Source organism: Tachypleus tridentatus, chromosome 1 (assembly GCF_004210375.1).
Source record: "Tachypleus tridentatus isolate NWPU-2018 chromosome 1, ASM421037v1, whole genome shotgun sequence".
NCBI classification, from domain to species: Eukaryota; Metazoa; Arthropoda; class Merostomata; order Xiphosura; family Limulidae; genus Tachypleus; species Tachypleus tridentatus.
In genome coordinates this window covers 160,587,524-160,720,318 of record NC_134825.1, presented here as the reverse complement: position 1 = coordinate 160,720,318, position 132,795 = coordinate 160,587,524, and the positions used below count along the sequence as shown (strand labels likewise).

Sequence of the window (132,795 nt, the reverse complement as noted above, 5' to 3'; positions counted from 1 at the left end):
GCCATTTGTGTAGAAATTGTGAATCAGAAAACTTGTGGTTTGCGTCCCCTTATCATAAACACGTGTTTCTTACTCTGAGGCCGTTGGTACACTATAAGTGTGATGGTAAAGTCGCACTATACAGTCAGAAGAAACAAGAAGAAGAATGGCTGCCTTTCTTCTAGTCTCTTAGTTAAGTATTAGAGATGACGTTGCAAAAAAAACACACCAAAAAAACCAAACACAAATAATTTGATGAATAAATTCTAGGGTTAAGCAGAAGACTAATCACCATTGACTGCCTATAATTACTGATCTCATTTAGAAACGTGTGATTCTCACATAGTACCAGGTGCTGATGCACGACCAGTGGAAAATACAGCATGATGTGAAACAATACGAAACCCGAAACACTACCGGTTGCTGCAATCTTACAGGGCGTCCAGCCTCTCGAATCGCGGAACCACATGTAGTTTGTTAAAACTTGTCTTGACACGATACACAAAAAATGCGTCATTATCTAACCAACAAAGTACTCGAAGTTTCACAGATCCTTTGTTCCATCTCGCAAGAGATTTTGTCTCCTACGAATTGAATTATAATCATAATTTTGAGCTACTACAGCCTTTCTAAGTCAGGATTTAACAAGATGAGGAACAATTTACTTGTTGTTTTTTAAGACCAACGCAGTACGTTCTATGTTTAATGCGTTGTTGTTGTCATTGTTTAGATGTTCTAATGATCCTCTGATGGCACTAAATTACAGCGCGCAGCTAATATCTCTACAACCTTAGTAACTTAACGTCTATAAACTAAGGATATTTGGACCAACAATTATAATATCAGTATTGAAAATAAGAAACAGTTGATTTGTATTTCATAAAAACAAATTTTTTCAAGGAAACAACTGTTCCATCCAGGTTATTTTTTTAGTTACAAAGTATCTTTGTGTGTTAAGTAAACGTTTTAGTAGTTTTAATAAGTAGATTGTGATAGGACGATGTTTTACCACACTGATTAGATTTGACGAAGTAGTGTGTGTTAGGGCAATGCTTTATCACACTGAGTAGCTGTAATAAATAATTTATGTCAGGACAATGCTTCATCCCATTAGGTAGTTTTGGTAAGCAGTGCGGAAAAAAATTAAATAATTTAGGGATTAGAGAAATTTTAAAACTTAACAAGTTCTTCAGTGACAATAACATTCATAGGAATTACTTTATTGAAATAAATATTTGAAGAACTTCATGGTAACTGAACATTGTTGAAGTTAGGACCAGTAATAAAGAAATAACACAAACGTTGAAGTCCAGAAAGCAAATATATATATGTATTATATTTGATTTTCTCCCATAATAGACAATTAACACTTTAAAATTATTTAATTTATTAACAGTACTTAGTGGAAACGTTGGTGAAACCGAACACAACAGACTTCGATAACGAACACCTTTTAACTTTGTCCATTAGCCATAAAGTTTTACAATACTAGAATATAGAATAGTATATTATTATAACATAAAAACATAAAAATAACACTTTCATATTTACCACCAAGTGGACAAAACCATAAGAAAATGACCATCTCATAATTTCCGTAGGACGGTCAACTTCCAAGTAGCTGCAGTCAAAGAATACAATGAGACCACTAAGACAGTCTAAAATTTATGTTTATCAGATAAATGTTTCAGACTCATGAATAATGTATTACAACCAATTATAGTAACTTAGAATAACACAGAAAAGTAGTTAAAGAAGGTATAATAGCCAGGACTATCAGGCGTATTTGTAAACTAACAAGTCAGGTTTATGTATTAGGTATAATTTGTAGGATCACAACTATGAAATCTCTCGACAGTGTCTGAAACAACATTTTAAACTGCAGGTTATAAAAGGATAGTGTTTCAATACATCATAAAATCAGCAACAGTTTGAATACCTAGGTTCTTTGGCTACTTTATGAACTATTTATTTGTTTTGGTTTGGTTTGGTTTGGTTTGTTTTAAATTTCGCGCAAAGCTACCCGAGGAGTACCTGCGCTAGCCGTACCCACTTTAGCAATGTAAGACTAGAGGGAAGGCAGCTAGTTTTCATCACTCACCGCCAACTCTTGGGCTACTCTTTTACCAACGAATAGTGGGATTGATCGTAACATTATACGCCCCCACGGCTGGGAGGGCGAGCATGTTTGGTGTGACGGGGATTCGAATCCGCGACCCTCAGAGTACTATTTGTTTGGTGTGTATTTAAACCATAAAATGCAGCTGTAGTTATAATGGTAGAACTCGATTTTAAATAACGACAATTATTGTTGTGTTTTGTTTTTTATTAATGAACTAGCTGATGTACCCATTCAATACATGACGTAGATATAAGGGCCCCTGGGGGTGACATAGAAGTCATATACAGAAACTGACCCCTATATCATTATTTATGGGAGAGGGTCCTAAGGATAAATGACGGGCTAGTGATAATCAGTAGAGCAGTCACTAATTAAAGAATGATTTAGATTTCGGTCAAAGTAACCTCACGCTTTGCATATGAAAGTATCCTATACTCATTCACTTTATCAGATTTTGAATTTGTTTTTCAGAGACTTCCTTACTCCATTTCCAGTACCAAAGTTGGTAGGCAGACTCGGAACAGCCCGGAGTTATCCTTATCTATTCGATGTAATCCACTTCCCCTTATTTATTTGGGGTACCGGGGAAGATGGGGATAAAATTGAGCAGGAATAGTCATCCAGGCATGATAGGGGTCTAGGAATAGCTTTGTTATGGCCGCAGAACTCAAATCTGGCATGTGTTTTGTGTTACTGGCCTCCATTGGGATCTCGAGTGCATCATATTTTAAGCTATTTTCATGTCTCATCTTAAGAGCTAGCGACACGAAACTTGGTACACGTGCTCAGGTGTCACTGGTAGATTCCCTAACAAAGTTTATTTCTCTTTGGGGTATGTACAAAAGCAAATGGGAATAATGGCGGAACTCGATCAGTACAGTTGTGCCTTTGTGAACCATGGTGAAGGGGATCTTTGAGGCGGTGCGTGGGTATTTTATGCTAGTTTCAATAAAGAAGCCTAACACGATACAGAACTTTTCCGTCTTTATCGTGAATACACTGTCTAAATCTTCGACGAAGAAGTACTCAGTGTACTGGTGCTAGTAAAAAAAATACTTTGATCTTATAAGTCAACTAAAAAATTTATGTAACGTAAGTAAATTCCTCAAGCTTGTTCCACCGTTCAATTTGATCATGTGTTTCCTAAATCTCTACACATGAAGTCAAAAATAAAATAGCCTAGATAAATTCAGTAACAGATTACCAATGACTTCAGGAACGTTATAAGAAGTGAAAAAGTGCTTGATCGTGAAAAGGAGAAGCTCACTGGTTTCCGAATTCTTCTCAATAAGACGAACTTATACACTAATGGATTATACATATCAATGAGGATGTCTTTCATACTGTTTATGACTCCAACTTTCTTCTTACAGTTTTGGAAGTTGATTGTAAATGGTGCTTCCCAGGAGTTATGTTTGATGCAGATATGTATATCATTGATGTACTGGTTTTCAGTAAGACGTACGAATAAACTGTTAAAAACTTGAATTAAAAGAAATTAATTAATGTTTAGTTAATAAAGATGAACAATTGCATCCAACTTCATAGACATACACGCCATTGGTCGAGAAGCCATGTTTTATCACCAATTTGACTTAGAATTAATTAGAACAATTATGGACCATAGCAAGAAGAAGGAAAGAATTATGTTTTTTTTTTATCACCTTCTTTGTTAGCACTAATTAACCAAACAAGATGTTTGGCTTATCTAAGATAAAATGTGACATCATTTCTGTTGCTATTGACACGGTCGTGAATGCTGTATATTTCGAGGATATCATACATATATGATCATACACTTCGAACACGAACTGTATGAATACACAAAATAGCTTCATCAAACAATGCTCAAGTATATGATTATAACAATTAGTCATTTGGCAAGACCACCGCATGGCAGAAATGAGACTACAATGGGATGGGGGTAGGAAGTGTGGGGTTGTTCAATATAGAAGACTGGGAGTGACTTTAACATTATCCCGCTACCAGAAGAAAAAAATATTTGGCATTTATGGGTGATAATGTTGTCTGTGATGTGATGATGAGACTATAAGTGTAACGGATTTGCTTTTATACATTTGTTTTGACGTCTGCGTCTGTTTCGGTTTAATGCATGTGGCGTATGTCGTTGGGTGTGTGTTGCGCGGGTCTCGTCTGTTCTCTGGATTTGTGGAGGATTTTCGAGAGTATGAGTCAACAGTATGTGGATTACGAAAACACTAGTGTGTCTTCGAACATTGATGATGATTCGGGAATGTCGCCTTAAAGTATATAAACCAGCGCGCCGAGAGACAGAAAATAATATTTTTTGGTTGTAACGGTCAGTACAACCAGTATAAAAGTTATAATTGTGATAAAAGTTTGTTAATAGGATAACTACAGATATTTAACGAGGAATATTTATATATTTCAAATTTTACAAATTTCAGTGAATTAACTTTGGACTTTAGTATTTCTACGAAGACATTAAATATCTTCATCTGTGAAAAGTCAGCTTGTAAGTAGTGTGAGGCCAGCCAAGAAAAGACAGCTAGCTTAAGCGAGGTGTAACAATATCAATTCAGAATTAATTTGTACCATCGATAAAATATTCAGTTGATTCCCAGATAGAAGACTCAATATAGTCTGTAAAACTCTTGTATATAAACCAGTATTTGCAATAACCGTTATCACAAATTGTATTATTGTTTGTATATTAAAATATATTTGTGTTAAGAAAGAAAACTGTGTGTTTCAATCTTGTTGGCAAATACATCCTTGTGCAAATTAATTGAAACAAATGGTCATTTTACAATATTTTCAGCATGGCGGCCGGTGTAGGCTTACTGGACCCGCTGATTTCCTTTAATAGTCATTTTTTCACATAAAAAGAGACTTGGAGGTCAAAGGAATAAAAGTCAGCTCTTTAACAGTTCGTTGTAGGCTTCTTGATGTCGGTCGAATGGCAAGGAGACCAGTCAAAAAACATCTTCTTACCAACTCAATGAAGAAAAAACGGTATCAATGGGGTCTGAAATACAAGAAATGGACGCAAGAACAATGGAGGGAGGTGTTATTCAGTGACAAGACTCATTTCTTCGTACAAGGTCAAAGAAGTCTGCATGTTCGCAGATCTCCAGGTGAGAAACTTCTAGAATCTCACATCAATCAGTTCGTAAAACATCCCTTGAAGAAGATGTTTTGGGACTTTATCAGCTACTATGGCGTCGGAGGCATACATATCGTAGAAGGTATGATGCGAGGACACATCGAAGTTTTGCAGAGAAGAGTCATTCCAGAATTGAAAAAGAGATTTCCAGATGGATCTGGCATTTTTCAGCAAGATCTGGCTCCGTGCCACACATCGAAACTTGTAAAGATTTTATGACTACAACGCGAATAAAGGTGCTGGACTGGCCTGGAAACTCTCCGGACTTAAATCCTATAGAAAATATTTGGGCGATTTGTAAAGAAAGACTTCGGGGAAAAGACTGTACTACGAAAGATAAGCTAATTGAGGCCATAATTGAGGTGTGGTACCGCGATCCAAAAATTAGTAAAGATTGTAGTCAACTTGTGGACTCGATGCCAAAGCGGATTAATGATCTTCTGAAAAATAAAGGTGGTCATATCATGTATTAATTTGTGAGTAATTTTTGGATTCTTAGAAATAAAACGCAAAAAAATGAAAAAAAATCGTATTTTTCCGTCTTGTTTCAATTACTTTGCACAAGGGTGTGTCAAAAATTTGATACGTATTGAAATTCAGTTAACTTCTAAATTGAAATTAAAATTTCCGGCTATTTGAAATCGTAATACGTAACGTACGTGACATAATAAATCGGAAACTCGTCCGAGATAAATTATAATAAGTAACACGTGAAATAAGAATGAATTTGCATGGGCATTCTTCTTATCAGTTAGTATGTTACTGAGGAGACTGGCAACTTGTCTTAGCTATTCAATGAGAAAGAAGTTTGTGGTAACAGATCAGCGTGGAATCAAAAAGTAGTTTTGACGTTTGTTCATCAAGTAAATATCATAGTTATAATTAATTTCTGATCAGTTCTGCATTTAAAATTTAAAACAGATGATGATAAACAATTAAAAGTTGGTTATTGATTGTGGATCATAGCAAATGTCTTGAATGGCAAAAAACGAGATTTCATCAGTTATAAAACTCTGACAATCCTGTTGGAGATGGCTGTTAGGACACAGTGTTGATGAAGGTTGATATTTACAAGTAGAACAATTTTTTTAGCAGAACTGATAAACCTGGAATAAACTAATGTGTAATGACAGAAAACAACACTAATCTACACGAACTGTCTGCTTGAACCACTACTGCACATTTACTAAACTGTGTAGCTACACATATACACACACAAAACGGATAACAGTGTAACTCTAATCAGATGTATTCACTATGTTTTAACATAACTAAGTATAAGAGACAGAAAAGATGGGGCAATGAGTGGTTACAGTTTTGCCTGATCTTTTGTAAACAAACGATAGCATCTCTGTTGCAACGTAAGAAACATAAACCTGTTGCCAGATGATAATATAAAAGTTTGTTTGTTTGTTTTGGAATTTCGCACAAAGCTACTCGAGGGCTAGCTGTGCTAGCCGTCCCTAATTTAGTAGTGTAAGACTAGAGGGAAGGCAGCTAGTCATCACCACCCACCGCCAACTCTTGGGCTACTCTTTTACCAACGAAAAGTGGGATTGACCGTTACATTATACATTACCCACGGTTGGGAGGGCGAGCATGTTTAGCGCGACGCGGGCGCGAACCCGCGACCCTCAGATTACGAGTCGCACGCCTTACGCGCTTGGCCATGCCAGGCCTGATAATATAAAAGTAAACAAAGGTGTACAAAATGTAAATTAGTTCTTAGGGTTTACAGATCAGGCTGTTATACACGAAATTAGAACAACTGTAACATGGTGTGTTCTGTGTCTGTAAATTAGCATGTGCTAACTTTAACGTCACCAAGCTAACCTGTAAATTGTTTACGACGCTTGCAAACGCAGATTTCTAAGCCTAACTTTAAAATTTCAAAAGACTTCGTGTCTAGGCTTTTTGAAGAATAATTCCGAAATACAAATATTTTCTTGTTATCGGTAATTACAATAAGTTCTTAACACTTACCTGTGAAACAGCTACGTTTTGAAGGACGTTACTTATAGCTGAATGCCTAGTGTGTAAAGTTAATAGGTCATAAGCAAACCTGAGTCGCGTAGAGACCTTAAAGTACGATTATCATATATTTTAAAACGGCTGCTATGGGTAGATAAAGCACTAATAGAGGAGCCTTCAAACAAGTGGGCAGCTACCGGTCAGTAATCCTTTCTTTCTTCGTGAACATGATGATGACCGAAGAGGGTCGAAACGTTGTTCGCTCCTCTGTTAGTGCTTTCTCTACCAATACCAGCCGTTGTTAAATATATAATTGTCTCTAGAAGTGGCTTTTCTCGTCACAACTGATTCATTAAGATCAACTAATAAACGAATACTGACACCAGAGAGTGCTACATAAACTGTAAGTTACATGGTAGATTTGGAGAGCAACTTTCCAATGGTGGTTTCGACTTCAATGGAGCTACTGAGCTTTACATCACTAAGTACGAAGGTTTTATATTACACAGACGTAATACTGGACACTTTATGGCCTTTCGTTGGTGCCACTGGGCTCAATTTTTATGTTGAGGGGCGAAACCCCTGTGTTCATCCTGAACCCATGAAATGAAAATATTTTAATCGGGTTGTTAGAGAGGCTGTACACATCCTGAGAAGTAAGGTTTTTGATATTTGATGGCTAAATGTCCCTAATTTAGAAGTGATAGGCCAAAGGGAAAGCAGCCATCACTAATTCTTGGACTACTCTTTTACCAAAGAAAGGTGGAATTGACGGTAACACTATAACTACCCTGCAGCTTAAAGATAGAGCATGTTTGTTGAAGGGATTCAAATTCGAGACCAGCAGATTGCATCTTGAGAGCCACAAATGTGAGGTTAACTTACATTGAACACTGCGAATAAATTATTGGATGACCTGCTGTCCTTATCCTATGAAATATTAAAAAGCAGGTTATTTTAAATAACTCAGCTTTCGTTAGGGTTTTCAAACCTGATGGTTGTATTGCTTTCCTCTTAAGCCTCTTCTAGTAATTATTTGTTGTTGTTCTTTTCTATGTTTTTATTGACATGTACATCCTCATAGTTTACTTGTTCGACCTAGTGACCGATTTAATTTTCGAGGATATAGTATGCATGGCAAAGGACAGTTGGCATTGGAAACTGATAATGAATAAAACTCATCACTATACGAAACTTGATTATTTCCAACCTTTCCATGTATCAGCTTTAGGGAAAGATTTACTACGTCACACTGTAGCCTAACGATTATTGGGTGTTTGTACAGTCTTTGTTTATAGGCAAGAAGTTCTAAATTTTAGTGTTACAAATAACACTATGTAAAAAAAGCCAACTGGTATTGCATTTTAGTTATTAATCTGATAGAGGGGGAAGTATCCTTTAAAAAAATGAGTGTTCTATCTCCAACCATGTTAGGTCAACACCAGGGGGACCATGACCGTGTTTCTTATTGTTTCAAACAATCGTTAGTGTCTAAAAACAGAAGAAAAAGGGTGTAGGTCATCTTTATTACAAGATTTATGTTTTATTACAGAAAAAATAAATCTTCGAGAAGTCTGATTTTCTCGCAGTTATTAAGGTAACTGTCCTCTTAACAAAAGAACTGTTATTTCTGGTTTATATTGTAAAGATTATAAAATTACATTTTTTGGTTGTTGTTAAGAACTAGAGCAGAACTGGGAGTAATTATTTCAGTAGCGGGTGGGGTTATTGTCCTTCTGGGGGTGGTAAGTGGACGGGAGGTCATCACGAGTGGAAACTACGCACGCTCTAATTTGTGCCTGTGGTATTTTTGGCGGTTGCTTTGTGCACGAGGGGTTAACATCCCGAAAATTCCGTCTCTTACTGAACATTGCGGTGTTAATACTAGAACATAAGCAACAAACGAAAAGCACTGTTCGCTATCGTTACTTTGATACACACGGTTGTTAAAGCAATTCTTTCTGCACCTTCGAATGTAAATTTAATTACTATAGCTTGACACAATCAGTGCAATTTGTCACGTAATAGAAGTTTAATGATCTAACTTTTGTAATATAAAAAAAACTGCTTTAATTTTCGTTATCAATACACTGTTTTAGAATGCATTGTTTTCACAATAGTTTGTTCAAACAAAAAGTAAACGAATAGCACGATACTTAGTTGAATGGACGACAACTATCTTTTGTAGAAACACAAATACAGAGGATGACATTTCAAAAGTCCTCCGTCTTCAGGTCAATGAAGACTACCTGAAGACAATAGGCGGAAAACAGGCAGTTATCATTCATTCGACTAAATTTCATAATGAATATTCTGCCTAAACACTTTGTTAAAGAATAAATGAACAAAAGTTACGTGTATCATTAAATCTCTGTAACATAATTTCTGATTCTAAATGTTAGTCGATTCGACTATTGTTCACATTATCAAGAAATCATTATTAATAATTGTTTCTTGTTTTTTTTTAGAATTAACAAATCTACACAATAGGCTATCTGTGCTCTGTCCACCACGGGTATCGAAAGCCCGTTTTTAGCTGTGTGAGTCCGCAAACATAACGCTGTGCCACTGGGGGAGAGTTTTACTAATGAATTTGGAATAACTTTTTAACTTAAGAAGTACACTGTGCACTGCCCTCTGGAATTTTTTCAAGTAGTTACTGTCAAGTGAATGTGTTCTAGAACAGTGTTAGATAAAATAAACTTACAGGGCATTTAAACGGACAATTTGAATTTCGAGTCAGCTGAATACTAGAAACATTTTCCTACGGATAGTTAGGTTTATTTTGAATTTCGCGCAAATTTAGCATTGTAAAACTAGAGGAAAGGCAACCATTCATTATCACCCACCGCCAACTCTTGGGCTACTCTTTTACCAACGAATAGTGAGATTGACCATCACATTATAACACCCCACGGCTGAAAGGTCGAGCATGTTTGGTGTGACGGGGATTCGAACCAGGGGCCCTCAGACTACAAGTCGAGTGCCTTAACCACCTGTACCTGCCGGACCCAGTTAGGAATAGTCAGATAAATACCCTAGTAAAATGATTGCTTGCATCTTTTTAATTATTATTTCTAATGTTTGTTAAGTACGTTGTCACGTTGTATAAATATAATATAAATTATATTACTAAGGTTTTCAGCTGCTGTTGGAATCAGTGTTGTTGTTCATATTTCATTCAACTTGAATGCTCATATCTAAAAGACGCAAACCTTTAATTTCGGTTATAAACGTTTAAAATCGAAACATCAAGGAGTTTTTTGCTGTTGTTTTTTTGTATAGTTAAGCACAAAGCTACACAAGGGGCTAAGTCTAACACGAGAACTGAAATAGATTTTTTTTTAGAGTTGTAAGTCCACAGACGTACTGGTGAGCCACCAGGGAGAAGGGCAAGTTATTTATTGTAATCTGATATTCATGGATGTAAGCCTCTAAAGAGACAGGTAAAGTATATAAGAGATAAACTTAAGTGAATCGTACCTATGGAGAAATGTTTTAGTGTATTCTAAGCCTTAAAAAATTCTGATAAAAAAAACAAAAAACCAGAGAGACTGTAACTTTTGTGTCAGTGACAAACTCAAAACATTCAACAAAATATAACCATGTGTCTACATAAATTGGTGATGCACTTTATCCCAACACGATACTTAGGCCTAAATATTGCTTTAAGCAACATGTTTATATAACCAACAGAAGAGCTTCTTATACAGTGGGTCAACTATAAGTTTTCAGACTTAGAATGCTCAAATCCGAAGACCGATTCCCCATGGTGTTCAGAGCGCATATAGTTCATTGTGTCGTTTAAGTCCTTCATAAATTTTCATCGTCATTCATGATAAGGAAACGAAATATGTTTAATTATTTTTCTAATTAGAAAATGTACTAGATGTAAGAAAACGTACCTGAAAAACGAGTTGAAACTTAATTTAAAATATGTTTTGTTTTGTTTTTTTCTGTTGTGAACGGTATATTATGGATATTTTGGTCAAATGGTCAAGTCAGAAACATCTTAAGATTCAAACGCAGCAATCCTTGACAAAGAACAATTGACCAACGAAACGACAGTAACTGCTACCTACACAGCTGCTGTTAAGTTCATAATGAGATAGAGTAGCGTTAAAGTTATAACATTTTAAAGTGGGAAACTTGTTCAGTGGTATATCGTAGATCAAACCTTGGACTTTGTTCTTTATAGCCTTGCACGCTAATCACTATAAAACGCCCGGCTAAAATTCTTATTATGTATAGCAGTGAATACTTGTTTTTATTGTAATTAAGTTAACGGGATTTAAAATATATTGTTCAGTTGCAGTCAGTAGCAAACATGAGCAAGCAGATTGAATGGCCTATAAATTTATTGTTCCAAAAATCTGCATAACGTTAACCATTACATGCTTTGGCGCACATCTCTACATAGTAAACAGAGCAATGCAAATTGCATGATGCTTGCCATGACTTCTGTGAAAAAAAACCTAACTTTGTTTCTGGTGTGTGACCCGTACTTTCCAACAGTGCAAGCCAATCTTTGGTTTAAACTTGCAAAATCATTTGCAGGAAACGAACCTTTCCAGTCGATATGTTTCATTATTTGCCAGTTTCGTTTTATCATTCAATCTGAGATTGTTTCTTTATATATTAAATTTCGTGCAGGCTATCTCTAACTTAGAAGTGATAGACTAGAGAGAAGGAAGCTAGTCAACAACAATCACCGCCAACTCTGGGGCTACTCTTTATCAACGAATAGTGGGACAGACCGTCACATTATAATACCTCCAGGGCTAAATTTTGTTTTGTTTTTTATCAGTTGATAAAATAAATTTTACGTCTCCTAGTGGCTCAGCGGTGATCGTGGGGCCTTATTTTATCACTCTAGAAATTGGGGTTCGATCATCGCGGGGAACGCGGAACAGGTAGCCCACTGTATACCTTCATCATCATCTTCTTCTTTTATAAATAACTTTATTTTGTTCCATGTTTGCAAACTACAATTCTTTAAAAAATATATATTACGTTTATTTCTCCTTTATTCTGCCCCGAGTTTTAGACATACTTTCTCAATCTATAACTAATTTCCTGTTAGTTACGACAGGTACGTTTACCTTATTTCAACTTTTGGTTCTTGGCGTGAAAATGTTTATCAATCGTTTTCAGTAAATTTTCATTTCCTACGGTATTTCATGGTTCTGTATAACACGTGCCGAGAACAAGTAATGAAGACAAGTCAGTTTATTGAGGAACTAGTTAGTCCTCAAAGGATAATCTAGTATTATATCACTGAATTCCTTGAACCCGAAGACAAATTATGGTTATTTCTTGACGGGTGTGTTGCGATTCAACTTCAATCTTACTTTACTTTATAAAAGATCAATGACGTCTACAAAAGGTGAATACAAAGACAAGGACTACTTCTTACAAAAGCCACTCAAATCTAACTTATCTGCGTAAGAAAATGTATTAGAAATCACAACGAAGACAAAAATAGTTAATGAATACAGAGGTAAACACTTAGAAGTAGCTGTGTCAGCTCTTTTGGTTGAAGGTCAGATGGATGTATCCATTCGATCAGTGTATGTATCTTCGGTTGATACGTTTATCTGGTTCTATCTCAAGAGATCGACCTATGACAGAGTAAATATCAACTGTGAGAGTTCCAGCAACTTCGTTTGTCTGGTCGTCCTACTAATCTACAAAGGGCACGATAACAGGTCCTAACTATATGACCACAACAAGGCTGTTAAATCACGTTCCAAAAAGGTCACCCCTCTCCCTTTATAATGATATAGGGAAAAACTGTTCGCTTGCTTTGTGGCAAATATACAGATATATATATACATTATATATATCCCACTCACACACATATATGTATATACTATATACAGCACGTGATCCAATTTCTTCGCATTTACTGTCTACACGTGCAAAGCAAGTGTTGATATTTACTGTATTTCGTAAAAAAATAGCCAATTAACGCCAAGTTTCTTAAAAGCAAATAAAATATATAAAATCATACTAAATCTGCTACAATTTAAGTGGTAAATACGGTAACAAATTTCTAATTTTAATTACCAATTATAATTGACTTCAGGGAATTAAGGGTTAAGTTTGTATTAAAATAGGCTATTCTACCACCGAATGGTACAGACTTATGCATGTTTGTTTGTGTGTGTGTTTAGCGCAAATCTACACAAGAGGCGACTTGTGCTCTGTTCACTGTGGGATATCAAACCCTGCATTTAACCGATATAAGTCCGTGAAGTGACTGCTGACTCACCCAAGAGTGAGATGTGCAGTGTGAAAACATCTAAAGGAATGTATATCAAGTCTGACAACATTTCCATAAAGTTCTTCCCCAGGTAATGTGTATTTTAAGGCTTGAAAAAGTTGGATAGAAAAACCTTTACGTATTCTATTGTTGATCGTATTCATTCATTTAGTGATGCGTTATGCACCATTCTGATAAGCTGTTAACATAAAGTGTACAACCGTGCGTTTAATTAAACTATAAAATTTCCAGCTAGAATTATGTCAATAACTCAGCAAACTGTAGCTAAAAGTCCACGTTAGTCTATTGTGTATTATCCACGACAGTTTCACGAAGGTACATAAAACGATGGTCCTTCTGGGACTCGGATAACCCTAATATATGTATGTAAATAAACTGAGAATATGACGTGTATAACATAAGGTTTTTGCTGTTTAATCAACAATCTTATATAAGCAAAAGACGAACAGTCTAATGGTTGTGGTTTGTTCGCACGCGTTATTGAATCAAATTGGAAACACACCATAGAAGGTTTGTTTTTTGTATTTTGAATTTCGCGCAAAGCTACTCGAGGCCTATCTGCGCTAGCCGTCCCTAATTTAGCAGTGTAAAACTAGAGGGAAGGCAGCTAGTCATCACCACCTACCGCCAGCTCTTGGGCTACTCTTTTACCAACGAATAGTGGGATTGACTGTCACATTATAAACGCCTCCACGACTGAAAGGGCGAGCATGTTTGGTGCGACCGGGATTACGAGTCGAACGTCTTAACACACTTGGCCATGCCGGGCCCCACACCATAGAAGGAATATACCATTTAGTATGTTTAGATTGATCTGGAGATCTAAAAATACAAATATTAAGAAAAACTTTGTGATCCTCGAAAGGGGAGTACATTAATTCTCAATACTGGTCTATACTGGTTAAATCTAAAATGATTATGTGGATCATTTTCACACTTAATTCACTTTTAAACATTATGAAGAAACAAAATTTAAATTAAAACAGAAATCTTGAGAACACGTGATTATTACGATTGGAAGTTAGAAATATGTATATATAGTGAAGATCTACACTATTGGTCTTTTTGTTTGTTTTACGAAGGCTGTTGTTGTTGTTTTCTTAGTGCAAAACTACTGAACAAACTATCTGTACTCAAGCCACCGAGTGGAATGAAACCACGGATTTATAAATTGGGAGACCGCACATTTACCGTTGACCCATCGGCAAGCTTTTCTGAAGGATATTTTTATATTTATTTTAGTATACATTATTTTGTTTATATTCTCTAAATTTACCTAGATGGCGCTACAAGTTTTTTTTTTTTTTCAAGTAGGCAAGTTGAAATTTTGTCAAACACAAGTTACACAATGAGCTACCTTTACCTACGACAAGTATTGAAACCCAATATTTAGTATGAAAAACCATCAGACTTACCATTGAGCGACTAAAAATTAACATGTCTAACGCTGATTTCTAGTTTTCTTGGAATATGTTCCGGACACTGAATAATAAATAATGCTATGTTCTTTCTTCAGTTTTTCTCTTTGCTCTTACCTTAAGATATCGTACAATAAGTGTGGTATGTACAGTCGTGTGAAAAAGCTAGGGCACCCTATGAAAGCCTGTGTATTTTTGTAACATTTTTGAATATATAGATATTTAATCTCAATTTTAACAATACTGAGATATTATAGGAATATAATTAAACAATTAAAACTGAAGAAAAGACTTTTCAAGATCTTCTATAAATGTAATTCTACAAAAATGCATATTCTAACTGAGGAAAAAGTTAGGACACCCCCACATTTATTCCCACTGAAAATGGCTCAACTCACACACAGGTGTATCACACCAGGTGCACATGATTAGAAGATCGTTACTCAGCATTTTGAATGAGGCTTGCCCTATTTAAACTTCAGACATTTAGTTTGGTGTGCTCCTGACTGTTGAAATGAGAGTGAGCACCATGGTGAGAGCAAAAGAGCTGTCTGAGGCCTTCAGAAATAAAATTGTAACAGCTTATGAGTCTGGTAAGGGATTTAAAAAGATCCCAAAAGATTTTGAAATCAGCCATTTCACTGTCCGGAAAATAGTCAACAAGTGGAGGGCTTTCAAAACAACTGCCAACATGCCCAGGTCTGGTCGTCCAAGCAAGTTCACCTCGAGAGCAGACCGCAAGATGCTAAAAGGGGTCTCCAAACACCCTAATATGTCATCACGAGACCTACAGCAGGCTCTGGCTACTGTTGATGTGAAAGTGCATGCCTCTACAATCAGAAAGAGACTGCACAAGTTTAACTTGCATGGGAGGTGTGCAAGGAGGAAACCTTTGCTCTCTAAGAGAAACATCAAGGCCAGACAGAAGTTTGCTAGAGAGAATGTAGACAAAGACCAGGACTTCTGGAATAATGTTCTTTGGACAGATGAGTCCAAAATTGAATTATTTGGACACCAGAACAGAGGACATGTTTGGCGTAAACCAAATACAGCATTCCAGGAAAAGAACCTCATACCAAATGTGAAGCATGGAGGTAAAAGTGTCATTGTTTGGGGCTTTTTTGCTGCAGCAGGACCTGGACAGCTCACAATCATAGAATCTACCATGAATTCTACTGTGTATCAGAGGATGCTTGAGGATCGTGTGATACCATCTGTACGAAAATTAAAGTTGAAGCGGAACTGGACCCTGCAACACGACAATGACCCAAAAAATACCAGTAACTCCACCAAGGACTGGCTGAAAACTAAGAAATGGAGAATCCTGGAATGGCCGAGTCAAAGCCCAGATCTTAATCCTATTGAGATGCTGTGGGGTGACTTGAAACTGGCTGTACATGCAAGAAACCCCTCAAACATCTCACAGCTTACAGAATTCTGCATTGAGGAGTGGGGCAAACTATCTTCAGACCGATGTCAGAGACTGATAGATGGCTACAAGAAGAGTCTCACTGCAGTTATTTCAGCCAAAGGGGGTAACACTAGCTAGTAGGGGGTAGGGTGTTCTAACTTTTTCCTCAGTTAGAATATGCATTTTTGTAGAATTACATTTACAGAAAATCTTGAAAAGTCTTTTCTTCAGTTTTAATCGTTTAGTTATATTCCTATAACCTCTCAGTATTGTTAAAATTGAGATTAAATATCTATATATCCATAAATGTTACACAAATACTCAGACTTTCATAGGGCGTCCTGACTTTTTCACATGACTGTATATTGTCGGTAATGTGAGTTTGTGCATAAAATCGATCAAATAAACTTACATTTGATTAAAACAAATCTTTGGACCCTGCACTGTTCAGCTATTTCACATATCTTTCTGTTATTTAGTTGTAATACTTTACAAGCTTGTGTTATTCCGTTGTAATATACTCTTCAAAAAAAGAAACGCAAAAGGGATATTTTTGTTCTTTTAAAGTTTGTTTGTTTTTGGAATTTTGCACAAAGCTACTCGAGGGCTATCTGCGCTAGCCGTCCCTAATTTAGCAGTGTAAGACTAGAGGAAAGGCAACTAGTCATCACCACCCACCGCCAACTCTTGGGCTACTCTTTTACCAACGAATAGTGGGATTGACCATCACGGCTGGAAGGGCGAGCATGTTTAGCGCGAACCCGCGACCCTCGGATTACGAGTCGCACGCCTTACGCGGTTGGCCATGCCAGGCCCATTATTTTAAATAGAAATATATGTAATAACGTTACAAGCTCAGAGTATGTCATGTTACACGTGTTAAGGCACTGATTGTCAGACCAAAATGACAATAAAAGTTGTGCACTTTGAAAACGGAGGAAAACATTAGATTTTTCGCCAAAACGCATTTGTGTACAATAAATTTGTTTGAGAGATCTGCATGTTCTGCAAGTGCAACATGTGCAAAATCCCTATAAAAGTGACGGGTTCTCGGTTTCTATAGCTCAGTGTTAAGCCACCGACACGCAATACAGTTACGCCAAGACTGAATGAAGCACAACGCAACAACGCCATTGGTCGCATGGAAGCAGGCGAATCTCGATCAAATGTTGCCAGAGCTGTGAATGTACACCCAAGCACCATCACAAGGCTATGGAATCGTCACCAACAACATGGATCAACTAGTGACCGTCCACGATCTGGCAGATCTCATGTGACCACGCCCGCACAAGATCGCTACATCCGGTTACGTCACCTTCGGGATAGGACCACCACTGCGACGTTTACTGCCTCAACCATACCAGGGCTGCGTATGATTTCTGATGAAACCGTACGCAACCGTCGACGAGATTCTTAGGCCCCATGTGCAACCCATCATGGTGAACGTCAACGACGTTTTTCAACATGACAACGCCCGTCCTCACACAGCCCAACTCACCACTGTCTTCTTGAGACACCACAACATCAACGTTCTTCCCTGGCCCTCCAGATCACCAGATTTAAACCCCATCAAACATCTTTGGGACGAGTTGGACCGACGTCTGCGACGGCGACAACCTCAACCGCAGACTCTACCTCAGCTTGCAGAAGCTTTGCAGGCTGAGTGGACAGCCATTCCACAGAATGTGATTCGTCATCTCATCGCTTCCATGGGCAGGAGATGCCAAGCAGTTATTGATGCTCACGGGGGCATACTCGTTATTGACGTTGAGTGACGTTAAACTTCAACTAGTGAGCGTGGACTTCGCCTTTGCAGACTTTGGATGTTCAGCAGTGAATGTGCAAAGTTTCACACATGTCATACAGAACTACCCGGAATAAACTTGTTAACAATATGTCTCAAATTTTGCCTTTTGCGTTTCTTTTTTTGGAGAGTATATCTTACATGGTATTGTGACATTGAGTGTTAATATTTTACGTGGTATTGTGACATTCAGTATTAGCATTTCACGTGGTTTTGTTTTATTCAGTATTAATATTTTACGTGATATTGTATTATTCAATATTAATATTTTACATGGTATTGTGACATTCAGTATTAATATTTTACATGGTATTGTCACATTCAGTATTAACATTTTATGTGGTTTTGTGTTATTCTGTATTAATATTTTACATGGTATTGTGACATTCAGTATTAACATTTTTCGTGGTTTTGTGTTATTCAGTATTAATATTTTACATGGTAGTGTGACATTCAGTGTTAATATTTTACGTGGTATTGTGTTATTCAGTATTAATATTTTACGTGATATTGTGTTATTCAATATTAATATTTTACATGGTATTGTATGTTATTCAGTATTAATATTTTACATGGTACTGCGACATTCAGTATTAATATTTTACGTTGTATTGTGTTATTCACGATTAATATTTTACATGGTATTGTGACATTCAGTATTAACATTTTACGTGGTTTTGTGTTATTCAGTATTAATATTTCACGTGGTATTGTGTTATTCAGTGTTAATACTGTACATGGTATTGTGCTATACAGTATTAATATTTATATGGTACTGTGACATTCAGTATCAATATTTTACGTGGTATTGTTTTATTCAGTATTAATATTTTACATGGTATTGTGTTATTCATGATTAATATTGTACATGGTATTGTGGTATTCAGTGGTAATAGTTTTCATGATAGTGTGATATTCAGTATTAATATTTTACGTGGTATTGTGTGTTATTCAGTATTAATATTTTACGTGGTATTGTGTGTTATTCAGTATTAATATTTTACACAGTATTATTTTATTCAGTGTAAAATATTTTACGTGATATTGTGTTATTTAGTATTAATATTTTACATGGTAGTGTGACATTCAGTGTTAATATTTTACGTAGTATTGTGTTATTCAGTATTAATATTTTACGTGATATTGTGTTATTCAATATTAATATTTTACATGGTGTTGTATGTTATTCAGTATTAATACTGTACATGGTACTGTGACATTCAGTATCAATATTTTACGTGGTATTGTTTTATTCAGTATTAATATTTTACGTGATATTGTGTTATTCAATATTAATATTTTACATGGTGTTGTATGTTATTTAGTATTAATACTGTACATGGTATTGTGTTATTCAGTATTAATATTTTACGTTGTATTGTGTTATTCATGATTAATATTGTACATGGTATTGTGACATTCAGTATTAACATTTTACGTGGTTTTGTGTTATTCAGTATTAATATTTTACGTGGTATTGTGCTATTCAGTATTAATACTGTACATGGTATTGTGTTATACAGTATTAATATTTTACATGGTACTGCGACATTCAGTATTAATATTTTACGTTGTATTGTGTTATTCACGATTAATATTTTACATGGTATTGTGACATTCAGTATTAACATTTTACGTGGTTTTGTGTTATTCAGTATTAATATTTCACGTGGTATTGTGTTATTCAGTGTTAATACTGTACATGGTATTGTGCTATACAGTATTAATATTTTACATGGTACTGTGACATTCAGTATCAACATTTTACGTGGTTTTGTGTTATTCAGTATTAATATTTTACGTGGTATTGTGTTATTCAGTATTAATACTGTACATGGTATTGTGTTATACAGTATTAATATTTTACATGGTACTGTGACATTCAGTATCAATATTTTACGTGGTATTGTTTTATTCAGTATCAATATTTTACGTGGTATTGTTTTATTCAGTATTAATAATTTACATGGTATTGTGTCATTCAGTATTAATATTTTACATGGTACTGTGACATTCAGTATTAATATTTTACGTGGTATTGTGTTATTCAGTATTAATATTTTACGTGGTATTGCGCTATTCAGTATTAATACTGTACATGGTATTGTGTTATACAGTATTAATATTTTACATGGTACTGTGACATTCAGTATCAATATTTTACGTGGTATTGTTTTATTCAGTATTAATATTTTACGTGATATTGTGTTATTCAATATTAATATTTTACATGGTGTTGTATGTTATTTAGTATTAATACTGTACATGGTATTGTGTTATTCAGTATTAATATTTTACGTTGTATTGTGTCATTCATGATTAATATTGTACATGGTATTGTGACATTCAGTATTAACATTTTACGTGGTTTTGTGTTATTCAGTATTAATATTTTACGTGGTATTGTGCTATTCAGTATTAATACTGTACATGGTATTGTGTTATACAGTATTAATATTTTACATGGTACTGCGACATTCAGTATTAATATTTTACGTTGTATTGTGTTATTCACGATTAATATTTTACATGGTATTGTGACATTCAGTATTAACATTTTACGTGGTTTTGTGTTATTCAGTATTAATATTTCACGTGGTATTGTGTTATTCAGTATTAATACTGTACATGGTATTGTGTTATACAGTATTAATATTTTACATGGTACTGTGACATTGAGTATCAATATTTTACGTGGTATTGTTTTATTCAGTATCAATATTTTACGTGGTATTGTTTTATTCAGTATTAATATTTTACATGGTATTGTGTCATTCAGTATTAATATTTTACATGGTACTGTGACATTCAGTATTAATATTTTACGTGGTATTGTGTTATTCAGTACTAATATTTTACATGGTATTGTGACATTCAGTATTAACATTTTACGTGGTTTTGTGTTATTCAGTATTAATATTTTACATGGTATTGTGGTATTCATTGTTAATAGTTTTCATGATAGTGTGACATTCAGTATTAATATTTTGCGTGATATTGTGTGTTATTCAGTATTAATACTGTACATGGTATTGTGTTATTCAGTATAAATATTTTACACAGTATTATTTTATTCAGTGTAAAATATTTTACATGGTACTGTGACATTCAGTATTAATATTTTACGCGGTATTGTGTAATTCAGTACTAATATTTTACATGGTATTGTGGTATTCAGTGTTAATATTTGACGTGGTATTGTGTTAGTCAGTATTAATATTTTACATGGTATTGTGGTATTCAGTATTAATATTTTACGTGGTTGTGTGACATACAGTATTAATATTTTACGTGGTATTGTATTATTCAGTGTTAATATTTGACGTGGTATTGTGTTAGTCAGTATTAATATTTTACATGGTATTGTGTGTTATTCAGTAGTAGTCATGTAAGCTGAATTAAACATCATATTACTACATTTAAAAAGTACAAAAACAGCCATTTGTTACATAAAAACTAGATAATACATAAAAGTTCAAAGTTTTGGTCTCTTGAATATATGAGTGATTCTACTCAAAACGAATAAGAATATTATGTATTAGATACAGATTAGCTCCAAACGTAGATCAAGGGTGGTGAATAAAGGTCTAACGTCCTTAAAAATACTAGACTTATATAGGTCAACAAATATAGTTTCAGACAGTGCGTAACAAATGCTAGGGATAAGTTAACAAGACCGGGAGCATAGAGAGAGAGAGAAAAAAAAAAAGGTAATTTTTTCCATTTGAGGAAGCGCTGAGTTTTAAAACTTTCAGTCCATACTTTCTTTTCAATACGTGGCGAAACGTTTCATGTTAAACAAACTCACGGACTAGCGAATGATCTCAGATCAAAAGTTATAAACATGATCCTTCTTGATAGTAATTGATGGATTTGTTTATCAGTAGCTGATTTGTTATTTACGTTGAACGTAAAAACTGCTTTGATTTGTAACATGCATAGAAGGCCCGGTATGGCCAAGCGTGTTAAGGAGTGCGACTCGTAATCTGAGGCTCGCGGGTTCGCATCCCCGTCGCGCCAAACATACTCGCCCCTTTTAGCCGTGGGGGCGTTATAATGTGACGATCAATCCCACTATTCGTTGGTAAAAGAGTAGCCCAAAAGTTGGCGGTGGGTGGTGATGACTAGCTGCCTTCCCTCTAGTCTTTCACTGCTGAATTAGGGAACAGAGAGTCCTCGTGTAGCTTTGTACGAAATTCAAAACAAACAAACTGCATATAAATGTTATTTTAGTAAACCATTGAACAAAAAAGCTGTAATCCTATATTTGAATCTGAGTTAAAGTTGCAATCCTATATCTGAATCTGAGTTAAAGTTGTAATCCTATATCTGAATCTGAGTTAAAGTTGTAATCCTATATCTGAATCTGAGTTAAAGTTGTAATCCTATATCTGGACCTTACTGAGTAGACTCTGACATCTACTTTAGGAAAATGTGTCCTTCGACTTACTTGTACATCTGAAGCTGTTTATCACAAGTGTATCTGAACAGATAGATGTGTTTATTACCAGTCCAACCAGATCTATTAACCTAAATAATTTAATAGAAGATTTGTATGATGCGTGCAGAAAATGCCAAACATATGAGGTATTTATTTTTTTATTTCGTTTTAAAAAGGTGAATATTTCTGGTCAACCAAATCTTTCTTAAATGTTAACTGTTCACACATGCGTTTGACGTACATGCTGATCTTAACCTCTAAAAATACCACACTGGGAAATGTCACGGTATTATTTTTGAACTAGTCATACAATATCAAGGATAAGTCCCCTTTTGTGTTCCTTCAGGAGGTGAGTCTAGAAAACTCCTTAGTCAAGCACTAATGTTTATTTTTAAGAAACAATATGGAATTTTAAAACAGTTATTTATGGTTAATACATTTATTTTTGTTTAGAGTGTTGTCTCTAACAGTGAGATGTGATTACGCACATCATTTAAGGTACAAATATATATATCATGTCTCGCTGTTAGAAACGAAACGTTGTACAGAAATAAACGTATCATCTTACAAATAGATTTTTCAAAACCGATACTAATGTGTCTAGCGACAGTTGTCTGTAAATGTTTTAAAATATCTAGAGGTTGTTTCTTTCATATTATTTTTACGTATGAGGTCACCAAGTGAAGTGGATGACTGCTTTCTGGGATAATTAATTCTGTTGTAAAATGTATACAGTTATTAAAGTTGGAATGATACTTGTTTTAATTTTAGATGACATAGTAGTTAAAAAAAAAACAATGTTTAATGTTATGTAATAAACATTCAATAATAAGACTGTCCTCAATAAAATACAATAAAACATTTTCTTTGTAATTTATGGTATAACTATAATAAACCGGTCTATATGTTTCAATATTTCATTTCGTTATCATCTTTTTTATTAAGGGGAATTTTCAGTTCACTTAGAATGCTAAAAAAAAAAAAAATCACATACACACACACACGTCTGTTGCCGTGTTGGTAGTTTCGACAACAGCATGTTTTTCAAGACACGTGGCTCACTTCTACTGGCTGTAGCTATCCATTATTTTAGGTCTCTGTCCTATGGAGGCCTGTCATGGTCAGGTGGTTAAAGCACTCAACTCGTAATCTGTAGGTCGCGGGTTCGAATCCCCGTCACACCAAACATGCTCACCCTTTCAACCGTGGGGGCGTTATAATGTGACGGTCAATCCCACTGTTCGTTGGAGAAGGAGTAGCCCAAGAGTTGGCGGTGGATGGTGATAACTAGCTATCTTCCCTCAGCCCTCCGCCAGTACAGCGGTATGTCTCCGGATTTACAAAACTAAAATCAGGAATTCGATTCCCCTCGGTGGGCTCAGCAGATAGCCTGATGTGGCTTTGCTCTAAGAAAACACACACGCCTTAAACTGCAAAATTAGGGACGGCTAGCGCAGATTGCCCTCGTGTAGCTTAGCGCGAAATTCAAAACAAACCAAACCTATGATATCATGTGCGCTTTCCTGTCGGAAATATTGTTGTATAGCAAAATATGCTATGTCAAAGACAGTGATCGTTTCCACTTACATGTGAAGTGATAACTTGAAAACATATTCTCTCTTATTTTGTTATTATAATATGTTATGTATTACAATTTGAAATAGCTTGATACTGAGTTAATTATAATTTAAATTTAGAAGTTAGTTATTGCTGATATGTATCAATTGTATAATATTTCCCAACAAGAGTGATTTACATACCTTTCTTTCTTTTTCATTACACATATATTTCAATATATAAGCAATAACAGAATTTATAATAATGGTTATTACAAATAGCTATGGCAAATAATGATTTATATACAAAAGTTTTAAAACTTATAAACAATATTGAGTCTTCTCTCTGATTCGGAACTTCCTGGATATCTGTATCGATAGTTCACGATGAGTGAATTAATTTCGAACTGATATAGATATAATTCATTTAACCGGGAGATAGCTAGCTTTTTGCTGATCACGCGTGAGTGTTTTCAGCCAAAGTTTCGTAATGTCTTCGTGAAAATGCTAACGTCCAATGTTAATCTGCTGAAGTTAAACAGTTTGTAATGTCAGAATTTTTTAGGAACATTCCTGGTAAAAAAAAAAAGTGAAATTCCCGATTAAGATGCGTTAATCACAGTTATAGCTTCCGAGGTTTATTGTATACCAACTATAGCAAACCAACGATATGTACTGTCTCTTGGAACATTGCTTTAGTTACTTTTTATAGGCTCGAGGATAATTTCTGGAAATTTCAGTCTGCACAACAATACTATAATGTTCACTAGTTAGGCCTCTAATATGTTTTATATTCTGATTGTATTCAACTTTTCATCAGACGATATCAGATTCTATAAAAGGAGTGATTAGAAAGTTGCAAGCATTATAGATTGAAACATGAAATTCATTTTCAGTACCTAATAATTCATTATTATACGAATTAAAATATAAATAATCGCAGTGAATTTAATTACAAATAAGACTAACAATACAAGTGTATTAAGAACGTAGTATTACTACAGTTGAATTAGATATGCATGTTTCATACCTGCTAAGAACTAGTTCTTCCCATAAAAACCGGTTAACGTCTCAAATTATACTTTAAAATAATTACATACACACATTCATTGTTGATTCTTACACTCGAGAATCTTCTTCAGTTTTAATGAATACCTATTTCTTTCGCAGAAGATTTCTAACAATACAAGTTATATACATTCATAAATATACATTTAACTGAAACAAACATTTTTATTAAATTAGATTTAGAATAGTAAATCTGACACAAATAACATTCAATAATGTCAGTAGCGCATGTATACTAAAAAGGATAGACTTACAGATGTTCATATACATTACTACGATTTCTTAGCCTGGAACAAATAAAGTTTTGAGGTTAGCAGTTCATGTATAAAGACATCTACAACATAAACGTTGCCTATTGTCCAATGCATTCATTTAAACTTTGTTTTTTATTAATAAATATTACTGTTTACTTTGTTTTTTATTAATAAATATTACTGTTTACTTTGTTTTTAAATTATTTTACAGCTTCTTTATTTAAACTCACTAAAAACCAGAGAATGAATATTCAAGTTCGTTGTACATTTTCTGGCATTCTTCAAGCTATTGCAACAGTCCTCTTAACTCTAAACGTATTATTACAACTAAGAATACCACAAATACAATGGAAGTCATATAATAACAGAGCTGGGTCTCCCCTATCCTAACGCGTCTAAATGTTCAGACTGTTGCCTTGAGAACATGAATGTTCAGATTACAGATAGTTTGTTCAAACGTCAAATAATACTACGATAGATTTTATAAATTACAAGTTTCTTGATATACTGTCCAGATTAATCAGAAACTCACAGATTTCCACGAACTACTTATGTATATTCAGCTAATTTCCCTGGCAAGCGTTATAATTATAAAGTGATAAACCCTAAAATTAAACTAAGTGTTTTTGATGAAACTGTGTGTTGGACAACAAAACACGTTTATAAATTTATCAATGAAAAAGATCAAAATCCATCCATTCTCTTCACAGGTGGCTTTTGTTTGTTTATTTGTAATTAAACACAAAGCTACAGAAAGGGCTCTCTGTGCTCTGCCAACCACGGATATCCAAATCAAGTTTCTAGCGTTGCAAGTCAGCAGACATGCCGCTGTGCCACTAGGGGGCTCACAGATGGAAGTCATTTATTTATATTATGGGTTGCTTTTTCAAATAAAACAATAACTAACTTCACTGTTCGTTAAATAATTAGGTATGCATGTCTTATACCTGCTAAGAACTAGTTCTTCCCATAAAAACCGGTTAACGTCTCAAATTATACTTTAAAAATTTCTTAAAAATGAAAAAAATACTACGTTCTTAATACACTAGTATTGTTAGTCTTATTTGTAATTAAATTCACTGTGATTATTTATAATTTAATTCTTATGATAATGAATTATTAGGTACTGAAAATTAATTTCATGTTTAAATCTATAATGCTTGCAACTTTCTGTATCACTCCTTTCATTGAAACTGATATTGTCTGATGAAAAGTTGAATACAATCAGAATATAAAACATATTAGAAGCCTAAGTAGTGAACATTATACATTTTAGTAGCAGGAAACATTCAAAATAAAATAATATTTAAAGCAATAAAGAATAATCGTTTTCGAACTTGTTATTTTCAATTTTAAGAAATTATAAAACTCTCTACAGTTTGTCCTTACTATGTGGCTATATTTTTAATAATAAACCCTTAAGCTACGAGGTGTTTTAGCAAAGTATTGGTGCATGTCTTTAAATAATCGACTGTTTAAATATCTTGAACAATAATTGTCCCTGTATTTAAGAAAATGAAAAACTATTGATACACAGAATATATTAATAGAAATCCCTCGGTAATATTCTACACAGATGTTTTACTTATTATTGTTTGAAAGTATTGTTGCGAATTAATACTTAATAAGCCTGTATCTTACTTACACTTGTCATAAAACTCTTAACTTTCTTAATCGATATCAGATATAATAAAATTTATCTTCATGATAAGAGGATCAAATATAAAATTATAAATGTTATTCTATAATACTTGTATTTGTTCTAACTAATATCTACTACAATGTTGTTTTACCACTCGTTTACCGTTCGCTTTAAATATGATTAAAATGAAACATTCCAAGTGATTATTTAATCTTATTAATATGGTTTGCTTTCGTGATGACGAGAAACCCACTTGAAGTAAATATGTATCTCAGGACAGTTGGTATGGGTATTAACACTTTTACTAATAAAGCAGAGAACAACGAACATGTATTAGATAATGTTGTTGCTAAAATGTACCCATACTCAATGGTGAAATTCTCCATAAAAATGTACCCATACACAAAGGTGAAATTCTCCACAAAAATGTACCCATACACAAGGGTGAAATTCTCCACAAAAATGTACCCACACTCAAGGGTGAAATTCTCCATAAAAATGTACCCATACACAAGGGTGAAATTCTCCACAAAAATGTACCCATACACAAGGGTGAAATTCTCCACAAAAATGTACCCATACACAAGGGTGAAATTCTCCACAAAAATGTACCCACACACAAGGGTGAAATTCTCCACAAAAATGTACCCATACACAAGGGTGAAATTCTCCACAAAAATGTACCCATACACAAGGGTGAAATTCTCCACAAAAATGTACCCATACACAAAGGTGAAATTCTCCACAAAAATGTACCCACACACAAGGGTGAAATTCTCCACAAAAATGTACCCATACACAAGGGTGAAATTCTCCATAAAAATGTACCCATACACAAGGGTGAAATTCTCCACAAAATGTATCCATACACAAGGGTGAAATTCTCCACAAAATGTACCCATACACAAGGGTGAAATTCTCCACAAAATGTACCCACACACAAGGGTGAAATTCTCCACAAAATGTACCCATACACAAGGGTGAAATTCTCCATAAAAATGTACCCATACACAAGGGTGAAATTCTCCACAAAAATGTACCCATACACAAGGGTGAAATTCTCCACAAAAATGTACCCATACACAAGGGTGAAATTCTCCACAAAAATGTACCCATACACAAGGGTGAAATTCTCCACAAAAATGTACCCATACACAAGGGTGAAATTCTCCACAAAAATGTACCCATACACAAGGGTGAAATTCTCCACAAAAATGTACCCACACACAAGGGTGAAATTCTCCACAAAAATGTACCCACACTCAAGGGTGAAATTCTCCATAAAAATGTACCCATACACAAGGGTGAAATTCTCTACAAAAATGTACCCATACACAAGGGTGAAATTCTCCACAAAAATGTACCCATACACAAGGGTGAAATTCTCCACAAAAATGTACCCACACACAAGGGTGAAATTCTCCACAAAAATGTACCCATACACAAGGGTGAAATTCTTCATAAAAATGTACCCATACACAAGGGTGAAATTCTCCACAAAAATGTATCCATACACAAGGGTGAAATTCTCCACAAAAATGTACCCATACACAAGGGTGAAATTCTCCACAAAAATGTACCCACACACAAGGGTGAAATTCTCCACAAAAATGTACCCATACACAAGGGTGAAATTCTCCATAAAAATGTACCCATACACAAGGGTGATATTCTCCACAAAAAGGTACCCATACACAAGGGTGAAATTCTCCACAAAAATGTACCCATACACAAGGGTGAAATTCTCCATAAAAATGTACCCATACACAAGGGTGAAATTCTTCACAAAAATATACCCATACACAAGGGTGAAATTCTCCACAAAAATGTACCCATACACAAGGGTGAAATTCTCCACAAAAATGTACCCATACACAAGGGTGAAATTCTCCACAAAAATGTACCCATTCACAAGGGTAAAATTCTCCACACACACACACACAAAAGTAGAGGTACTCAACTGAGAGAAGTGGACCTGTTTTTAAAAAAGAAAACAATTGTACGTGTAAATATAAAAAATGACAAAGCAGTTCAAATAATTCCCGGTACAAGTACTGTCTTAAAAAGTAAGTTTCGATGCTGTACAACACATTTTAAAGTAAGTATCGATGGTATTAACTGAAATTACCTTTGATGAAATCCTAAGTTAGAAGGAAAACAATGAATAAAAATTAGTTGTTGTTTTTTTAATTACGAAAAATCTACTATATTAATGCATAGAAACTATAAGCAGATAGCTTGACTACACTGCTGCTTCTACAAACATATATATATGTATATGTCTATGAAGGTAAACTTAATCAAGCCACTATTAGGGAATTTATTAAATATCAGAAAATTAACCAGACCTAATATTAATGACACAAGCCTACTTTGGTTTTATTCTCTTTAAAGTTTCACATACTCTACAGTAAGTTCTGTACGATGAATCTGAAAACGACATTCACTTTTGTCAGTCAGATTTCTCTACACTAATCGCGATCGTTCTAGAACCCAAACATAATAATAATAAAATGTTCACTGTGATAAACGAAATAATAATTTGATCTAAATAAAAAAATTATTGCTGATTTATAAAAAATCCTTACGTAATATAAAAAAAATATATTATTTTCGAAGTCCGCCTCAACTGAATTATGGAAAATTCGTTATTAAAAACCAAATAACTTTTATGACGTTTAAATTTCCAGACCTGTGTAACTATACCACTTCAGACTTTTAGTTTGTTTGTAATTAAGCGCAAAGCTACACAACAGATCACCTGTGCTCTGTCCCGTACGAGTATCGAAAACCGGTGTCTAGCGTTACAAGTCCTCAGACATACCGCTATGCCATCTGGGGACTTCATACTTTTCTATTGTCTAATTTTAACATTTGCTGTAATATTATTACTAGCGTATAGCTCGACCAACAATGAGGCATAAAATAGCAGTTGAGGCAATCAAATATCGGTAAATTCTTTTGTGAGTCAATAAAAATGAAGATCATTCACGAAATGAATTCGTAGCGTATTCATACAACAATTGTTGATAAAAATCAATTAGATTAACAACTTCCAATACATAGAGAAGCTAGTGCATTTTGGTAATACTATGCTCCAACGATGGTATTATGTTTTGTTGCCTAGTAACAAAAATATTATCTTATATTGTTGTTGGTCTATGTACTGAAAATATAAAATGAAATGTATAGATAACAAAACTGGAAAAATATTTGTTTTACCTTTTTTATTTTAGTCTCTGTTGATTAAAGAGTTTTGTTTTTTATTAAAAACTTTGGTGATGTAAAAGAGAATAATTTAATTCAGAAACGTTTTAAGTTTAAAATTGAATTAATATTTTTACTTATTTTGATTAATTTTATACACTTGGTTCTAGGCTAGGTGATTCCACATACGTCTTTAGTTTAGGCTTACTATACCAACACTCACTACATTTATAAGGTTTCAAGAAACACACATCCTGACAACCCACCCGCTAAAATTGTAATATTTTGACAGTAATCGAACTATTCTATCTAGATAAATGCGTTTTGGCTTTTATGACTCCTATTTCGAGAAATCAAGCATGTCGTGACGTACATGGGCTTTTATATCGGTTTCATATTTATTTACATCTAATATTACCCGAACTTAGATTATGTTAGATTTATTTTAATGTTGATGTGTCACTTCTTGACTTGTATCTATTTATATACATGTAAACTTCATGTTATATTATTAACTTTTATGTTACTTTTAGTTCATGGTATAACACTCATTTTTTTTCCACGTTCTGATGTTATTTTCTTCATAATTTCAAACTAAAAGTTTAAACTTTTTTGTTAAAAGAAAGGAATAGAAAGTTCTGATTAAGGAACCCACTATAACTAGGTTCATTTAGAAAGTTCTGATTAAGGAACCCACTATAACTATGTTCATTTAGAAAGTTCTGATTAAGGAACCCACTATAACTAGGTTCATTTAGGAAGTTCTGATTAAGGAACCCACTATAACTAGGTTCATTTAGAAAGTCCTGATTAAGGAACCCACTATAACTAGGTTCATTTAGAAAGTTCTGATTAAGGAACCCACTATAACTAGGTTCATTTAGGAAGTTCTGATTAAGGAACCCACTATAACTAGGTTCATTTATAAAGTTCTGATTAAGGAACCCACTATAACTAGGTTCATTTAGAAAGTTCTGATTAAGGAACCCACTATAACTATGTTCATTTAGAAAGTTCTGATTAAGGAACTCACTATAACTAGGTTCATTTAGAAAGTTCTGATTAAGGAACCCACTATAACTAGGTTCATTTAGGAAGTTCTGATTAAGGAACCCACTATAACTAGGTTCATTTAGAAAGTTCTGATTAAGGAACCCACTATAACTAGGTTCATTTAGAAAGTTCTGATTAAGGAACCCACTATAACTATGTTCATTTAGAAAGTTCTGATTAAGGAACCAACTATAAATAGGTTCATTTAGAAAGTTCTGATTAAGGAACCCACTATAACTAGGTTCATTTAGAAAGTTCTGATTAAGGAACCCACTATAACTAGGTTCATTTAGAAAGTTCTGATTAAGGAACCCACTATAACTAGGTTCATTTAGAAAGTTCTGATTAAGGAACCCACTATAACTAGGTTCATTTAGAAAGTTCTGATTAAGGAACCCACTATAACTATGTTCATTTAGAAAGATCTGATTAAGGAACCCACTATAACTAGGTTCATTTAGAAAGTTCTGATTAAGGAACCCACTATAACTATGTTCATTTATAAAGTTCTGATTAAGGAACCCACTATAACTAGGTTCATTTAGAAAGTTCTGATTAAGAAACCCACTATAACTATGTTCATTTAGAAAGTTCTGATTAAGGAACCCATAACTAGGTTCATTTAGAAAGTTCTGATTAAGGAACCCGCTATAACTAGGTTCATTTAGAAAGTTCTGATTAAGGAACCCACTATAACTAGGTTCATTTAGAAAGTTCTGATTAAGGAACCCACTATAACTAGGTGCGTTTAGAAAGTTCTGATTAAGGAACCCACTATAACTATGTTCATTTAGAAAGTTCTGATTAAGGAACCCACTATAACTATGTTCATTTAGAAAGTTCTGATTAAGGAACCCACTATAACTAGGTTCATTTAGAAAGTTCTGATTAAGGAACCCACTATAACTAGGTTCATTTAGAAAGTTCTGATTAAGGAACCCACTATAACTAGGTTCATTTAGAAAGTTCTGATTAAGGAACCCACTATAACTAGGTTCATTTAGAAAGTTCTGATTAAGGAACCCACTATAACTAGGTTCGTTTAGAAAGTTCTGATTAAGGAACCCACTATAACTATGTTCATTTAGAAAGTTCTGATTAAGGAACCAACTATAAATAGGTTCATTTAGAAAGTTCTGATAAAGGAACCCACTATAACTAGGTTCATTTAGAAAGTCCTGATTAAGGAACCCACTATAACTAGGTTCATTTAGAAAGTTCTGATTAAGGAACCCACTATAACTATGTTCATTTAGAAAGTTCTGATTAAGGAACCCACTATAACTAGGTTCATTTAGAAAGTTCTGATTAAGGAACCCACTATAACTATGTTCATTTAGAAAGTTCTGATTAAGGAACCCACTATAACTATGTTCATTTAGAAAGTTCTGATTAAGGAACTCACTATAACTAGGTTCATTTAGAAAGTTCTGATTAAGGAACCCACTATAACTAGGTTCATTTATAATGGAGCATAAACCATACTTTTTCGTTAGCACTTCTATATGTGTTACATTAAGAAACGCGTGATTGTGTTCAGGAATTTTATTTAGAGCCCCACGTGTATATGTATGAAACATAAAGTGTTGAGTGCGTAATGTTTATCTATCAGATGTTTTCCACCTCTTATCAAAGGTTCAGAGTGTGTGTTGAGTATGTAATGTTTATCTATCAGATGTTTTCCACCTCTTATCAAAGGTTCAGAGTGTGTGTTGAGTATGTAATGTTTATCTATCAGATGTTTTCCACCTCTTATCAAAGGTTCAGAGTGTGTGTTGAGTATGTAATGTTTATCTATCAGATGTTTTCCACCTCTTATCAAAGGTTCAGAGTGTGTGTTGAGTATGTAATGTTTATCTATCAGATGTTTTCCACCTCTTATCAAAGGTTCAGAGTGTGTGTTGAGTATGTAATGTTTATCTATCAGATGTTTTCCACCTCTTATCAAAGGTTCAGAGTGTGTGTTGAGTATGTAATGTTTATCTATCAGATGTTTTCCACCTCTTATCAAAGGTTCAGAGTGTGTGTTGAGTATGTAATGTTTATCTATCAGATGTTTTCCACCTCTTATCAAAGGTTCAGAGTGTGTGTTGAGTATGTAATGTTTATCTATCAGATGTTTTCCACCTCTTATCAAAGGTTCAGAGTGTGTGTTGAGTATGTAATGTTTATCTATCAGATGTTTTCCACCTCTTATCAAAGGTTCAGAGTGTTCAGTCTACAAAGTTTGGTTTACACCAAAAATGTGCTTCATATAACAGTCATTTGTTTATCACCACAAATATTAATACGTAAGGCTTGTCTGAAAAAAAAGTTAGTAATTATTCATTATATATAATCATCACTTATCTTTATAAGGACGTTTAATTAGAGACAAGAGTTTACCTAAAAATATATTTTAATAATTTTTATCCCTATCTTTAGATGTATTGTTTGTCAGCTTTCAACCTTTCAACTGTTAACTTTTAAAGACTTGTACCATGTATATAAATAGAGTTATTGTCACACCCAGTTGACAAGTTCTGGTGTCGAACTAAAGACCTCGTGAGCAGTGACCTGTGGAAGACAAATGATGTACCTAAAATGATATTTTTAAACAACTGTAATTCGAAATAGACAAATTAAGATAAATATGAAGAAAGGTCTACAGCTTACACGACTTTTGTCACAAATGTTGGGCTTGTTGGTTTTCAACGCTTCACAACCGTACTAACAAATGTGTACATTTTCAACCACTTATATATAAGGCTTATCCTTCTAAAACCCCAAATAATAAATATGCAATCCTTATCTATCTTAGGCCCCAGATGCCCATTATAAAATTAATATGTGAGACCTCAGATATGCTTATCTTCCTAAGACCCTCAGTATATAGTGTCCTAATCAACCAAACATGCTCGCCCTTTCAGCCGTGGGGCGTTATAACGTGCGGTCAATCCCACTATTCGTTGGTAAAAGAGTAGCCCAAGAGTTGGCGGTGGGTGGTTATGACTAGCTACCTTCCCTCTAGCCTTACATCTTTAAATTAGGGACGGTTAGCGCAGATAGCCCTCGTGTAGCTTTGGGCGAAAATCGAAAAACGAACAAACAAACAAACAATGTATAGCGTATATCAGTTCTTTATGCCTCAACCTTCAAGTATCCAGTATGTAAGTTGATTTTAAATATAATAATATTGTAATTTCTAAAAAAAATGTTTGTCTAAGATCCAAAATGTTAGTGTACACTTCTTTATCTCTCCATGACTCCAAATACGTTATTTGGTATAATGTTCCAAATATTCAGTATATAACACTTACACTTCTATTACTTCAATACATAACGCCTGTTTATGGTGAGATACCAAATATTCACAATGTAATTCTTATCTAATTTGGCGATTGGATATATGAATGGTGAGAAATTAAGCTTGTTGCATCTGCCGAGTAATAAACTTGTTTCGTTTTTTGTTTTTAAACAATAGAATCAATATCGGTAAACTATGTTAAATTAACATCATTGCGTTTCACAGAATATATTGAGCATGTCACGAAAGATTTACATCAGACAACAGTACAAAGTCTGCAAGCAGTTTAATATCGTGTTCACTAGCTTCTATAATTGATTTTGTTCCTATAGACGGAGTTGCTTGTAAACCGCTCTGTGCAAGTTAAATTTTCATTGTTCAACTTTAATAGAATGTTGTATAGAACATGGATAGAGTACCAAAATTGGAAGGAATTGTTTTTGTCAACTAGTTACGTCAGAAACATCTTTCATAATAAATATATGCATTAGTTTGATTAATGACAGCTATCTTATCGCAGGAAAACAGAAACGAGACACACGCTCATACAACAGCGTAATAAACAGTGATGTTCAATGGCAGTCGTGCGAAAGACGTGAAGCCATTTTCATACCTCACATCTGTCTGAAAAGTCACTTTGTTAGTTTTATCGTGTTAGAATAAAAACTTTGCAGTTTTCTATGGTGCTAATAATTGGTTTGAATTATTTTGCATTTTGCACATAGCTACACGAAGGTTATCTGTGCTAGCCGCCCCTAATTTAGCAGTGTAAGACTGGAGGAAAGGCAGCTAGCTAGTCATCACCACCCATCGCTATCGCTTGGGCTACTCTTTTACCAACGAATAGTGAGATTGAATGTAGCATAATAACGTCCCCACGGTTGAAAGGGTGAGCATGTTTGATGTGACGGGGATTCGAACCCGCGACCCTCAGATTTCCAGTCGAGTGTCTTAACCCACCTGGTCATGCCGGGTCATAAATGCTAATAATTAAATGTTAATTTGATAATTTTGTAATGAACATAAGAATAGGATGGGAAATGTTCTGATTTCTATGAGACAACGTATATTTTATTTTTCTTAACCAATCCAACCTGAGTCAGTGTGACTTAGCGGGCTGAGGATCGAAGGGTCCGAGATTCTAGACATAATATCTTCGAAATCATTTTGTACTTTAAACTGTGTATTCGTTATAAAAATGACATTTATCCCATTTAGATGGATCAGAAATCCGAACAAAACCTTTAAAGCGGCTGGCACCACTGACTTGCTATCTTATGTTTAGTCAATCGTTGCAAATGTCAGTTGGCTATGCCTGATCACTAGAGGTCTCTGACCTGATCGCTTACTAAACGAATGCTCAGCATGAAAGTTGCAGCTGAAATTCAACTCCTTTTAAGTTCTATATTTGTGAAAATAAGGAAATACTTGTTTTGAAAATTAGTAGGTTATTGAATATTTTAAAGGAGACTCAACAGGTTCTGAAACTTATTTTAAAGCCTTAATATATTTATATACACATAGGTTTTTATGTTTTGAACGTGTAATTGTGTAAGGTATAAATCTCTTCAAAATCGACTTGTTCAAAATTCAATAAACATAGTTTATTATTGTTAAAACACACCAGATCATGCGAGAAAGAAATATGCAGAAGTTGTCTTTGTATCGTATATGCGACTGAAAATCCCGGTATATATTCTTTCAAATGATTTAGTAAACAAAACGAAATATTTCTGTTCAAGTAATAAGTGCTATAAAAGTCCTGAAACTGGTTAGAGTATGCATATACTGTAATAACACAATATACTGTTAAAATGCACCTGTTCTTCAGATTTATATAAAAACACTCATGATCTGTTGAAATATAGTGCTGAAAAAGACATTTAGTCTTATATCAAAACGTGCGTGGCCTGTTAGAAATTCACGTTAACTAAGTTATCTGTAGAAAACAACATTTCTCTTCTAAGTTGTTAAACAGTGTAAAATGGAAGTTGTCTAGTAAAACAACAGATCGTAAGTCCCTACCCATCCATATATCTTATGTATCTAGTGTATCAGTGTGCTGTTCCTCATTTTCGCTGCATAATATTATGCCATGTCACAATACGCTCTTCAAGTGTAAACGGGATTACATCGGTCATATGTCTCTGAAAAAAAACAACAAATTTACAATACATGCGTAATTGAATATAACATAATAACATATGGATGGGTAGGGACTTATGGGCCACCCTGTACAGTTGTGTGAATACTTTATAATGTTTACTTTTGAAATATCTTCGTGAAAATTGTAGTTTAAAAATACATGTGTTATGTTACCGTATTAGATATTGTCGAAAACATACGCGTCCTCTGCTGAAGCATTGTATATTTTGAAAATGTTCATTGTTTCAAATGCATTCATTGTTGAATGTGTGTGTGTACAGTTGAAACCAAAGCATTGTCTACTGGAAAATATGTATTGTTATAAAATTCATGTATTCAGCATGTATTCGGCGATGCTCCCTGTTGGTACAGCGGTAAGTCTACGGATTTACAACGCTAAAATCAGGGGTTCGATTCCCCTTGGTGGACTCAGCAGGTAGCTCGATGTGGCTTGGCTGTAAGAAAACGAACAAAGAAACAATATACGTGATCTGTTAAAAGCACAAATATTTGCTTGAAATTACTTGCACACTAGAATACACGCTCATACATTTATTGAAGGGATGATTTGAAACTAAGCACAAAGCCTCAGGGTTGTCTATGCTCTACCCACCAAAGGTATCGAAGGCCGGTTTGTAGTGTTGTAAGTCTGCAGACATACGGCTGTACCTCTGGAGTGCTGAAGCGATTAATTATGTTTAAAACATCAGAGCTTGTAAGAAAATTATTATCACCAGGTAACCATTTTGTTTTTGGAAGACGTGTACTTTTAAAAAATGCACGTGCTGTGTTAAAAAAAGAACGTGTGATATCGAAGGGTACACGTGGTCTTTTCTAAAAATATTACGATAACTGTAACGTTTAACATACAAAAATCTCTCAAGTAAATTTTTGTGAAAATAAACGGTTTTATACGACGTGAAACGTGGGATATAATTTGGAAAGTTCTACATTTGTTTGTGTAAAATACTTTTTGTTTTTCCTTTCCGAAAGAGACTTTCTGGCTACTCGGCTTTCCAGCGAAATTTAGTGTATGAGTTTTTCTTCAGCTTTGAGTAAAGTGAGCAGTAATACGAAAACATAGTAGTTCACGTCACCTAGTTAATCCCAAACAATGAAAACTGTAGTTTCGAGTAATATTAAATCAAATAATTTGTGGATACAGATTATCATCCAATGAAACTTTAGAGAGTTTTACATATGGAAAATGATTAACCTTGCACAAAGTATGTTGGAGTACTGTATATTGTTTGAAATGTGTGTGACGTAATGTTGCTATGAAACACGTGGTTGTTTGAAATGTGTGTGACGTAATGTTGCTATGAAACACGTGGTTGTTTGAAATGTGTGTGACGTAATGTAGCTGTGAAACACGTGTTTTCCTGAAGTACATAGTATATACTTTGTTTCTTTTTGTAATTTCGCACAAAGCTATTGGAGGACTATCTGGACTAGTCGTCCTTGATTTAGAAATGGTAGATTAGCGGAAGGGCAGCTATACGTCACTGTCCATTGCCAAGTGTTGATCTACTCTTTTACCAATGAAAAATAGAATTGACTATCACTTTGTAACGCCCTAGCGGTTGAAAGGGCAATCATGTTCGGTGAAAGGATTTGAATTCGCGACCCGCTAATTGAAAATCGAACGCCATAACCACGAGATCATTGAAAATGAACGTGCCTCGTTACAGTATGCTGTACTGTAGAGAAAACAGTTATTTTCTTTAGAAAGAAAATTCTGAACGTAAATATTATCTATCATAATAATGCATATTTTACCACCAATCCCAAAATTCCAGTGGTTACTCCAGATGAAAATGATCCAACCAGTTGGAAGTAACTCAAAACGGTTAAATCCCCAAATTCCTGTATTTTCGTTTTCTGGCTTTGAGCAAACCAAAGTAATCAAAACTAGTTATTTGTTTTATACGATCCATCAAACAACACGTAGTCTCTTCAAGTAGAGTGTTTTATTGTAAAAAAAACAACGTGGCCACTTTATTGTAAAAATATTTAATTAACGCGGAATGTTCAAATAATTCACGCATTCTTAAACTAAAACCATTACCCTTTTATAGTTAAACGTTCTGCTCCAATCATGCATTCTGTGTTGAAAAGATATAAATGGGCAGGGGCGACAGTAAGGAAGTTTTTCTGGGGCTGAAGTTACTCCAAAATATGCACCAGCCTTTCCTATAGCCCCACAGTGCTCATTATTAGGCCCGGCATGGCCAAGCGTGTTAAGGCGTGCGACTCATAATCTGAGGGTCGCGTGTTCGCATCCCGGTCGCGCCAAACATGCTCGCCCTTTCAGCCGTGGGGGCGTTATAATGTGACGGTTAATCTTACTATTCGTTAATAAAAGAGTAGCCCATGAGTTGGCGGTGGGTGGTGATGACTAGCTGCCTTCCCTCTAGTCTTACACTGCTAAATTAGGGACGGCTAGCGCAGATAGCCCTCGAGTAGCTTTGTGCGAAATTCAAAAAAACAAGTTCATTATTAAAACCCAGTTCACTTTCTAAACACTACAGAATCTATTCTAACAAGATGTAGAGCGCAGACTCCTCAATCAATACATTTGTGTACCTCCCTCACATGAAAGAGGTTGGCGTCGCCACTGTATATACGTATTACTGAGTAAAACATGTATATAATTATTGTAGAGATACTTGAAAGATATCGCCTCATTGTGTACAGGCTTTGTAGCCACTTTAAGTAAACATGACTTCTGTTTCATAACATTTATGTCCTGTTTCAAAACATGTATGTTTTACTTACACGTATTTGTTTTATTATTATAAATGTTTATTGGAAGTAATTTTATGTGCTGTTAATTTAAAACTGCTTGCTCCTTTGTTTGTATGGTATACTAAATATTGCATCATAATTTAACAATATGTAGTTTTTTAATTATCAAATATTATTTATACCATCGTAAAGAACACGTATGCTCAAATTAAGTATACTTGTCATAAGACACTACTATTGGTTTATCATAGTTTTAACAATATATGTTTACTCCCGTTTGTTTGTTTGCTTTCAAAAAGGAGAATACGCGTCTTGAATTTCGCTCGAAGCTTCTCCATGACTAACTGAGCTAGTCTTTCACAATTTGGTAGTGACAGATTAAAGGGAAAGCAACTAGTCAATAACACATGTCGTCAACTATTACTCTACATTTAGTTGACGAATAGAGAAATTTATCGTTATATTGTAGCAGCCTTACGACTGGAAGGACGAGCATGTTCATGGATGGAAAGTTTGTTTGTTCTTTTGAATTTCGCACAAAGCTACTCCAGGGCTATCTGCGCTAGCCGTCCCTAATTTAGCAGTGTAAGACTAGAGGGAAGGCAGCTAGTCATCACCACCCACCGCCAACTCTTGGGCTACTCTTTTACCAACGAATAGTAGGATTGACCATTACATTATAACGCCCCACAGCTGAAAGGCCGGACATGTTTGGTGCGATAGGTATTCGAACTCGCGACCCTCAGAATACGAGTCGAACGCCTTAACACACGAGGCCATGCCTAAAATTAGGGGTTTGATTCCATTCGGTGGACACAACAGACAGCCCGATGTAAATTTGCACAGTAATGGCCAGGTCACTGTTTATTTAAGCTATTTGTTACAGTATCCACTATTTTGTCGTCAACAACGTTTTTACGTTGGCGAAAAATGATTACCCTTGTCATAAGACATAAATAGTAAACCTCTTCTTTCTTAACCTTACGTCACCCGCTGATACAGCGATAGGTCTATGGATTTACAACGCTAAAATCAGTAGTTCATTCCCTTCGGTGAACTCAGCAGATAGCCCGATGTGGCTTTGCTAAAAGAAAACGACAAATACCTTGACGTTACGCCCTCCAGTGGAACAATGGTATGTCTACAGACTCATACTGCTAGAAACCGTGTTTCGATACTCTTAGGGGGCAGAACACAGATAGCCCTCTGTGTAGTTTCGTGCATAATAACAAAACAAACAAATAAATCTTAACACTACATTCATTTCCTTAGGGCAGAATATATGGTACTGTTTCAGCTACACTAAGTCACGTGCATTGCCGACGACGCCATCTCAATACGTATATTCCCTTGGAAAATCAAGAATACAATAAGCTATTCATTTACTGACACGTGTAGACTGTAAAATATTGAAAGTTACATTAAGTTGTTTATTTCACAAACAAAAAGTCACCATCGGAGGCACAAAATTGAAGGATATCCTGTATACGTTAAACGTATCTAAAAAAACAATGAGCTAGTTTTCCATAAGTCTGAGCGGTACGTATGAGAATGTATGAGAGTATTACCATATGGAAACACCTCGTGTTGCATTATGTAATAGTCACTGGCGTTCTCTTTGTTGGTCGAACAGTCCCTGTAATCTGTGCTATTTTGTTATGTTTAAATAGCAGTTGTTAGGTAAGAAAACGTAGCATTTACTTGGCAGATGAGTGGGTTCGAACCGTGCCAGGAGTCGTGGTAGACCACATTTTCATTTCACATCGTTCTCCACGTCACAGCCATGCTTCGCACATTCTCAAATTCACGTATTAGTCATTAGTATGTGTTTCATTGCAATATTTCACACTCTTCTACAAATGAATCGTGTCTTTGCTAGTATCTGTTCATTTTACAATGGTACATTACGTTCACTATTTAATTTGTTTGTTTGTTTTTGAGTTTCGCGCAAAGCAACACGAGGACAACCTGCGCTAGCTGTTCCTAAGTTAGCAGTGTAAGACTAGAGGAAACGCTGCTAGTCATCACCGCCCACCGCTAACTCTTGGGCTACACTTTTACCAGCCGTGACCGTTACAATATAACGCCCCCACGACTGAAAGGGCGAGGATGTTTGGTGTGACGGGCATTCGAACCCGCGACCCTCAGACTAAGAGTCGAGCACCTTAACCACCTGGCCACGCCAGTCCCGCTATTTCAATAGCACATTATTAATATCGTTCATTTTCCACTGACATAATTCACAGTATTCTATACATTATTGACATAATTCACAGTATTCTATACATTATTAACATGATTCACAGTATTCTATACATTATTGACATAATTCACAGCATTCTATACATTATTGACATAATTCACAGTATTCTATACATTATTGACATAATTCATAGTATTCTATACATTATTGATATAATTCACAGTATTCTATACATTATTGACATGATTCACAGTATTCTATACATTATTGACATGATTCACAGTATTCTATACATTATTGACATAATTCACAGTATTCTATACATTATTGCCATAATTCACAGTATTCTATACATTATTGACATAATTCACAGTATTCTATACATTATTGACATAATTCATAGTATTCTATACATTATTGACATAATTCATAGTATTCTATACATTATTGAAATGATTCACAGCATTCTATACATTATTGACATAATTCACAGTATTGTATACATTATTGACATAATTCACAGTAATCTATGCATTATTGACATAATTCACAGTATTCTATATATTATTCTCATTATCGGTGCTGTTACGGTTTTGTGTTTCTAAGTGTTTTCTATTTTTGAAATTGTTGTATATTGTACAAGATATTTGTGAATACAGTTTTTTGTTTATTGCGTTGTTGTTCTTTGTGCTCTTGAATTCCAATTTAAGTGTTTGAAAAGAAACACACACAAAACAACTTTCCCTTATGTTATCTGTTTTCTATCTAAACTATTTGTTTATATTAAAATTTCTGAACCGTTCATGAAGTTGAATCCTGTTTAATTTCAAATATAAATGTCAAGAGCTGAGATGCTCGTAACTTGGGCCCTTTCCCAGTGGCACGGAGGTATATCTAGAGAATTACAACGCTATAAACTGGGTTTCGATACCCGTGGTGGACAGAGCACCGATAGTCCTTTGTATAGCTTTGTGATTAACTCCAGAGAAGGAAAGAAATGGTCACTTGAGTATTTAATTATGTTTTGCGGAATATGTTCATCCTATGCTGTTGTCGACTGGGTCAGTCAGCCGGATGCAAAAATTAGTGGCTTACAAAAAATACCGGACGATTCCGGACTAGTTGAGATTAAGGTTGTAACGGAAAACGAATTATAAGTTATAAAAAGTATTAGTTATGTGTGTATAGGTGTACATATGATGCACGCGGACGAACCAACCAATAAGTTTACGGGCTTTTCTATATAAAATAATAATGATTTAATTTAGCATTATAATTAATGAATCGTTAATGACTAGCCATCAGAGTAATTAAATGAGTTATTTTGTAATGAATGGTAAGTTTGGATAATGTATAACGCATTACCAGCTTTCAATGATGGTTCGTGCAGACAAAAGAGAACGAATGTGTATCGGAAAACTGTTGTTTCGCTGATAATCGAAATAAACAAGCGAACATTTCTTGAGTATTTGTGTATGGGTGGATGTGAAACTGACACGTATCTCGCTGCACGGTTCTGTGAAGAGACAACAAACGCTAGTGTGGCTACTGCACGTTACTATTTAAGTAAATTTGATAGCGCGAGCGCCTGTGGGAACGCACCAGCTGAATGCGTGCGTTGTTGTTTAGGAAGAACCACGAGGTATATTATTCAACAGTACAATCGCCCGTCAATTTCACGTTACAACTTCTCCCGAAGATAACCACAAAGCGTACTGACTTAATACCATTTCAATCGCTATTTCTGGTGACTTATTACACACATTAAACTATCTGCTATAATCCGTGCTGTATTGCGTGTTTCATACCTTCGCCGTACACGCCTCGAAATAATATACACACGTGTGCACACATAGCAGTGCTATTAATTTCTCTTCTTTTTTTTTTTTTTCTTGTCGTTTCAGATATCCGTATTTGTTTTGCAGTATAACAGGCACGTACACAAGTGTAGCAACATAATCTCTTTGACAAAACTTTCTAGTTCTGAAAAATTCAAACACTTGAGACGTCAGTAGTATGGCTGTAAAAAAAAAAATATTATTTGTGAACTTCGTAAAGTTTCTGGAATTACACTTCCATAGTTTACTACTTTATTTAGTCAGTCATTTGATGTTCTAAGTTTAGTAATGTGTCTAAAATACTTGAGATCCGAGCATTAGTAGTCTGTTTAAAAACACTTGCTGTGTGAGAGTTTAGTAGTCTGTCTGGAGAAACACTTGCTGTGTGAAAGTTTAGTAGTCTGTGGAAACACTTGCTGTGTGAGAGTTTAGTAGTCTGTGGAAACACTTGCTGTGTGAGAGTTTAGTAGTCTGTCTGGAGAAACACTTGCTGTGTGAGAGTTTAGTAGTCTGTGGAAACACTTGCTGTGTGAGAGTTTAGTAGTCTGTCTGGAGAAACACTTGCTGTGTGAGAGTTTAGTAGTCTATGGAAACACTTGCTGTGTGAGAGTTTAGTAGTCTGTAGAAACACTTGCTGTGTGAGAGTTTAGTAGTCTGTGGAAACACTTGCTGTGTGAGAGTTTAGTAGTCTGTCTGGAGAAACACTTGCTGTGTGAGAGTTTAGTAGTCTGTGGAAATACTTGCTGTGTGAGAGTTTAGTAGTTTGTGGAAATACTTGCTCTTTCATAGTTTAGTAGTCTATGGAAACACTTGCTGTGTGAGAGTTTAGTAGTCTGTGGAAACACTTGCTGTGTGAGAGTTTAGTAGTCTGTGGAAACACTTGCTGTGTGAGAGTTTAGTAGTCTGTCTGGAGAAACACTTGCTGTGTGAGAGTTTAGTAGTCTGTGGAAATACTTGCTGTGTGAGAGTTTAGTAGTTTGTGGAAATACTTGCTCTTTCATAGTTTAGTAGTCTATGGAAACACTTGCTGTGTGAGAGTTTAGTAGTCTGTGGAAACACTTGCTGTGTGAGAGTTTAGTAGTCTGTGGAAACACTTGCTGTGTGAGAGTTTAGTAGTCTGTGGAAACACTTGCTGTGTGAGAGTTTAGTAGTCTGTGGAAACACTTGCTGTGTGAGAGTTTAGTAGTCTGTGGAAATACTTGCTCTTCCATAGTTTAGTAGTCTGTGGAAATACTTGCTCTTCCATAGTTTAGTAGTCTATGGAAACACTTGCTGTGTGAGAGTTTAGTAGTCTGTGGAAACACTTGCTGTGTGAGAGTTTAGTAGTCTGTGGAAATACTTGCTCTTCCATAGTTTAGTAGTCTATGGAAACACTTGCTGTGTGAGAGTTTAGTAGTCTGTCGAAACACTTGCTGTGTGAGAGTTTAGTAGTCTGTGGAAACACTTGCTCTTCCATAGTTTAGTAGTCTGTGGAAACACTTGCTGTGTGAGAGTTTAGTAGTCTGTGGAAATACTTGCTCTTCCATAGTTTAGTAGTCTATGGAAACACTTGCTGTGTGAGAGTTTAGTAGTCTGTCTGGAGAAACACTTGCTGTGTGAGAGTTTAGTAGTCTGTGGAAACACTTGCTCTTCCATAGTTTAGTAGTCTGTGGAAACACTTGCTGTGTGAGAGTTTAGTAGTCTGTGGAAATACTTGCTCTTCCATAGTTTAGTAGTCTATGGAAACACTTGCTGTGTGAGAGTTTAGTAGTTTGTGGAAACACTTGCTGTGTGAGAGTTTAGTAGTTCTGTGGAAATACTTGCTCTTCCATAGTTTAGTAGTCTGTCTGGAGAAGTAATTGCTCTCTGAGCGCTTTGTTTTCTGTGAAAATACTCGCTGAGTGAGAGTTTAGTAATCTACTTCACTGGCCGTTTGAATGATTAGTAATTCGTTTGGACGTTCAAGAGATTAATGTTATATTTAAATACAAACTATATATGTTCTGAGTGTTCACTATCGTGCAGCCTTAGAGCAGTCAGATATGCTTCAGTTGAAAGCAGTTTCGGGAACATTTCATGCCATTTATGACTCTAAATTTATATTCGAAACATTTTATCTGATGATGGACATTTTCTCTCTTATGATGCCGATGTTACAAAGTTTAATTATCGATAAATGTTATTAACTTATGCTTGAATGTTTCAACAACTGTATATTACAATAAGTGTGAAACCAGCGAGATACTTTAGACCATCAATTTTTTCGAAGTTTTGTCATTAACATATATGTCTAGTTAAGTGTCAAGCATCTTCGCGCATAATAGAATGGTTTGTTTTAGTTTCGGTATTCACTATAAAAAAATTGAAAAGTGTTCTAGAAACAATTATGAAGTATAAGTCTCATGAGAAAAGTGTTGTTGAATATCATGACATGGTTTACGAGTTCTACGTCATACCACGTGCTGAAGTCAGCCTCAACTATGCGTGACATTTCCGAATCTCCGGTGTATTGATGCTCAAATCTCGTGGTTGCCACATGTGACTTCCGTAAATCTCAGGAACTACTCTGTGACGTAATGTCCGACAATGTGAATCCTCTGTAGTTAAAAAGGTCAGCCAGATGTCGTATGCTAGTCAAGTACAACGCGACACACACACGAGCGCAGCGCGTTTTTTTGTGTTCTTTTTTTTTTTCTGTCTCGACATCTGCTAGTTACAGCCACGCGCCATCGACCAATACAGCTTCAAGATGAATCGAACGGCAGATGTGTTGGTCGGAACCCATCCGTCCTTTTGCACCAGCTGGACCACGAAGCACATGCTGCGATCTTTTAATTAGCCGTACACCTGGGAAGCAATTTATTACATCATTTATTCATTTAGTTTCTGAATTGTGTTATTCTGAAAAATGATGACAAACACCAACCTGTGTAACTTTTTAAGTGTTTCATGTACTTTCTACGCGTCTCCTAGTGAGTCAACAGCAAGTGTGAAAACACTAAAAGTGGTTTCGATACTGGTGATGAACAGGAAGCAGATAGTTTATTGAGTATCTTTGCGCTTAACGACAAATTACCTTTCCACACTTAATCCATGTTGTTTAAAACTAAATCTGTACTCAATTACTCAATACATTTTTATGTGTACAAAGTATAATGATATGATGTTTGTTCTGTATGTTGTGATACGATATATACAATATATGAGAATGTGTAATAATTCGTGTACCTATAAAACTGACGATTCTTTTTCCTAAATATATTTTTCCAGAGTATAAATAACAGTAATTATATGTAACAACTCGTATAATTATGGCTTTGATCGTTTACCCCCACCCTAAATTTGTCGTTACAGGATTTTGTTTTTAATACTTCCTGTGTTTCGGAAATTATTGAACCCTCTATATTTATACACATATGTTTATATAAAAATCTGAATAGAAACTTAATACAGGTGGCATTAAACTACAGTTATGATGTATTTAACCAGATATCGCTGTATGCAACTTTGTTATAACTCTATTATTCTGGTTTTATTGACTTCTTAAGTAGGACAACATGTGTTAACTAATAATAAAAGAGATGTTTGGTTATTTGTAGTTAAGCACAAAGATACATAATGGGCTATCTGTGCTATACCCACCATGAGTAAGGAAATCCGATTTCTAGCATTGTAAATTCACTGTGCCACTGGGAAAGTGGGGAGGTAATAGGATTCTGCTAACTGCTGTCTTTTTTAGCTGATCTGTAATTCAAAATTAGGGGAATGCTCCAGATACAGATACATATATCAGGAAAATCAAAAATCAGATTGCTACCTTTCAGCTTTAATAATATTCATATTAGTACTTTGTACAAGCTAAACCATGGTTGAGAGAGTTTCATCAGTCTATTTTACTTTTTTTGGTAGGGCTTCATCTCATTCATTGCATGTTTTGGATAATTACCTTTGCTGGAATATAATTTCCGTCAACATATCTTATTCCTAATAGAAAAACGTGATGAATAAGATTCGGCTTCTACCCGACAGCAGTCAGGGTGCCATCAATTTTGTGTAGACTTCCAACAAGTTGGCTGAGATGTAGTCCACACCTGTATTGGTTCCCAACGTTGTTCACTGCATATGTTGTATGTTGATAAGGATTCTATTCTGTTTTCTTTCACCGAACAAACTATACTTGACTGTTGCCAAACAATTTTAGTTTGGATTTATATATAAAGATTACCTTCATCTAGCTTTGTTTGAGGACTGGTGCCTATTTCAACAATTCGGTTTATTTGTTCTCAGCAGCGGGTTATAAACAGCTACTTGTCTAATCAGACCGATTATTTCCAATGTGTATCATGTTACTGGAAGTAACACGTCTGCACGTACAGATGAAACATAGAAAACATCTCTACTGGATCTTCATGTACCATCTAAAGAGTCTACTCTGAGTTACTTAACATTACATTTTACATGGACCGTTTTTGTTCCCAACAGTAATAGCTTTTGGGTTTTTTTCGTGCAACCTCTTTATAGTTTCTATACTGGAACGTAAAATTTCGCTTCTATTTGCCGCATTCACCAACCAACAAAAGTTTTGACTTCTATACGTATGTCATAAAACATTTCTATCCTACAAGCCATGAGTGCATTTACCACACTACTGTTGGGAACAGTCTGATTGCCTATATTTTTATAGGCGTCATATTGAGTAGATGGATGGCAGCCAATCATATTATCAAATATCAGTACGTGAGTGAACTCTAGTGTAACTCCACTTCATAGCACAGAAGAGGAGCAACCCTGTAATATGTAGTTTTATTCACCGTAATAATGTTAAATACCGCATGTTTGAAGTTCTAAACTAAACATTGTTTTTGTAATAAGAAATCACTTAACGTATTACTAAAACCAATTCTTATGTCAAACATGACATCTCCCAGTTTAATTATCTTATTGAATAGGTTCAATACATTTATTTTACTGATGTAAATTTTCAGACAGATATCTATTTTTGTAGAAACTAAAACAAAATATCTCAATTGAGTTTGAATACCTGTGTTGGGCAGAACACAAATGGTCCATTGTGTGCTTAACACTAACCAAATCAGACATTTATTTAAGTACGGTATATATTTCTCACACCTCTATGGCACAGTAGCATGTCTGCAGGCTTACAACCCTAAAAAACAAACAAACAAATTTTAATACTTGTTGTTAGCAGATCGCAGATAGCCCATTGTGTAGCTTTGTGCGTAACTTGAAATAAACAAAATATATTTTTAATTACACATACAAGATGAGAATCATATGTGCATATAATGAAAAAAATGGATGTTTAATTTCACATAAGAAACATGTCATTTCTCTTACATCACATTATCACGTCAAAAGCCTTACTGTTTAAGTATATTTAAAGTACTTTTTGAAAAGTGAAATCATTACATGATAATTACATTAGTTCTAATTTCCCCAGTATGTTTTTATTTTGAATTTCACGCAAAGTTACACTAGGGCTATTAGCGTTAGCCGTCCCTAATTTAGTAGTGTAAGACTAGAGGGAAGGCAGCTGGTCATCACCACCCACCGCCAACTCTTGAGCTACTCTTTTACCAACGAATAGTAAGATTGACTGTAACATTATAACACCCCCACTTCTGAAATGGGAGAGCATGTTTGGTGCGACGAGGATTCGGACCCGCGATTCTCGGATTGTGAGTCGAGTGCTTGTGCCTAACCACCTGGCCATGGCAGGCCTCACCAGTATGAAATATAGTTTCATATTTTAACTGTAATAATAATAAAGAGTCATCTATATACTGTAAAATCACTGTTAATCCTAAAACTAAACACCACATTGCATTTTATTTGTTATTCGTGATATACAATAGACTTTAGTCATGTGTGAGATTAGAAAGCAGTTATTTATATTATATTAAAGACGATAGTAATTCCTGATGATGAAAAATCCACTTGAAGTAAAAAATGTTTTATTCAAGACGACTGGTAAGAATATTAAATATTTAACTAAAATAAACTACAGAACAACGTTTCAACCTTCTTAAGGTCATCTTCAGGTTTTGTGCTTCATTTTAAAAAACGTTTTTGATGCACCTACTAACCGTCTTTAGAACACATAATGTCGACAGTATTTCCATCTAGCGGCAACTCATTTCAATAAATAGCTGTCAAAGGCTGACAAGATAAAAATGAGAATGGATTACATTATTAATGATATAAATTATATAGCATAGACTGAGTTGATATATTATAATTTTAACAGTAACAGTATTTAGGTTTATTTTAATTAATATAGCTTAGAGTTTAGTTTGTGTTTCATAAATATTTCGTGATTACGTACGAATTTATAACATAAAAATTAAACGATCACTTAATTTTAAATTATTAATTATAAATATACTAAATTAAAAATTCAAAGCTACAATGATTATAAAATTTGTTTTGTCTTTTAGAGCGATTTTTCGTGTTTTTTTGAGAGATTTTTTTGCTGTCAGAACATGAAAAGGTCGAGTTGATCCCGCTGTTAATCCAAACTTGTTTCGAATTACTAGGATAGTATGTGGAACGCATTATGTGACACGTATTAACTCACCTATGGTTCCAGACATTTCGGAAGTCCTGTAGTATACAACAACAAACTCCAGAGTTCACTCGTGTCCCTGACGCATAACATAAAAATTCTTTAAAGTAATTACACACTTAACTCGTGTTTCTCTTAGGTATCTGTTAGTTGTATGTATTCATATACATTTCCTGTACGAAAAAAAAATTTTTTCATTAAATTTAAATTTTCACTCAAATCTTTGCGATGGCTATCAGCACACAGTAGCCTCTGGTTTTAAGGTGTTAGACCATAACGAAAGGAGCTAGTTAATACCACGAGAGTAAGTAATGTGTCAGTTTTAAATAATTATAATATTTTACAATCCTGACTTACAAATGTATAACTTTTGCGATGCTGCCAACAACGCTATTATAACAGATAATATTCTGCGTGCGATTATATACTTGTAGATGATTTTTTTCCCATGCATTCTGTATAAAGAGAAAGGCTAATTGCAGTTTATCAGAACGACCAGCAAGTGCTAGCAACCAGGTGGTAAAGTGGTAAGTCTCTAGGCTTACAAAATTAAAAATCAGGTTTCGATAGCCGCGGTATTCAGAGCACAGATAACCTAATGTAAAGCTTTGTGCTTTGCAAGAAACAGCAAAAACAAGAGCATGTACTGATCCAATGGCATATCGCCGAATATGCCAGACTGTGTCGCTGGAGACGTATTAAGCAACAGTACATTTAGTTTACGATGAATTTCCAACCATTGTTGCCAAGAGTAGACTTATGACAGCAGGAATATGTGTATGTGTGTATGTATTCATACCGTGAATTTATTCAACCAAAATACTTCAACATTTCGAAGCTAGGTGATTCTAATGTTCTCCTCAAAAGCAGTGATTATGACAACAAACGATTATTTAATTAAGTTATTCAGGCCAAACGAGACTAGAGGCCTTATCCACAAAGAAAAATGCATAGTTACGAAAGAGAACCTTTCGAACCATAACGCTATATCAATGAATTTAGATATATCCTCTAGCATCGTTAACAAGACAATAAGTAAGAGTTTGAAGTTGGTAAAGGTTTTAAGCTTCCAGCCAACAGACGTTTTCAAGAGAGAAAAAAATACAATCACAGCAATGCCATTGAATTGTTTATTTGTTGCTGTTTCTTTGTTTAAACGTTATCTTAAAAGCCTTTCCTTGTGTATAAATCAAATAATGTGCTAATATTGATTTCGCTGTCTTTTGCAAAAGCTCGTTACAGCGGAAGCTGTGCTTTTGATCAATAATGACTAATCATAACACAATCAGCGATGATGAAAATAGTTCGAAGAGTAACTCGAGGCCTGAAAAATTGTTCTTATAAAAGTACGAAGAATATGTTATATATTTCTCTCATAAACTATATACCAAACACATGTTTGTGCACATGGGAATTACATATATGGAATTATTTGTTTATGTTTTATATCAATATATCAATCTTGTTTTACCAAGTTCTTTGGAATAACTATTATTAATACTTCAATCTTAAAGCATTGATATTCATTTCAAATGGCACAAAGATATTCATAATTTAAGATCACATAGATAAGGCCCGGCATGGCCAGGTGGTTAAGGCACTTCACTCGTACTCCGAAGGTCAGGAGTTCGAATCCTCGTCACACCAAACATGTTCGTTCTTTCAGCCGTGAGGACGTTATAATGTTGCGGTCAATCTTACTATTCGTTGATAAAAGAGTAGCCTAAGAGTGGGTGGTGATGACTAGCTGCCTTCCCTCTAGTCTTACACTGCTAAATTAGGGACGGCTAGTTTTGCGCGAAATTCAAAACAAACCAAACCAAAACCGTATAGATAAAGCATGTGAATCACCAACTTTTTAGCCGTATAATTAATTACAGGTAGAATGGAAAAGGTAGGACTATTAAAATGGAAATAATCCAAGCAATTTTTTTTTCGGTTAGTCAGATTTTAAAAACCCATTTTATTTACTTATTTATTGCAGTTTATAGCTGAAACTAACAATCTTATTTGTTATCATAAAGAAATTTTAACAGTGCTTTAATGTTGAAATTTAATAAATTAAGAAATTTATGAATTAAGTTAAATGTTGAAATATCAGTATGCAGGTCAAAAACATTCAAATGTTTATGTATTAAAATATTGTGATTAAATATTATAAAATGTAAGAGAACAACTACGATAAACAATAATTAATAAAGTCATGAAACATATTTCTAAATGTCATTAAACTCACATGAGTAGTACTACAAATGATATGATTTTAAAATACATTCAATATTATTATTGACTTTTTATATATTCTAGGCCTAAATTTAAGGTTTAACATTTCGATTACTTTGATCAATAATCTTCTCTTCCGGACATTTTACTTCGTCATGCTTTATAAACATAATTTCGTAACATTAATATAAACAAACAACAAATTTAGTTTTAGATTTTTAGATTTGGTTTCGCATATATTATTGTATTTCTCTATATATAGCCTTGAAATATTTTCGCCATTTTTAGCATTATTTCCAAAGTAATTTATGTCCTATTTAACTTTTACAAAACATACTATTCAGATATATTTCTTTGTCCCACAAAATTACTGAAATTTTCTTTTGGTCTTTTATTACATACATAACTCGATAAGAATAAACTTGATAAAATTTTTAACTAAATGTCAAACGTTACAGCTATTTTAGAGATTAAATTGTCCAAACTATAAGTTAATGGTGAGATACAATAACTTTTTTTTCAATGTTCGAAGAAATACATATTTTTTCCATCTAAAGTAGCTTTAGTGTAGCTTATTTTTGAAGAGCATAACTGCTTTTTTAAAAAAAAAAGTGTATTTTATAGATTATTATATTAGTTCATAAGAAATTGTCTTTGAAAACAAATTACTTTCCCAATGTTGTATTCTATTATATTACACACAAGAGAACATACATAAATACATAAACAAATATTATGTAGCAAATATAGCGACAGTTCATTAAATGGAAATTTATGTCGCGTTTTACTTCTGTAAAAATTATTCAACTTATAAGAATGTAGTGTTAAAAGTGTGCCGCGTCATCTAGTGAGAATAAATGCAATAATATACAATAATATATATTTTTCTTAGAACAAAGCCACATCGGGCTATCTGCTGAGCCCACCGATGCGGAATCGAACCTCTAATTTTAGCTTTGTAAATCCGGAGACTTACTGCTGTACTAGCGGGGGGCGAGAATGTTGATGCAAGGTAAAATATAAGTGTAATTAACAAAAGTTACTTGACGTATGATTTTTTATTTCATGGTAAGTGCGTTGGATTCAGGCATAACTAATATTATTGACAAACGACACCGTCGCTCAATAAATAATAATCTATTTCTGATTTATTTTTAAATGTTGCAAATCGTAATAACAACCGATGATGACATTCTTAATTTACTATTTAACTTAAGTTTACATATAACACTGATATCTCCTTACGCATCACCAAAATGTGGTGCTTTTCTAAGATTTACTGACATGTAGGCCTAGTGGTTAAAGTACTAGGTTTGCAATATGCACGATCGAAACCTGTCGTTCAACACACTAACTTTTACAACTGTGAAGAAATTATGATCTTACAATCAATCCCACTGTTTGTTGATAAAAGATAACCCATGAGTTAATAGTGGGTAATGTTGACTACCTCCCTTCCATGTAATCTATCACTTTAAAATTAGGGACAGCGAGCGCAGCTCCTCTGGAGTACTTTTGCGCACAACTCAACAAACATACAAATGCTGACTTTTTTTTCTCTTTAAATAATATGGAGAAGTTTTGTAAGTGGACTCGAAAATGTATTTTTTTTAAAGACCTGTATACCAGATTTGTACCAGCAAAGCCAGAGTCTGGCTATCCAGGATCGAAAATGTTACAAATTCAGTTTGAATTGGAGTTTAGATTGAAAATTATATGTGCGTTAAATTTTGCTTTTTAAAATCTACACCTAGTCTGCGAGTTAATGACGCTAAAAATCGGGTTTCGATAGCTATGGTGGGCAGAGCACAGATGGTCCATTGTGTAAGCTATGTGCTCAACAAAACTAACCCAAAACTGTTTAAAATCGTCACTAGGGGTTCTCTAGTTTGGTTTGGTTTTGAATTTCGCGCAAAGCTACTCGAGGGCTATGTGCACTAGCCGTACCTAATTTAGCAGTGTAAGACCAGAGGGAAGGCAGCTAGTCATCACTGCCTACCGCCAACTCTTAGGCTACTCTTTTACCAACGAATAGTGGGATTGACCCTCACATTATATCGTCCCCACGATGATATGGCGAGCATGATTGGTGTGACGGGGATTCGAACCCGCGACCCTTAGATTACCAGTCGAGTCCCTTAAGCACCTGGCCACGCAGGGCTGGGGTTCTCTAAAACAACAACGTTATTTGAAGAGTTCGATCAAAGAATCTGATAAAACAGTGTATGATGTTTTCTTCATGTTATGTGAACAAGTAAGGATTATTTTTCACCTAATAATACAATGATGTTTAAATGATAACACAAACATGAACACTATAAGTTCTGATAAGAAAAACATTAGTAGGTTCTTTTTCATACATTCTCTAACATCTTAGGTAGAGTTCACCACCTTTTAAATTTATACTAAAAAAAGGCAACAAATAATAAATTGTTAAAATATGTTTTAATTTTAAGCTATTAAAAATAGGCCTCCCAGTGGCTCAGCTGTAAATATTTCGGCTTATAACAGTAAAAAAACTTGGTTTCGATAAGTATGGTGGACACAGTACAAATGGATCATTGTGTAGCTTTGCATTTAATCACAAGCAAATTGAACGAAATTACAGAGAATTGTTAATTCAATGTGGCCACGTCAACATATGGAATAATTATGTGGCAAGCAATACAGGAATGTTGAGGTACAAGAACTTTGTATTCATGCGAGGTATAAAAATCAACAATCAACAATTTGTCATCGTTGTATTAAAAAGAAACTGAAGAAAACAGCTTGTAAGATATAGTTGAATGTTTATATTTAACTGAAGGATTTCCTTCAGAATATTATTTTCTTGAGCGGAGAATCACCTATATACAAATTCCAATAACAGCCTCATTCTGATCTTGCTAGCAGATGAAAAATATACGTGTACTTAAAAAATGAAATAACGAATATGTATGTGCACATAATATAAATAAATGAAAATATTGACGTTACATCAGTTATTTAAACAAACAAGTTTAAGATAAAGTTAAAATATTTCTTGATTAGAGTCACTCAAATAGGCTCCTCAGTGACACAATGTTATATCTACGGACTTATAACGCTAGAGACTGGGTTTTGATACCCGTGAGGAGCAAAGCCCAAATAGTCGATTTTTTATCTTTATTCTTAACTTTAAATACACTTAAACGCTTAAACAGACTGAAAGTATTTACTCTGCTGTCCCAGAACTACACAAACTAGCCTAAGATAGAACTCGGCTTTACAAGATTCGCTTTGGACTAAACCGGAAACAAGACTTGAAAAACAAGACGAAAATAAAAACTTTACCAAGCTAAATCTGGGTAAGATTGACTTGTATTGGATTATAGCTGTGAGAAGACTAAGAACCTTACTTCACGACTAAAATTGGAACAATGCTAAGACAGAACTGTACTGGACTACAACAACAACAACAAGATTCGGAGCGCACTTTACTGGGATAAGAAAGAGACAGAACTTAACTAGGCTAAAACTACAACAACAACAAGATTTAGAGTGCACTTTACTGGAATAAGAATGAGACAGAACTTAACTAACCTAAAACTACAACAACAATAAGATTCTGAGCGCACTTTACTGGGATAAGAATGAGACAGAACTTAACTAACCTAAATCTACAACAACAACAAGATTTAAAGCGCACTTTACTGGGATAAGAATAAGACGGAACTCAACTAACCTAAAACTACAACAACAACAAGATTTAGAGTGCACTTTACTGGAATAAGAATGAGACAGAACTTAACTAACCTAAAACTACAACAACAACAAGATTCGGAGCGCACTTTACTGGGATAAGAATGAGACAGAACTTAACTAACCTAAATCTACAACAACAACAAGATTCGGAGCGCAGTTCACTGGGATAAGAATGAGACAGAACTTAACTAGGCTAAAATTAAAACAATATTTTACTAAACTAATTCATGTATCAGACACAAACTTTACTTGGCTAAAACTAGAATAAAACGGACAGATCTTCGCAAAATTAAAATTGAAATGATATTTTATTGGAGTAAAACTGGAAAAATAAAATAAAATTGAAACAAAGCTCTGAGAAAACTTCACTGGACTAAAAATTTCACTAGGCTGAAACCAAACAAAGATTGATACACGTACGTGTAGAGATAACAAAGACCTGACGTTTCTCTGATTTTCATCAATCACATAAAAACGTGAGAAATCACCATTACGTGTTACCAGAAACTGTAAAACGCAAGAGTAGGAGAAATAGTTTGAAAGTGATAGTCGCCTGAGAAATATTTGTTCGGCACATCAAACAGTTACATACATCTTGTACAGTACACTATCCTTTATTCGATTTTAAAAAATAATGCAGAGATATTGTGGTAAAACGAATAAAACTAAGTTGAAAAGATCTGCTGTCGAAGGCTAAAAGCTGTTCATACAGACATGTAATAGTTTCCTGAATTCGTTGTGAACTGTTTTATTTTAACTATACCCCTTACCTTTGCTCGTGCTCCCACGTTGGATAGTGTGCACATAACACTGCACAACAAAGCTTTTGCTTCTTGAACACTGTTGATTTTTTTTTTTTTATTTTTTGGATGCTGATCACGAAAATCGCATCCAAATTTGCCCATCACGTACCATTTCATCGAAATTGTAAGTTTTGCTACAATGGAAAAACGATATCAGGGCAACTGTAATCTGTCAATGCTTGCTGACTACTGTTGGACACTGCAACATGATGCACCGGACATTGAATACAAACGAAAATCAGAAGCAAAACACTTTTAATTTTGTTGAACTTAATAGTGTATTAGAAACATAAACGCAATTAAATACGTTATTGCTGGTAAACAGTTCTCAGAGTTCCTATGTGATGAAGCAAAACCAAAACTATATTTGTGCATACCCACAAGGTGCCTGTCACAATCGGCAAAAACTTTTCAAAAAAATTATTGTTCAGCGTAATCAATTGTGTGGCTTTGCAATAAAATTAAAATTATCTTACTTTGTTACCAGGCAGTGCTGTCATCTAGTGACTTTTATATGCACTATAGGTGTTTATGGATGGGAGCTTTTATAGTACTTGGCTTAATTTTTAAATTTTCTGTATGTTTTATTTCAAATTTCTAAGAAGACTTGTAGTTTGGGATTCTTGTTCAGTTGACAGCAGAACCCAAATAAAACGTTTTTGAATGTTATTGTCAAGCTATGTAGAGTGTCTCTGGAGGGGACCCCATTAATCAGCGTGTTTCACCTGAATGAATTCACCTGCAAAATTCCGAAACATCAAAAGGAGCATGCCCTTTGACATAACGCCCTCATTATATTTCATAATATAACATTTGCTGAAGCTAGAAAATCTATACCACGTGACTCTTAGTTTCAACTATCAATATACCTCTTCATCCCTTGTCAACACACACACATAGAGAGATATTTTTGTTGTTAGTTTTTATTTCTTACAATAAAGATTTAGCCATTTGGTCCACAAGAAAACTAGAACCTAATAAAGGTGTTTTTGATAAAATCGTTTTCAAACAGAAATTATGAACAAAAATATCATTACAATTTTTGTCTAATCTAAACTTAGTTGAATTTTATTGTTTCAACACATCGACTCAATAAGCCTTCAGATCTTTAAAATACTACACTGTGTTTCCTTTTACAACGTTGTATATATAATGACTGAATCACAGAGTCCAGAATGTCTGTAAATGTCATGACAAAAAAGTTTGAATATCTGTTTTTCTTTCTTCTCTTTCTTTTTATTACATGATAACTCAGAAACAAAACAATGATGTCAACCAGCTTCTTTGAGGTGAAATAGTTTCAAACGGAGTACCCGATTTCATAAGTATTATTAATTGTTGTCGAAATGAATAACATTTTCTAAAAACACTATAAAACTATGAATTGCAAATATTAAATAATTCTGAAAGCTTATGAACATAAAAGCATTGTATGCTAAAATATATTACAGAATTATATTTTTATATTATTGTATTTATTGTAATATTGTTATGGATAAGTTGTTTAAAAAAACAAAAGTTTCAAGTACCAGAAAAAAAGTTTAGAGAAGAAAATTATGATAAATTTTGTAGCTTTTAAAATTAACCGAGAGATAGAGCTAGTTTATGTAACTAAGAAGCATGCCTCACGTGACTAAAACCTTCCCTTCGATTGGCTGCTACTTCTAAATTCGTGGTATAGGAAACTGTTTAGAAAGACGACAGGAGGTTAAAACTGCAGTTCCGATGTATAAAGAAGAGATCGTTGCACAGTTGACAGTCAACGTTATCTAGCTTTTCGTAAACTGCAACCTTACAAAGAAGAAAGTGTGTGCGGAGATTTTCCAAAACCTCCATCGAAAATTGTTGTTTTCGGCTTAAATTAATGAAACTGAAAGCGAATTAATGCGTTAACAATACCATTACCGAAAGGAACGAGGACTGTCAGAATAAGTGTAGAGCACACACAAAATGTATAGTTCACGTTTCAACCGCAGAGAACTTGATATCCGGTAAACTTTTTACGCTTTCTTCTTTTCAGCGTTCAACTTTAAAGATCTCTGGTCGTTTCTATCCGTCTGTTTTACTTTCTGTGAATTGTACGATGGTAACGAACTAGTTCAACAGTCTGTGAGATGATCGTGTCAAGGTAGAAATGAGCTCCATGTGGTGCCTGCTAAAATTTGACAAAAGCAATGGCGGACTGTTGTCACGACAAAATATCACCTGAATATTACCTTCATTGGCGTATAGAGTAATGAAAAGACATTGAGTAAGGTGTTGTAATTTTCTTTTTAAATAAGTGAATTAAACATCAGATGCAATGTGTTTTGTTTTTTTTCCTTTTTCTTTGCATTTCGACGATGTTAGGTCGACTAGGCCTTCGTAAGTCTTACTGATGTTTATTACGTGAATTCAATATTAATAATCAATAACATTAATTTAGTGCGGCTGTTTCTTTTATAAACATTCCCAAAACATTCTCGAGTAATTATAATGTTTTGGCTGTTATTGGGAATAGTGGAAGGCATGCATTTTTAACAAAAAGTAAGGTTATGTTGAAAAGAAGGTAATAAAGGGTAAGTCTAATTTTAGCCTACACGGTCTGGAGAAAATTATCATTAAGGTTTCAACAGAATCGTCTGATTTCTTCATAAAAAAGTTGGAAAAGCTCGTTGACAGAAGATTTAAATGATGGCTTACCGAAGGAAGACTGGTTGCCGTAACGGACAGACGGCAAACACCGACGATGGACCACATCTTATCATATATAAAAAGGTAAGAACACAAAAAACATTATCCGTGTAAAATAAGCAAAGGCTGACATACTGTTTTATTCTTATAAAATAATAGATAAGTACAACCACATGTTTTCGAAAACAATCTTTTTTTTTCTATCTTGCTTATTAATAGTATTGTCGCTTACGTGTTTTTATTCAGTGTGACAGATGTAACACATGAATGTGTTTACCGTACTAAGATTTATATAAAAATATTGGTGAGTAAACCTACCACAAAATTTACATGAAAACAAGAATGTTTAGTCCCTTCTTACTCTCTAAACCAAAACCATTAAGTAACATATCATTTTAAACAAAAACATCAAGACCCGTAACATTTAAAATAAAAACATCTAGACTTATAACAAACAAAAACATTCAGACCAATAAAATTTAAAACAAAAACATCTGGACTCATAATATTGGGTTGAGGAATAATTCGTGAGCGTTTTTTCAAGTTAAAAAAATATATTCATAAATGAAACGCTTTCGCAAAATATTTCATGTCATTTGGTAGATAATTTTTTGCTCTAATAGATGGTGTGTTTGATTTTCATATGTCTTTAATTTTTGCTTTCATTTTCAGCTCATTAAATGGAATGTCAAGTGGACAAAATCGAGCATTTTCGACACCATCTGCTTTTCGCATTTAATTTCTTGCAATTTCGTTTAAAACAATGCATACTATATACCTAGGTATTACATGAAATAAAGTATCATAATAAATGTTTTGGGTGTAATGTGTTCATGCATTGAAGTATTGTATAGTCTTGCATGTAATGCTTGAATTAAATTATTTAAAAACGCTCACGAATTATTCCTCAACCTAATATAAAACAAAAAGTGTAGTACATTGTTAATTAAAGACGAACACTTGTAACGTGTACTATTATTTTAAAAAGTAAACCTATAATTCCTGAAATAAAACGAGAAAGCAAAATAATTCTACACATGAAACAACAACTTAACTCTGAATTTTAAAAATAGGTTTTTGTCCAGGATGAATTCCTATCTGTATATTAGCTTCGGTACAAGTAATGTATTATCGTTCAGTTTGTATAAGTTGTAGGTTTCACAATTTTTCCTGTTAAGTATTTGTTCTAGCTGATTAACCTTAGCAGTACATGGTGTATAAAGGTCATTTTGATAACGAAACTTATATTGTATTATTTCAAAAAGTATGGCATTTCCAAGTTTCTGTGTATTTGTAAGTTAGAGAAAATTATCAGCGCATATAACTCCATAATAATACATAACGGATTTGAAAGACACCAATAAATCTGATGTACTGATTCTCAGGATTGAAAACGATTTTTAAAAAATGAAATAGCAAAAACGAATTCTGTTATTCAACTAAACTCCAGTAATTGTGAAAATAGTGGTTGAACGTAAGTATATAAACACACTTTAAGTGTTTATTTGTTTTTTATTTTACGTATTGCTTTCCTGCATGTTCTGACTCTGTACTCCTTCACAGATTGCTTCTTTCTTGCATGTTGTGACTCTACAGTTCCTCACAGATTGCTTCTTTCCCGCATGTGACTCAACAGTTCCTCACAGATTGCTTCTTTCCCGCATGTGACTCTACAGTTCCTTACAGATTGCTTCTTTCCCGCATGTGGCAACAGTTCCTCACAGATTGCTTCTTTCCCGCATGTGACTCTACAGTTCCTTACAGATTGCTTCTTTCTTGCATGTTGTGACTCTACAGTTCCTTACAGATTGCTTCTTTCTTGCATGTTGTGACTCTATAGTTCTTCACAGATGGCTTCTTTCCTGCATGTTATGACTCTACAGTTCCCCACAAATTGCTTCTTTCCCGCATGTGACTCTACAGTTTCTTACAGATTATTTCTTTCCCGCATGTTGTGACTCTACAGTTCTTCACAGATTGCTTCTTTCCTGCATGTTGTGACTCTACAGTTCCTCACAGACGGCTTCTTTCCTGCATGTTGTGACTCTACAGTTCCTCACAGACAGCTTCTTTCCTGCATGTTGTGACTCTACAGTTCCTCACAGATTGCTTCTTTCCCGCATGTTGTGACTCTACAGTTCCTTACAGATTGCTTCTTTCCTTCATGTTGTGACTCTATAGTTCCTTACAGATTGCTTCTTTCCTGCATGTTGTGACTGTATAGTTCATCACAGGCGGCTTTTTTCTTGCATGTTGTGACTGTATAGTTCCTCACAGATTGCTTCTTTCCCGCATGTTGTGACTCTGTAGTTCCTCACAGTCGGCTTTTTTTCCTACATGTTGTGACTATATAATTCCTCACAGATTACTTCTTTCCCGCATGTTGTGATTCTATAGTTCTTCACAGACGGCTTCTTTCCCGCATGTTGTGACTCTGTAGTTCCTCACAGACGGCTTCTTTCCTGCATGTTGTGACTTGACTCTGTAGTTCCTCACAGATTGCTCTTTCCTGCATGTTGTGACTCTATAGTTCCTCACAGACGGCTTCTTTCCTACATGTCTTGGCTCTGTAATTCCCCACAGGCTACTTTGTTCTTGCATGTTGTGGATCTTACATTTCCTCACAAGCATCCTCGTTCTCGCATGTTGTACTTGCAAGAATTGGCTGTATAAATCCCTACAGAGTACTTTCCTTTTGTGTGTTATGACCTTATAGTTCCTTCTTCTTTGTCATCATACTTGCAAGTAATGGCTCTACAGTTTCTCAATGACCTCCTTTTTGTTCTTGTAGTGTGTGCCACTAAATGCAGTTTCAACATATTTACTGTGAGGTGATTACTGCATGTTGTTGCTTCTCTTATCATTTCGACATATTTACTGTATGAGGTGATTACTGCATGTTGTTGCTTCTCTTATCATTTCAGCATATTTACTGTGTGAGGTGATTACTGCAGGTTGTTGCTTCTCTTAGCATTTCGACATATTTACTGTATGAGGTGATTACTGCAGGTTGTTGCTTCTCTTATCATTTATAGAAAAGTTAGAAATCTTCGTATATTTTCCGAGTTGTTTATATTTCATTGAAATAGTTGAAATCGATTCGTATACCACAAGCTTCACGTTCAGATTCAAACAACGTTAAATTATCCTGTACAACATTACATAACTTTAGTTTCAAATTAACATGTTAAATTGTTATGCTGAGTTATTTTTTATATATATGAACGAATTTTCAAGTATGATTACAAGTTGTTTGCGGGTTTGTGTGGAATGGAATGTAAGCATTTGACCTGTTGACGAATGCTGATTTGAAATATTCTAAAATATACAGTTAACTTCCCTCCTGTTTAGAATGTAGAAATGGATAGCATTTCCAAAAACGCACTTTGATGTTGTTTGTTTACCCGAGCATTTGCTTACATTAGACTTTCACCAATAACTGCTGTTATAAAACAAGTATGTGTTACAAGTTTACTAGGAAAATTCACGAAAGAACTTCTGAACAAATTATTGAGAGTGACGATTTTCTTAAGGATGAATCTGAATGAATGAAAATTGACTGACTTCATTGAACTCTGACCTTTTATTCGAAACGAAACCACTTAGTTTGAAAACACTATTTTGTTTGTTTTTGAATTTCGCGCAAAGGTACACAAAGGCGGTTTAATTTAGCAGTGTAAGACTAGAGGGAAACCAGCTAATAATCACCACCCACCATCAACTCTTGGACTACTATTTTACCAACAAATAGTAGGATTGACCGTCACATTATAGCGCCCTCACAGCTGAAAGGGCGCACATGTTTGGTGTGACGGGTATTCGAACCCGCGAGCCTCAGATTACGAGTCGAACGCCTTAACAAGCTAGCCATGCCGGGGTCACTTTCTATGATTCAGCAAACTCGTACATTATATGAAATAAAACTAACAACTGCTTAGGTTTGTAAAAATTAATTGTTTTATAGCCTAGGACTATTTGAATAACTCGGTGCTAGCAGGACATAAAAAATGTTGCTGTACTAGAACACTCAAGTGCTGGTAGAACACTGAAGATAGCATTAATTAATGCAGTGTTAACTAAACACACAAATACAGAACCTAATCTTACTAAACTAATCCGCTGTTAATTGACACATTCAATAATAATTTTTCTGGTGTTTTTATTGTCCGATCTTGTGGATAAGGTATTTCAATATAAGATAATACAAAAATTGCACGACAGGTACAACATACAAAGTTCTAACCCTGATTAACTTTTGAAGGTCATGAGTCAAAGATCAATGTCCAGCTTGGGGCATAGGGGTTTCGTGAACATAGCCTCCACTTATGTTACTTAAACTAGTCGAGCAGAACAGTAGGAAGTAATCGTAAAAGTATCTAAATATAAACAGGGTCGGTCCACTATTGATTTCGTATTGAAAAACAACTACATTGCAGTAATTACTTCGTGTATCTATTACAACATGTGGAAAGTTATTGTCATACTTACAAGTCTTCTGTGGGAAAAAAACAAACAAACCAGGAATATTACAAACGTATTTGTCTTAACATATATTTATAAATTACCTACATCAAACTGAATTAAACTTTAATAAGACGGAATGTAAACGTATGTTTAAATGAGAAATAAAAATACTTTTGTCTATCGTACGGTTTTAAAATTGCACTTACCTAACCTTTAGAACTTCCACAATGCACATATAGAGTTTTATTAGTGTCCTTGTATACCTTAATCGGCATTTACTCTCTATCATCACGAACTGCCGCTAACTTCTCAGTGTAAGAAAATTTATCGTTTATAACTCAAGTACTTTCATGTTGAACAACTCTGTAACGGATCGTAGCATCCGCACTTTACCCAACATAGGGTGAACTAGTCTAGTGTTAAAGAAACGTTAAAAGGTAATTTTCTTTGTTAACATTGGTTGAGCCTTTCAGTGGAAATATTTTAATGACTAATAGGCCTAAAATTTGTGACACAAAATCACGTTAACTTCAGGGTTTTGTTTTCTTTCACATTCAAGTTATCCACTGCGAATTCAAAATCAGAAACGTGTAAAAATAGCGTTTCAAATACGTGTTTTATACGCGACAAGTTACTAAAAGGTGGGGAATAAAAGTGATATTTGAAATGGTATTTTTATACCCCTCTAATTTTGGAATTACAAAGGACTAATTAAGAAGAAAGTGAAGGAAAAAAACATTTGTAGTTAAAGTGATTATTTCCCCCAAATTTTAGGCCTAAAGCCACAATTTTAATGTATCATTGTTGTGATAATTTTTAAGACGAAATGATAAACCGTAATACAAAGTAATATGTCGGTGTGCTCAATGAATTTGTTAAAACGTTTCCTGAAGCATACACATAAAATGTTAACTTTTTAACTTATTAATCCCATGTTTAAGATATGAAATACGTGTAAACAACGTCACTTAAACCTGCGATTTGGTGATACCTTTGAGAGTTGCAGTAGAAACATTTCTACAGGCTGAAATCAGCTTTTTTTTTTGTTCTGCAAAACAATCTGTATCTCAGAACGGCTAATATGGGTATTAACACTTATTGGTAAGCAGAGAACGTTTCGACCTTCCTAGGTCATCTTCAGGTTTACAAAGGCTAACATAAGTTCTGAGATACATTTTTATTTCGAGTGGGTTTCTCGTCATCAAGAATGTTTGATAAACATCTGGTGCATTCTTTAAAGTTGCTTAAACCATTGGTAAATAATTTAACAATAATTAAATATGCACACATTTTCTTCATTTTCCCATTTCAAACTAACTTGAATTAAAGTTGCCGTTTTACTTTCTAGTGTACCTCTTTTTAATGTCAGTATTTATTACAGCTTGTGTTAATGGTACATTATGAAGTTAAATCATTCGGTGTGACACATGAGTGATATTAATATTACTTTATGAGTCAGCAATTGCAGAAACAAGCTGTCTACACATTCACCCCCACACACACAAAATTACTTCTAAATGATTCATCTATAATTATAGCATAATGATAATCATTCATTGATTTTGATATATAGTCGTTTACTCACCACTAATATCATAAAATATCTATAAGTTGTTTACTTTCCACCACTAAATGAAGCCGACTTTCATGTTGTTTCGCTCCTCCTAGCAACAGTGATGAGCCGTGATTCAGTGAAACTAGTCTGTTGCAGACGAACTAGTTAGTAGTGAATAAAAGGGTAAATTAGGCCTCAACACGTTTTTTTTTTCCTTCAATAAAATTTACGTTTTAGCGAATAAGAGAAATTACGACGAAGTAATAACAGTTGTGACAGTGCTGTATAAAATTACATTTTATCTCAATCAACCATTGGCCACCAAAGCAAATGATAATTAAGAAAACTTAAATGTTAAAATGCGTTTTTGAACTACGATACACGCTGTCAAGCAGAGAATATGTTATTACTTTTCATTACGAAATATTTCAAAATATTTTCACTTAATTTAGTACTTGTATTTATATTTATTTCTCTACACCTAAAATCTCTTTTTATCGCATGAGTCTCAATGGACCAATGAGTTCAACTTGTTGATTTGCGATTTTTTAAAATTTTCTATGACTTTACGTGTAGATTTTTTTGGTTATCGTTAGAGAACGCAGCATTATAAATAATATTTGTTTCGCGTATATATATATATATATGTGTGTGTATTTATATTTTTCTTGCAGTTGACTTCATTAATAATAACTTACTAATGTAAGTAAATTAACGTTGTAATTAAACCCAACACATATTTAATTTTATTGTGGTGAAAATATTCAGATGTATTAAGTTTAATATATATTTGATACTGCAGTATTTGAAGGACTAGTAATAAAACCTAAAAAAAATAAATTGATAAGCATAATAACATGACACCATCTACGTATTGAACTTAGTAGACATTCATAATTATATTCCATTGGTTTATTTTTACTGGTACCTTTACTATTGGACCATTATGGCCAGGCAGTTAGAGTGCTGTACTCGTAATCTAAGGGTCGCTGGTTCGAATTCCCTTTACACCAAACATGCCATGTGGATGATATAATGTAATGGTCAATCCTACCATTCGTTGGTAAAAAGAGTAGCCCATGGCGTCGGATGGTGATAACTAGTTAGCTGCCTTCCCTCTAGTGTTGCATTACGCGACATTAAAAAAAAAAAACTTCATTGTTAACGATACTTTAGGCAACTACTTCACAAAAGTATTAGCTAGCGAAGAAGATTAAGGTTAAGCCTAACTCCACACTTTATTTAACAATGCATAATTAACAACTGATTAAATCTAAAAAAATGAAAACCAAGTTTATAATTTTTACAATATCACTTATTTAAAATATCTGTAATAAAAAGAGTGGTTTTTTCTTACTAGTACACCTATACATTGCCATTTCTAGTTGTGCTGCTAGGTGTTTATGATGATGAGAATTCCAACTTTATATTTCGGTTTCAGTTGTATTTATATATTATTTATCCATCTGTAAATCTACATTCCTGTCTGTTGCAATGAGTGACTGTTGTATACTATCAGTTCCTTTGTTCATTCATCTACATATTTAATTATCTGTCTATCTATTAATCTGTCTATTATCAATTTGTTTTTACGTTTTATTATTATCAGCCTGGAAGTATTTCTGCCGATGTGGCTACCGAAGTACACGAATTACTGTTTTATCTTTATAAAACACATTAGATAAACGTTATCAACATACGTATACAAAATTACATACCACTCGCCTCTGGAGTTTACAGACAACAACCAAATGATAATTTGTTGTTGTTGGTTGTTTTTTTGTGTCTGCAATGAGAGTTCTTTTCCTAAGCCTAACATACATGGCGGCTGGTCTGTATACATATAACGTGAATAACGATATCCCTTCAGACAATTTGTCAAAGATAGTCTCCAGGTGCCATGGTGACAGCTGCTTTCAACACATTGTGGTTGCCAAGGTTACGATTTCCTCACTTTCTTACATAACAGAAATTGATGAATTCAGTGTGAAAAGAAAACTATTTACCTGAAAAAAAAACTACATTTTTTGTTTCTTCAAACACTATGGATTTCAAAAAAGTAATATAAAAATGGGGAATTGATTGATTTCGTCATATTCTTCATTGCGTAATAAATCAATAAACAGTTTATTTACTCATATGTAAACAATTTCTGACCGTTTGCTTTCCACTCTTTTCAACTGCCTTTAGAACTCTTTTTAAATGTCAATATACGTCTTACACACCAATGAAGTGGTTGTGTACATCAAATAAATGGTTTAAAATATATACGGCATAGAGTGAGGAGGGAAACTAAGTTTAAAACAAACAAGTTAGGGTTAATGACGTGAACAGGTTTTCCAGGTAGCTATTGAATGTTCTACGTTTTAGATATTTCAACTTATTCCTAGTGTCAAGTGCAGCTTATTTGTCTTAAAAAATCAAAATGTTAAATAAGCATATTATTCATATCATACTTTCCTAGTTATATTCGGTGTGTTAACCCTAAAATAAAACAGTAGCCTAACCCGTTAATTGCTTAATGTGAACTGTGATATTTGTTTATTATTTAATCACACATTGGAGAGCTTTAGCACCGAGCATAGCACAGGTTCTCCTCTTGAAATGTGGAGCCCTGTTGCAACACATTTGTCAATGTGCTGTCCCTACTAATAATAGGGATCATTAGATGGCAGCTTCCACATTTACTTTACATCTAAGGCACGGTATAGCTAGGTGGTTAGGGCGTTCGACTCGGTAATCTGAGGATCGCGGGTTCGAATCCTCGTTACACCAAATATGCTTGCTCTTTCAACCGTGGGAGCGTTATAAAGTCACAGTCAATGCCACTATTTATCGGTAAAAGAGTAGCCCAAGAGTTGGCGGTGGGTGGTGATGACTAACTGCCTTACCTCTAGTCTTGCAATGGTAAATTAGGGACGGCTAGCGCAGATAGCCCTCTTGTAGCTTTGCGCAAAATTAAAGAAAAAAACAACTTTACGAATTATTGTATATAATTTTTTACCGTAATTATTTTTATTTTCGACGCCATGTACTCATAAAAATAATATAATTTTGGTACCATTTATACGTTCTCAGCGTATTACCTCGACAATAAAGAAACAGGAAGGAGACGCTGGAACGCAGCCCAGCACGCTAACTATCAGACCATACTTAATGCGTTCTATATCGTTGGTATCAATGAAACATTCTACTTTGAAGATTTAATGCAATCAACTATGTTATTTTATATTAATGTCATTATAATTATCTTCGTTAATTTATTTTTAATTCTGGCAGGTATACAAAAAATACTGTGTAACTTATAAAACATAGAAATGAATATCCGTTTCATACTAATCCTGTTGCATTCCAACTACACATATGGAATTTTATTGGGAAACTGACCTTTATACCTATTTTTGACACATAGCATGGCCAGGTGGTTAAGGTGCCCGTCCCACCAAACATGCTCGCTGTTTCATCCATGAGTGCGTTATAATATGTTGGTCAATCCCACTATTCACTGGTAAAAGAGTAGTCCAAGAGTTGGTGGTGGACGAAGATGACTAACTACCTTCCCTCTATTCTCACTTACCTCCCAGGTGCACAACTATATGTCTCGGGACTCACGCCGCTAGAAACTGGGTTTCGATACAAGTGATGGGCAGAGCACATTATGTAGCTCTGTGCTTAATTCCAAAGAATCAACAATCAATTAACTAGTCTCACACTACTAAATTAGGCACAGCTGGCCCTCGTGTAGCTTTGCGCGAGATTCGAAACCATCCAACCAACCAACCAAAGAAATCCTTCAGTAATAGGCTACTGAAATATTCCAATTAAAAAAAAATTCTTTCGATACATATATTTTATTTCACATTTATGTTGTTTTTTAATTTTTTTTATATTTTAAGTTGAAAATATAATAAACGTATTCATCCGCAGTTGCCCCAGTGGTACAACTGGCTTACAACGCTAACGCTAAAAACCGGGCTGCGATGCCCGTTTTGGAGCTTTGTATTAACTTCGTCAAACCAACTAATCCTTCACGGTTACGTTCGTTTTACAACGCAAAATATTCAGACAGGGGTCACTTTCATACTAAAAATTACAAATATCTTGTAATAATTCTATAGAAGACATTAACTATATTGCCCGTATTCGATATCATCTTCTTACACACAAAGCCTTATATTCTGAAATAATAGTGTAAATTGGCATCCAGTATCAGAAAAAAAAATTGTTTTAAATACATAAAAACTTTTAAACTGTAATATTTACTCTCATGTAAAAAAAATTCTTAAAAATTAATTTCACACACCATTTTACATTCCTTTTACTTTATGTTTATAAATTCGCACGTTCTTCATACATAACATGAGTGTAAACATTTAATTTGTTTTGATGTTGCATCTATAATTGTTTAAATTTTCAACTTGTCAACAACAAAAGATATTTTTCTTGGAACCGCACAATCTTTTTTTTTTCCAAGAGTGCATAAAAATATAAAGAAATATAAATAAAATTGTGTTAGCTAAAGATGGCTTCTACCTTATCTGAATCTATATTTGTGTCCCCTAGTTCTATAATTCTCGGTGTTAATATGAAAAATGTTTATACACCAATATTATCAGTTTATTTTACAATCTTAAACACTTCAATCGGATCCACTCTAACTCTTCTTGTTTTATAAGATAAAACAGTTTTAAGAATATTAATCTTTCTTCATATGACAACCCTTCTATTCCAGGTACCATTTTAGTAACCCTCCTCTGAACCCTTTCCAACAGTTCAATGTCTTTCCTAAAAGAAGGACCCCAAGGCTAAACACAGTGCTCCAGATGTGGCTTAATCAGTGACTTATACAATGAAATTATATCCTTTTTAGATTTGTATTCAATATTTCTGTAGATATAACCTAAAATCATCTTTTCCCTATCATACGTGATTTTTAACATTTTGGTATTTTCAACCTGATTGGTTCTAAAATGTTTGGTGGTAAGTTTACCGAGTTACAGCGCTAGAAATTAGGATTCGATGCCAGTGGTAGCCTGATGGCAACTAGCTTATTGTGTAGCTCTGTGCCTAAAATCAACCAACTTGAACACCACATGGGCTAAACGACTAGGTTAAATACACCACCACCCCCAGACTAGAAGTGCTCGCCAGAGGGAGAGGAACATTCATCAGTACCACTGCCGACTCAGCTAAGTTTAACTGAATAGCAGAACTGAATGTCGTGATCGTACTGCCTCTATAACCGAAACTGCAGTGCGTGTTCTGTATTATATATCAAGACTCAAACCATGTACCATCCATTAAGCAGCCCATGAGACCAAACCCAGTTTTTAGTTATACTTTTACATTCAGTACTAACAGAAATTTTGGAGAGTTCGGATTACCGGTAGATTACATTAAGTACAATGTTAAAGATGTTACATCCAAGGTTTATTTTCGACTCATTGAGATATTGATTTTTTAGCATTTGAACATTCTATCCAGAAAAAACAGCTTCACATCGAATTATCATATTTTATCGTATTGTAAAAATGTACAGCCGCAGAACAGATTCCTAAAAGTCGCAATAAAGTTAGAAAAAAAGGTTGCAAGTTTCGTTATTGTTTTTCATTCGTTCAACGTATAAAAAAAAAACTAAATAATTTTACGCATTTATTTATATTTTTATTGTCCTGCCAAATGTAGATCGTTCCTCATCATAAGAAACTTTGAAGTTAATTAAAACGGTAAGAAAATCGCACAGAAAATTCTGATACTTCAGTTAGAGGTACAAAGTTAAAGCTTTTATTTCACCATACATTATTAAACAGTCAGGTTTAACAACTTTTGAATGTAATACATTATTGAGGAGGATGATCAGGGGATGACAGGCAACCTTTTCAAAGGAAGTACTTTATCTTTAGAGTAAAAACATAAATTCACAAAAAATTACATCCACAAAATATATTATGTAAGCTATGTCTAAGAACGTTATTGTTCATTTGGTTGAGGTTTTGATACCGTTTCATTGAATTCTAAGCTCAGGGAAGCATTGTTATAAATTCTCTAGTAAGAGATCGTAAAATCATGGGTATATGATTATATGAAACCATTTCATTCCGTACAGAGCACACTGGTCAAACATTTTTGGAAAGTAACTTCCTATACGAATGTTATGTCAGGCATTAATAAAGTAAAAAGTGCTATAGTTAAATGTATCAAATATGTTTGGTTATGTTTATATGTTTCTAAGCACGAAGCTACACTTACCGCTGAACCACTGGAGGCCAACGTCTTTGGAAGGTAACTTACTGTTTGAATGCTGTGCAAATCTGCGTCATCTGTTTAAACTTCCACTTCTCATTCCACTATATACAGTAAATGTTGCAATATAACCTAGAGTACTTGTTTGGCTACGAACCAACGCTCTTCTAGAATGTTTTCCAGGGCAGTCAACTAGAACATACACACACACACAAAGAAATATAGTAACTTATCTCGAAGATATTTTCCACTTGAAATTGAGCAGAGAACTCAGTATGTTTCGTATTTTCTGGCTAAAACAAAAGCTTTAAGCTTCACATTCTACAGTCTACTCAGCTGAAGGTAGATAATAGCAGGCGTGATCACCTGTCGCAGATGTTAATGTAATGAGTTACTACATGCAGGCCTCACATTTAAACATACTTTTCACATTATTTTTTCATTAAATTAACGTAATACACAAGTTCATTTATATCTAATAACCGTGCAAAAGACATGCTCTGAATCGATTATATCATGGTATATACAGGATAAAAAATAACTGTAGGCATTTATGTCATCCACGCTTTACCTTTCTTCATCCACCTCTCTGCTTAAAATCACATCTCTCACAACATCTAGCCATTAATTTTCTAACAATTGAACAATGTTTCGTGAAATTAAAAACTTTCACTTTATGCTTCTAATTGAAATATCAGAATTTTCTGTGCATTTTAACTTTAAAGTTTGTTATGACGAAAATTGGTCTATATTTGGCAGGATGATAAAAATATAAGTGAATGCTTACAAATTATTTAGTTAGAAGGTTGGTATAATATTAACTGTACATAAAGCGTTTGAAGAATAAACAATTAATATATAAAAAATAAAAATGCCGAGTGGTGATCCCCGAAAATACCATTCGTTTATATAAGACCTTTATCTGTTTTTCTCTCTACTGGTGTCATTGCCAAAGAGTCACAAACACCGAAGTGGTTTTAAACAATAACATATATTCGTTTTCAGTTCTTTGTGATAGTAATTAAGGGCAAAGGTTACAACAGCAGAACGAATGTCTGTGCAATGTTTTTGTTAGAAGACAAGTGCTCTTTACTGAACGTACTTGTGGTTGTCTCGTGATTTATCATAGATGAGTACTTTTTACTGACTGTACATATGGTTATCTCTTGAATTACTATAGATGAGTATTTTCTACTGACCGTACGTATAGTTGTCTCTTGAGTTACCATAGACGATTGCTATCTACTGACCGTAAGTATGGTTGTCTCTTGAATTACCATAGATGAGTGCTCTCTACTGACCGTACTTGTGATTGTCTGAACTTTACATGATTGCTTTCTACTTGATATACGTATATACTTGAATTTCTTGACGATAAACAGCCTCCACTGAATGTCTCTTTTAAAGGTCTCTATGTTACCTGTACTATAATACTTTGTGCGAATAATTTTAAGAAAAGGGAGATTTGTTCGTATGCTAGCTGTCAGTGAACTGCAGCTGACCGGTAATTCTATCGTTAAGTTAATATCCGTCTACTATTAGCATGGTAGTAGCGGGTTCCATGTTGCTCGTCATGTAACAATTACAGTTGAAACGTTAAGAGTAGCAGTTTTGTTTCTGTCCCACATCATCCTGATTTGAATTTCTCTAATCCTCTACACGAACCAGATAACTGATTTTGTAAAACTAATATAAAGAAGCTGCCTGAACGATGAGTGTGTATCGTGAACTATGGTGTCTAGTTTTTCCATACCTTCAACCACATTGGTGTGGATTTGTTGGTTGTAATCTAACATGGTTTGTATTTGCCATTTATGGCAAAGCTGGTAAGGTCATCTTCTGCCGTTCCCACTTTTTTAGCTTTTGACCAGAAGGAAGACAGCCAGTCAGCAGTACTCTACCACCTTTCGTCCTTGCTAACAAAAAGACTGTCTCTCCTATAACGCACCCACAGTTTGAAGACTAGCCAGTTCCGAAATCTAGAGCTTTACCACGTAGCTAACCCGCGAACTAGTATTTTGGTTGTAATTGAATGTTAGCTTGTTTACTTCCCTAATATAAAAAATAATCTTTCTTCTTCCCCACACTGAGAGAAGTCATCTTCGCCATGTGAATTTCTCTCTGTTAACGAATTTATCATTTGAACTAAATGGTACTGGTTTAACACAACAAGTTTCTTTATTGGTATTTGTAGTTATAATTTTTTTTTTTTTTTTTGGGGGGGGTGATATTCTTCTATTAGGTAAGACAAGATAATTTACTAGATTATTGAAGGAAGTTGGTAGTAGTTTCACTGTTACCGAACCTAAATAATCAATAACGACTGCTATCGATCTGAGGACGATCGCCACGTTAAAGGGCTTGTTTCAGTGAATTGATAGTTCAACTATTCAGCCACTGTTTCAAAGCGTTTATTTTCGTGATGGAGCTCGAAGAATTGGTTGATCATCTTCGGGGTGAACCAAACGGATAGATATGTCACAGCTTACCACCACCCTTCCGGTACCGCAGGAGTAATCTTGAAGGAATTATTAAGCTACATATTTGCGTTAGATCTCTGATTCGACTCTCCCGAATTGTGCTTAACGATAAAATAGTATCACAAGTAGCGGGGAGTTGATACACAGTTTAAACAGAATGTCTGAAACAAATGGACAGAAAAATCTTTCCAAGTAGGGGGAGACTTTCTAACTACTTGTATTGTTAAAATCCTGCAGTTCTCGTAAGCCACTCCTTTGAAAATTATTTACACTGGTCACGTGCCAACAGACAACCCACTGGGCGTTGTCTAAATAGACTTACCGATGAACCCCATCAATGTTGAAACACATTTTCCTAAACTCTGTATGTATCAGGTTACTTGCAGTTCCCTGACTTAACTGGTTACACGACAATCTACGTATTTTACACGGAATATAAATTTTTTCCATTTTTTTTACATTGGTTCCTACACTGTTTAAGTAACGTGGTAGGGGACATAAAATCACTCAATATGATGTAATATGCAGGCCTCAAAGATAGTGAACTGTGTTAAAAACAAATCAGCGATCTAAAGGTTGAGGGTTATCGAAGTTTGACGCACAGAACTATCTTGTACTTACACATGAATAGCGTTGGATTCTGGATGAAGCGCGTGTAATTTCTTGACTGTATGCAAAACAAATTTTCAGTATATTTGGAATTATTATCCATGCATTAGTGTTGTCATTATTTTTTTGCTGTGGTGAATAATCGTGAATATTTCTTAGTTTATTTTCGTTCTGAATGGGTCTTTAATTATCATTTTTCCACTTCATGTATAAATGTTATGTCAGACAACTCAAGTACAGCAGTAGTGTAGAGGAAACACGAAAAATCTACTTCCTTCCGGTGCTCACTGTTCACATAAAATTATATAGTTTGGTTCGTATATCATGAGGTCTTAAAGGAGGTTGAATTCTCGTTTATGGAATTCTTTGAATAGAGTACCCTCTAACCAGAAACATCTGGTGTCAGTATGGCTGAACTTTTAATAAGCTAAACATTACGCGTCTCGAACGTTAACATCTCCAACTATTAATATATCACAATGCCATCAGACAAAGTGTTTAATGTTTTTCATTAAAGACACAAGGTGGAGCACGGTGTTAATGGCTGTCATGTTATTCTAAGACCTAGTTCTTATAAATAAATCGTTTGCCTATTGTCGGTAGTCTTTATTGTATTAATAAACAGGAATTAATTCAGAAATTGGCTTTTATTAGTATTCTGCTTGAATGGAAAACTTGAGGGAAAAGAATGGAAGTGAAACCGTTCGAAAATAGGTGTAAAAGAACATATGCTTCTTAAATCAAATTGAGTAGAATATTATTATTATGAGAATCTTGTGAACATTATTCAAGAGAAGAGAGTTTGTTCTAAGTTTGTGACAGCAGTCGAATTAATAGTGTTAAAAATGAGCTTAAATTATTTACCTGTCATTTGAGATTAAGATAATTAAAGGTTGTTCCCTCCATGTCAGCTGCTTCTTTGTGGTCGGTGACTTAGAATTCAGGACGGCACAATACTACCTGTGTGAACACAGACAAATGTGATGTGCAACGGACTTCTCCAGTTGTAGGGGGAATAGCCTGTGCTTTGGCTAGGACTGAATTCTCCTAACATGTTAATTAGGCTATTTCTATTCATGTTAAGCGTTCCAAAGTAAAGAAGAGAAATCTGTAATTTTCATTAATTGCGCCAAAATGAAGTCTTAACAGTTTATTACATATATATATAAAAGACACCAGTCCTTGGTTTTGAGTATCAGCAACGTAAAAATGTGTATTACATAAAACATTGCTCCGCCCCACCCCCACTTTTGATGACTCTGCGGTAAGTAAGCTTGAAATGTCATGACGCTGACATTTTGGAATTATCTTTTGAATGGTTCGCGTAGATAACCCACTGTGAAGCTTTGTGGTTAACACTAAACAAGCAGATATAAAACTATGCTGAATAATGATAAGTGGAAATGAATTTTTTCGACAAAGTGATAAACATACAAATAGTGATCTTTATAAATTACAAACAAAAATACCCGTCCCCAGTAACAGGGTAAGGTTAAGTTAATCTATTGATTTAAATTACTTCATGGACTTTAAGAAGGTTAATCATGTTGTATTCTTGGTTTAATTAAGAGCCAAAGGTTTGAGTCACTTATACCACCTACCGTAAAAAATAATTGTTAAACATTTCAGTCAGGCTAAGAACCACTCAACGATAACATACGGTAAATCTACACTTTTATCCTTTAAGTTACGTTATATTTTAAAATGTGAATGATAGTGTTGTTAGTTTTTCATAATTTAATGTAGAATATCCTTCTTGTGAAATATAATTTGGTATCAACATTATTCATGTCTGTTCTACCGTCATTTCAGAAGTGAATGTTGAGCTTTGTCTGCGTGCACAGCTTTTCAAACGGAAGACAGAGGAACGCTCGGACAGACGTCCAATATATATATATAAGACCAGTTTCTTATCCTCATTGTAATCGGGTCTACAGTGATCTCCTCATAACCATCAATCTTTTCCTAGCGCTAAAATATCGCATCGATTTCGATTTTATCGCCGAGTTGTTTATTTCCCTCCAGCTCATGAACTCTTTGTTTTGATAAAAGTTGCTAAAGCAACATCTATACATATGTTCCTTGTAATATTAAACTGATGATTGATTCGAGTTTATGGTATCAAGAACCACAGTGATGGTTCATAATAGGGATTCCATATTTATTTATTATTTAGCAGTGTTAGTGAGTATTGTAATAAAACGCCAGTAATATCACTAAACGCACCATTGCGCATTGTGTAGGGTAGTTTTAAGTTTATTTGACGACCCGACATGACCAGGTAGGTTAAGGCGTTCGACTCGTAATCTGAGGGTGGCGGGTTCGAATCCCCGTCATACTAAACATACTCGCCCTTTCAGCCGTGGGAACGATATAAGTGACGGCCAGTGTCACTATTCATTGGTAAAAGAGTGGCCCCAGAGTTGACGGTGAGCTGTGATAACTAGCTACCTTCTCTGTAGTCTCACATTGATAAATTAGGGACGACTAGCGCAAATATCCCTCGTATAGCGTTGCACGAAATCCAAAACAACACAAACTTATTATTGCAACTGTATTGTTTTCTCGTATAATTTTGTTTGTGGATAAGGTTCCGGTTCTTTCGGACACGATGCTACTGACGTTTTTTAACAAGTTCATGATAGGTTTTGATCATTATACAAACGTCCCACAACAGAAATCTTTAAACAGTACTATAAAGTACAGCACCAAACTCAGGTTCGAACATCGGATCGGCAGACACGGTGATGGCTGATTGTAAATGTTGAATTATAGCCAACACTGCGTGACTGCAAATTTTACAGGTACTGAAAGTAGAGTAGCCATCCTTGAAACTGACTACACGAAGTGACAACGAGAATCTTACAAGCAGGAAATGACGATTTTAGGCGAAAGTGAGGCAGAATTTTATAACCATTTATTTTATTTAGAAACTGTTTAGTTTCAGATAAAGTACAGAGTCGTGACGGCCCACCAGACTTCAGGGTCATCATAATGGAAGAGGATCACATAAGTATCGTGACCCAAACTATATAAATAATGTAGAGAGAGAATATATTAATATGATCAATTTATAATTGTTATTTAACACGTGTTCGACCTTGTAGTGTCTACAGAATGTCACTCTAAAATGATATCTGGTCAATGGAGAGGAGGAAGAGGGAAGTATAACAGATATAATATATATTAAACATTTATTTAATATATATGTATGCTGTTATATTATGACACGTTGTCTTGTACTTGCATTGAATATACATTTATAAATCTATAAAACATGAAAAATTCATGTGGATATCTGTACACATAGCTTTAGTATATAAAAACTATAAAGTCTGCACTGTCATGTATAAAACTCGTGCAGTTACAAAATCCAGACCATGCGCCCCTCAAATCTAACGTTTACAGACTCCCCATATAGCTACAGGATATGAATATATATATATTTACAAGCATATACGTAACATTTAGTATGTCAATCATACGTACAGTATTACTATCACTGGTAATATTGTAGCAATGATATCAGGAACAATAGCTATCCAATCTGCATAAAGCCAGTACACAGGTCGTCATTGTTTCTGGAGAAAGCATCATACAACAGTTACATATTTCGTTAAATTATTTCAAATAGGACAATGCTACTATTATATAGATTTATGTTCATGGTGGTCATAACGAAACAAAATTATGAAAAGTTCTTAATTTAAAAAGTGGAAATAGGTATTGTCAAAAAAATAAAATAGAAGCAAGATAGGTAGTTTAAAATGAAAATGTGATGGCAAAAGGGAAAAGGGAACAAGCTTAAGGTTGGAAACATAGTATATTTACATTAGTTCGTTTAAGCTACCAGTTTCTACTTTGACTCTCATTAGTTCTTTAAGCTACCAGTTCCTACTTTGACTCTCATTAGTTCTTTAAGCTATCAGTTCCTACTTTGATTCTCATTAGTTCTTTAAGCTACCAGTTCCTACTTTGATTCTCATTAGTTCTTTAAGCTACCAGTTCCTACTTTGATTCTCATTAGTTCTTTAAGCTATCAGTTCCTACTTTAATTCTCATTAGTTCTTTAAGCTACCAGTTCCTACTTTGACTCTCATTAGTTCTTCAAGCTACCAGTTCCTACTTTGATTCTCATTAGTTTTTTAAGCTACCAGTTTCTACTTTGACTCTCATTAGTTCTTTAAGCTACCAGTTCCTACTTTGATTCTCATTAGTTCTTTAAGCTATCAGTTCCTACTTTGATTCTCATTAGTTCTTTAAGCTATCAGTTCCTACTTTAATTCTCATTAGTTCTTTAAGCTACCAGTTCCTACTTTGACTCTCATTAGTTCTTCAAGCTACCAGTTCCTACTTTGATTCTCATTAGTTCTTCAAGCTACCAGTTCCTACTTTGACTCTCATTAGTTCTTTAAGCTACCAGTTCCTACTTTGATTCTCATTAGTTTTTTAAGCTACCAGTTTCTACTTTGACTCTCATTAGTTCTTTAAGCTACCAGTTCCTACTTTGACTCTCATTAGTTCTTTAAGCTATCAGTTCCTACTTTGATTCTCATTAGTTCTTTAAGCTACCAGTTCCTACTTTGATTCTCATTAGTTCTTTAAGCTACCAGTTCCTACTTTGATTCTCATTAGTTCTTTAAGCTATCAGTTCCTACTTTAATTCTCATTAGTTCTTTAAGCTACCAGTTCCTACTTTGACTCTCATTAGTTCTTCAAGCTACCAGTTCCTACTTTGACTCTCATTAGTTCTTTAAGCTACCAGTTCCTACTTTGATTCTCATTAGTTTTTTAAGCTACCAGTTTCTACTTTGACTCTCATTAGTTCTTTAAGCTACCAGTTCCTACTTTGACTCTCATTAGTTCTTTAAGCTACCAGTTCCTACTTTGATTCTCATTAGTTTTTTAAGCTACCAGTTTCTACTTTGACTCTCATTAGTTCTTTAAGCTACCAGTTCCTACTTTGACTCTCCTGAATATTGGCCCGGCATGGTCAGGTGCTTAAGGCGCTCGACTCGTAATCTGAGGGTCGCGGCTTCTATTCCCCATCACACCTTATATGCTCGCCCTTTCAGCCGTGGGGGCGTTATAATGTCGCGGTCAGTTACACTATTCGTTGGTAAAAGAGTAGCCCAAGAGTTGGCGGTGGGTGGTTAAGACTAGCTGTTTTCTCTCTAGTCTCACATTGCTAAATCAGGGACGGCTAGCGCAGATAGTCCTCGTGGAGCTTTGCTCGAAATTCAGAAACAAACTGCTGAATATTATAGTTTTTAGACATGGGATTAATAGCGTGAGCAAATAATGTAAACACTGTGCTTCGAATGTTAAGCTTGTTTTCTTTTGCAATTAGGCCCGGCATGGCCAAGCGTGTTAAGGCGTGCGACTCGTAATCTGAGCGTCGCGGATTCGCATCCCCGTCGCGCCAAACATGCTCGCCCTTTCAGCCGTGGGGGCGTTATAATGTGAAGGTCAATCGTACTATTCGTTGGTAAAAGAGTAGCCCAAGAGTTGGCGGTGGGTGGTGATGACTAGCTGCCTTCCCTCTAGTCTTTGCTAAATTAGAGACGGCTAGCACAGATAGTCCTCGTGTAGCTTTGTGCGAAATTCAAAAAAACAAAACAAACAAACAAACTTTTACAATTACATTTTCACTTTAAGCTAGCTATCTTGTTTCTCTATTTTTGATGATACCTATTCCTTTAGTTGAAATAATAATTTATAATAATAATCTTAAATAATAATAATAAGGATAATCTTGTCTTTATGTAGAAACGTTATAAATATATTGTCTTCAACTGTACGAGTTTTAAGTTTTTAAAAATTGTACAAAAATGTTTTTTTTTAAATGTAATTTCTAAGATGATTCACTCACTGCCCAGAAACTTAGTTACAGGAAGTATAGATCTGAACATTTATTCACACTGTCATCTTCATGCAACTGATAAGTATATCTTAAAACATTTTTCGGAGCAGCTAAAGAAAGAAAGGTAAAGTTGTATCACTGTCCATCTGAATAAATTTGGCTTTGATTGCGTAGTGTCAGTCCTGCAAGAGTATGCTATTCTTTAAATCGACGTGTTTCACCCTGTTTGCCAAAATATTTTTGAAGTATCATTTTATCCTTTAAAAACGCACGTGTATTTAACTGCATGTCTGGCACATAAAATAGAGATAGTTAAATAGACAGACAATGAGTATAAATGAAGACAAATACACCACCGCGTGGATGGACAGACGGACATACAGAGAAGACAGATTTAAACAATAACGAGTAAATATTGTGATCTTTATATTTGATAACCATCTTGTTTTTTCGGGTAATTAAAATGTGGTGTGTACAGAAATGATTGACATAGTAACTTATTATGAATAGCATATCTCTAAGCCTACATAACCTGAAGTAAATTTATAAACGACTTTTCTGATGTTCCTAAATAGGAATGGCGTGATAATTATAGAAATATTGACTGCTCGGACAGTAAACTGGAAGAGGGCAAAAAAACAACAACAAAAAACTCGTATCCTGATGACGTAACGCTCTTTCCAAGACTGACAAAGTCATTTGACATATTGCAAGAAATTCCACTCTGTTTAATGAATCTACCCAGTAGCACAGCGGTCTTCTGACTTACAACATTAGAAACCGGGTTTAGATACCCCTGGATGGGCAGAATACAGTGTGTAGCTTTGCGCTTAACTACAAACAAACCTTTATTGAAAATGTAGTAGGCGTAACCACTTTTTTTAACAACATCAAATATTTTATTGTTTGTCTATGCAAATAAATTTTATAAGTTGATGGGGTTATAAGTTGACAAGATGCGTGTAGCAAATGTGTAATTCTACAGGTTCGCTGTTATTTAAATTGTTGAATAATTAGGCCTAAGACGTTTTAATCTGTCTTTTTCGTAGGCAGTGAAACACCTTCAAGAATGTTCACTTAAAAGATTTCTGGCTGAATTCTTCTGTTGTTGATATTGTATGAAACAGGCTTACACGAAAACAAACTTTAAAACCATAAAGTTCTCCTGCTCATGAGTAGAGGTCGCTCAAAAACAAACGTCTTTCAATAAATTTACAATATAATACTTTTATAGCTTATTCTATAACAAGTAACAGAGTGGAAGATTATTTTTTTAGAACACGTTCGACATTTCGATCACTGGGGCGATCATTTTCAAGTACACAAATTTTACTTTATAAATCTGTAAACTCAAAACATAAAACTTTAGGACTGATGATTTTTTTCGTGAGTTGTAAAAATTAGAAATAAATATAAAAGTATGGTATATTGCCACAAATGAGTAAAAATTAATACATCAAAAAGATTCAAGATATATTTTAGTCATTTATTTAACTCGATATACGACCGTAACGTTTAGAATGCCCACTAGATGGTGTTTCTAAGTTGTAGACATTTTTTACCACTCACAATGTTCCTTTCATTATTGAAAGAATTTATCAGTTTAACTAATACTACCTAAGCACACATTTAACATGTAATATGAAACTATTAATATAGCGCCCTATTTCGCCAGTATACATTTGTACTAATATCATGGAAATTCTAAGATGTCGAAATAAACAGTTTCCTCTGTTTTCAATAGAAACTGGAAGCATTAGAAATTCCAAAGTCTAATTAAAATATTTTTATATATGTAAAATGTCTAAACAGTCTCGAAAAATATGTATTTTCAGAACTTTAGAATAATTCATGAACATTATGTTTATGTTGGTTAACACAGTTTGTAATGTACAAAAAAAATATGCTAATTATATTTTTCACCAGATGGAGCGTATACTCGAGAAAATGCAAGACGAGCAGATTGGAGTTCCTGTGAAAACTGTGAAGAGTTTTATGACCAAGATTCCTAGTGTTTTCACAGGTATAATGACTACTTATATTGACTGTAATGACATTTTACCATAAAAGAAGATATATATATATATATATGTAATGTAGAGGTGTTAATTGTTTTAAAAAAATTTGTTCTCAACAAAAAACATCCGTGTCAAAATATGTCTCCTATTATCGTTCCGAGAAATTTAGTATTTTCTTCCCATTAAACTTTTGACTATGAATTTTCCTTGCGTAGCTTACACTTGTTTGTACGTGTATCGTAAATAACTAAACAGTTGTGACAAAATTTAATATTTAAAAGAAAGTGAATAAAAATAATTTTAACTCATTGATGATTTATTTACTTAAATAAAACGGCCAAGTCAAATGCAAACATATCAAGATGGGATTAAAACATTATAACTAATTTTATAGACAGTACTGTGTTATTTGTATGTATTAAAAACGACGTGAATCATTATAATAATGTTATTTATATACAACATAAAAATTAGTATAAATGTATGCTGATTAACCTTTGAGACCGCATTCGGCTTTGAAAAATATCTTTGTCAACCACAGTCTAGTGTACTACATAAATATTCAAGAATACAAAGTATAGTTATCATCTTAATTGATGTATTAGAACTCTCAAGTTTTACTCTGTGTATGAACTATACGTTACATTTTTCGCAGACTTTCTTACTTTTTGGTTTGTACTTGAGGAAGGTTGTCACCTTTCCTCTGTTTCTTATATTGTTTGTCATCTGCCCTCTGACATTAAAGAAAAGATAAAATTCTCATTTCAAAGAATTTGTTTTCTTTTTTTACTTGTGCTAAATAATACCGAGTTATTTAGGAGCTACCACTATATTAAATTTTTGCTTGCTTGGTGTTAAATATAAAGCAACACAAAGGGCTATATTTGATCCACACACTTCGTGTATCCAAACCCGATTTTGAGCTTTATAAGTATTCAGGCGTATTGCTGAGCCACGTTGAGGAGGGTAAGGGGCTTATAGTTCGAGGTTTAAACTCTGGACGCTCTGTATTTCTACTATGAAAAGATAGCAGTTCTACTATTGAGACATCATTTCGGTTTGTTTACTGAGACCTACATGAAGTTTGCTCTTATGTAACATACGTTCGAAGTACATTTTCAAAGAAAACTATTTTAATGAAGAGATCCCTCTTAGAGAAACAAACACATTTTACTCCTTCTTACATATATGCATTTCTCCACGTAAGTAACTGAAGTGTGGTTACAGTGTCAGTGGTATTTATTTCATCGTGATCGAGGAAACTGGCAATAGAAAGTAGGTGATACTTTGAAATTTTGGAACAACCAGAAATAGGTTTGTAAACCTAATGTCATCCGGATGTTACAGATTACTCAAAGCAATACACTGTGTGTAAATCATGCTAACTTTTCCCTGTCTGTGTTGTTTACGTAACTGCTTGGACAGTCGTACTGTGGGAAGCTGGTGTACTTTCTGAATAGCAATTCGATACATTCCAAGAAATGTTTCGAATCGTCTTGTAATTAAATAACGTCTAGAACGTTTTAATTAGAAATGAGATCTAGCTGAAAACTGGTAGCTGCAAAAATTACTTGTTTTAAACTGCTTCCATACAACTGCAGGAAATTGTTAGTTATTCGAAAAATGTTGTGATTTCTTGTAATTTATCCTCACAATTTAAGGTTTAATTTTATGAATTAAATTGAATTTGATTGTGTGCGTGTATGTGTATATATATTGTTGGTAAAGTTCACACATACAGACACACACGTTAATTGTTTTTGTCTGTATAACTGTGTTGCTTTCACATCAAATCTATTAAATCACTTTACTTGTTTCCGCTCTCGTGGTGCTTGTTCACGTCAGCTAATTGATTGACTAAATATATTTCGATCATAGATACAGCGCCATCTGTCGAACTTATTTACTTCCACAAATATTTCGAAAAAGTAAAATAATTAACATAAACATTATCGTGAGTTTTACCCCATAACTTTCATTAATTTGAGAAACAGCGAGTTACTGTATTATTTGTTCTAATTCTTGACATAAAATGTATTAATTCTAAATGATGTAAGTTGAAATATTTAATCTCTAAACATAAAACAGAAGTCCTGCTTAACATGTAACAAACCGTGATTTTGTAAGGAGCGTCCAGTGGCTTTGCGGTAATTCAGCAAACTTACAGCGCTAAAAATCAGGTAGTGATATATCTGTGGTTAGCAGACTACAGTTAGATTATTGTTAAACATTACACTTAATAGTAACCAAACAATATACAAGGGAAGCCGCAAATCATTTTACAGATAGTTTGTTTATTTGTTTTTGAATTTCGCACAAAGCTATACGAGGGCTATCTGCGCTAGCTCACCATAATTTAGCAGTGTAAGACTAGAGGGAAGGCAGCTAGTCATCACCACTCACCGCCAACTCTTGGGCTACTCTTTTACCAACGAATAGTGGGATTGACCCTCACATTATATCGTCCCCACGATGATATGGCGAGCATGATTGGTGTGACGGGGATTCGAACACGCGACCCTCAGATTACGAGTCGAGCATCCTAACCACCTGGCCATGCCGGGCTCTTTACAGGATGTAAGTATGCAGAGTTTTGTAGACCAGTAATGAAGACAATGTAGTTCTTTTAATTAGAATCGATAAAACTTAAAATATTAAGCACGTTCGAAAAGTTGCTCACAAAAATAAAGCTTATAAGATCAAACTTATGAGAAAGTTGAATCCTATTGACAGAATACATTAGAAGAGTTTGTTTATTTTAGACCAAATCCACAATGGACTATCTGCTTTGTCAACCGCAGGAATTGAACCCTGGATTTTAATGTTGTAAGCTCGTGAATGAAAGTTCTTTCAACTGTCCCCATCTCAAAATAGGATATATCCAAAACTAAGGTGTCACCTAGGAAGTATATTCTGCATCTTCTGCGCGTGTGTGATTGTGTTATAAATGAGTGTGTAAAAGCTGCAAATACTTAAAGAGGGAAGAACCATATGGGTACTTCTGAGAAGTTATTTGTTTCCTTCAGGTTAAGCTTCATTAATTTTTATCTCTCGATATGATTCTATCACGTTATGTTTAACCGTGATGTAACGGGCTCATAGAATGGCTCTCATATTTTCAAGTACATACTTTTAGCTCATAACTTCGTTATCACTTAACTGATTTGAAGTATAATTTCAGTCTGGGACTCAGAAGGTCAAACCCTTTCGATTGATGAAAGTGACCAGTCCCAAGGTTTCATATGTTAATTTACTTGCCAGGCACGGCGAGATGGTTACAGGCCTCGACTCGTATTCTGAGGTTCGCGGGTTCGTCAACATGCTCGCCCTTTCAGCTGTGAGGGTGTTATAGTGTGACGGTCAATCCAATTATTCGTTGGTGAAAAAAAATAGCCCAAGAGTTGGCAGTGGGTGATGATGACTAGCTGCCTTCACTCTAGTCTTACACTGCTGAATTAGAGACGGCTAGCGTAGATAGCCCTCTTGTTGCTTTGCGCGAAATTCCAAAACAAACAAGTTATATGTGCAAGTAAACAGTATTTTGTAGAGTTCACGAAGAAAACTTTGAGTATCTTAATGTTATCCAATATTATAATTAGTGATATTAATCAAAAGTTTTCTGTAGTAGAAAATTTACACATCTTTTTTTCAGAAAGTAAAAATATCATATGATATATTTTCTTTCAATTCTGTGAACTCAGGTTGGCCCCGTTGTAAAGATATGGATTTCAGAATGGTAGGTCGAATCCAACGATACCACGAAGTACTCTCCACACTTTCAGTTATAACTACATCACAAAACGTCTTTGTGAGTGGTTTTTATAGCAAAATCGCATCGAGCTATCTGTTTTGGAAACCGAAGGGAATTGAACCCATGATTTGAGCGTTGTAAATCCGAAGACTTATCGCTGGCCCACCAAGGGGGCTTTATAAAAGTTATGGTCCATTTCCTTGCTTGTTACCGTACGTGGGTGGTGTGGCGTTGTGACTGTCTTGTCTTCTCACTTTGCCACTAGTTTAAAATTGGAAACAGAGACAGACAGCCTTGCTATAAATACAAATACCAAGTTCGTAGAATGTCTTATGAACGAGTTTAGAAGTTCATCCAAATCACACGAGACAATTTTCATAACACATTACTCATGAAAGGTGTTAAGACGGTTTTTTTTAAAGTGGCTTAAACCGAGTTGTGCTTCTTTCTTATGTGTGAATGACATATTTAGCGTAACCCTAATTTTTAACAATTTTAATGTTTACTTGGAAAAAGAAAGGATTGTTTGTTTGAGTTAAGCACATACCTGTATAATGGGCTATCTGTGTTCTGCGTACCATGGGTATCGAAACCCGGTTTTTAGCAATAAAGTCCGCAGATATACTGCTCTGCCCCTTGAGGGCGGAAAAGAAAAGATTTGGTCGCACAGGCGTCAGCTCCTCCAGGATTTGGAAGTTGTAGCACTTTTGGTTGTAATTTACTGTTGAGAAAGTATAGAAAATTTGACCATAGTTTATTAAACAGAGTACGCTATAGAAAGCTCAGAATTTGGCCTCAAATGGAAATTCGAAAGTAAACAGATATCATGCGTGTTACGTTATGGAAAAGTTGTGGTTGAATACTTTACATATGGTCATATTTATTGATTCATGTCCATTGAATTCGGCCAGGTGATTAGGGCGCTTGACTCGCAATCTGAGGGTCGCGGGATCGAATCCCCATCACACCAAACGTGCTCGCTTCTCTCAGCCGCAGAGGCGTTATAATGTTACAGTCAGTCCTACTATTTATTAATAAAAGAACTGCCCAAGAGTTGGTGGTGGGTAGTGATGACTGGTTGCCTTCTCTCTAGTCTTACACTGCTAAATTATGAACGGCTAGCGCAGATAGCATTCATGTAGCTTTGCGCGAAATTCAAAAACAAACAAATAATCCACTGAATTTGGTCATGACCTAGTTATACATGTCAGAAGTAATGTCTTCGTAATATTTTTCATATTACCTTTTAACATCGAATATATTACGAAGAATTACTGTGTGGATAATAACATGATTGAAATGATAATTTAATATGATTTTATGATTTTTTTTGACTGGCAAATTACTTAAAGTGATGTGTTGAGAGATTTACTGTTTATTAGATTAATACGTAATAGTTAAGTTGTAAGGCACGCGTTTAGAACTCCGATATATAATACCGTGTTTGAGTTGTACTTCATTCAAACACAAAGGCTGGTGATTTATTACCAATTAATCACAGTTCCAACAATATCTACTTCCACTTTCACTTCGGTCGTTTAACTAAGCCTAAACGTAAACTCTTAAAACGTCTCACTAGGTTAAACGAGCGTTAGTCGAATATGTTCAAAACGTTTCAATTAATTTATTGACTAATTCCTATGTACTTGAAATTCTTATTAATGCTGGTACTTTAATTACACACATTTATCAAGTTAAACTTCCTTGTTTTATGTTTTATTTATTTTTGTCTTAAATTTCTTCCATTGGTTAGGTAAATGTGGTATTATTCTAGTGTTTCAGAAAATTCATGTTTAATCAACGTTTGTATGCAATCAAAGCACGATATGATTTATTTACGAATTTGGTAGTAAATAACAAAGGATAATCAGCATATATCAGAATCACTAAACAATGTGATAACTTTAAAGAATCCCAAAGACAAACATTATTAAAATAATAGTGTTATTCTATTGCCTTTATTGGCTTCTCTAAGTATAAGTTAAATCCATTACATTTGTATGGATTCGATAAAAAAGTACATTGGCTGTTTGTGCATATATTGTTGATCGAAGTTAGAAACCTAAGAATTAATGGCTTTACAGCATACATCACAGTATCTATGAATTTCTTTGTAAATGTTTATAACTACATACTGCTAACTGCTGTCAAGAGCAAGTCTTTTTGTCATTCATAACTCTTAAATGAGCAAATTAGACATTACCGCCTTTTAGAAATGCTGTTAATAAATTTGAACGCCCATAATAAGTCATGGCAAACGTACACGAGGCTGTGGTAAGTCCCAAGTACAAAATTTCTTGTGGATCAGAATACGATTGGATGGCTGGTTTGGCATTTTATGACGCAAAGCAACTTGGCTATCAGAATACGAACATATAAAATAAGCTTTGAGAAGTTTTTCTTCATGTTCAATTATTTTTTAACGTAGTAACAAATAGGACGAGAATGTTGAGTAGCATTATAAAGAAGATGTCTGAAAGTCATACTGAAAATGTTTATTGTGTGTTTATTTAGTGGGGAAGATTGGCGGTTGAGTTCTGTGTAAACAAATTTCCCCCTTGTTTTTGCAATAAATGTTATATGTTTAGTTTTCAGTTAATTCTACTTCTGATAATATGAAAGTTGTTAAACAAAAACTGTACACTTAGGCCATTGGTTCGATACTTTCCTTCGTAAGAACTTATACTGAAAATTTTAAGAAAGGGTAAAAATTTATGATTGAGTTTCTTTAATTGTCAGATGAAGCCTAAATTAGAACTACAGAGTTGTAGACAAGTGTGGATAGATCTGTTTATATTGTTGGGAGGCTATTTTAAAATGGTATATTTCTGTCTCCATAAATATACATACCCATTTTTCTTGTAATATTATAATTCACCGATTCCAAAGAATGATAAAGATTTGATTAGGAAACTGAGATAAAACAATTGTCTTAAAAGGTGTAATTTGCTAAGCTTCAGGTGAAGACTTAAAACCTTAAATACTCATGAACATTCTATATCATATAAAGCCATTCTCTCTCTGTTAAGTGTTATTTCAGTAGCATTAACTCTTAGTTGTTTACAAGCAAAGTCATTCAAAAGTTTTTACTAATCTAATAATGTACTATCTTTTTTGACATTTTTGTTAAGCTATTAACATCGGATGAAATTTATGAATGAGGTTATATGATTGAGACATTTAAGTAGTCGCTGTAATATATTCATCACAATACTAATGATGTCAGTATTTTTATTAACTATCTATCTGCAAATCGTTTATTGGTTCTAAATATTAAGAAAAAATCAAGTTACAAATATTGTTTCTTTCTACATGTAATGTGTATCTATGTATATAACCAAAACTACCTGAAATGTGGTGCCATCTATTAAATGGCACCACAAACAAAAATCCATAAACATTTTGGGTATTCAAGATTCAGACGTTTGAAAAATACAGTGCAAAAACCATTTATTTTTCACAGAACATAATTTTAAATGAAATTACCCACTCAACAAGAACGACTTTCACTAGGACTCTATGTGAGGGTTTGATTATCTTTATTAATCTAATCTTTAAACGTAGTACTAAAACCTGGCATTTTTTAAACTTATTTTTTTCAATAAAAGATGTTACTTTTAATATATAAAAACATTACAGTTTATATGAGTAAAATTTATGAAAACTTTGAACTCTGCACTGCAAATTGTTTTCATGCACTATGTTGCATATGACTAAAGAACACAATCCTAACACTTTGTTTTTCAAATTCGCGAAAAGCTACACAAGGGTTATCTGTGCTAGCCGTCCCTAATTTAGCAGTGTAAGGCTAGAGGGAAGGCAGCTAGTCATCACCACCCACCGCCAACTCTTGGGCTACTCTTTTACCAACGAATGGTGAGATTAAACACCACATTACAACGCCTCCACGGCTGAAAGGGCAAGCATGTTTGGTGTGATGGGGATTCGAACCCTCGGATTACGAATCGAGTGGCTTAACCACCTGGCCATGCCGGGGCCACCTGACACGATTACTGTGCAGTACTTCCCCCATAACAAATTACCTTTTATAAAATATTCGCTTTTTCACTTTTTTTTTTATTTAGATACAAATATAGGATTAATAATTACTAGCAGGAACAGCCAGCTACACGTAGAGCGGCGTTTCTTATAGTACATATATATATGTGTATAATGGTTATTATTCAAAACATTTTATCACTTGTATGACGTAAAACTCTATAATACACAGGAAATAATTTAATTTGTAATTGTTATTGAGTTAAATTGCTGATTAATATTGTAAAACATATTTTATTGATTGTCAAATTTTATTTATTTAGAAATTTCTCCCCACCCCCTCCAATGTTTTATACACTGCTGGCCAAAATCTTAAGGCCAATGAACATAAAGGAAAAAATATGTATTTTGTGTTGTTAGACTCAACCACTTATTTCATTAGAGCTTCGAAAGATGAAAATAAGAAAAGGTAAAATAAAAATAAAAATTATTTTAGCATTTAATAGGGAAACTATGAACACAACGAAATTAGCCGAAATACTAGCTGGTCAAAAGTTTAAGACTATACTGAAACGAAGCGTCAATCGGTAAACACGTAACGAAATTCATTTATTTGTGTCCAAGCATTAGCATTGTCAATATCTCCCACTGACACCTCCTGTGTTACATTGGGTAAAAACATGGCAAAGGCTAAAAAGTTGACAGAGTGTGAACGTGGCAGAGTTGTCAAGCTGCAAAAGCAAGGCCTCTCTCAGCGTGCCATCGCTGGTGAGATTGGGCGTAGTAAAACTGCTGTTGCAAATTTCTTAAAAGACCTTGAGGGACACGGAACGAGAATTTCAAGTGGTCGGCCCAAGAAAATTTTGCCGGCTTAGAGCAGGAGAATTCGATGGGTTGTCCGACAAGACACCAGCTGATCGTCGAACCAAATTAAGGCCCTTCCGGACGCAGAATGCAGCTCAAGAACAATAAGACGGCATCTACGAGAGAAAGGCTTTAAAAACCGTGAACGTCTTCAAAGGCTACGCCTCCTTCCACACCACGAAACAGCTCGGTTAAATTTTGGTGAGAAGCACCAAACATGGGATGTAGAAAGTTGGACGAAGATTTTGTTCTCTGATGAGATAAAAAGTTAACCTGGGTGGTCCAGATGGCTTCCAACGTTACTGGCACGATAAGGATATCCCACTGGAGACATTTCCTACACGACATAATGGAGGAGGTTCTATCATGATCTGGGGTGCTTTTTCCTTCCATGGAACAATGGAGCTTCAGGTTATAAGTGGTTGAGTCTAACAACGCAAAATGCATATTTTTTCTTTATGTTCTTTGGCCTTAAGATTTTGGCCAGCAGTGTATGTTAATACAAAGGACTACTCCCCAGGATAGGGAAGTACTTGTTTTCAGGAACCAAGTAGATTCTTTCTACAAGATTATTTGCTTTATCTTTGATCCGGCATGGCTAGATGGTTAAGGCACTCGACACACCAAACATGCTCGCCATTTCAGCCGTGGGGGCGTTATAAAGTTACGGTCAATCCCACTATTCGTTGGTAAAAGTGTAGCCCAAGAGTTGGCCTTCTCTCTAGCCTTACACTGCTAAATTAGGGATAGCTAGCGCAGATAGCTCTCGTGTAGCTTTTGCGCGAAGTTCAGAAACAAACAAACCTTTTATCTTTTTCTTACTGATCTAGATGCAGCCAATACACTTGTGAGTACAAATAATCTAAAGCCTAATTAGTGATAAATATATCACCCTGTTTATCTAATTTTCCATACTTATATCAATTGCGTTTCAGCGAGAGGCCTTTTATTTGTTTCTTCTTTTGTAGTTAAGCACAAAGCTACACAATGGGCTGCCTGTGCTCTGCCCACCACATGTATCGAAAACCGGTTTCTAGCGTTGAAGTCTGCAGACGTGCCGCTGTGCCACTGAGGGGACCAGCTAGACTCATTCTAACAAAGATCAAAATTTATGAAATCATTTTAAATACCTGGACTTGGTTTTGAATTTCCAGGCTTTTCTAACACTTCTCGTTTCATCTTTATTCTAACTGTGGTCAATGTATGTTCTGGTGAGCTCACCATTTTATTTGTTCAGTTTTTGCATAAAACAATGTTAAAACTGTTTTTGTCCTCGTTTGGGGTTATTTTGCCTCCTAAAGTTGTAAGGTATCAGCTGCAAAACTAAACAAAAGGTATTTTAGGAGTCATGTTAGATTAGTTTGAAAGTTAGTGAATTTTCCTTTGTTGTTTTTATGATCTAAACTTACGGTGATCCTCAAGTTGCAGTTTCCCTAACTTTGCCCTATTGCGTGTATGCAACAAGTGGGGGGGGATAACAAGGCAGAGTTAGTCGTGAACAGTTGATAACTGTTTTTGACCTTGAGAAGGAAACATCGCATAGAATGAACTAAAAGCATGGATTCAACCCACGTGCTCGCATACAGAATCTTTTCAGCCGAAGTTAGATCTTAAGCCGTAAATATATAGTACTCGTCCCACGCATGTCAACAAATATATTACTCTTAAAGGTCTTCCAACTTCCCCATATGCTAATTCGACGTCAATGCGTGGTTATGACGTTACATAACCCGTCACAATTGCACTGCTTACGTCACAGCACTCGTGAACAACGTTGAGAAACTTATGTAGTGTACCAACTCATTCAGAAAATTCGAAACTTAAGCACTTTGGTTGCTAAGTGAATACGATTCTAATTATTTCAAAGCTTCTTTTCGTAATAACTTAAAAATCCGTTAATGTTCTGTCTAGCTTAGATTGATTACATGACAAACCTATAACATCGGAACCTATAACTCCAAATGTAAGAAGATCTTTCAAAAATAAAGTCTGCTTCATTTCATGCCTAAGTTTATGAATACCATTCATCGCTCGGCATGGCCAAGCGCGTTAAGGCGTTCGACTCGTAATCTGAGGGTCGTGAGTTCGAATCCCGGTCGCACCAAACATGCTCGCCCTTTCAGCCGTGGGGCGTTATAAGTGACAGTCAATCCGTTGGTAAAAGAGTAGCTCAAGAGTTGGCGGTGGGTGGAGATGACTAGCTACCTTCCCTCTAGTCTTACACTGTTCAGTTAGGGACGGTTAGCGCAGATAGCCCTCGAGTAACTTTGCGCGAAATTCAAAATAAACAAATAAATGCCATTCAGGTACACTTTCGTTCCTCCGTTAGGTTTGCAGTCAAGCCTGAAGAGGGGAAATGTTGTTCCGAAGGAATTCCTCTCGAGATGGAGTATTGTTTAACCTTAAAATGAAACGACATGATATAGAGAACAGTGATAAATAAATAAACTAATAAATAAGCATTTGTTACTAAATAACCTGTCTCTTAAAATCCTGTTATTTATCATTTGTTTAAATTTGTTGATTTTCTTTTGGAAATTGTAAGAAAAACGAAAATCATAGTTTGTAGATACAGGATCTAATTCACTCTTGGACATAGAGGGAAATATAATAGTGCAACAAAACAAAATGAAAATAGGGAAAATTGAGTTTTGGTATAGTAATAGAGCGAAATAATTAGAAAGGGAAGTAGGGAAGTATATCTGTTGTAATAATGCAACAATATAAATGGACATAAAAGGAAATATTGCTCGGTTATTACAATGAAATGAAATAATTGCTTTTATTACTGTTATTATTACCCAGCTTGGCCAGGTGGGTTAAGGCGTTCGACTCGTAATCTAAGGGTCGCGGGTTCGAATCCCCGTCGCACCAAACATGCTCGCCCTTTCAGCCGTGGAGTCGTTATTATGTGACGGTCAATCCCACTATTCATTGGTAAAAGAGTTACCCAAGAGTTGGCGGTAAGTGGTGATGACTAGCTGCCTTCCCTCTAGTCTTACACTGCTAAATTAGGGGCGGCGAGAGCAGATAGCCCTCGTGTAGCTTTGCGCGAAATTTAAAAAACAAAAAAAAAATATTACGCGGTAAAAAAGCAAGGAATTCTTTAAAAAAATACCAATTACGTTACTAAATATCCTATTAAAAGACGTTTTGCTGAATAATTACACATGTATATAATATAAGATCCGTTGTAACGAGTTAACTATGCAGTTTTCTTTTTCAGGTGCTGATTTGATAGCTTGGATGATGAGAAACTTAGACGTAGATGACCAAGGTACAGCAAGCTCACCCCGTCTTTAATCGAGATAACTTTCATTGACGAACAGTGCTAAGTTTTGCTAGATGTATACGATAGTTAACTTTAAAACTGAATTACTAATGGTCTGTTTTCACGATTCATAAAGTAGTTGTTTCTCTTAGTGCTCAATAGTGTGATTTTAAAAATAACAAATACAAGTTATATTACCCATAATGCACAGCTCTAGTTGCCTCACTTTGTGTATGAGTAAGCTGTATTTTATATAGTGACTGTTCAACATTGGCCCGAGATAAGATCTTAAAATATCTGAATGGGCGACTACGTCACACTCGTCAGGGGCATGTTCAAGTGCGCTCTGTCACGAGTTAATTTTAAGTGGACCTGATACAGCCGGACAAGTAAATTTATAAACCACATTTGATTACTTGAATGTGGAAATACAGTCCTGAAATCTTAATTAAAATATAAGCAACAACTAGGGTTAAGAATACATCTCGGCTCTATTTGAGGAGATATACTCCATGAAGCAAATTTATTAACTACTTTTTAGTCAGCAAAGGATATTCATCCATATAAGATAATAACAGCAGGATATTATGAAGTTGGTATACAGCTGGTTTACTAAACATCGCTTTTTCAGATAATAATGAAGTATTTTATCAGTAACGTGAAGAGGAAAATCATTTTCGCACAGTAGTCATTTCAAGTAATTGAGTCTTATGTAAAACTTCTTAAGTACTAGAATATTTGTATGCACAACGAAACAAGATCTCAAACAAGTTTTCTTTCAAACATTTCGTACGAAACCTACGTAATTAAAACACGAGCCAGTAAATGTTTTTAATGATATATTTACATTGTAAATAGTCGTTATTGTTATAAATTCATGTGTCCAGAATTGAGTTTATGATCTTATTCTGAAGTTCAACAGAGTTTATATTTTTATATTTTCTGTTCAAATAGTCAAGAAACTAATAAACTTGGCCTGAGTCTCTAAAGATGGTAGAAGTTTCATCTGCACATCTATGATAAGATGGCAGTTTGAAAGACTGTGGACCACCTATACAAAAAAACAATTATTGGCCAAAGAAGGCGCCAATCTTGAACCCATAGCAACACCATCAATCTGAGCATAAAGATTGCTGTCGTCAAGACGACAGTGATATTCTTTGTAATGAATTTTGCCAGTTTAAAAAAAAAATTGATTTGGGAATATTCGGACTGTCAAAGTTGTTAGAAATAAACTATTTAGTTTCGTCTAACACTATGTTTCTATGCAACGATACGACTTCAACACCAGAAAGTTAAAGCATGGTTGAAAATTTCAATATTAAAAACTATAGGTTGCACTGAACATCCTTCTTTATGAATTTTAGAAAGACCATAGGGTACATTCCGCAGCAAGGTTTGGCCACATTAAATATAAGGTATGTATGTGCCATCACAAGGATACATGCAACAGTAAGGTTCGCCCAAGGGAATAATGCAATTTCCCCTTTTCTTGCAAACTAGTGGGTTACTGGCAAAGAAACTGCCTGTAGTATACCATGCAGCAAAGATGGCAGAATGATCAGTTCCAGCCATCCCACAATGTCAGCACTTTACCAAGCAGTAAAGTAGATAAGGGTATTGATACCGACTTTTAGATCAGCAATACTAGGACGACCATCAACAAGTGATTGATGATGGATGCTGTGGCAAATGCCTTAGGAAAATGATAGACTCAAGTTGGGCTTGACCATCTGATTAAAAGGTGGAGGAAGCACATAAGAAAATCTGCACTAAAGAGATAGCTGTTATGTGCAGCTGCATCAGGACTGGGTGGAGCTTAGTGTATTTCAGTCAGAGTGCAATGGTAATTGGATGATTTTCCTGGTACACCCAAAAGCAGTGAAGAGTTTATTGGCCTTTACGATCTTTCAACCTAATAAATAACGACTTTATTCTGAAAACTGGCGATAGACTAGGCATTAAATGGATCCACATTTCTGTCTTGTTTATTTTAAGTAATTTCTACGTACAGTTCAAAAAAGTAATGTAACTAACCTACTGGGAATCTTCCTTCAATATTGCTGATACAATGTCTGACGGACTCAGTTTTATTCTAGATAAAAATCGGCTACAGTGACGTATTAGAAGTTTGGGATTAGGTAAGAGATTGAAGTGTTAATAATGACAATGTTTTTATAAGAAAATCCACAGTGCAACTGTAGCTTTGAAGAAAGGTCTACAAAATTGCTGTTTTGTTTGTTTTTTTTTCGAATAATTTTTTTATTTCCTAGAATGTTTTTTTGTTGATGATTTTGTACGGTGATAAATTACCATGTTCTAAAGTTAAAAAAGAAACAAAAGTGGATTGCTGGTTCAGTCTAGGAGGTGTCACACACAAAGTCAAAGTAGTAATCTCTGATATGGGATCTGAAAGTACCATTTACAGGATGAACATACGTACTGTAAAGATGGTCTGTCAGTTTTGCTTGTGCAAAGGATAAGCTGATGTTCTTTGGGAAAGTAATCAGCCCAGGAACAAGGAACTACATGAGTGAATGTATTAAAGAAAATTATAGAACCTCCATGTAAACAGATCGTGTTCCGTAATATAAACTAGACAAAGTCTAGTGCATTGGTGCCACGTAATATAGTCAAAGAAGCCATAAGGGATTGCAGTTTTTCTGATTTTGCATTGTAGTATAGTAGAAACACGTGATTTGTCTGAAATTTGATATAGACTGCTTGTTTAATGAAGCCTGAAATATAAATCAGTTGAGTCTGACAACCCAAGATGTCACTACTGTCAACCATGCACAGTTTAGCAAGTGACTCGAACTTTGCCAAAGTGAGTAATGCGGTAGCCAGAGGTGAGTTGTGTAAACTACTAAAACAGGATGAAACATAACGGCAGCATAGGTCCGTACACGGATATATACATATATGTAAATAAAAACACATGTGTTGGCCATAAGTTGTAAATACATCACACACGATCATTCACGAGCGTTTTTAAGACACATTAACATACAAGAATCAATTATACAAGAAGCAAAACCATGGGAAGTGATAAGGCTAGTCAGGTCATGCCCTGACCACTTTTTCAAGCCTTGTAAAAGTACAACTTAAATATTAAAACTTACTTCTTTTAATTGAAAACTTTGCGTCATGTTTATGTAATATTTGAATTTAAATTATTCAAGGTTAAAACTCACAGCGTTAAAGTTCCCAAACTTTTCTGGAGGGCATCCCTAGCATAGAAATGGAAATGTGGCCTAACTATTCAAATATTACTTCCTTTGGCCTCGAGGAGTATGGTAATAAATAAGAAGAAAGCAATAATAGCATGGAGACAAATGGTTTGGTCTTGACCTTAGCGTTAAGATCTGATGAATATAATATTAATTGAAATAAATTGAAATGCTTGGGAGTGTAAATAAGTTGGAACTCAAGTTTCTGAGGGTCATGTTGCCCATGATGGCCCATAAAGGGAAGTCTAGGAGAGACCCCAGTAGTGGATAATCAGGTTCATTGTTGTACCAGCTGGTGGACTCTAGACTCCAAGTTATCCAACAACCTGAGCCAATACCACTGTTGATGCTGCCTAAAGATAAGAAGACCAAGGAATACAGAACTTAGTGACTTGTCCCACCATAAGATGCAACACTACCATGAAGAGAAGATGAAGGATGTGCTTGCTTCTCCTGTGGGGCCACTAAATTAGTAAGCCCAAACTTTCTGGCACCAGAAAGGTGTCCATGCTCCAGAGAGATAGAGATAGTCGGGTTCTAACAAGGCTACAACTGGTGATGAAGATCAAGGTAACAGACAGCTCTTCCAATAGTTCCTGCCATCAATGAAGGAATCTTCACCTCAAGGACTGTGTACTTCCACAGTTAGTGAGGAGCTGCTGACAAGTAACCTCAGTATACCAAGTGTGGAACTCCCTTTCAAACCACCTGAAGTGATCACAAACCAGCTCACATTAGAGCAGATTCAAATGTTCAAGCGTCATTCGTAGCAGTCATACAGACAAAGTCCTGGGCTCACTATAATTGGGAAAAAGATTGACTTAGATTAAGGGCCACTACTCCATCGAGTTACAAGTACAGGTCTGACGCCTACTGAATGGGTCAGCTGAAGCCAATTGGATCTTGGTGAGGGCTCGTGCAGACATCAAGTTATTCACAGCTGACAGTCAAAAGATAGCGATAACATTGGAAGCGCTGCTAGGTAGAATAACGTGAGTAGAGTGAAACCTCACCCACTTTCTGGAATGAATGTATGCTTAACTTGTTAGTATTTACCTTTTATATTTTGTATTTTATTTTTAACTTAGAATGTCATGACACTTTATTTTGTTGTTTCTCATATTAGATTTTTCTTTTTTATGTCTTAATTTAAAGCACTTTCGTGAACGAAAATGGAATGCATGCGGTTCACACATGAAGTAATTCGTGTGAGAATTAAAAGGCTTTTGTTTTGTACACGCAATCTACATTAAAAAGTGAAAGGAGAATGTGTTTAACAACGTACCTAACGAAAACGTCATTTTTCTCGCTCGCACATACGGATACATGCATACACAAAAAGACAAGAATTCAGTTTAATATCTTTGCATTTTTCTGTCAGTTGGTTTTATATAAAAGGTTTAATTTTCACATAAAGATTTTTTACACTCAAGTATTTTTAGCGTACAAATTTGATTTGGCCACATGTTTTTAATTTTTTGTCACGATTAAAGGACCCTTTTTTCAAATTTTCACTGGACAACTGCTCTGTTTGTTTGTTTTTGAATTTCGCGCAAAGCTACTCGAGAGCTATATGCGCTAGCCGTCCCTAATTTAGCAGTGTAAGACTAGAGGGAAGGCAGCTAGTCATCACCACCCACCGCCAACTTTTGGGCTACTCTTTTACCGAGGAATAGTGGGATTGACCATCACATTATAACGCCCCCACGGCTGAAAGGGCGAGCATGTTTGGCGCGACGGGGATGCGAACCCGCGACCCTCAGATTACGAGTCGCACGCTTTAACACGCTTGGCCATGCCGGGCCTGACTGCTGCTCTAAAGTTAAATATGTGATCTATATAAAAGGTTTTTCGTATAAAGTTAAATTCATGATTAGTTTTCTGTGTTAATCTGTTCACATTTCAAGTGGACAACTATCTGCAGTTCTGTTTGTTTATTTCTTTTTATTGTTATAGGCCTCGCATGGCCAGGTGGGTTAAGCCGTTTGGCTCGTAATCTGAGAGTCGCGGCTTCGAATCCCCGTCGCACCAAACATGCTCGCCCTTTCAGCCGTGGGGACGTTATAAGTATCGGTCAATCCCACTATTCGTTAGTAAAAGAGTATCTCAAGAGTTGGCGGTGGGTGGAGATGACTAGCTGCCTTCCCTCTAGTCTTACCCTGCTAAATTAAGGGCGGCTAGCGCAGATAACCCTCGTGTAGCTTTGCGCGAAATTAAAAAAAAAATTATTGTTTCGTTTTGCGTTTCATGATTCTATGTATGTACACATTGCTTTATTAGTCATAATGGATTATATTTATATGGTTAAATATTTCTGTTGAACATATTTTGGTACGTAACATAATATTCTCACTTATTAATTTAAATGTTAACGTGAAGAGTTTTGATTGTGTTTTTCTTTAGAAGAAAGCTTGAAGCAGAGAAAGGAAGTGACGTGTGGTGTGTGTTGGCATATGATAGGTTTCTGTCAACTTTTAGTTATCTAAGAATTTTTGAATTTTGTTGTTGTTGTTAGTTACTTTCCATTCCATAAAAGCAACAATATCTTCCTGGAAGTTTTTAATATTACATTGTCCTAGTTGCTTTGTTTTCTGTGTAATGTCTACTTAAGAGGATATTGCAGTAACATGTTGCATCAGCGTTGAAAAATTAGCTTTGTAATATTCGTCGCTGGTCCAATTGATGTTGTCGAAATGTAGCAGCTGACTAATTCTGTAAGAGAACAAAGATCACGAGGTGATGCTGGCTTGTGGATTAAAAACACCGAGCTCAACCTGCTGAATTCAGGCTTGCTTTCTCGACTCAAATTCTCTAAGAGATAATATTATACTTCGTAATTATTCTGTTTTAGTTCTACACAGATGAATCCTGAGGGAACGAAAACCGTCACACTGAGCCTACCTTATTAGAAACTCGAGTGTGAGTCTGTCTGCACAAGTAATCATACTGTGCTGTGCTTTCTATTTATTTGTTACAATATAATTTGTTCATATTTGTCCACTCTCCTTATGTCATATTTATAGAACCTCAGTCAGTTATCGAACTCAGAATATTCCCTTCGTCTTTTGGTCGATTCTGCTGCCGTTATTAGCGGGCTTACACATGTGATAATTATCAATTAATCGGTTTTACTTGAAAATACCACATATTTATAGAAAATAATTATTACTATTATTAACAAGATATACTTATAACAACCATCAACGTACAGTGATGTTGATGTGATATAAACAGAATTAACAAAAAGTATTGAATTACAGTACTAAACAGTTATCATTGAATGACACTGTAGGTTTGTTTTATTTACAACAAACAATAATGATTGACTAGCAGTGCTAACGTAGCATGAACTTTGACCAAAAGTATTAAGCTAGAACAGAGCGTCTAAAAGTCTTTGTTCGGAAATGTTAATTACTTGTGTTTAGAATAATCACTAATCACCAATCAGTAATTCTAATAAAGTGTATTTAAAACAGTTAGTAATCACCGAGTAATAATATAATTAAGTGTATTTAAGACAATTAATAATCACCGACTAATAATATAATTAAGTGTATTTAAAACAGTTAGTAATCACCGAGTAATAATATAATTAAGTGTATTTAAAACAGTTAGTAATCACCGAGTAATAATATAATTAAGTATATTTAAGACAATTAATAATCACCGAGCAGCAATATAATTACGTCTAAAACAATTAAATATCACGAGAGATTGAACTGAATACAGTTAGAACAATTAATAAACACCGAGTAGTAATGCAATTAGATACGATTAGAACACAGACATTGTTTAGTCGTATGTTAATTAAGTATACTTAAAACAATAGAAAGTCGTTAATGAAAGAACAAGTATAATTATTTCTGTTCAGAACAATTGACAATCACTGAACCGAAATTTCAACTATACTTTAAAAACCAGTAATTGTTAAGTAGCAGTGTCAGTTTTATGTATTTGTTATGAATAATTTAAACGCCGAAAGTCAGGGGAATATTGATAAAAGTCATTAGGCCTAAAACATACTATAGAAACAAAAGTACCAGCTGATATATTTTGTTGTTGTTTTCAGATTCTTCTTAATTTGTCCATTATGGTTCAAAAGCAGAGATTTGTGGGAAATAGCTAAAGATCTGTCTCTAGCTTGACGCAAGTCATTGTCCACTAAAATTTTATTTTGATACCAGTACGCATCAGTTGGGCTGAACAAAGAAAGGGAGACAAAAGACAGAGGCGTAGTTAGGGTTTTCAGCGCCCGGGGACAAAATCAGTTTTCGCGCCCCCTCGTGACAAAATGTAAGCCATAATTCCTAATTATGTAACATCAATTTGGCGCCCCCACCCTCGATGCTGCGCCCGGGGACAGATGTACCCCCCCCCCTAGCTATGCCACTGACAAAAGATTACGTAAAAATCTATTTATTTACTAAGTATAAGACACAACAGCTACGGTTTACACGCCGAAAGCAGTGAATATGCTGTAACACGTGGGGAAATAATCTACAATTGTCATATTGTGTATTTCATTTACAAGCCAGTTATTACAATCTGCATTTCACTTATTGTTACAAACAGTGTTGACATTTATCAACAAACGATATCGCTTGACACCATTGTTTAAAAAGTGTTGCTTTTGTGTGTTTAAAACGAACAACCATCATCGAAAAACATCGTTCAGTGAGAACGTATAGAAAAAACAAACATTATTCATTAAACTTTATGTCGTGGTGTAATCGCCTTACTGACAGACCATAACATTTTAGTAGTAACATACGTATGTGATGTCTCAAACATATTACACCTGACGCAGTCAGCTTGGAAAAAATAATAATTAAAAAAGACGTGTCTAATAATAACAGTGACAACACAGTCTGTTAAAAGCAACCCTATATTCATACGTAGTTCAACCTGCTTACTTTCCTTCATACAAAAATACCTAACACTAAAAAACAGAACTGCTTTTTTAGCTTTAAAAACCATCGTTTGAAAAACGAATTAAATTGCTATGCATCTACAAAAATAAGGCTTCCGTTTCTCTTTATTTTCCAGTGGAAGCCCTTCATTTGGCTCACTTAATGGCTGCTCACGGTTACATTTTCTGCATCGATGATCACGTGCTGACAGTCAAGGCTGATGGAACCTACTACAGGTTTCAGGTAAAAGTGTTTGTTACTTTCACACATGCGCTTTGTCTGTCTGTGTTTAGTTGTGATTGAGACGAGTCAGAAGACCACACCTTGTATTAAAGGATTTGTTAAAGGTCCATATTCAATCAGTTTAAATTGTATTATACTATAGTACGACTGGATACTAACTAAAGCTGGTGTTTCTGCTAACATACGTGCATGTTATTTCGATTTACATCACTTGCCCTAATTGGATCTGCTAATTGAAAGGTTCCACCCACAGCCAAAATGGTGCACCTTACAAATGTATATCACCTTCAAGCACAACACAAAATAGGATGAACTACACACTAACAAAGATCCCACGGACAAGCCAGTTGAGGCTTTAAATTATTACAATGGATAATCGGCCACTAATCACAACTTCAGTTAAATATTCTTTTATTGGTTTAATTATACAAATATTTATTCTTTCTGTATCTGTTTGTATATATATTACAAAGGATTTTTCTTTATAGCGTGGTATACTATAGATTTCCCTATGTCACTGAATTATTTGTCACTTATGTAATAACCCTAAACACTAAATATTTAACTACGAATCTTCCTGATATTGATACGAGTTTGACGTATTAGTTAGTGAGAGTGTACAATATATTCAAGGATTTGTTGTTCGTGACCTGTTGCCATAAAAACAAAACGTGATGCACTTTGGGGCTGTGGGTGCCCTAGAAGAGTAAGGGTTAAATCCTACTATTTAACCTGAAAAGAGAATTCCAACATTTTCTAGTGGGTGCTTACAAAGGAATTATCCTCTTCGTGTTGCATTGTGCAAAGATTCTAGAAACAAATCTCCATACAGTGTATAATAGATCTTACAGATACCATATAAAGTTCGATTCATATGGAAGTATATAAAAGTTGGTTCTAGTTTGGCACTTGTTAGATCTTGTTACCAGTAAAGTTTATCTTTGAAATCAACATAATTATTAGACATTTCAAGATTTCTACAATTTTTTTTTCAGTATTTTATGACAATTTTCACTTAAATAATGATATTTATTCGCTCAATTTATCACATCATCATAAAGAAAAATATTATATAAGGAGTGTGAAGTGGTTGTATCAATGTTAGAAAAGGTTTATTGTGTTTGAGGTGACATTTTTTTTAGGAATTTTTTTCTATCTTTCTGGAATTTATTTTCTACCATTTACAGTATAAAATTAATGTAACTTTTAGATATGGTAATACAGTTGTGGAAATGGGAAAACGTAATTAAACGCTGTGTGGAAGTTTTTATGCTATTCGAAACCTCTTGATGCTTCTTGGCATAACTTTTATAATATTTGATCAATAAACAGGTTTTTACAAAAATCAACGGCCCGGCATGGGCAAGTGTGTTAAGGCGTTCAACTCGTAATCCGAGGGTTGCGGGTTCGAATCCCGGTCGCACCATACATGCTCGCCCTTTCAGCCTAGCTAACGCAGATAGCCCTCGAGTGGCTTTGCGCGAAATTCAAAAAACAAACAAACAAACCACAATCAGCCAAGATATTCACATGCAAGTGTTCGGGAAACACAAGGAGAGAATTTGATATGCAGGCAATCTTATTGTTATAAACATCCATACCATTTTTCAATTTTCGGGTTATTTTCCCAAAAGAACTTTCATCAGAACAAAGTTCACAACCGTTATTTTTTTTTTGTTCTACAAATTTTATATATTAAATTGGGAAATTAGTTTTTACCACTGCAAGTTTTGAGAATTACAGATAATGTAATTTTGTATTTCTAACGTCTTTAGAGTCAAACACGCCACAACCACTGAAACGGTATTAACTTTCTAATTCTTTATGTTTGCCTAATTATGCTCAGAACTTGCAGAAGTTATATCTAATTATAAAGTTCCGTAATAGATTGCTCACAAATAATTTTAAAGCAAGAATAAGAGAAGTGTAATATCTAAGTACTTTTAGCATGCCTTTTTTGTAGAATATAACAAAAAATACCACTTAGATATATGGTACTTGACCTTTCGCACCTTGATAATGAACAAGACTTGTTACTTTCACACCGTGAAACTGGATTAACTTATCGCCTTTTAACCCTTGACTCTCGATCAAACTTAATTTCTCGCCTTGACGCTGAAATTGGTTTGTCGTTTTCACACTGATGTGCGGGACGAAACTTGTCACTTTCACATTTTGTTGCTGAGTGAAACTTGTCATTTTTACACTTTAATGGAGGACAAAACTTGTCGCTTTCAAACTACGTGATCCTTCAGTTTTAGTAAACCTTCACTGAGATTTATTCACAGTTATTAGTTACTACTTTATGAATAACATAATTTAAGTGTTAAGGAAGGTACGAAGTTTATTCATCCACATCATTAATGCTTACTATTTAGCATTACTTACTAGCTTACTATTATTCATCAAATGATAAAAATATTTATCACGTTTAGCATGACACTACATCAGTTTACAAATGTTAAAAATATTTATCACGTTTAGCATGACACTACATCAGTTTACAAATGTTAAAAATATTTATCACGTTTAGCATGACACTGCATCAGTTTACAAATGTTAAAAATATTTATCATGTTTAGCATGACACGGCATCAGTCTACAAATGATATAAATACTTATCACGTTTAGTTTGACACTGCAGTAAGTTGTACCATACATTTGCGTCTACATGAAAGTAGATAGGATACAGTTACCTTCACCACTCAATATATTTGGATAACAGTTTGAACCCTTTTGTTATAACAACGCAGATTATTGGACGTTCACATAGGAACGAAACAGTAATGTGGATGTTTGGCCCAGTCATAACCATCTTTCCAAGTCTACGATATTTCTATTGTAAATATCTTTGTCTCTATTTCATTGTAAGTATCAGGTTAGAATAACCTTTGTTCTGTAGATTTCTATTTGATAATTAAAGATGTACATGTAAAAGGTAGGTAATTTATAAAGATATATTCTGTATATTTTGGGCACGTTTTGTCATCTTTATTTACTTGTTGTATTCTCGACGGGCATGGCCAGGTGGTTAGGGCGCTCGTTTCGCAATTTGAGGGTCGCGGGTTCGAATCTCCAAAACACCAAACATGCTCGCCCTTTCAGCCATGGGGGCGTTATAATGTGACGGTCAATCCCAATATTGGTTGGTAAAAGAGTAGCACAAGAGTTGGCGGTGGGTGACAATGACTAGCTGCCTTCTTTCTAGTCTTACACTGCTAAATTAGGGACGGTTAGCTCAGACAGCCCTCGTGTAGCTTTACTCGAAATTCAAAACAAATCATACAGTCTTTCTCGACGAAAGTTTTTCGTCCTTCTAGTATATGTTAAAAATGCTTATCAGAAAGCCAGGTAGTCTGAGAGTCGCGGGTTCGAATCCCCGTCACGTCAAACATACTCTTTCAGCCGTGGGTGCATTATAATGTGACAGTCAATCCTACTATTCGGTGGTAAAAGAGTAGCCCAAAGGTTGGCGGTGGGTGGTGATGATTAAATGCCTTCTCTGTAGTCTTACGTTGCTATACTAGGGAACACTAGCGCAGATAGCTTTCGTGTAACTTTACGATAAATTAAAAAACAAACGAAATAGAAAGTCCCATGGCAATCAGAAAAAAATTCAGAGAAAAAAAAAGAGTGGATGTATATGTAAAGTCATCCTTCATTGTGTCTCAGTGAAAAGCTTAAGGGCTTGTAATGGTTAGGTTCGGGTTTCGATACCGATAGTTGGCACAGGTCAGAAAACTCATTGTGTAGCTTTGGGCTTAAAAGAACAAAGTATGTCTACCTACATATACGTGTGATTTCCATTGATTATATGGTGTGAATACATTTGCTAATTTTATCCTAGTTTTACCAATGTGATAGTGTTAATATATATATCACCCTTTATTTCTGTTCTCGAAATAGACACCTTATTTTTGGCCATCAAACTGCTGGGAACCTGAAAATACAGATTATGGTAAGTTTATTCATTTGGTACAGGCCTTTCTTATTCATTTACTTACATAATTTCGTAAAATAAAAATATATTTGAAAAAAATCGGGAATTACTTGTATCAATAAAATATAATGGCGCAGTTCTTTGCGGTGTGAAAATCAGTGCACGTATTACTTGTTGAACATCTCCAGAATTTTGAAGTAAAAATTAAGTTGGAAACGACAAACGAGGGGCGGTGCCAGCCTTTCCCCACTGTTAGGGTTGAGAAAACTGTACCTTGCATCTTGTGGGCACACGATCTGTAATGTGTAAAAAGTAGGTATGTAAATTATAGGGGAGGCTAAGGCACATTTTAGGGTGCCTTCAGCCCCTCCCTTAACACCGCCCCTGCACCAACTGATAATGAAGATAGATATTCTGTCTTCTCACTTTGCAGAGTTATGATCGAAGTGATTAATTGATGATGGCGAAGCACGGTTTTTATTTATAATATAGGTGTGAGTAGTTAGAGGATATTTCAGACACCGCTCGCTGATTGGCTGCCTCAGGCGATAGAGGTGAGGCTAGACGATGGCGTCATATTGACGTGAAGTGACACCATATAACGGGTTGCTGGGGCTCCTCATTAGATATCATAGTTCGAATGTTATTCACCAGAAGGTGCGTTGATGTGGAGGGTTACGTCATAGTTCATATCAGTTCTAAACAGTGAAAAACCGAAAAATATTAAAAGAGATTTTAAGTTACAGTTTTTTTAAAGAGAAGAAGTTTGAGATTCGTTTTGAAGCGAGGTTAGCTAAACAAACTCGTGAATCTTTGGTTTGAAATAATATATCTTGAAACAGAGCAATTAATACCTTTTTAATTATTATTTTAGGCACTGTAAACAAACGGATATATTTGTTTAATATAAAAAAATTAAACCTTTTTTGTTGATAAATTGCACCGACGTGTCAGTCATAAAATGAAGTTTTGTCAAGCGTAACGATTCTTCAGTTGAAACGACGGTGCAATCTATTAATAAAAATTAACTCAGAGAAGCTGAAATTTTTGTATTAATTATAACCATGGCAACTTCCATTGTTATATATTATGAATACTTTAATAACAAAAATAAAATACAGTGTTTCAGTCTGTAATGTTAAAACAATATAAGATCGAGATGCGAAAGTATATATCAGTGACGTTTTCTACATCTTTTATACAGTCGTTTGTTTGTAGTTAAGCGCAAAGCTACACACTGAACTATCTCTGCTCAGTATGGGGATCTTATACAAACAGTATTTCTATTAATGTCAAATACGAAATAGATTCAAAGTTAATCTGTACTCTACGTACTGTGGAACATTAAACTAGTTGTAAGCCTCTCAATTTTTCTGGTGGCTCAGTCGTGAGTCTATTGGCTTATAATCTTAAGTATAGGGCTTCAATACCCGTGGTAGGTAGAGTATCGACAATTCATTGTGTAGCTTTGTAATTAACAACAAACAAAAATTACACCTACAAGTTTCATTTTTGACAATTATTATGCTCGAAATATTTTTTTTGTTGTTTATTTGCATCTATTCTCAGTTCATTATAGACTAATTTGATCTTAACCTTAAGATGTGAGTTACGCATATCTATTAAATTACATACTGATTATATCGTTACATAGCTGTCTACTTGTGTAAACGAACCATGCAGAATAAAACCAGACTGGAGCTGGCAGACTATGAGGCTGAAAATCTAGCACGTCTCCAGAAAATGTTTTCCAGGAAATGGGAATTCATTTTTATGCAGGCAGAAGCACAAGCCAAGTAGGCTTAATTTGTAGAATTATAAGTAAAGATGACTCGAACTTAAAACACAAGTAACACTTTCAGTCTTAAAGTACAAGGAAAATAAGTCTCTTTTATGAAATGCAAAATGCGGGAAAAATGGTTAGATCAGACAGGCAATTCTTCATGACAGAGCAGCCGCTAATTTAGAACTCTTATCAAAAGGGGGAGTCACTAGTCAGCACCATCCGTCATATACACGGTTTCTTTTATAATGCACCCATAGTTAAAAGTACTTATTACATTCAGTAGTATATCGCAGGTTCAAACCTTTGACCTTACAAAGCAGGTCCCAACACGCTATCCACAAATTTATGATTAACCTGTACAAAAGAATATTGTACTTAAAATACAAAAATAGATTTATTTCGTAATGAGAAAGTATTACCATTAAGGTTTAACTAGAAGAAGTTGTATTTAAATGCAATTAAAGTATGTTTTCACATATATTTGTTCAAATTGTTTTCTTATAATCACATTTTTCTGGTTTCTGTTATATTATTATGTCTTTTATTAGAACAGCTAATATTTACACGAAAGAAACGTGTGTATGTATACGTACAAACCAAGAATTTTGAGGACTGTAATTCAGTCTAATTTCAAGCATGATTATTAATATGCGATTTGCAACTATCAGGATATAAACCAATGATTTTAGGGTTGAAGATTTTTTTATATTAAGTACAGAACAATTTTTTTACAATAATCTAAAATAAAACCTGATGCAGACTGAAATGAATTATTACCCTATGAAATAAAGCAATAAAATTGTCCAGTGATTAACAAAGTATAAGTTGTAAGGATTCCAACAGTAGTGACTTAGCTGAAAAAGTGAGAGATTGAAAAAAAGTTGATTAAACAAATAGTACATGGTGTTGCCACTGGATAATATAAAATTATATGATTAAACAAATAGTACATGGTGTTGCCACTGGATAATATAAAATTATATGATTAAACAAATAGTACATGGTGTTGCCACTGGATAATATAAAATTATATGATTAAACAAATAGTACATGGTGTTGCCACTGGATAATATAAAATTATATGATTAAACAAATAGTACATGGTGTTGCCACTGGATAATATAAAATTATATGATTAAACAAATAGTACATGGTGTTGCCACTGGATAATATAAAATTATAGGATTAAACAAATAGTACATTGTGTTGCCACTGGATAATATGAAATTATATATTTTTAGCATGTGGTATGATATCCACAACAAGACTTTCTTTGTGCTCAGTTATTTTACTTGCTTTTCTGGGGGAATGAAAGATTAGCGTACCCAGACTTTGAATCTCAGGATTTACAGCCCTCATCTTTTTTGTTACAAGAAATGTTCTCCACACTTTAGGGACCCTGTTTGGTTATTAAAATTATGCTTAAATTCCACTTTTATGTCAGACGAGAGTAAGCCAATATTTAGCAGTAGGTGATGTTGACTATCAGCCTTACCTCTAGGCTACCAGTTTAAAATTAGGAACAGCTATGCAGAGATTGACCTTTGTGTTTGACATGCTCGAGGATTCTGAAACATTCTTGACCAATTCTGTCTATTCACTTTCCAAAATATCAATTACTTTGCCTGTTTATACAAAGTCTATTATTTAAGCCTTGTTTAATAGCAAGGTGTTTCTCTTCACACTGCTTGTTAAGTCATCAATGCCAAATAGGTGTACTGAAAAAAACTAAAATGGTGATATTTTATTCTTCATTGTTGTTCTTAATTTTTTATAACACATTTTGATTAAAATCTTTTGATGAAAAAACTCATGTTTAACTTCCTGTTTAAGTTTTATAAGATTTGTTGTTTTTCAATGTATATAACTTCTTCATAACAAAAAGTAAATTTTCTCTATGTAGATACATAACTACACCAAATAAAATTAATAATAGGGCCATAAGAAAATTTATATTCCATCTGATTTCATATAAATTTTGGGCCAACAAATACAATATTACAAAACTACTAAAAGAAACCATGATTATTAATGAGCTGAATTTACGTCATTTACAAAATAAAATGCCCCCCAGTGACTCAGCGGTATGTCTGTGAACTTACAACACTAAAAACCCGGTTTCAATATCCGTGGTAGGCAGAGCACAGATAGCCCATTGTGTAGCTTTGTTCTTAATTCAAAACAACAAAATAAAAATTATTAAGCATAATGGCTTTTAAATACTTCTCAGTATTTATGGTCAGAACATATTAAGACTAGGATTATTGAGTAACCAGAAGGAAATATGAGCAACGTAAGTAAATTTACTGAGTATCGTGTACTGATAAAAGTATTTTGACATGCAGTTTGAGTGGATTCCTGAAGGCTACAGTTTATAACTACCTTCTGCTTGATTCCAACAGGTGTCTGTAAAGTACAAAACAAATAGAAGAATGTGATTTAATCTTTCAAAGTAACTCTTCCTTTTGCATTAACACTTCCAGATAGCCTCAAAAAGAATGTTATAGAATTAGTATCTGAACCAGTCGTTCCAAAACATTGATGTTGTTACTTCAAAACAAGGTAGGAGTTGTGTGTGTGTGTGTGTGTGTGTGCTATGTGGAATAAAGCACTACTCTATTGAAAAAAATGAAACAAAAAGACAATACTACTAATTAACAGTTGTCATACTGACCTTTTTTAAAGACTTTTCTTGATACTTATTGCATTTTAAATGCTCAGACACTTCATCTATAGGTGTTAAGCTTATTTTGCAGAATGCATTTCAATACCATAACACCCAACCCTAATCTAATGTCAGTATTGCTGGTGCTACGTAATCACAGTGGAATTGTTCATTAGCTTGTCTTCAGAACCGTATCCAACTAATACATTCAAACTGGATGAACCAGGTTTCACATCCTTCCTCCCCCACTACCAAAACAGTAATCACAGTTATTCACCAAGATGGCAGTATTTTTCAGAATGGCATATTATTGACGTATCAAAACCCTTCTAAACACATTCATGAAGAGCATGCTTTACAGACTCCACATGGTTACCATTCACTTTTGTCCTCATTGGAATCATTAACATCTCTCTTGTATTTCCAATGCATCTGCACAGTCATAACAACTGAAGTTTTCTTTGCCAAATAGCCAACCTAAACGCTCATAAAAATTCTCAATCCTAATTAATAATCTCAAGTGAACAGCAATATGCACACAACAAAACACCATGAAAAGATAAAAGACATCATTTTATCATGCTCTAAGTAGCTTTTAATATATTCATTTCCCTTTCTAGCTCACTGCATTTTGACACCTTTCATACGTGATTATATCATTAATATATGCATCGTGTTTATCTATTTATTAATACAAAATTTCCTTTCGGGATTCCTTTTCAATACAATAAATAGGTTTTGAAGTTTTAAAATATGTTCAAAAATATTTAATATTTGTGAAATAAAAAAATTATAAACCACGTGCTCTTGTACTTCAAAGACGTTATCCTCTCAACTTATTTACATATTAGATGGATACTCCATTCTTAAAAGAACTGTTCTACAGTGGTAAGTTTACGAATTTACAATCCCAGAAGACGGGATTTGATTTCCTGCAGTGGACACTATGACTCACTGAAGGTAGCCAAATGCCTCGTCATCTGATTAGTGACGCGCATGAATGGATTAACGAAATTCCCATTGTCCCTATCTATGATACTATCTAGCGAAGCCACAGCCAAGGGAACGGGCTTTGGATTTGGTTTCAAACAAGCTCATAAGAACGTTTCTTCACATTTACGTACACATAGTCTCTTAGCAAAGTAACAATATGAGATAAACCAATCTTTCGGATAAGGACGTTAACAAAACGATCACCAGTGAGGCTCTATGTTAGAGTAAACACGTATACATGTTGTGCATGGCTAAACAAAGAACTTTCAGCAAGTTGAAGGTGAATCGTTGATTATAGAAGGTTAATTGTCGATTTTGTTCCTCTAAGGAATGTTATTTAAAACATAATTGTACTTTTTTTCACGTAAATGGTTGTAAATAAAGCCACTTGACTTTATTTTTTTAGAGTAGACAAGAAACGAGACAAGTTGGAAAGAAAAGTTCTGGACAGCCAAGAAAGAGCCTTTTGGGACGTGCACCGGCCAGTGGTCAGTACAGTCTAATAAGAAGAGGAAATTTTAAACTATTATACTTGATGTATATAAACACTGTTTCATAAATTCTTTTTGCCTATCTGTTGAATTCTGGTATTGAACGAAAAGTTTCTTTGGTAGCGACTTGTGGGAGGTGAAAGGTGGATCAGAAATATAAAAAAAAAAAATAAACTGATTTTGAACTGTAATGAACATATTAAGAGGAAATATGGAAAACAACATATGCAGTTATCATGATTTTTATAGCAAGTAAAATAGTACGTTCAAGTGGAAAAAATAATAAAAAGGATTTCGAAACGTCCACCAGGAAATCATAATACGTTCTTCTTGTCAAAAATGTAAACAAAAAAGTCACCCACAGATTAACAAACAAGCTTCTTTGGTACTCATCGTATGTTATAATATGGTTACATATAAAATACATAAGTGCAGTCATAAATATTGAATAATTTCTAGCTATTACTTACTGAGATCTTCTACTGTTATATTAAAGTTTCATAAAGACGGAGGCGAGAAACTTTAAACAGGTGGGAACATCTACTTACTTTATAAATGAAAGCACTAATTAACTAGTAATGAAACAAATAGTAGTTGAGGACAGATTTAATATTTCTGACTAAAGTGACGCCATCTTCAGGGCAAAATTAGTGCATTTTTTGCAATTATAATTAAGTGGTAACCTTGAAGTCTTGTAACTCTAAAAAATGCGTTTCAACACCCTTGTTTAGCATGGAACAGATAGCCGATTGTATATTTTGTGTTCAAAAGACAATATAAAACAACGTCACTTAAAAACTTTATAAATTATTTGATATATAAAATTGTTTTAACAAATATGTACGATTGTAGTGAAACCCACAACATTAGCTCATTTACCACATTCTCACCTTTCAGTATCTATACATACATACGTTTTTTTTTCACTTTCGCATGTCAAATTTACGACTAGATGTTAAATATGATAGACTGCGTATCCCCACCACTTCGGGATCTCTATTTCTACAGATACCGCTCCTACTAAAGAGCATTTACTCCTTCGCTCAGTGTTATTTGTACCCATAATTCTGTTTTATTCAATTTCATCATAATTTTTTTTAAAATATTTATTCCAGCCAGGATGCGTGAACACTACAGAACATGATATTAAAAAAGCTTGCCGTATGAACAAGACAACAAGACGTGCTAAAGTAAGTCCATAGAAGTGATATTTCTCAGATGAAGTTGTCACGATAGATTTTACTTTAGATATTTTGTATACTGTATTTATATAGAATTCTGTGTGTTATTCTAATGATGTTACTCCCTAGCGTTTTTGGTCACTTTAAAAATCAGTAGTTTATTATGATTGTTATTAGGCTTCTGTGTTATTTATACCTTTACACACAATATTTTTGAAAAAGCCTATCGAATGATCACGTGACCGCTGTCGACGTTGTTACTTTCATGCTCGTGCCATTCCGTTTCAAACATCATACGAAATTGAAACGTAACCCTGACCAACAATTTTGTCGATAACAAAAATCAGTGTGTTTTGTTTATGCACTAAACTTGTCATAATGTACTGCTATTTAACACAGTCACGCTATTAATAATCACATGCTATGTTTTCATGAAGCGATAACGATTTAAGTCGAGCGTGCTTTCAGTTTTGTATATGTGAAGTGTTACTACATCATATAATAATATTCATTAACATTCCAACATACAATACTTCAACTGTCATTCAGTTTGTCTTCTTGGCATTTTATATCCTAAACACAGATGTACGAAAACTTGATTCTGGCCATAAAAAGTTAAAATCAATTTCAAAATATTAAACTGAAATTTGAAGTATAAGATTAATATTCATTTTGTCGAGACGTGACTGTTAACAGGAAACTTTCTTCTTTTATCACCAGTGAATTAATAAATAACAGATGTTAGTAATTACTAGAAGCGGTAAATCTACGGATTTACAACGCTAAAATCAGGGGTTTGATTCCCTTCGGTGGGCTCAGCAGATAGCCCGATGTGGCTTTGCTATAAGAAAACACTCATTACTAGAAACGTGTTATAAACTGAGCCGTTTACCTTAATTAAGTCTTTCAAGCGAAGAAAGGAAAATAATGTGAACATCGCGAACTCACGATTATAGAGGATGTTTACATGTATTCAACCGTTTCTGGTGACTCACCACCTACTTACAGTACTTGTCACCAGGTCTGATCACGCTGTATCTGAAAATAACACTGCAGCGTGGTTTCCGTTGCAAATACCATCAACGTGAGGTTGTCATGTCCAAAGCACACTCCACCTTGTTGATGCTTTCAATAATCTATCTAGTATAGAAGGACGATTGTCACCCATTTCAACAGTCCAATCATACAGAAATCCTTAGGCACAGCGTAAGGCGACTTGATTATGTTTTCGAAGAATGGAAATAGCGTGAATATTTATTTTATTCTTCAACTATAGAGATATATAAAGTTGAGCATATGCGTTGCGGAAGTATCTTATGATCACGTAACTTGTATGGCCTTCACAGGTGGATATCCACCTTGATTATATTGCGTAGTGTTCCCTGAGACACAGAAACGGTTTTTGTCACTGATTCTTGTGTTTGTAAATTCTTACCTGTTGCAAGACGCCACATTTGCTTAATACAGCTACAGTGCGATTTGTGACAGGTCCCTTTCTGGATGATCCTGGTACCCCAAACTGACTGCCATTCCTTTGTTTTCCGAATTCGTTATGTACATTCGTTATGTCGTCATTTAATTCGAAATTCCCAATCCGAAAACGTCTGCATGACATGAATTTATAAGTATATTGAGAAAAATATCCTAAAAGTATCGCTTTTTGTTAACATCATTCTATCTAATATTGCCAAACAATGTCAAAATGTAGTGCTGATATATGCCGTTCCACCGCGACATAAAGTCCGTTGTTAAAAAAATAAAACTTCGTTTCATTTTAATTTTCAAATTGTCAGGAAGTTATTTCTGGAAGTAAGGCCAACCCCATGTCCGAAGCGGATATAGAACGATCTACAGAAGCCCTGCGCAAAGAGGTTGGTGAACTGTATCATATTTTTACTAATTACTTGCTCTCTAGAATAACGTTGAGTAAACTGGTATTAGAATATTTCAAAGCAGCATTTTCATGTAAGAAGGTTTACCAGTTGATACTTGATAAGTTGCTTTAATCAATCAATAGAGTCACGTGATAGTTCGTAATCAAGTAAGGTATTTACACTGGTCACGATCGATGGTGGTTTTGTTGTGTTGTTTTTTGTTTTGAATTTCGCGCAAAGCTACTCGAGGGCTATCTGAGCTAGCCCTCCCTAATTCAGAAGTGTAAGACTAGAGGGAAAGCAGATGATAATCATCACCACCCACCGCAAACTCTTGGTCTAACCTTTTTACCAACGAATAGTGGGACTGACCGTTACATTATAACCCCTCCACGGTTGAAAGGGCGAGCATGTTTGGTGTGACGGGGATTCGAACCCGCGACACTCGGATCACGAGTCGAATGCCTTAACCACCTGACTATGCCAGGCCAAGACTAGAGGAAAGGCAGCTAGTTATCATCAACCATCACCAACTCTTGGGCTATTCTTTTACCAACGAATAGTGGGATTGACCGTCACTTTATAATGCCCCCACGACTGAACGGGCGAGTATGTTTGGTGTGACGGGGATTCGAACACGCGACCCTCAGATTACGAGTCGAGTGCCTTTACCACCTGGCCATGCCGGGCCCGATCGATGGTGGAGGAAACATACAAATCAATTCACGGTTTCTAGAATATGGTGCTTAACGAGTGTGATTTAAACGTCAGTGACTCCATGTTTTAAATATGTATCACTTAGCTTGAGAAATGAACGCTTACAAAGCTCTCTAATACTCGTAGTTACTAGCTTTTTTTAGTTGAAAATGTTTTTGTGTTTTTTTGCTCCACTGCATGGGATATTCCTCATTTCTTCGAACCTCAGCGGCACAGCGGTATGTCTACGGACTTACAACGCTGAAAATCTGGTTTCGATACCTGTGGTGAGAAGAGCACAGATAGTCCTTAGTGTAGCTTTACTACAGACAAACAATCCTTACCTTATTCCTCTAATTGGCTTACATGTTAACTAGGTTAAATGTTAGATGGAACTGTTATAGAAATACACAAAATATCCGGGTATTTACGTTTAAGTCTAAACACTTTTTTGGCTCGTTCATAACTTGTAGTTTATTTATGAAAACTTTAGCTTTTTGCTCTACGTTTCTTTTTCTTTTAAAAATGACAAAATACTCACTTCCGCCTCATTACAGATCACTTCCCTAAAGAGTAGGTTAGATCGAAGGAACGTCAAAATATCGAAAGTAGGTGAATCGTAAGTATTGTTTGTTCAAACAAATATATATTGTTTACTTTAATCGAAACCATATTCTTGAAACCTTTATTTTCAAGTGACTCATCACAGCAAAAGGTTGAAGAATATCAGAATTACTTGGTCAACCACATTATAACCACACGTTATAATCCGAGAGATTATTGTTTTGATAAATTGTAGCGACAGTCTCGTAAAAAGGATTATTTTGACTTTGTACACAGTGGAAATAACCCTAAGAATAATGTTATATTATAAAGTTATTCGTTTTTTTATTGACTCTCTTCTACTATATGTAAATCAAGATGCAGTGTTCATATCGTCGTTGAATAAAAATAACAGAATATATGTACAATATGCATTAAATTTCTCATATCGTAAGATACATTAATGATAAAAGCTATAGAATAAACAACAGTATATGTACAATTATACTTGTCGTCAGACGTTAGTATTAGGCCTATTATACCACGTATAATTTAAAAACATTTGTCGACAGCTTGTAAAAGGCTTACACACCATAACAGTTGTTAACGGTAAATATAATTTTTTTGTTTAACTTGTCTTAACACATTTAACGTCATTAATATTTTGTTGCATTCAAGATACGTTAGTTATTTCGAACAATATCAAGAGTATGATCCTTTCGTAACACCTCCTGAGCCGTCAAGCCCTTGGGTGTCTGACAGTCCGGAATTTTGGGAGATAGAAAAGCAGACGTAAGTACATATCAATACTTGGTTATTCCAATTCTTATTACATAAAGTAACGTTATATATGTGTGTTTATATATAAAGAGCTAACTTAAAAAAAAAGTAATTGTTATCACGTTGGATGTTAATATGAGTTAAAAGTGAGGGTAAAAATCGAAGTGGTGTAACAGTTTAGGTAAACACACTAAAAGAACGAAGCTATCATTACAGATGATACAAAGACAGTTGGATCTTACAATATCCCTATTCTAGTAAATAATAAAGATGTACCATAAATTAATCAGTTATGACTTGTGTTAAATGTGTTATATGAAGCCTTTTCAAGCATTATATGTGCAAAAACGGCTCGTTTGTGAACCTGATGATGACCGAAGAAGGTCGAAACGTTGTTCGCTCTTCTACGTAAAATATTTTCTCAACCCAAACGAGCCGTTTTTGCATATATATTTCTCTACAAGTGGGTTTTCTCTACATCACTGACTTTTCAAGCACTGATTAGGCAGAGCTTTTATAATTGTGCTCGTCTTACAGAAGTACTGAGGTAAAAATTTTAAAACCATGTCTCTTTGAAAAAAAAAAGCTACTGCATCCGTTTGATGGAGTCACATAGCTAGGATTAGATCTCGGCAGTTACAAGATTAGTTCGTGTTGAAGAAAGAAAACACTATAAAGATATTGGTTTTATAGCTATAAATAGATTTATAAGAGGATTAATTAGGCCTCTTCATTATAGCTGTGCCCGATTAACGTATTAACAAAGAAACATTTAAGTTATTAAGGCATTTTGTCAATACGAATGAAATCTGTAATGGTAAATTTGTAATATCAAACTAATAAATGGTCTTGGAAAGTAGCTGTACCATGATCAACAGTTTTGGTTGTAGAAACATGTATTTATTAAATAAATTATCCTGAATATATTCTAAATGAACCTGTTTGAGGAGGTGTGATGGAAATAATTTGAGAAGCTACGTGTTACAGTTTTCTAACTCGAGAAACAACGTAGTCTGGTTATATTTAAAAGTGGCATGATTAAAGAGTCAGTTATTCACTGTGATGTTTCATCTCAACCTTTGGTCTAGAGTCGTATTATATGATTTAGTTTGAACTGTCAAGTTTGAATAACAACGGTCAAAACTTTGGTAACATAACATTGTTTTTCTCTTCTTAGTAAAGAAGTTCCACCCAGAAGAGTTCGAAGGTGGGCATTTTCTCTCCAGGAGTTACTCAAAGACCTTGCCGGTCGGGAACAGTTTATCAAGTTCCTGGAGAAAGAATTCAGTGCAGAGAATCTCATGTGAGAACAAATCCAACACACTTTTCTCAAGCGTGGAAAAAAAAAATCACTGTTAATAGCTGTGTCAAGCTTCTTAACATTCAAATTAAAATATTTAACCACAGTAGTGACACCTCCCATTCTTCCAGCTAACTATGTCCTTATTCTAAATCAAGAACAATATATCAGTAATGCAGAAATTAAAGTATATTTGTAATTTTGAATGAAGAAATTTTCCTGTATGTGTTTAAAGGTAATACTCATGTTATGTTAGTTTATCGTGTTTTTCATTGTTGCTTTTTGTAATTAACTTTTATATATAAATGTTACTGTACCAGATTGGAACTATCAAAAAGTTGTTTTTAATACCACTTAAGTTTAAATCATTTCATTGTTTTAACAAGATTATGAAATACTACCTTTATTTATATTTTCATTAATCCATCTATTTATATTTCTCTCTTTAACAAGCAAGTTGTTTGAGGTGGTAAAGTAGATAAAGCTACCTTTTAGGAACATTTCTAATACCAAATAAGATTTCACCTTGTTTTGTAACTCACTCTTTTACTAAGACATTTCTATTTTTACTGGTATATACATTACTAGATTGTTTTGGTTTAGGAAGGAGCTTTGAAAAGAATTTTGAGATTTAGAGAACAAACACTATTATTTAGTTCTCCTTTTACAAAGCTACACCTCTGTTGAACAGTTACCTTATAAAAGTGATTTCCTGCAACTGTTCAAAATTTATATTTAGTAGCCTAATGAGGGATAAAGTTTCCCTGGGCAATATTTTGTTTCTTGTACCCACTAACCTTTCTCTCAGAGCCATAAATGTAAAATATTTCCTTGACTTTATCTTTTAGTCTTATCTGTGTCACCATATCATTTAACAAGAAACTATTTTAAGCAATAAGTAATAAAAGAATATTGAAATGATTGGAATCTGGTGATAGTTACACTTGCCAATTCCTGAAATTTCTTGTGTGTGAATTCTCAGAAGAAAAAGATTGGAATCTGGTGATAGTTACACTTGCCAGTTCCTGAAATTTCTTGTGTGTGAATTCTCAGAAGAAGAAAAAAAAGTAACAAAAATCTAATCAGTTGGGAAGGGGTGAACAGTGGCAAGTCTTGTTTAAGGTTCATAATTATATGTAAAGTAATGATGAAAATGATAACTCAGTTGTGTTTTGTTATTGTTGTAAACTGAGCAAGCTTCCAATTCATTTCTTCAAAGTAATTTGGGTCTATAAATATAAAGAATCTTCTTCAAAATCCATGGTATAACAAGTTGGCTATTCATTAATTTTTCTCTTGACAATCTCCATGACCTATGTGTAGACAGTTTAAAAGCTTTAAAACTTTTGTTGTATTTCAAATGAAGTGTGATTTTAAATGCAAATAGTACCTAACACTGTTTTTCTGAGAAGGTGAATGAAGTTTGGACAGAAAGTTCTCTTGCTTGTGATTATAAAAGCATGGAAGGTACAAAACTTTAGTGTTTCCAAAGAAAGTGATATTTGTAATGTTAAATTGAGTTAGCAAAGCAAGAGAAGTGTGATTCCAGCACAGAAGACTGACTGTTTCATGACCGGCTACCTATTATACACTGCACTGAAAGTAGTATAGAATATTAAATAAACTTCCACTGGAAATAATCCAAGAACACAACATCCCTTACAAACTGAAAAATGAACCTCTCTTGAAACTGCCGACAAAATAATCTATATGGACTTGGATACACAAATTTGTTCAGAAGCTCCTCACAAAGCACATCTGTGAGAACCTGTATGAGCAATTATTTAAGCATGTAATGACAGATACACGTATGCTGTTGCATTAAATGAAACACATATCTACTTAAATGTCTGCCAAAATCTTGGTGATTTATCTTCCTCTAAGTGATATAAGTTTTTAAAAAAATAGCAGAGAGCATGCTAAAAAAGTATTCTAAGAATATTATGATGGTTGAAAGCTACTACAGTTGTAACGGTGTATTATCCAAAGAGTCAAGAAATATTCAAGATAAGCTCTGTATATTATCAAGTTAAACATGCTGGTATCACCATACTACAAGAAATTACTACCTTTTGTACAAACTGTGTGTTTTCTTATAGCAAAGCCAGATTGGGCTATCTTCTATATCCACCAAAGGGAATTGGACCCCTGATTTTGGAAACTGAATTGAGTAGAACCTCAATTAACAAGCACCGCACTATTAAGGGCAGGTTTTTACAGTCTGTTTTATACTATGCGTAACCAAAATAAATCTTGCAATAACAGACACTTCAATATTTCAGATTTATGGTAGTGTCTTTATTCTCATTTTCTGTACAGGCACTTGATAAAGTGAGCAGTTTTCTTTGTATGTTTGTAGGGAATACAACTAAATTTCAAACATCCCACTACAAGGATGACCAATATCAGTATTCAGACATTTGTGGTATTTATTGGACCAGTTGTGAACCATTTACTGTAATAAACGTTTTCACAGATTCAAAGTGCATTCTTATTACTCTGGAGAATTCTCTTTATAAACACCTTGGATACATAAATTGATAAATTCCATATCATGTCCTCAGAACAGGGACCAGGTCAGCTTATTTCTTCTCTTGTACTTTGTTGCTCTCAAGAGTATCATATACCATGTCATGTAAACAGTCCAATGATACAAGGAGTGATCTGTTGCTTTATTTTTTGTTTGCAGTAAACTAAACACAAAATAAATGCGTAATGTTTAGCAGTTGAAACTCAGAAGAGAAGTACTGTGAAGCTTTTTGATCAGTAATAAAGAAAAAAAGGGCACAGCTAATCCACCCCACCCCCCTTGACAACACTCCACGTCATGGCACACAGCTAATCCACCCCACCCCCCTTGACAACACTCCACGTCATGGCACACAGCTAATCCACCCCACCCCCCTTGACAACACTCCACGTCATGGCACACAGCTAATCCACCTCCTTGATAACACTACATGTCATGGCACACAGCTAATCCACCTCCTTGATAACACTCCACGTCATGGCACACAGCTAATCCACTTCCTTGATAACACTACATGTCATGGCACACAGCTAATCCACCCCACCCCCCTTGACAACACTCCACGTCATGGCACACAGCTAATCCACCCCACCCCCCTTGACAACACTCCACGTCATGGCACACAGCTAATCCACCTCCTTGATAACACTACATGTCATGGCACACAGCTAATCCACCCCTTGAGAACACTCCATCTTATACCACATAGCTAGTCCACCCCCTTGACAACACTCCGTGTCATGGCACACAGCTAATTCATCTCCTTGATAACAGTCCATGTCATGGCAATGTGCAACCTGTGTTCTGCATACACCAAATACAATGAAGGCCTCAAAGTTCAGAACAGTCAGCATGGAATCCAGCTTTGTGTTGCTCCTTTTTTAATATTAAGGGCAACTTGCTTTAGAGAACACTTGGTCACTGTAAGAAGGGTGCTCTTAATATCAACATTTTGTTTATTTGAATTTAAGCACAAAGCTATGTTCTGCCAACCACAGGTATCAAAACCAAGTTTCTAGCATTGCAAGTCCACAGACATACCATTGTGCCACTAGGAGGCTAATGTTAATGTTCTGCTGTACATGATACTATCAAGAGCATCACATAGCCACAAGTTTAAGTCATCTTGCCAAACCTTCCACAAAATTCAAGTATAATTGTTGTTGTTGTAAAGCACTAAACCTGTACTGGGCCAGCTGCAGGAATCAAACCATATTCTTAGCATTATAAGCCCCACTCTTACTTCCACCACCATTGGATTTCAAATATAAACAGAAATTTATGGGTGTTCAAACACCACCTTTAAAGTTGTGGTTCACACACACTTGTAAAGAGGGCTTGCAAAACAAACCAAAGTGAAAGGGAGAAAGTACTGGCATCAGTGTGTTGTGTGAAAGACTTGTGTATGGGGGAATCTGTGCTACACAGCAATAGCTCGGAACCAGAGCCATCACAAAGAACACCATCATTGGCAGAAGAAAGGGTTGTACTTCCTTGGATTTATAAATTCTTCATACTTTACCATACAGTATTGTAAGGGGAGAAAAAGGTTAACGTCTCTTGATTATTGTAAGTGTTGTAGCACCTCACTATTGTTCTATTGGAAGTTGATTTGCCGTTTGTTTTAAAGTCCAAAGTGCTCATTTCGGTATTGAATTGGAGATAAAACAAAAATGTGACTAATATCTTCAGAAAATAATTTTGTTTTTTGCTTTTGTTTTGTTGCTCATCATTGGAGGTATTAGACTTCTTTGTTTGGTTATGTGTGATGGAAAAAGGCTAGTATCTGTAATGTTGAGCAAGGAATAATTATTTTAATTAGATGCATTATGGTCTTTATAAATACATTTTCACATCATTCAATATAATATTTTATAAGCTTGTTACCATTAAGTATCAGTTAGCTTGAAGAAGCTTCTAAAAGAGGAGGCAAAAGCTTTCTCGATATTTCACAAATAACTTAAACAGCTTAACTATTGTAGTATATAAATATCGGTTAGCAAAGCTCAGTAAGCTTGTTGTATCCTAAATGACAGATAGGTAAAGCAGCGTTTCAACTGGAACTTTGTAATGTGTAGACCAGCCTACTTCATAAACTCTAATACTGAACAAATCTCATCAGTAGCAGTATGCTGTAGATAAAACATAAATTAAACACTATGATTAAATAATATTTTTATCTTTAAATTAAGGCAAGTAACTCGGAGTTATTTATACATTAACTAGATTCCAATTAATTCATACTTTTACTTTAGGTTCTGGGATGCTGTGCAAGAATTAAAACAAGTACATTCCAAAGATGTTCCTGTTAAAGTTCAGGAAATATGGAAGTAAGTTTAGACCACTTATGGTATATAAAACAGTTTTATTTCTCCCAGATTTTAATGCATTGCAAATAGGATTTGTTTCTTTGTTTTTCAGCCAACACATATTTGGTTATTTGCTGTGTTCACTATGGGAAATCAAACCCTGGAGTTTAGCATTGTAAATCCATAAACTTACCACTGTCCCACTGGGGACAGTAAAGCAGTAATTAATTATCATATCAATATTGTCTCAAGTATTCAATTGATAAAGAAAGGTTATATGGGGGAAGTTATTGCTAGCTAGAAGATATATGGCTCTGTAATTGCCTACTGTAAAATATTTTTAAATAAATTAGTTGAATGACATATTTAGTACTCAGGTCCATGCAATACTATAAACATAAACAGTTGTTATTCTTAATTTTAAATTTTACTAAATATAGTGAATAACAATAATAAAAAATATAATTGTTAAATACGTTTTGTGTTACATTACCAAAAGAAGAAAGAAAGAAATGTACTTAGGCTCAGCATGCATTATAAGATTGACATTCAAATCTTACTGTTTGGTTAGACAAAAATAGCCCAAGGATAAGTGGTGGGTACTACTGAAAGGCAGATATCCAAAAATTAACAAATAATGTCTTTGTTGTCATTGTAAACCTTAACCTGAGAGGTATGGTGCAAAATATTCTTACAAACTGATTAATTTCAGAGCTTTAATTTGTTGTTAAGCCCAAAACTACATAATGGACTATCTGTACTCTGCCCACTACAGGTATCAAAACCTAATTTTTAGTGGTAAGCCCTCTGAATTATTGTGGAGCTTCCATCAGAGGATGGCTTTTAATAACTTGCGATTATTTATCCTAAAAAGCACTAAAATAAACACAAGTAAAAAAAGTTAATTATAAAATTAAATGTACTCATGATATGGTATTTTAAACACTTCTTTATGTTAACGTGGAATAAGATGAATGTGTGTAGCTGTTCTTTTACTACAGGCCCTCTTTGGCTCATCAGTAAGTTTGAAGACCTATGACACCAAAAACTGGGTTTCAGTAGACAATAGGCTTAGAAAAGATAGTCTATTGTGTACCTGTGTGTTTAACAGCAAAAACCTTTAATATGATGTTTGAGATTATTATACAAATTCGTCACAAAAGTACTGCCACCTATCAACAGAACTTAAAACTATATTTGTCTGGATGATAAGTGAATATCGTATATTTTAACTAATTGGTCATTATTAAGACAAACCAGGTAAGATTAAGAAGAAAAAAAAAACTACCTCGTGTCAATTAATTCTGATTTACTTTTAAAATAATAATGTTGTTGTAATTTATTAAGTAAAGAGTGTCAAATTAAATGTAACTAATGACTTAATTAATTTTTACAATTTAATGAGTTTACTAAATTATATGGTAGTTTTCCTACTGACTGTAGCCTTATTATCAAAGAACATTTATCACAACAAACAAAGTTAATGTTAAATAATTTTTCAAAAGAAAACACCTTGAAAATGCATCCTGAACTGACATTGAAATTATGAGTGGTATTGGTTAGCAAAAATTTTTTAAAATATTGATATTTCTAGTCATTAGTGAGAACAATGGAAAGTTTGGTATCTTGGACAAATATTATTGAAAATCTATACAGTTTATGTAAATTTAAACCAGTCAGAAACTCAGAAACATGAAAAAATGTTTTACTTTTGATAGTAAAATATACGTTAAAAGTACCTTTACAAAACTTTCTTGATTTATCAGCGAATACCTGGGCCCTGATGCTAACTCTCCAATAAACATCGATTCCAAAAGCTATGAACTTACCAAAAAGAATATCGAGAAGCCGAGCAGGTGGACATTTGATGAAGCAGCTGTAAGTTTTCAACTACTACATACTCTCAGTTATTAATAATTTATGTATATAGTATTAGCATAAGTCTAGGTCCAACAAGGAATAATTCTAGTTTTGTTACAAAATCCCATAAGAATGGAAACTACTGTTTGTAGAATGTTAAGAGTGTCTTTCCACGCTGCATCCTCATATTACTTTATAATTACAATAATTAGTTTGACTACATTACTACATATCAACTGCAGGGCACCAATAAAATAGCATCTGAGTGGGTTTGATACACTGATGTATGTTTTGTAAAGACATTTATTTTTAACTGCAGTAAATAGCCAGTAAAGTGAGGCTTTTTATGTTTTAACATAGCCGAATCTGAGAAAACTGAGAAAAACAAACTTAAAACTAAGGAATAAAACTCCCATAAGTTATTTCTGTGTATAATTAAAAGATTTACTCAACATAAGATACCTAGTGTCATTTCAAAAAATGTATTTTAGAAAATTGGCACGTTTATCTGCAACTATGAGTGTAAAAGTCATTGAAACTTTTAAATAGCAAAAAAGTATCATTAAAATAGTTTTAACAATAAATCAGTAGAAAAATCTTAGAGAAATACGTTTAGAAATACAAGGTATACATGAAGTTAAAATCAACAATAGAATTATTCAAGAAAATTGTAAGAAAGTGATCTACACGAAACCTACAGATACAAAAGGAGAGATACAATAGAATTAATTATTCAAAGGAAATTGTAAGAAAGTGATCTATATGAGAGATACAATAGAATTATTGAAAGGAAATTGTAAGAAAATGATCTACACCAAAGCTACAGATACAATAGAATTATTGAAGGGAAATTGTAAGAAAGTGATCTTCACAAAACTACAGATACAAAGGGAGAGAAGTCATGCGTGAAACTAATAAAGTTTTGGCATTTCAGGAAGAATAACAAAAATGTAAAGAAACAATGTGCTGTGTAAAAAATATGGTAAAAGAAGACCCTAGTTGTTGTTGTTTTTTAGTTTTGGAAGAATTCTGTGGGGCAATGTGATTGTAAAAGTTTCAGCAAAAGGAACTAGAAATCAAATGCAATTGTGAATTAACAATGCTCTGGAGATGATATTCTGCAGCATGAGTAAGAATGAAGTGTGAAAAATGATGATATTACAAGGAATAAACATTATCACAACATTCTGGTTTGTTGCATAATAAAATTAAATGACCCTGGCTTTGCATTTCTCAGCAATATAATGATTTAAAACATACAGTCCTAATAAATGAAAAATATTTCGATATGGGATTTTTATATTATAAACCAAACTTGTGTTTTAACCTTAAATTTACTGTGATGTCACTGAAAAGGCTTTTTATATAAACTAAACTATTTTATAATTTTTTTCTACATTTGACAAGAAATGGAAAGCTTACTATTGACTATCTGCAAATGTTGTATGACTTCTTTAGTTATTACTACTCTAGGCTTTGTGTGTTTTCATTGGCTGATAATTGTTGGAGGTTTTGACCTGACATTGTCCAGGTTTTTCTTATTATGGTCAGCTCAGCTTGCATTAATAATATTGTTGTCCATATTAGTCAAATGAGTTAGATATCTCAAAGCAGTTATATATCTTGCTTTAGTCTATATATAAATGTATTTTAAATGTAACTATAAATAAATAGGGTTAGTGTTTGGACATTTTATCTGAGATAACTTCATATGTATATTTATTCAATGACTCTCATTTCTACTTCTTCATTTTTTACTGTTTTTGTATTTAACAAAACACTGATCATTTTACAGTGAAAATCATCGTCTTCTTCTTATATTCTTTACCATGATGCATATTTTAACCAACTCAGTCTTCAAACCTTTTGTTGTTGTTAATTAGCTTGTTTATCATAAAAAAAGAAAATTAAAATTATGAAATGGCCCACCTAAAGTATCAGTTAATTCGACTGAAAACTTAGAGCACCAGTTTAAAATTAATGTTGCAAAAAATAAGCCAACTAGCTTAAGGTATCTTTTGGATACTGTATTGCATACATAGAAAGAAATACCGATTAATAGTCTTAAAAAACTGATAAATCCATAGCTATTTAATATTAATAAGAACCTACTAAACATGGAATACTCAGTTTATTGTGTTCCAACATTAACTACTTATTTCTAATATACTAATATTAAGACAGTTAAATTAAAACAACACTTTTAATTTTGCATTTAATGAAATATTTTGTTCATAAATTGGACTGAGACTCCTGACTGATGTTCCTTACATGATTATCACTTGACATTATGGTTTTTAAGATCATAATCGTTGAATTTTTAAGTAGAAATTATTGATTTCTATTTTTACATGTTTCCTAGAAAACAATTTTCAAAGAACAGAAAAATTCAAGAGAAAATGTTATACCATATACACTGTTTTTCATAAGCAGTCTTTTTTTTTACTAATCGATACAGGCCCATCTTTACCACCTCATGAAGAATGACAGTTATCAGAGGTATTTAAGATCAGAGATGTACAAGGAATACCTCAGTGGAACAAAGAAAAAAGTAAATTGCTGTTTCTTTTATGTATTACTAATAGACAGTAATTTTATGGTCAGCTGTATTGCATTACTTCAACAATCGTTTTATCACCAACTGTACTGCATTACTTAAATCATTCAAAAATCATTGTGACACTTTTTTTAGCCTGAAAAATTTTAAAACTGTTTGGAAGTGCTTTCAACAAAATATATTTGTTGATATTTGAATTTCTACAGTTACTTTATTATGAGGCATATAAAAATAATTTAAGTTGCTATGAACTCTTACGTTAATATAAAGCTTACCTAAAGCATCCACAAAGTTCTCCCACTGATAAGTTAAAATGTCAAGAAAACATTTAAAAATGGTCCCTTATTAATCAAAAATAACAAACAATTAGCGTTACTGCAATAACTTTTATTTATCATAACTTTCAGAAGCAGGTAGTTCTATTTTTCGTTCATACTTCAATAATCAGTTTTTTTCTACTTGCATCATTCTGTAGTCCTCAATAAAAGGTATCCGCTCAGTGATCTTTCCAGGCAGGAAGGACCAGAATTCAACCTAATATTTGTGGTCACACTACTATGTGCACAGGTAAGACAGAAGAAGATGAAATACAATTGAGATACATAACTGTATCACTAGTGTTTTACCTTTACTCACTTTCTATGTGATATATTTTTTGTAAAAAATCTATTCCTTATTTGCTAATCATTCATTATATTTTACTAATGAAGTTAAAACTTTCATTTTTGTCAAATAATTTTATGCATTAGAACCTTACTGAAAAGAAAAGCAACTCTTAAACTTGATTTTAAAATATCTGATTTTAACTGATTTTCACAAAACTGTGATGTAGTAAAGGTTTCATGATGTCAAAATAAGCATGTTAATGGTAAGTCTTTTTATAAAAAAGAAAGATTTGAATATCACAAGCAAACTGCCAAAAAAAAACCACTACATCAAACATTTTATTTAAGTCAAAAGTAATTCACGTAATTTGAGTTTTTTCAAATTTCATGATTCTTTTTTTTTCAAACTTATACGTGTGCATGGTGTAATAATAAGTTGTGTAAGTTAATAATTGAAAGTTCTTCAGATTGCTACAAGTAAGAAAGTAATTTGTAACATTAAAATAATTAGTTTGTAGATCTGAAACAGTAATTTCCAATAAATAATAATCAAATGTCTGTCACACATTGTACCTCCTGAATGGTTAATTGTAGACAAAAATATGTGTGTGTGCATACATGTATATGTATATATCAAAATACTTTTTCTCAAGAGAACATTACTGGAAATTATTTAGTTCTTGTGATTCCTAAAATTTTATATCAACATCAGCATAAATCCATGTCTTGTACAAAGACTGTGCTGAATGGTCAATCTGAGGAAAAATTTATTAAGAACAAAAATGTTTCTTTTTTGAGAGAATTTCACAAAGAAATGGGACTTCCTCTGTCAACTGATTAAAAGAAATATTTAAAAGATAAAAGCATTAATGGAGGAATGCATAAAAGAGGAATGTGTTTTAGCATATATTTACTGTTGTTCAGTTTATATTTATTCCCCATGTTGGTGTTATATATGTGCATCATTTTATTGCACCATGTCAAATAAATTGATTTGAACTGAATATCTTTTCTTTGACACTTTTTCATAAAAATGATAACTGTCAAAAAACACTCACTTCTTTTTTCTTGCACTCAGCAAAAAGACAAGGAGTAGTGGCATCAGGGGTATAGAGTTTTTACACCCGATGGGAGGATGATTTTTGCAGCCACTTATGTGGACTGTTCAATTTTCAAATTGGTAATCTCTGATTATGTGAACCTAAAAGCTGTAAACATGCAGTCACAGAGTAATCTTGTTGCCACGATACTTGCATGTATACTTAGGCCTACTGACTGATACTTACGAACTATCGCTTAGATCGAAAAGCTTAGAAGCATGCCTATATTAAAGATGTACATTTCGGCTATTGAAAAAGCCTACATCTAGTCCTAATTATGTAATTCGATTGGTAAGAACACAAGAATCACAAGAACAAACACACAATTTCTAGGCCTGTGATGCAATAAAACAGTTCAACAGACCAAACTGTAGGGGAATGATTGTATGCACCATACCCCCCACCTAAAATGAAGGGGAGGATGTATACCTCCATCCCCCCCAGGATCTATGCCCCTGAGTGGCATCTATTGAAAAAAAATCTCCCTAGTTACTTAATGAAGGTGAGCACTATTGTGCTGGATGTGCCAATTTCACCAAGACCAAAATGCATTTGCCATTAATACATTACATTCAGGTTCCAATGTCCTTTGCTTAAAAACAAATGAAATACAATGTTTGTTATTGAAGTAATACATGGAATACCAAAAGATGGTTGTAAATAGCCTACTAGAAGATCTTGTTGTGTAATGCTATGATCCAAGGCATTGGGTAAACTGCACATTTTGTATTTATTCTCACTGTATTTTAAGAAAATTACCATTGGGTTGTTTATAAAGGTATCTGATAGTTTTTAATAAATGATAGTACTAGCTTCTAATATTTTTAGAAAGCTTGCAAAAAATCTACTGACTCCTTTGAATAATTCCTTTCAAAATTATAAGCTAGATATTTTCAAATAACTTTAGAATACTTCTCAGATATTACAAATCATTCCATTTAGGATCAGCGTTGGCCCGAGCGGAAGAATCTTTCACATGATGAGGACCAGTTATCATTCATAAACTGAACTAGTCATCTTCATTTCTGAGAAGAAAAACAGGAAACTTGAATGTTATCATTGGTGGGACAGGACTTTTGTCATCTAATTTGTTAGATGTCTCTTGAGTGTGATTGGACCATCCCACTTAATTTTTATTATTGACATTATTTTATTCTATAATCATGCCCTGTATCACAAGTTTGAGGACATATTTTACATCTCCTAGTGTTATAAAATGACTTAACTGTATATGAACATTCAATTTAAAACTTAGCAAACCCTAAGAAGCTATGTAGAAGTAAAGGGTCATTTGGACCAATTCAACTTTAATAACAAAGCAGAAATTAAGAAAGAGATTGCTTCCTGTTCTGCCTTCTCTATATAATAAGATTTTGCACTGTTATTGGTGTATGTAATAACCTTTAGCTAAAGTTTTATTTCCTATAAGCTTTGTCATTCAGTGCAAATAATTATGCATAGTGGATTTCAAATGAGCAGGTGAACGTAACATTTGTAAAAAAATGTAATACTAAGGAATTTTAAATAACAGTAGTAATTTAAATGCCCTCCAGTGGCACAGCAGTATGTTAGCAGACATATAATGATAGAATCTGGGTTTTGATAACCCGTGATGGGCAGAGCACAAATATCCCATTGTGTAGACTTGTGCTTAATTATAAATAAGCAAATAAATTTAAACTGTCTAAAAAAAAAAAAGGTTAGATGTGTTGTGAATAAACAACAAGCAAGGTTAACAAATAAAACTTTAAAATAAAAACAACACGAAAAAGTTCCAGCTAATGTTGTCATAGTATTAATTTTAAGATTAATGTAAAAAATACATGATTCCTTCTGTGATGTAGCATGTTCTTTAAGTTTAATTTTTAAATAACATGTAAAAATAAAGGGAAAAAAATCTATGTCATAAAAGGACTAATAAAGTTTCACAATTGCAAAATTATGTCTCAAGCTAATTTACAGCTTTATTACCTATTTGGGAACTCTGTATTTGACTCAGAACTCTGGTGATTTAGGCCTAAACTTCAGGGAACTGCTGCTTGAGCTGAGGGAAATTGTTCTATGTTAAATTTTAAACTGTAAAATATATATTTAATTACTGTTGTTCATTCAGTTGCATTACCGGTATCCAGTTGTTTTATGCAAGAAATTAATAACATTCACCATATCCAAACAGGGTTTGAATCAACAAATGGCTCTAACGTAGCATTTCACATTCACTTATAGAACAGTAACCAATGGATACAACAATCGTCAAAACCATATTATAACACATGAAGTGTTACAAGTTGAGAAGGTGTCATTTTTCAAGAGTCTCAAAGTCAAAATTGAGTAAATTGAAACGTTCCTGAGTATGTTTCCTACTAACAGTAGTACTATTAACTTACTAACAGTATTAACAGTAGTACTATTAACTTACTAACAGTATTAACTACTAACACTAGTACTATTAACTTACTAACAGTATTAACTACTAACACTAGTACTATTAACTTACTAACAGTATTAACTACTAACA

At 34.3% G+C, this 132,795-nt stretch overlaps 1 protein-coding gene and 1 long non-coding RNA gene across 4 annotated transcripts; one reads left to right on the top strand and one right to left on the bottom strand.

The window, feature by feature from the left end:
- Nucleotides 1-58,567: 58,567 nt before the first annotated feature.
- LOC143229098 (regulator of G-protein signaling 7-like) lies at nt 58,568-132,216 on the top strand. 3 transcript variants are annotated; one of them, XM_076460926.1, is made up of 17 exons: nt 58,568-59,651; nt 82,708-82,804; nt 94,640-94,690; nt 102,961-103,067; nt 106,974-107,025; nt 108,662-108,803; nt 112,858-112,939; nt 114,058-114,132; nt 115,917-115,994; nt 117,251-117,312; nt 117,915-118,028; nt 119,194-119,319; nt 124,102-124,176; nt 125,922-126,033; nt 128,474-128,566; nt 129,048-129,139; nt 131,220-132,216. In XM_076460926.1, exons 1-16 carry the CDS (start codon nt 59,565-59,567, stop codon nt 129,108-129,110), a joined length of 1,416 nt encoding a protein of 471 aa, XP_076317041.1. In that variant the 5' UTR covers nt 58,568-59,564; the 3' UTR covers nt 129,111-129,139; nt 131,220-132,216. The 3 variants fall into 3 exon arrangements, with proteins under 3 accessions (XP_076317041.1, XP_076317052.1, XP_076317059.1); XM_076460937.1 differs by lacking the exons at nt 58,568-59,651; nt 82,708-82,804; nt 94,640-94,690 and adding an exon at nt 100,145-100,833; XM_076460944.1 differs by lacking the exons at nt 58,568-59,651; nt 82,708-82,804; nt 94,640-94,690; nt 102,961-103,067 and adding an exon at nt 103,130-105,934.
- Nucleotides 65,455-72,022, bottom strand: LOC143256440 (uncharacterized). The gene is made up of 3 exons (XR_013031365.1): nt 71,836-72,022; nt 67,305-67,592; nt 65,455-65,747 (listed from the first exon to the last, which is right to left on the bottom strand). It is a non-coding gene; the product is annotated as an uncharacterized LOC143256440 (long non-coding RNA).
- Nucleotides 132,217-132,795: the final 579 nt, after the last annotated feature.

What these genes read in the sequence shown, in the direction of transcription:
- LOC143229098 (XM_076460926.1), top strand. Translation starts at nt 59,565, where the DNA reads ATGATGGCTTACCGAAGGAAGACTGGTTGCCGTAACGGACAGACGGCA. An exon ending in ACCTGAAAATACAGATTATG is followed by an intron (nt 107,026 to 108,661) that starts GTAAGTTTATTC and finishes ATCGTTACATAG; the next exon opens with CTGTCTACTTGTGTAAACGA. An exon ending in TGGGAGATAGAAAAGCAGAC is followed by an intron (nt 118,029 to 119,193) that starts GTAAGTACATAT and finishes TTCTCTTCTTAG; the next exon opens with TAAAGAAGTTCCACCCAGAA.